Source organism: Heloderma suspectum, chromosome 3, assembly GCF_057233095.1.
Source record: "Heloderma suspectum isolate Gila_16-S chromosome 3, 16-S_ref, whole genome shotgun sequence".
Taxonomy (NCBI): domain Eukaryota; kingdom Metazoa; phylum Chordata; class Lepidosauria; order Squamata; family Helodermatidae; genus Heloderma; species Heloderma suspectum.
In genome coordinates this window covers 125,801,550-125,928,425 of record NC_139460.1, presented here as the reverse complement: position 1 = coordinate 125,928,425, position 126,876 = coordinate 125,801,550, and the positions used below count along the sequence as shown (strand labels likewise).

The 126,876-nt window shown below is 44.5% G+C and overlaps 2 protein-coding genes across 11 annotated transcripts; both read right to left on the bottom strand.

Moving 5' to 3' along the window:
- Positions 1-23,132: 23,132 nt before the first annotated feature.
- On the bottom strand, positions 23,133-71,642 carry LOC146350193 (interleukin-1 receptor-like 2). 3 transcript variants are annotated; one of them, XM_084844435.1, is made up of 12 exons: positions 71,025-71,642; positions 69,742-69,867; positions 68,871-68,940; positions 65,639-65,888; positions 64,888-65,074; positions 61,892-62,054; positions 38,532-38,597; positions 36,609-36,732; positions 32,220-32,356; positions 31,070-31,198; positions 25,734-25,883; positions 23,133-23,589 (listed from the first exon to the last, which is right to left on the bottom strand). In XM_084844435.1, exons 3-12 carry the CDS (start codon positions 68,932-68,934, stop codon positions 23,207-23,209), a joined length of 1,653 nt encoding a protein of 550 aa, XP_084700561.1. In that variant the 5' UTR covers positions 68,935-68,940; positions 69,742-69,867; positions 71,025-71,642; the 3' UTR covers positions 23,133-23,206. The 3 variants fall into 3 exon arrangements, with proteins under 3 accessions (XP_084700561.1, XP_084700562.1, XP_084700563.1); XM_084844436.1 differs by lacking the exon at positions 71,025-71,642 and adding an exon at positions 70,069-70,822; XM_084844437.1 differs by lacking the exon at positions 71,025-71,642 and adding an exon at positions 69,276-69,311 and having other exon boundaries at positions 69,742-69,775.
- A 15,004-nt stretch (positions 71,643-86,646) lies between these two features.
- LOC146350192 (interleukin-1 receptor type 1-like) lies at positions 86,647-126,534 on the bottom strand. Of its 8 annotated transcripts, XM_084844434.1 has the most exons (13): positions 125,958-126,014; positions 116,615-116,709; positions 113,639-113,769; positions 113,489-113,555; positions 107,966-108,182; positions 104,676-104,853; positions 102,373-102,541; positions 101,651-101,716; positions 101,442-101,547; positions 96,166-96,311; positions 94,148-94,291; positions 90,916-91,080; positions 89,327-89,983 (listed from the first exon to the last, which is right to left on the bottom strand). In XM_084844434.1, the coding sequence occupies exons 4-13, from the start codon at positions 113,547-113,549 to the stop codon at positions 89,592-89,594; spliced, it is 1,644 nt and encodes a 547-aa protein (XP_084700560.1). In that variant the 5' UTR covers positions 113,550-113,555; positions 113,639-113,769; positions 116,615-116,709; positions 125,958-126,014; the 3' UTR covers positions 89,327-89,591. The 8 variants fall into 8 exon arrangements, with proteins under 8 accessions (XP_084700557.1, XP_084700556.1, XP_084700555.1 ...); XM_084844431.1 differs by lacking the exon at positions 113,639-113,769 and having other exon boundaries at positions 86,647-89,983; positions 125,958-126,008; XM_084844430.1 differs by lacking the exon at positions 113,639-113,769 and having other exon boundaries at positions 86,647-89,983; positions 125,831-125,997.
- Between the last annotated feature and the right edge of the window lie 342 nt (positions 126,535-126,876).

The following is a 126,876-nucleotide window of genomic DNA, read 5'->3' as shown; positions in this document are numbered from 1 at the left end:
GAGGCAGGGTGATGGCGTGATAAAAGTCTCTCCTGGAAGCACTCTTGTCTACTTAGCAGTAAGTGCCATTGAGTTCAATGGAGTTTACTTCCAGGTAAGTGGGCATTGCGTTGCAGCCTTGGGTGGCAGAATTCTGGCAGCAGAACAATGCTCAGGCTTTGTAGGGGTTAAGAGCTATGCAAAACCAGAGGTTTTTTTTCTTCAGGAGAGTTTTAAAAGACAACATTTTGTACAGCTTTGTGGAAATAAATCTGCATTTTCAACCATATAATTATAGGATGACTGTATTATTAGAATAAACTAATTTGTATCTGCCATTGGCCAATATTCAAAGGAATATTATTTCATGTTCTCTCCTTTCATAGATGTGCAGGTGATCCTTGAAGTAAGCATGTGGAGTCCCAATCTAGATTGGTATCCTCATGTGCAAGTAGAGGAGGTTTATACCATCCCATCCAGTCACTCCTGCCTCCATTCCCTTCCCGGGGCTAAAAAAAAAAAAAAAGGGCTGGGACAACCTCAATTGGTGGCTTTTCTATCCAGTGTCCTGTATTGATTCTACTATTTCACTGTACCCTTTTTGAAGGAAGAAAAAAATCAATGAAGAACAAGAAAGAAAAAAAATCTTTGTAAAAGACCATGATTAACAGCCTTGTGTAGAAAAGCTCTCACTCACAGAATTTTACAAGCTCTAGACAACGAGGATGACTTCCATCCGTAGCCATCCCATGTTTCCTACTGCTTCTTCCATCTATTTTCCTGCTACAGATAATCCATTAAGGAAAAGAAGATAGGTTGATTCAGACAACATCTTCTTCTACTTGAGACCCTCCCATGTTTCCTCACCGTTTCTTCCATCTTTCACCACGTTTTTCCCTCTTAATGTGGAAAATCGGTTAAGGAGAACAAGATGAAACAATTGCACAATGCCTTTTGAACTAGCAGCCTTCCCAACCTGATTCCCTCCAGATGATGTTGAACTACAATTGCCATCATCCCCAGCCAGCACGGTAAATTGCTGGTGAGCATTTTAGTCCAGCGCCTTTGGAGGGCACCAGGTTGGGGGAGATTGCTCCAGACACACCCTTGCTGTGATGTCAGAGCTTTCCTGGATGGCATCCCAGTGCTTCTCTGATAGCTGGTGCTTTGATGTCTCTTGTCTTGCCGGAGCTCAATGCGCAGCCTCCCCCCACTTCCCTTCCTGTCCCTTCGCCTGATGTCTTGTAAGCTACGCTGGGAGCCAAGTGCTCTCTCCCAGAAACCAACACTACCAGCAGTGTCTTCTATGCCAGTGGATGAGTGTCTTCAGTTCTATGCCAGTAGAAGCAATGTCTTCTATGCCAGTAGAGAGCTGATAGGAAAAGAAAATATGCATGGTTGTCACTTTACAAGAAGCGACCTCTTTAGATTGTGCAAGCAAGATGTTTTTTTCAATCAACAGTTATTTGCACAATTATTTCCACAGAGAGAAAAGAGAAAAGGAGATTGATTTGTGCTGTGCCTGATCTGGCAAGAGAGCTAAGCAAGCCCCCCCACCCCCACCCCTGCTCTCTTTTTAGATAAAAGCTTTCGTATGTTTTCTTCCTTTCTAGGTAAAAGCTTTCATTCAGTACTTCTGTTTATTGTGGCAGGAGTCGTAAAGATACACATTGGGTCCTCAGTCAAAAAAAGCACCAAGGGGAAAGTTCCTCCTTTCCTTTGTGCAGCCTGATCCCACGCACATTTACTCAGAATTCCCACCGAGGCCGGTGCAAATGCTCACTAATAAATATGCACAGGTTCGGTGACACAGCTCGGCCTGGACCTCAGGGCCAAAGTCCAGGGCCCCCAAATGACCACCTAGAGAGCAGCAGGTGAGGGGGCAGCATCAGACTGGGCCAGCTTCAGCACCTGGGGAATAATAGGCATGCAAGAGCCCACCGAGGCAGACACGGCTCACTACATCACCCTTTCTTTTCCCCCCTTTTTTAACGTTTTATCATCAGGACACGGACAGGCATGAACATAGTTACAGATTGTCATATTATTTTTCACTTTAAAATACATATTATCCTTTTCTACAACAAAATGGTGACAGGGTGGGGAGAAGATGGGCAGTATCCTATGTTGCCCATGTACCAGCAGAAACGTGAAATGAGTGCAGCAAACGCTCATTTCTGGAGTGGGGCAGGTTAGCAGAGGTCATAGAAGGGAGTTCCGCTGACTGGTCCTGAGTCAGAAACGGGCATTTCCACTCATTTCCATGGTTCCTTTAGGAAGCACTAGCTCCACGTTGCCCAGCCAGTGGGTCCCACTGGTGCAACGCAATCAGCAGCGGTGCAGTGGGGCCTGTTGGATGCTGCACGGTGCGTTCGTTGTGTGCTTCACAACCAAAGTAATACTCATGGCTGTCTAAAGGGGTGGGGGGGTGGGCATAGGACCATTACATCCTGGATCTGAAAAGACCTAGCTGCACCACTGCACAGGTTTGCAGCCCTGCAGCCCATAGGGATGGACGAAAGGGACTTACCTTGTCCCGCAGCTTTTTTCGCGGTGGGGGGGAGGCGCTTCGCTTCTCCCCCCGAAGTTCAGGTGAGGGGTGGGAGGCGCCCCGCCTCGCCCGGCCGAAACTCAGGCCGGAGAGACGCACCCCGTCTCCCCGGCCGCGAAACAAAAAGTGAAAAACAAAAACAAAAAAAAACCCGTGATAGGCTACATAACAATTAACGTAGCCTATCACGGCTAGATTTCCGAAGTCAGCCGTGATAGGCTACGTTAATCGTCACGTAGCCTATCACGGGTGACTTTGGGGAAAGAAAAAAAAGCGCGGACACAAATGACGGTGGCCCATGGGCGCCGCCATTTGCATTCCTTATTTGGGCCCGGGTAGTCTACATAAAGTTTTACGTAGACTACGGCGAAAATAAGGGCAATGCAAATAGCGTTCCCCTTATTTTCGCCGTAGTCTACGTAAATCTTTACGTAGACTAGACGTGCCAAAATAAGGAAAGCAAATGGCGGCGCCCATGGGCTGCCGCCATTTGCGTACGCGCTTTTTTTTTCCCCCAAAGTCACCCGTGATAGGCTACGTGACGATTAACGTAGCCTATCACGGCTGACTTCGGAAATCTAGCCATGATAGGCTACGTTAATCGTTATGTAGCCTATCACGGGTTTTTGTTGTTGTTTTTTTACTTTATTTTGTAATGGCGGCGGCGGCAGCCGGTCGGAAGACCGGCCGCTGCCCCCGCCCCCGCCGAACCGCCGCCGAACCGCCGCCGGGACCCACCGCCGGGAGGGACATTCGCAGGAGGTAAGTCCCATCCCGGGGGGGGCGGGGGGGCAGAGAATTTCACCACCAATTTCGGGGGGCCGAATGCGTTGGCATTCGGCCTCACCGAGATTCCTGGAGAAATTCTCAGAAATTCTCCGCCATCCCTAGCAGCCCAATCCCATTCTTGTTTACTCAGCTTGTCCTGCTGTGTTGGTTGGTATTTACTCGCATCAGTCAATCCTAAAGGAAATTAACCCTGAGTGACCATTGGAAGGACAGATACTGAAGTTGAAGCTCAAATATTTTGGCCACCAAATGCAAAGAGAAAAGTCACTGGAAAAGACCCTGATGCTGGGAAAGACTGAAGGCAAAAGGAGAAGGGGACAGCAGAGGATGAGATGGCTAGATAGCATCACCGATGCAATGAATATGAACTTGAGCACGCTCCGGGAGAGAGCAGAGGACAGGAAGGCCTGGCGTGCTATGGTCCATGGGGTCACGAAGAGTCGGACACGACTGAACAACAACAAAGTTTGCTTAAGATTTGGGGTATCTCTACATGAGCGATTTATTGCACATTCATGAATGGTCACTCACGGACGTTTGCAGGTCCTTTACACGATGTCATCAACCTCCAGGATGTCTCCCGCACATTTTCCTCCTTTATCCTGCTTTCAAAAAGATTGGAGTTAAGCTGGAATTAATGGTGCCAATTTGTCAGTGTGTAATGCCGGTGTAGTGCTATGAACTTGCTGAGGAAGGACTTTCCTCGATTCAAACCACGTATCTGCCATGTAAATGCTTGAGCACATTTCTTGACCACAGGCGATCAGAGGGAGAAGAGGGTAAAATGCCTCCCTGCAATGAAGGAGATAGATCTGATCCCCCACCCCACCAAGCTCAGAATCAACATCCTCTGTTGATTCATCACACCTCATTAAGTTAAGTGTGCCTCATGTTGCAGACTTACAGCAGAATCTTATGTCTGCTCAGAAGTAAGTTGTAGCTTTCCTGGGGGTTGTGAGGAAACAGTACAGCACAAGGTAACAACAAAAACAAGACTCCCCACCACCACTTCTTTGCACACATGCCAGGGAGGGAGGCGCTCCCTTGATTCAAACCACACATCTGCCGCATAAAGGAGCCCATCCTAATCCTGCAAAGAAACCAAAAGCAGAAAGTCCTGGTAAGGATGTGGAGTGTTTGCTTAATGTAGGAACACCTTCAGCCTAAAATGCAAAAAGACATAACCTGCAAGTATTTTATCTTTCCCTTTTCTGCCCAGATAAGGCCATCTTCCACCCCTAACCCTCCAATAGCTGCATGATGCCTCTTTGTTGCTGTTGCTAGGAGCCCTTGGTCTGGAGACACCCCTAGGGATGTTCTTCTGACTGAGCCTTTGTTTTAATCCTTTCCTGGGGGAGCTGCTAAATTTCAAAACCAGAGTGGGTGGGTAGATAATTTTCTCTTTTCATGTTGCCAAGTAACTTAAAGAGCATAGCTGGCTGTACTGAGACTGTAGACTTGCAGTTAGCAATGCCGCCAAGTTAGCAAGTTTCCCGCTTTAATGTGTGAATTTTCTCAGCTGGCTGATTTGGTGAATGAAAGCTGGAATGTGGTTTTGCTAACTAATGAACTGCCCTGCGTCGCAGTGCTCGGGATAATGGAAAGGTTTCATTTTTTAACAGGATCTTATTTTTTTAACAATATGTTTGCACTTCATATAGATCTTTTCCTGGTTTCTTCTATTTCTCTCTTGCTTGTTGAAAACACCTCATTTGCAAGAGCTGCATCTTAGTTTGAAGCAGACAGAAAGGTAAATCTCTTTATGCCGGATCTATGGGCAGTGCTTTTTGAAAGAGCTTAGGTGGGGACAGAGTATAAAAACTTGGACCATCCCTCTGCCCCACAACACTGTTAGTCTCCAAATGTTTTATTGTGTGCTGCTTGGTTTTAATTTTTGTGAACCGCCCAGAGAGCTTTGGCTATTGGGCAGTATAGAAATGAAATAAATAAATAAATAAATAAATGACTAAACCTGTGCTAAAGTTTCAGCCACCCTCTTATATCTTTTTAGCAACAAGTGTGGAACATATCTATAGACAACTCTGCAGTATTGTGGCTGGTTCTGGTGGATGGTTTCGATTTTGTTTAGTCAGCAATGCACCACACTCCTAGGCACAGTATCTTTCTAGGGTTTGCGGTGTGTACATTATATGTATACAAATAGCTACAGGTTATTCATGTATAGTCTATGTGAGGGAAGGCAATGTCAACTTGAAACAATGCATTTTGGTGCAGGTCCAAACAGAAACGTCTTTGTGTTCTCACTTTGTTTTTGTGCAAAATTGGGAAATATCCTGATTCCTTAGTTAATTATTGGGACTCCCTTTCTTTACTTTGAGCAAAGACAACTATGGAACCTGCAAAGCCAAATTTCTTCATCATTTATCATTGATAGCCAGGTATCCTGGAGAGAGAGTGAAGCACGCTTTATACTGTCACAAAGTCACAACAAATGGGTTGTTGGGTAGCACCATGGCTTGAAACGCCTGGAGTTGCTTGGCAAATGGATTATATGGAGTTGCCACCTTCAGAAGAAAAGCAATATTGTTTAGTGCTCATATGCATGTTTTCAGGATGGGCAGCTTTCCCCAGTAAAAGAGCAGATGCCACAACAGTGGGAAAAATCCTGCTAAGTGAAATAATCCAAAGATTCGGCCTGGCCAAACATTTAGAATCAGATCAAGGCAGTCACTGCTAATGTGGTAAAATTGTTATGTAAAGCCCTGTCCATAAAATTGAGATTTCATGCTCCATATCATCCACAATCTTCCAGCATGGTGGGACGCATGAATAGCACTCTAAAGAACACCTTGGCAAAGATCAGCCACTCAACAGGCCTAAAATGGCCTCAAGCACTACCTTTAGCTTTAATGAAGGTTAGGAATACCCCAAATTGCAGAACTGGACTAATACCCTTTGAAATTCTCTTTGGCAGGACAATGCCCACAGGCCTGAGAGTGTTGAGCAGCCCAAATACAGGAGATTTGCTTGATTTACAGGTGGGATATGTAAAAGCTCTTACTAAAATTTTGTTAGGCTTTCATCAACAGACCCAAAAGTCATGGGGTGAGCTGCCTGATGAGCCGTGCCATGAGATTCGTGCTGGTGACTGGGTATGGATAAAGAGCCATAGATGCAAGACATGTCTGCAGCCCCAGTGGGAAGGGCCATACCAAGTACTGGCAACCTCACATACTGCTGTTCGAGTAGCTGAGAGGCCTATGTGAATACCTGGGAGGATTCTTCCTCCCCGTGGAAAGCAGAGCCAGTACCAGGAGACGATTGGAAGCTGAAAATTTCCCATGTTGCTGTTGAGTGAAGTTCAGACAGTGTAGTCTCGAAGAATACTACAGGCATAGCTGAATAATAAACATTTTATGTCAAAGCACTCTACATTCTGGAAAATAAAGTGGACACCCAATGCAAAAAAGTAAGGAGCCAAAGAGGCAGAGCATAGATATAGAGAAATTTAGTCTTCCAGTGTTTCTGAGTTTCTTTATACTGTTCTTTATATGCTTATATTTCATTTACAAATTGATGCTTTACAGTTTTGGCTTCTACTAGAATTGTATTTGTGTTTGTTATTTTCCTGGCATTGATAATTCTAAGTACAGCTCTTTTAACAATAGTTCTTAAGATTTTAAGATAATTCTTTGCCAATTTCTTTTGTTTATTTGTTACTTAATTGATCTAATCTATGATGAAGACTTGCCTCCTGTTGGGATTGTGCTGGTTATGTTATGGCCTGGACGGTGCATCCCCATCAGAAGCCTTTTCAGGCATTGGCCACGGAGATTGAGCTCAATAATTGTTGGGTGTGTGAAAAGTTGGCAGCTTGAGAAGAAAGTCCCCCATTAGTAAGCATTCCAGCACCCCTAAAATGATGGACATAAACAGGAGACACAGGGTGGGGTCCTAGTTGTGTTCACACTGGAGAATGGACCTCAGATTCTTCAGAGGCAGAAAAGGTATGGTAGACTCATGTCCTCTCAAGAGGTGTGCCCTTAGCAGAAGTAGAACCTTCATCTGCTGTGTTTCCTATATGCTTAGAGCATCGCAATGGGTAAGGGATAGATTTGGGATGGATACCAGAAGAACAATGTGCTCACATCTTGTGGTTCGATTCCAGCTATGGGGAATGGGTCAACCTTAACTGGGATGAGACAAAGGTAGACCACTGTGCAAAGGAACGAAAGTTAGGTTTTGTAGGGATGCCTCCTTATGAGTTGAGGAATGTGCATAGGGCTCACTTGAATTTCACTGGTCCTAGTTGGGCTGAAGAGTCTTCGTTCCTCTTCAACTATTTGAACTATTCTCTTTACTTCCTTTATGAAAATGGAGCTGTCCAAAATCCCCCATTTAATGCCACTCAATGTCCTAGCATAACTGATATTGTGTACGCATCTATCCTTAAAAAGGTACATGCGAGTATATTTTGTGGGTACAAAAACAACAAGGCATGGGATAAGACTACTCAGAACTGGAATAGCACAAATTTTGCCAACAGGCATGCTGGTCACTTTTACACTCAAGAGAAATTAGAATACTCAAGTCATTCAAAGGGGGCTACATTTTGGGCAAAAGGAAATGCACTAACATTAATCTGACACACAAAATGCCTTTATTTCCAGTGTAGGACAAGAGTGTACAAAGCCATCCCTCCCTTCTGGAGGGGTAGATGCACTCTCACATATGTTATACCACACTTTGTTGTACATAAGCTCCTAACCTCAGAAAGCATCACAAACTTAGGAAACTTTGCCCACAAGACAAGAGGTAAAAGAGAAATCTCAAAGATAGAAAAACCCCTCGTAAAGTGGGGCTCAGGTTTTCACTCTTTTATGCGCATGTTTACCCCATGGTATAGGGATACATGACCTAGAAAGAGCCATACTGAATGTGTCCATGGAAATGGAGATATCCATAAATGCTACCATGGATGCTATTCGAAGACTAATGGAGGAAATTTCTTTCCTAAGTGGGGTAGTGCTACAGAATAGAATGGCCCTGATCATGTTGTTAGCACAGCAAGGAGGGGTATGTGCAGTGGCCAACCAATCTTGCTGGTTTTATGTCAGTCATAACAGTATAGAGACAGACTTGAACAAGATGAAAGAAGCAGTACGTGTTCTGCATCAGGGTAGTGCTGACTATAAAAGGGGATGGTTTGATTAGTTGGTTTGATTAGATTACGTAGCCTATCACGGCTGACTGCAGGGACGCAAACGGCAGCGGCTAGGGCTGCCGCCATTTGCGTTCCCGGCTGGCCAGGATTCGTGGCGGGAGGGACGGGGCGCCTCCCCCCTGGCCAGAATTTCAGGGGGGAGGGACGGGATGCCTCCCCCCCGGCCAGAATTTCGGGGGGAGGGACAGAGCGCCTCCCCCCAACGTGAATCACCGTGTTCCCTTATTTTCGCCGTAGTCTACGTAAATCTTTACATAGACTAGACATGCCAAACTAAGGAACGCAAATGGCGGCGCCCCATGGGCGCCGCCATTTGCGTATGCGCTTTTCTTTTCTTTTCTTTTTTTCAAAGTCACCCGTGATAGGCTACGTGACGATTTACATAGCCTATCACAGCTGACTTTGGAAATCTAGCCGTGATAGGCTACGTAAATCGTTACGTAGCCTATCACGGGTGTGGTTTGTTTGTTTTTTTACTTTCCTTTTTTTTTGTGGCCGGGTAGACAGGGCGCTCCTCCCTGCCCTGAATTTCGGCGACGAGGGATGGGGCGCCTCCCCCCCGGCCTGAATTTCGGGGGGAGAACCGAAGCGCCTCCCCCCACACCGCAAAGCAAGCTGCGGGACCAGGTAAGTCCCTTTTGTCCATCCCTAGACAGAAACAGCTTCCTTGGAATCTGGTGGAAAGGAGTAGTAGAGCTGGGCATCATCAGCATATTGGTGGCACCGAACTCCAAAACGCCGGACAACCTCTCCCAGTGGTTTCATGTAGATATTAAATAGCATGGGGGACAGAACAGAACCCTGAGGGACCCCACAAGCTAAGGGCCACAGAGTCAAACAGGCATCCTCCAACACCACCTTCTGAGCTCGCCCCGCTAGGAAGGAATGGAGCCACTGTAAAACAGTACCCACAGGTCCCATCCCACTGAGGCATCCCAGAAGAATACCATGGTCGATGGTATCGAATGCCACTGAGAGGTCCAGCAGAACCAACAGGGACACACTCCCCCTGTCCAGTTCCCAGCGTAGGTCATCCACCAAGGCGACCAAAGCTATCGCCATCCCATACTCAAGCCTGAAACTAGATTGAAATGGAGTCCTTGGCTCCAGCCATCACTGGAATGTGATCTCTGAGAGTTTCTGTAAAATTGAATTTGGCCTTCAGATAAAATATTTCACCCAGCTGGCTTTAACAGGAGCTTGCTGTGCACTATCCCTATTGTAATGCAAGATATTCTGCTGAGGCGTGGTCCTGAATGGGCAATTAAAACCCATTAGCTTTACATAAGACCTGCTTCTGATGGATATAAAAGCTACTAGAATTGGTTTGTTGATTTTGAGATGTAATATGTCTCCTTAATGATGGGAAAACAAACTCCTGGAAAATTTTGAGCTGGAAACCTTCTCTTTCCCTTTCTCATGCAACGTCCAACACACTAATCACTATACTGCCCTTTGCCTAGGGATGGCGGAGAAATCCGCCATGGACTCCAGTGAGGCCGGATTCTAAAGAATCCAGCCCCCTGGAGTCCGTGGCAGAATGGACTAGCCCCACCACCACCACCCCCAAAATCCCCCCGGAATGGACCTACCTTATGTCAGCCGTCTGGTGCGTCTGCTGCTGGGCTGCTGCAGCCGCAAATGGCGGCCAGCGTAACAGCCGCCATTTGCGTCCCTATGCTAGGCCATAATAGGCTACGTATATATTTACGTAGCCTATCATGGCTAAAGTGGGGATGCAAATGGCATAGGGGACACCATTTACGTCCCTGCTTTAGCCATGATAGGCTATGTAAATATATACGTAGCCTATCATGGCCTAGCGTAGGGACGCAAATGGCGTCCCCTACACAGGACGCTATTTGAGACTGCCTCAGCCCAGCAGCGGATGGAGGCTGTGCTGTGGATCGGCCTGGCCAGCGGCTCCGCAGACTGGCCGCAGAGCAGAGCCAGCCAGGCAGGATTCCGTGGGGAAGGACCAGATTGCCTCCCCCCCCCATCGAGGACCCCAGTAGAGCAAGGTAAGTGGGGTTTTGTACATCTCTACCTTTGCCAGCTTACTATTTTATGACTGTCCTCTGAGCCTAATAAATTGGGTATTATGCTACATACTGCTGATCTTTGATATGTGTGTACAGATTCATACATTATTTTATTTATTTATTTATTCTTAACATTTAGAAATCATCTTATTTGCTAAAAAGTCAACAAGGTGGTATACAACAATCTAAAATGATACAACCCAGCACAACAACAACATTAAATACATTAAAACTATGTAATTTAAATGACTAAATGAAAAAAGATGCATCGTCACACCCTTTCTAAACCCAAGAGAGTTTAGGGCCAATTGTAGTTCTTGAGGGAGCACATTTTTGGGTGTGGGAACAACATAGGAGAAAGTGCTTTCATGCATACTTGACAAACAAGATGCAGATCTTAATAATTAGGTAGGTTCTTAGCAAGACAAGGTGCTTCCTTAGATAGTCAGATCCTAAGCCATTTAGGGCTTTAAGGGTTAAAACCAACACCTTGAATTGAGCCCAGAAAGCAACTGGCAACAACCAGTACAGGTATTTCAGGACAGGTGTAATATGGTCTCAATATACCATGCACTGGTTAGCAGTCTAGCTGCCACATTTTGCACCAGTGGAACCTTCTGGACAATCTTCATGGATAGCCCCATGCACAGCACATGGCACCAGTCTAAATGTGATGTAATCAAGGCATGGATAACTGCTGTCAAGTTCGACTGACTTGGGAAGTATCATAGCTGGCATACCAAACATAATTGTGCAAACACATTCCTTCCCACTGTTGCCACCTGAACATCCAGAGATCTGATCCTTTGGGGAGTACAACCCCTTCCAGAACAGGTTGAATCCCAATCCCTGAGTCACATGTTCTATTGACCAAAACTCTGTCTTGTTTGGGTTTAACCTCAGCCTTTTTCACCCTCCTCCAGCCCATTATTGACCCCAGACAGTGTTCAAGGGTTTTGACTGCATCCTTGGTGCAAGGTGACAAAGAACAATAATGCTGGGTGTCATCATCATATTGGTGGCACCTTACTTCAAAGCTCCAAATGACCTCTCCCAGTGGTTTCATGTAGCTATTAAACAACATGAAGAACATGATAGAACCCTGTGAGACACTGTAGACCAGTTGCCATGGAATTGAACAGTAATCCCCCAGCACCAACTTCCAGACATGGCCCAACAAAAAATTATTAATTAATTAGTAATACCCTGCAAGATTATCCACCAAAGCAACTAAAGCAGTCTCAGTTCCATATCCCATCCAAAAGCCCAACTGAAATGTGTCCAGCTAATCCATATCATCAACATATATCCAGACAGACACATGTATAGATATAGATCAACATAACTTGCCTGCATTTTTGGACTCTTCTTCAGGGGTGGGGGTGGCTATGGGAACTATCATGATGAGCACAATGCAATTCAGAATGTACCACTGGTTACAAATGGAAGACAACATCATCTGAATCCCAGTAAAATTCTGTGACTGAGGCCAGGCGATGGCACTATAAAGGTCTCGTTGCCCACTTAACACAGAGGGTGGGCAGACTTCATACATGTGGGATCTCCTTTGTTTTTTACTAAAACCCCAAGATCTACCAACTGGATCCCGATACATTTAGAACATAAAGAATTCTGAGCCTAGGAATTTGTTTTGAGTACCAGAACTGAACAGAGCTCACAGTCCTTCAACACAAAAAGCCATTCCTGGTTACCCAAGTTTTGTTCATCTCTAGGGCAGGGTCAGAAGTAATTTTGTTTCTGCTATTGTTAAACAATTGGGAGTCACAAATCCTTGCTGATCTACTGCAAATCATCTAGAAATCTACCAGTAAATCCAATTCTGCCTTCTGTACACTCCTGGATTATGCTACAACTAATTGCAACTACCTAAATATGCTGAATATAATGTTCTGACTTTGCTCCAGTGGGCAAGAGTGTAATCAGAGGTGACCCAAGGATATTCAAAACTTCAGTACACTGGAAAGAGTTAAAATTCAAGCAGGAAAACAGTGAATGCTTTTCAACTTATGAAAGATGACGCACCGAAAGTATCAAGAGATAAACAATTTATAGGGAAGAGTAAATGCAAAAGAACATGACATGCAAAAATAAAATATAAGGATTACAAAGAAATCACAACTGTAAAACCATAAGGCAGGTGAATGTTACATGCAAAGATTACATGCAAAGTAAACTACAATTTACTTTGTAGTAAAGAGGGGGACTTAGTATTGCTGGGTTCACCCCATGAGGGGATAGCAGCAGACAGAGGGACCACAACCTCCCAAACTTCTCTCCCTCACTCACCCCTTCTCCTCCTCCATGATGATTGTTTTTGTTGTTATTTTTGCAGGGGAAGTTGTGAATTACCATGCACCCTATTAACAAATCTCCATTCCTGCGCACCATTGAAGATGTGGATGCACTTAGTGGAATTTTAAAAAAACAACCGAAGCAGCCATTTCCTCCATAATTTCAGAGGCTTGTGTTGTGTGCTCATGTGACAAAAACAACTAATGGAACACATGCCACTGATGGTATAGATTCGCCCCATATCCTTACCAATATCTTTCTCCTACTTCAACACATAAAACTGTTTTAAAGTATTTCCAATTTAAGGAAGACATAATAAATCTTACTACACTTTTTCTGGAAAAGATATTTTGTGGACTGATGACTCATTTACATGTTCATCTTGTAAAGGAAAGGTAGAAAACTGCCACTCTTCCATGCTTGATGACTATTTAAATGTCACCCCATGTGGCCAAATGATATATTTCAGGCACAAAAATATTAGACCAATTTCCATCCAAAATCAATCGCCTTCACTCACCTTTTTTTTTTTCTTTTGCGATGCTTCTGAATTGCACAAATGGGTTTGTACTTTCTCTTAGTGTTATTTTTCTCCAGTCCCTTGCAAGTATGTGCAGATTAGCCTATGTGCAGTTGTCAGTTCCCTTGTATGTTACCTACTCCACTTTGGCATTTCCTCTGGCAGCTGTAATACACAAGGAAACTAACAAGATGAGACATAACAAACAAGTGGTTCTGCACTCTTGAGCATTTGCAAAAGATCGGGAAATAAGAAGGAGGAGGAGGAGGACACCATTTGCACACTTTTGAGGCAGCGAAAAAATAATTTTAAAGAAGGTGGCAAACTAAGTTAGTGCTCCAAAAAGGGGTAGCATTGGAGTGGGGAGGGAGCCAGAAAAGTTTCCTGCTGTGGGAATGAGGAGAAAAGATGGGCTGCCATGCAAAGGACACTGGGATATGTGCAGGGAGAGGGCTGGAGGACTGAGTGGGAAAAAAGCTATGGCAAGCTGCTGCATGCCCGATCATCAGATGGGAGTAAAATGGGTTGATGCCCAAACAATCAACCCATGGTGGCTTATTCTCCACCGTGGTTTAGCATGACATGTGAACTGGACCTGTGTCAGCTTCCACTACCAAAAACTGCTTGCATTTTTGCAGACACTCAATTAGCACATTCTGCAGCTGGGAGGAGAGAGGGAATGCTAAGCCCTCTTTCAGAACAGTGCATGGCTACCTCCTTGTCATCCAAAAGGCAAAGGGTAGAGGTCCATCAGGATAATCTCCAGAACAAAAGGGGATTTGCCAGCCTAATTTTGACCAACTGGTTTTGACCAACTTTAAGCAATTTCCTGGCCCCCAACTAATTCTGAATCTTTTACCATCAAAGCAACTGGGTTGGGAGGGATCCCTAAGGTCATCTTGACCAATCCCCCATCTTATTACAGTATTTTGATTATTAATAATGGTAATATACCTGATCGCTCCTCTTGTAACAAACCAATGTGGTGTAGTAACAAGCTACACCTTCTGAATTTCCCTCTTCTACACAAATATTAATGGTACAGAAACCCTGTCCTCTTTTGCATCTGGCCACCCTAGGAGTCTGGGAAATGTAGTTCTTAAGGAACATGTCACATAGGAAGACACCCTTCTCTCTGTCAAGTCCTAGACTAGAGTTTCCTTTGCTCTCTTATTCCTCCTTATCTCCCCAGCAGCTAGCCTGGGCCTCTTACTCACTGTTCAGCATGTTGTTTGTTATAATCTAAAGCTGCTGTTATAACCTTGGCTCCAGCAAATCACAAGATCTTATAAGATCTGGACACCCCATATAGATACAGTAATGTTGCATTAACATCCTTGAGCATGATATAGCCTCATCCCCCCAGGCAAGGCCATCCCAGTTCTCCTGGCACTGGTGAAATATCCCCTTCCTCCACACATACCCATGCTTGGGTCTTCTGTGTGAGTTGACACCCTCATCCCATCCACATTGCTGCTCCCACAAAACTCTCCAATTTTCTCTAACCTTCTTAGAGCCACTGTACACATTCTGTCATCACTATGGCAAGCAACTTCTGCAGGTCCTACCATGCCCCAAGGATCTTCTGGATCAAGCACCACTTTTCAAATAGAAAAAAAGTACAGCTCACTTCAAGGAACATCCAGCCTTGGCAAGGAAATTCCTCAGACTCCATAGGTTGAGCAGTACTACAAGTTCAGCATGGTAAGGAATGTTCCAGTGCAGAAGACGCCTCCCACACAATGAATATGTAGACCAGCCCTGAATACAGGACAGGAGTAAAAGCATGCTTGGAATTCAACATAGCCATAGACACAATCAGTTGGACAAGGGGCTGTGTGTTCATGAGGTGACACTGTTAACACTACAAATTACTCCTTTCTTAAAGGTGGACATTTTACAATTAAGAAGACAGTTTAAGAGCCCAAACTGAAAATTAATCACAACACAACTTTAATGTGTTTTGAAATGCTAGCAAGCATTTCAGATTAAAAAGAAGTTTGAGTAGCAATGACAACATGCTGGACGATTGGCACAATGTAAAATTCTTAATGAAGGAGAAATATATGCAACACTTTGAACTTTGTACACATGTGTCATATAGGGCTTTAATCCAACTATGAACAGGCCCAACCATGCTTAGTGAGTTATGTAAAACAGAACACAGTGAAAGGACAAGTACATACCAGCACAATAAGTTTAATTGGGGGTTACATTAAAACATGGGTAGGCGGGTAGGAGGAGGACCTAGAGAATTATGTTGGCACAGAATGTCAATGCTTAATGTGGTGCATATAAGAATACTCATTCTTAGCTCATATTTAGGATTAAACTACGTTACGACAGAGTAACACAAATGCATTTCAGTGTCTTTAAACTTATTTCCAATATAGCTAGATTTGGACCACAGCATGGGAGTGGTGCTTAAACTCATACTTTCCTTCTTCCTCCCACTCTTCACTAATGCCATTTCCCAATGAAAATTTGCTCCCAAGCTACTATTTGCTCTGGCAGGAAAAAATTCAAACACAGCCTGTCTGGCTATGTGATCTTACTACCAGGGCAAAAGGCAGCTTTTCAGGGAAGGCACAATTTTGGTCCAGAAAATGGAACAAGGAGATGGACACAGGTTTCCCACCGTACCACAGGCCCAATCTGGATCAGCCACTCCAGTATCTATAGTTGTAAACTAAGAAACATAAAGAGACAGCAATGCACTGATGCATCTCAGAAGATGTCGTTTGGCCCTTAGGGAGAAAAGCATTTTAGAAAGGGATTGGTTTCTCCAAATAATTCGAGGCTGTTTTGCTTAGCCCTTCCACAGTGTAAGAAAGAGTGGCACTTGGGAGATTGGCCTTTGGACCTCTGTGTCAGGAGGGAGGCTCCATCTCCCTTCGCAGAACCCAGGAGGGAAAGGAGAAAGAAGAGGACACAGCCATCAGTCTCAGTTAGCTTTTGGCAGCTGTTTTTTTCTGAAGCACTAGATGCCTAGCTTTCAGGGAGGATCCAGCTGACTTGGCATAAACCCTGGCCCCTTTCATATTGTTTTGCCCCTCCATTAACCTGTAGTGAACCAAAAGAAAAAAAAGAGCAAGTTTAATGAAAGTTTTGTAACGGTGCAATCCTTTTCTACTTAGAAGTTAGTCCCTTTGAGATCAATTCACTCCCAGGTAAGTGTATAGGACTGCAAGCCAAGTCTGTGTCCTTGTTTACAGAACTGCTCTCCTTCCATAACCCTACCTTTACCCCTTTGACCTACAAGCCAGACCCATTGGATGATTAAACTCCTGTGGGCCACCTTATGGGAGATTCTTTCCCAAACCCATTCCCCCTCCTATGATGCCTTCCTCTCATTCCTGCTTCCTCATTAAGGATTTTAGATATTTGGGGGGCTACTGGCCCTACCAGGATATCATGATGAATTAGGGAGTGGTGACAGTAAAATCAGGCTGAAATTGACCCTGTTCCCCTTTTGCTCCAGTATTGGAGAGCCTCTTATGTACTAGGTAGGGAGCCTTACCTATCACATACAGATATTTCCCTTTCACCTCAATCTATAAGACCAAAGTAGACACACACATATACTTGTAACACTACCCAATGCTCTTGTTAATCCAGAAAAGCCAGTTCTGAAGGCATGATCAGGGTTTTGAGGAGCAGTAAGAGGAGATTAAGCACACCTGTAATTTCCTACTCCAAATCACCACCACCAACCCACTGCCAAATGCTCCTGTCTCCAGAAGAAGTTCAAATGCAGGGCACATGTTCTTTAAAAAAATAAATACATGGGAGATAGGGACTTCAGCACATTATAAAAGGGGGAAATAGTTAATGAAGTGACAGCAGGGCATTGCTATGTTGAAAGAGTTTAAATGTACTGGTGTGTGTATGCTACTTTCTTTCTCTTTGCTTTAAAAGCCTATTATGAGCACTTGCTGCATTTCAGTGCTACAGCACAAGAACATTCAATCTCTAAAGTAAAAAAACCCCATTAAACGCTTAAAATGCTGATAAAATTACACACGGGGAGGGGAAACGGATGCTCATAAAGACACATTCCTTGCACCATGTCCAATTACAACAGGCATGCTAATAGTCATGCAGGAAGTATCAGAAGTTAACCACCCCCTCCATGTTAAAATATTACTATTTAGGTAGTGGGGAAATGCAATTTCCCTATAAGGTAAGAAAATATGAAGAGCCCTACTGGATCAGCCCAGAACCTATATAGTCCAGCATTCTGCTTCCCACATGGACAAGCCTCTAGGAAGCCCACAAGGAGGATCTGAGGGTAATAGCCATCTCCCACTGCTGTGTTCCAGCAAATGGTATTCAGACCCTGGAAGCTGCATATAGCTACCATAACCACTGGCCTTTAGATGCCATCCCCTTTTAAACCCACCTACGTTGGTGGCTGTCACAATCACTTGTAGCACAAATTTCATAGTTTAACTGTGTATGTCCTTTCATCTGCCATGAATATCCCTCCATTCAGCTTCTAATATAAATGAGAGATGACCTTCATTCAGCTGCTAGCACCATGAGAGAGGAAGAAAACCTTTTCACTATCTACCTTCTCCACCTCTCTCATGCCCACACACACCTTTTTTTCATCTAATTATTTCCATTAAAGAGGCCAGTCTAAGCATAGACAGTTTACCTCCTATTTACTGTATGCAGGTATAGTCCTCCTTTTATACTGTTGGCTGTATTATATATATATATATAGCATAGAGACAGTGACCATCCTGGACTAGGGCTGTGCACCGTTTTGGTCCGAATCCCAAATTCTGAAGCGAATTGGGGTGATTCGGACCGCTTTGGTCCAAATCCAAAGCAGGTCCTGAGCTGTCCAACACAGTTCAGAGAGATCGAAAGAACTTCAGACAATTCTGAATCCCAGACAGCCTGTCTGAGCAAATGTAACAACTTGCTAGAAAGGGAGGGGGAGAGGGGGAGTTGGGGCAGGGGAACTGAGTCTTGGAAAGTGACATCTCTAAGTGCTAATAGGGCTGAACTTTTAACCCAGCAGTTTGTTTCCTTGAACTGTTTGTTGTTTGGCTCCCTGCCCTCCTCAGTTACTATTCCTTCCCTCCCCACTTTTCAACAATCTATATTCTTATAAAAAAAACAAATACAAAAAAAAAACACCTTTTCTCTTCTGTTAGGCTTTAGTGTTATTTCCCTTCCCCTCACCCCTTAGCTTATGGGTAGTTCTCTTTCTGTATCTAGGGATGTCGGAGAATTTCTCCACGAATCTCCGGGAGGCCGAATGCCAACGCATTCGGCCCCCAAAATTGGTGGAGAAACGGTCCGCCACCCCCCCGCCACCCCCCCCCCGAAATGGGACTTACCTTTGTCGAATATCCCTGGCACTGGTGGCTCCCGGCGGCAGTTTGGCGGTGGTTCGGCGGCAGCAGCAGCCGGTCTTCCGACCGGCCGCTGCCGCCGCCATTTCCAAGATGAAAAAAAAACTACGTGATAGGCTACGTAAAGATTTACGTAGCCTATCATGGCTGTCAAGGGCTCCTTGGAGGGCTCGCTCAGTCCAATCCAGTAGCCAAGTCCAGACGCAGACAACGGGATTCTTTTCAAAGCTTTATTCTTCTTTTACAACTTACAACTCTACAGGTAGCAACTAGATCTGAGCAGCAACATCCCTATGCCCTAAGTTGGAACAGTTGGTCCCCGTTTCAAAGGCAATTACTGGCAGACCCCTGAATATAAGGACTAGGGAGAATCCCTCCCCTTTTCCCTTGGATCCTCTGGGCGCAACCGTTCTTTGAGCGCCAACCGGGCACTATGCCTCCTTTCCGCGCTCTCCATTTGGCGCCGCTCTCTGCGTCTGCGCCGCGCATCCAACCAGTCTGCTATCGGTGCTGGGTCACTCCCTGGACTGCTTTCTAATCTAGGGATGTTGGTGGGAGGAATCTCTGTCAGCTGCGGGCCCTGGGAAAAAGGGGCGCGCTCCTCTCCCAGGAGCGACTGCTCTTCCTCCGAATCAGAACTACTCTGGGATTCTATGGGCTCAGTGTCCACCCTGACAATGGCTAGATTTTCAAAAAACACCGTGATAGGCTACGTAAATCCTTACGTAGCCAATCACGGCTGACTTTGGGAGGGGGGGGAAATGTGTACACAAATGGCGGCGCCCATGGGTGCTGCCATTTGCGTTCCTTATTTGGGCACGTGTAGTCTACGTAAACATTTACGTAGACTACGGCGAAAATAAGGGCAACGATATTTGCGTTGCCCTTATTTTCACCGTAGTCTACGTAAATGTTTACGTAGACTACACGTGCCCAAATAAGGAACGCAAATGGCGGCACCCATGGGCGCTGCCATTTGCGTACGCACTTCCCCCCCCCCCAAAGTCAGCCGTGATAGGCTATGTAAAGATTTACATAGCCTATCACGGCTGGCTGCAAGGACACAAACGGCGGTGGCTACGGCCGCTGCCATTTGCATCCTGGCAGGAGATGAGGTTTGCGGCCAGAGGGACGGGGCGCCTCCCCCCGGCCAGAATTTCGGCTGGAGGTATTGGGCGCCTTCCCCCCCACCCAGAATTTTGGGGGGAGGAACGGAGCGCCTCCCCCCCACCACAAAGCAAGCTGAGGAATCAGGTAAGGGACTTTCGTCCATCCCTATCTGTATCTGCTTTTCTTTTGGTCTTATGTGTGTGCTGTGTGAGTGCACGATACACATTACTGTGCACAAGAAGTGTGTGGCCGAAGAGGTACACTAATACACAGTCCAATATAGACTGTGGGGCAAAGCAGTACACAATACACATAATATGAAACATCATCACTTTTGCTGATTTTCTAAGACACTTTGCCTGTCGCTTGTTTTCCCTTGTGTACATCAGATGACCTTAAGAAGAATAGGATCAGGGTAGGCTATATGTATTCTCTGAATGTTTGCTTCATCTTACCCTTTCCTAGGGAAAGGGACTGCCAGAATGATCAGCGGGCTGGAACAACTCCTTTATAAAAGGCTTCAGTGTCTGGGCTATTTAATTTAGAAGAAAAGCCAATAAGGGGGAGGTTTCTAAAATTATATGGAGTAGAGAAAGTGCAGCAGTGCAATTAATAAGTAAGCCCCATTGAGTTCAGTCAGTGTGACTTTTCTAGGTAATGTGTATTGCAATTTGCAGCCAAACAGATATTTAACTTTTCTTTCTTCCTTTAATGAGAGCCTCAGGTCAGTGGCAGATTCAGGACAGACAGAAGGAAAGTACTTTTGCACTTCAAAAAAAACCTACACCAGAGGTTAGAGATAGTGACCTCCTAATTGTCACCTTAGTCATTTTAATCAGAATCACCTTCTGATTGGGATCTCTAATCCCCTGTGTGGCCGACAGTTTTTTACCTTTTGTTTTACTTTCTGAGAAAAGGAAATGTTATGCTAGCAAAAAAACCTACCAGGGCAAACCATCTGACATTTGGCAGGTTCATTCACCTCTATTGGGGCTGCCAGGTGCCCAAATTTCATGCACTTCTGTGGAAGCACTGAAGAATTATAGCTTTGCTTTGAGAGATTTCCTTGAAAAAAACCAATTTTACCTGTGCCTAGCACAAGAACTACCAGTCCAAACTGACTGAAATTTGGTAGGTTCAGTCACCTTTCTTGGTGCTGCCAGGTTCCCAGATTTCATGTATTTATCATAAAAACGGAAAGAGTTATGGTCATTCCTGTTTTCCAATGCAAGTCAATGGGAAACCGTAAAATCCAAATCATTCGGATATCCAAATCTTGATTTGAATCCAAATCCAAAGTGAATCAGATTGGGTCTGAATCAGTACAAAGTGAATCCGGGTTGATTCCAAAGATCCGAATCGGCCTCTGAAGCAAATCGGGAGGTCTGTGCACAGCCCTATCCTGGACACAGCACCTTAATTTTTACTATCACTTAAATGTCATTAAGTCCAATCATAGCTTACTAGGTTTTGTATAAAAATTGTATATTTTCTGTTCTTATAGTCCATTCCATTTCACTATAACATGGCAAACATTTTGTCCCAATCTCCAGAATACAACAGGAAAATTGAAATATATGGCTGAGACTATTAACCCTGTTTTTTAAATGGGCACCTTTGACTGGTATGCACACAGAGTATTCTGTTACACTGGTATTCTGCCTTGAGCAAAGAACTGTATTCTAAAGACCAGAGAGAAGTAACATAAGACCCAATTCCATTACATAGAAATTGTGCAATATCCTACATGGATGAAAGGTTTCTTCCTGACAGCCCCACCTTTTGCACATCCTAGGGGACAGGTTTCTCTCAACAGAGAAATATGCACTGTAAATACAAGCATTAGGATATTGAATTTGTTGAATGACAAACAAAACAGGCATGAGTGAAATGTGAACAGTAGAAACTAACAGTCAAATGAATATTGTGGGTTCAGTTAAATAATGCCTTGCTACATCCCTATTCACCATGAAACCAAAACTAAGTGATCTTTTTCAAACTTCTTTGGACACAGCCAAGAAAAATCTATTGTCTCCTTGCTGGTTCACCATGAATGTACTTATTTTAATTCCAGGCATATTTTCAGATAAGTTTGTTACACACCAGTATTACTGGCAAAGATAAGCCATTTCACATTTTAGAATTCTGCTGTCTCACCTGGATCAATAAAAACAATTAAAAGAAATATATAACTAAAATTAAAGCATTCAAGATGTTAACGTTAAAACCATCTCTATCCCTCAAATATTACATTTTCACCTGAATAACATATTTATTGAGAATCATCTAATATTCATAACAGTCTCAGAATGCAAATATTGCTGAAGGAACACATATTCTTGTGCCATTTTAAAAACTAACACATTTATTATGGCATATGCTTGTGTGGACTAGAGTCCACTTCATCAAATGCATGAAATGTTATCCTAAGTTGGGGTTGTATATACAGACATGGGTGTAGGGGGAAAAATTATGTCAAAGGGAAAGGAAATGCAAAAAATACAGACAATGGCAATTGCATTAAAACTGTGGATATGTACAATAAGTACAGTGATGATTTACAAGGGAGTGTTCATCCTGTCACTACTTTGAATATTAGATAGGGTGGTTTCTGGATTTTAAAGTCTTTTTAAGATCATTTTGTCTTTGCAGCTCTTGATCATCTGTGTGAATGGATTGGAAAGTGGCCATCCTGCATATCCATCAAGCACCATGGTGAGAGAAAGAGATCATTAGTAAACAGGGCCTCTGAATGATTTCAGCCATATCAAAATCATTCAAGTGTTAAACAACAACAAAACAAAACTGGCAATTTTGAACATAAGAACAACAGAGAAACACTTCCCACAATCCAGCTAAGGGCTACCATGTACATATCCCTAATTGGGTGGGGCATCATACATGTAAACTTATGCTGCAGATGCAATCCCCCCACCCCACCTGATCCAAACCTTTTACACAAAGATTAAATTTATTTGATAGTCTGTTTGGCAAGGGGCAGGTTTCACTACACAGAAGATGCTCAGAATTTCAACTTTATTTATCCAGCTACCCATGCTGCCCCAGGTGATCTGCAGGAATTTGTTAGGAGCAAAGCCATTGTGTGTATCTTCTCTTGCTAACGAGGAGAAACGGCAAAAAACACTGCTCAGTGGACCTTTATAAAACATGTCCTTTCAAGTTTATTCTTTTTTGCTTTGAAATGCCAACTTGTTTCTGCACCTGAACGTGCTAATTAGCTAAAAATCAGCGCCAGCATGGATGTCCTGTAATCATAGGAGTCCATTTACCACGTCCAAACTGCTCTTCAAAGCAGTTGCATGAAGAGTTGCTAACATTGCATACAGCTCACGTTTCTATTGTTTGACGGGCACTGAGAGATGTTGGCACCAAAGGTACATCATGGGAAATATGGTGTTCTGGTGGCATTTGGTACCTGACCTTTTTCCAGAACTTGCTGTTGGGAGAACGAGAGCTTCTCTTTGAGAGGTCCCCTTTCCATCTGATGGCTCCCTGCTTTTGCTTGATGTATCTAATGGATTCTGGCATGTTGCTATAATCCTTCATTGTATCCATTTCAATCAGGATGACTTTCATTCCATCAGGTATGAGGGCATGGTACACAGCTATGTGCTGCTCCGAAGCCTCTTCTGAGCTGGGCAGTCCTGGTACTAGAATAATTATCAGCCTTCTGCTTTGTTTTATGGTTTCATCAACAACACTGACTAAAGCTGTAAATGCAAGATCAAATGTGAGCTTCTGTAGATAAGTGATCTACTTTTTGAGACATGCATGGAATTCTTAACAGTGCAGCAAGTGTTCTCAAGGGGCTGGAAAAAACCAAGAAATCTGTGCATCTAGACATATGATACTGAAACATGTCTTTAGCCTGGTACAGACTGAAATAGGCTTAAATCTGATTCTGACTCCTAAAAAAAAAGGCTAAGAACTTAAGAATTGGACATTTTTCCAGCCCTACTTATTTCCCAACCTGGGCTCACTCTCAGTATTAGAACCAGGTTGGAAGAAATGTGTCTGCAACAACTGAATGAGAAGTGGGGGAGATCAGGGTATATCCTTCCTCACCTGCGTGTACCTTCTGTTGTTAGAATTACATTCCCCACCCCCACCACTTCTCAATCTTATAAGACAGACAAATATACAAAGATTGCTTCCCTAGCATGTCTACTTTTGCCATTATACCAACCATCATCACTGACCATCAGAAAAGTTCAAACATATAGAGTGACGGCATATTTACTGAGCACAACTCAGACAATTGAAGTGAAAGTTTGATGACAAGGTGTATAGATCCAAATGCAGTGCATTTTACATTATTCTAATATTCTTTATTTGTGTAAGTTCCCGGAGTCAGCAGTAGTGACTCAGCTCCATGTTTTCTTGGATGAAATGGATTTGGGTAATTTCCAATTGGGCTCAAGCCCAGTACTGGGACAGAAACAGCCTTGGTGGATGACCTATGCAGAGAACTACACAGAAGGAGTGTGTCCCTGTTGGTTCTGCTGGACCTTTCAGTGGCAGCATTTGATACTATCAACCATGGTATGCTTCTGAGACATTTGACCAGAATGGGATTTGGAGGCACTATTGACAGTGGTTCCAATCCTGTCCACCTGAGCATTCCTAGACAGTGGTGCTGAGAGATTACTGCTCAGTCCCTTTGCCGCTGGACTTCTAATTTGTCCTCTGTGCTTTTTAACATCTACATGAAGATGCTGGCAGAGCTTATCCAGAGTTTGGGGGTTTGGTCTCACCATCATGCTGATGGTGCCCAGGTCTATCCCTCTTTCTCAACTGATTCCAAGGAGGCTGTTGAAGTCCTGGACACAACAATGGACTGGATATGAGCTAACAAGCTGAGCCTCAATCCAGAAAAGATGGAGGTACTGCTGGTTAGGAGACAAGCTCATTTGTCTACTGACCAACTTGTTCTGGATGGGATGGCACTCCTTCTGAAAGATCAAGTTTGCAGCTTGGGGATGCTTCTGGACCTGGCAGTGCTTCTAGAGTGTTAGGTGATTACTGTGGCCAGGAGTGCCTTTGCTCAACTTTAACTGGTTTGCCAGTTGTGCTCCTTCCTGGAGGAGGACAATCTGGCCACAGCGACTCATGCTGTAATCACCTCCATTTAGACTAATGCAATGTGGTCAACATGGGGCTGCCCTTGAAGTATGTTCAGAAACTGCAGCTACTGCAAAATGAAAAATTGGCTAGATTGTTTTCTGGTGTGAAGTTTGCTGACCCTTATACCAAATACCAAAGTGTGGCTTCCAATTGTTTCCAGACAAAATTCAAGGTGCTGCAGCTTATCTATAAAGCCCCAAATGATTTGGGGCCAGGATATCTGAAGGAACATCTCCTACTAAATGAACCTCCCCATAATTTAACATCTGTTTGGGGGTCCTGCTAGGTATCCCAGCACTGAGAGGTTAGATTGGTGGGAACACAACACAGGACTGTTTCCGTAGCAGCACCCCGATTGTGCTGCCTAGGAAGGTCAGATTGACTCCCTCTTTATTTAGTTTTACATGGGCCATTAAAATGTTTTTGTTCCATCTGGCATTTAAATGGTTTTCAGTATAATTCTGCTCTCTTTTTACAGATTTTTTTTTAAGTTATTTTTCTTCTGTTTTTAATTTGTCATGGTAATTCCTTACTACAGTGTTGTTTCATATGTTTTAATCTGCAGGCTGGCTTGGGGCCAAAAGGTAACCAAAAAGACAAGAAAGAAAGAAAGAAAGAAAGAAAGAAAGAAAGAAAGAAAGAAAGGTTTAGCAATAGCACTACAACAATCTTACTAGTAAGACTAAGATAAAACTATACATTTTAAAATGTGAAAAATTTTACATTTTACCTTTTCCTGGTAAACCATCCCTGCCAAGTATAAATAGATTATACCCACACTGTTTCTCCAAAACCTCAGGAAGCACTTTCAGAGCAAAGGAGTCTTGGGTGTCGGTTTTTGGATACAGTACATATGCATCATAGACTTTCCCATCTGAAACTGAACACCACATACCAAGGAAATTTGCAGAGCTGAGCAATATCACAAAGGTGCTATATTTAAGCTACCTATTACCAGCAAGAAGAATGGCACATACGCCATGTATGTAAGAGACATTTTATGGGGTAATTCAGATTTGGAGTAACTTCTTACATGACATTACAGGAGCAGCATGATGGCAGCTTTCTTGCAATTCTTTCCCATACTGCTTCAGTAATGTTTCAACTCAGGAGGATACATGAGAAGGGCTGGCAATGTGACTATTTCCAAAGCCAACACTGTCAGCTCCTGGAAGTGGACGTTTTACAGGTCCTGTTCATATGATCTCCAGGGTTCAGTCATTACAGTAACAGTATAGAAAGTAACTACTGTGACAGATTTAGGAATAAGGAGTGACGAGTGAGCAGTGAGGTGGCCAAGTTTGCCGATGACACCAAATTATTTAGGGTGGTTAAAGCAAAAAGGGATTGTGATTGTGGGGAGCTTCAAAAGGATCTCTCCAAATTGGGAGAATGGGCATCTAAATGGCAAATACAGTTCAACGTAAACAAATGTAAAGTGATGCACGTTGGGGCAAACAATCCCAACTTCAAGTATAGCCTGATGGGATCTGAGCTAGCAGTGACCGGCCAGGAAAGAGATCTTGGGGTTGTGGTGGACAGCTCAATGAAGATGTCAATCCAGTGTGCGGCCACTGTAAAAAAGGCAAACTCCATGTTAGGCATAATTGGAAAAGGAATTGAGAATAAAAACTGCCAATATCAATCAATGCCCCTATACAAATCTATGGTGCGGCCACACTTGGAACACTGTGTACAGTTCTGGTCACCACACCTAAAAAAAAATATATTGTAGATCTGGAAAAAGTGCAGAAAAGGGCAACTAAAATGGTCAAGGGGCTGGAGCATCACCCCTGTGAGAGGAGGTTATAACAGCTGGGACTGTTTAGCTTGGAAAAAAAGGAGGGTAAGGGGGGACATGATAGAGGTGTACAAACTTATGTGTGGAGAATGTGGATAGGGAGACATTTTTCTCCCTCTCTCAAAATACTAGAACCCGGGGTCATCCTATGAAGCTAATTGGTGGGAGATTAAGGACAGATAAAAGGAAGTACTTCTTCACACAGCACATAGTTAAACTATGGAATTCACTACCACAGGATATAGTGATGGCCACCAATTTGGATGGCTTTAGAAGGGGGTTGGACAAATTCCTGGAGGGAAAGGCTATCAATGGTTACTAGTCCTGATGACTATGTGCTACCTCCAGTACCAGTGGCAGTAAGCCTATAGACACCAGTTGCTGGGAAACATGAGTGGGAGGGTGCCGTTGCGCTCATGCCCTGCTTGTGGGTTCTTAATCAACAGCTGGTTGGCCACAGTGTGAACAGAATGCTGGACTAGATGGACACTTGGTGTGATCCAGCATGGCTCTTCTTATGTTCTTATTTGTCCTTGTCTTGGGATATTATGCTATAGATTTGTGTATTTATCTTTGATCATGGATCAGTAGGTTTTTCCCCCCACTATTTATGTTTCTCATGAAGCAGGAATTTCTCTAACAATCAGTTATTTTTTTTCCTAAAGTTCTCAGCTATGCTTTTGGGAAGTAATATATTTATTTAATTACTTCTCAGCTTTTTACAATATTTCATGTCATTTGTATCATAACTTGAACATGTACATTGTTTAGCAATTATTCTTCCTTTTTCTAACCTCAGTGAAATGTTCAGTCAAAAGTCACAGCCTGTCAGCACAAACATTTCCACTAGAATACTTCATTAAGAATCAAACAGATTCAAACTTCATATCATAATACATTTTAATATATCATTTATTTCTCTATGGAAATTGTAAACTTATGAGAGAGATACACATATAAGAAAAATGTGGAAGACCAAATAACTCTATTTTGGAGAAATATTTGCAAGGTAGCCTGTTATGCAGGTTGGTGCAGGAGTCTTGCAAGATGCAAAGGCTTCTGGGACAAATATTTGTCACATTCTCTCCTTGGTCTTTACATTTTGGCAGTCCTCTTTTAGAGACTATAAGTAGGGTTCTTCAGCAATCTTGGTGCTTCAAACCTATTCAGACTTGTTAGTTTTACACAAGTATAGTATTTCCTTAGTAGGCCACATTCTTATTGGCTCAGGTAGTAACAATATCCAGTGTGGATAGCTTAAAAGTCTCTTAATTTCTGACTTATTAATGGGGGTCTCAAAATTTGCAAGGGAATTGTATACTTCATTTCACCTCTTGCATTTTTGTAAAAGTTGTTGTTCTATTGGTATCTTTAGTAGGTACTGTGGTGTTCTGCAAAGCACTTTCAGTATGCAGCACAACTCATAGTTCTATAGGCTCTTTTATTTTTTATCTTAAGTTTTAAAAAAGGTTATGATTTTATTTTAATGGTCATTCAATAACATTTACTCATACAGTTGCATAACCACAGCAAATTATTTTCTTATTTTTTTAAGGTGTTTATAAGTTCATCTTCATATGATGGGTATGTAAACAGTACTGATCAGAAACCTGTTTTACTCTGTGTGCTATTACAGAAACAGCACATTTATACTTAACAAACATTACAAAGACAAGATTTATTTTACGCCATGTGTATGTGCATAACTTCTTCATCAGCAAACACAACATTTCTTGATGATGATGATAGTTTTCTTAGGGAGCAATCCTACGGCCAGTAGCCACTGTTTAGCAGGCCATAGGATATGCTCATTTCTGGGAACCGACCTCAGAGCCCGCACTCCAAAGTGGGTTCCCGGAAAACTGATCTTCCCCCTCGGTCGGTTCCTGGAAAACCGACCTCTCCCCTCATCCATGCTGCCTCCGAGGCAGTGTGGAGAAGCCCCGTCCTCCATGCTCACAAGAGGAGCACCGAGCGACTGAAAAGGGGCGTTTCGGGGCGGGGAGAGCAGAGCCGCACGTACAATACATCCAATGTGTCGTATGGCAGCTTCTTCTCCCGGTTGGCCTCCCGCTGCTAGACAGCCATAAACAGCTGTCTAGCGAAAAATAGCAAGGCAGGAGAGGCACGGAGGGAACAATCCCCCCCCCCATGCCTCTCCTGCCTTGCTTTGGATAGGAGGTCACCTCCAAGTTTGGAGGCGGCCACCTATCTAGTTAGGATTGTGCCCTTAGTTGCTTATATTCAGACTTTAGTAAATGTTAATCAGGCACTGAAAGGGTTAAATACTTTTGCTAACAAAAGACTGAAGAGGCTAGTTCAAAGTGAACTAGGGGGTTGGACTCGATGGCGTTGTAGGCCCCTTCCAACCCTACTATTCTATGATTCTATGCCTAATTTGATCTGGAATGGTGAATGATCTGAATGACTGTTTTTAGGAAGACCCTCTAAAAGACATCAGACGCATATTTAAGAAGATCCCATACTGATATTCCAGACCCCTGACCCATGGGCAAAAAGATACTGAAATTGTGGTTCTATGCCAATTAATGTTATGGCAGTATAATACCTCTAAGTAACACTTTACTGGCTTTGAAAGTAGAGGGGGGAAATGTAGCTGCCTTTTGCAATGGTTTCTTGCAGAGCAAATTCATGGCAAACTGTCCTGGCAGAGATGCTGATATGTGCAAAAGAAGGGAATTGAGCATGCTCAGATGCCAACTAGGAGGAAAAAAATCACTGTTAGACATCTCATGTTGTGTGCCTGCAGATAAGAGAATATCCCTACTCAACATTTGTTGGATGAGGAAAGACCTAACAAGTATGAGCAATGACCAGGAGGAGGTGTTGAAGTAGATGTGACCAAATATGACCAAAGATAACCGTAAGTTCAAAGAAGATGTACCAAGGAGAAACACATCAATCAAGATAACGTGCCCAGATGGCAGATGTGTGTTTTAGGAAGTCTTAGATTCACCTTTAAATGATAATGTCATTCCCAAATCATGTGGGCATAAAATGTCATATTATTGGGGGGGGGGGAATAGACACCTTGCTTCTGATTGGTAAATGGGTGGTTTAATCACCCATGCACCTTATTTCTTATTGGAAGGTGGTTGTCTCGTCACTCATTGGAGCACCCACCTCTGGCCAGAACAAGTGTAGCAAGAGTTCTGTGTGTCTGATTTCATCTTTTCCTTTACTTCACTGTCTAGCTGCTTCGGCTTTGATTTTTATTGGATTACCAGACTCAAGGATTTTGGTAAATATGGATCCTTTTAGACTCTTAGATTTTGGAACTTGCAAATAATATTAACCCTTTTCTTTTTGATGTCTACATGAATTTAGCAGTGCTTTAGCTTAGCTTTTTACATTCAAGTAATGTGCAAGAGAAAGTAAAAAAAGAGAGTTATTGATTTTAGCATGTTTTAGTTTCACTTTAAAATGCAAGTAGAATGTGGGAAGGTGTAGAGGAGTGGTCATATTATTCAAACAACAATGTTAGAAGCTCAGTTTCTTATGTTGATCTCTACATTTGTGCCAGCTTTGACAATTGCAATTCTTTTAGTTAATCTCATATTTATGTTATATATTCTCTTTCACTGTCACTAAAGTAATCAAAGAAAAAGCTTCTAATGCTCATAGATCCACCATGCTATCTTTTCTTAATTTTTGTAATTTTCTTAAATAAAGCATTTCATAGTTTTCAGTTTACGTTTTAGTCTGTAGTTACATGTGCCTATTTGAACTTTGCTCGGTATAAGCAACTTTGCCAGATACCAGGGTATCTAGAATCCAATTGGTATAGGTTCTGAAGTTAAACTGGACTAAATTAATAGTAAATACAAAATTCCCCATTTAATAATACATTTTAATATATCATTTATTTCTCTATGGAAATTGTAAACTTATGAGAGAGATACATATAAGAAAAATGTGGAAGACCAAATAACTATTTGGGATAAATATTTGCAAGATAGCCATTATGCAGGTTGGTGCAGGAGTACTGTAAGTTGCAAAGGCTTCTGGGGCAAATATTTATCACACTACAAAGCAGTGGCAACTCCTGTAACAGTATAATTGACCCAAAATCTCAACAGCCACTGTCTTGTCATGGTGCCACCATATGTCGAAATTAATGCTACTATCAATCTTTCACTACAACTATGCACATATTTGCTGTGGCATGCTTTACTTATTTTTGGGCACTGGATCCAGCGTTCCTTTCCTTTCACAGTTCCTTACAGTAAACAATGTGGCATTACCTTTTTTATGAAGAAATGGGTGGCAAGACTTTCGATACCAAAGTACAATCTCAATCTTGAATAACACGCAGATGAATATAGGAATAACTATTAGTAATACCAACGCAACAAATCCTGTAAGATTTTTAGCTGCATCAGAAAACAAAAAACAACATTGGAAGTGAAATCACTCAGATATAAAGATATAAGCAAAGTAGATAAACAAATGTATTTGAATCTGCTGCAGTAGTGGTGAGCAACTAGAAGCTGCTGGCCAAGGCCATCTCCCCCCAGGGATGCTGCTTGATTCTCCAGCTGAAAAAGCAGCATGCACGGCACCAGAATCTGCAGGCAGAGCACTTTACAAAATAGAGGTTGTGGCACTGACCCACCAGGAAGTGCTTTTGTATCAGACAGAAGAGCAACTTTAAATTTGATTTCTCCCCATTGTTAAATTGACTGTATTTGACACTGTATATTCAAGGAGCTAATATTCGTTATAATCGTTGTGATGCAGGCCACAATCCAAGAATAGCCTTTATATGTGGCACGGGGGGAAGGCTCTTCTTCTGCACTGAAGATGCACTTGAAATGCACCCACGTTTTTAAAAGCAGATTTTAAATGGCCTGCTGCTCTTCAGCAAAACAGGGTCAATGGTGACCTGGACAGATTTGGCAATGTTTCCTCAAGATAGCATCCATTGGCATTAGTCCAGGACTGCATCTTTGAAGTAAACTTTTGTTAACATGTGTGCTTGTTTTTAATGCAGCTTCAGCATATGAGGAATTTGTCACACTTCCCCACCAAAACTGAGTTTGGAAATTGCAGCATGGCAATTAATGAAAATATCCCAAATGTATAAGCACAATCCAAAGAAATTTGTGGCACTATTGCTGTTGCAAATTCTCCACTTATTGGAAAGACAATCAGTGTCTTTCCACTTATTGGAAAGACATCTCACTGCAGTCAGTAGGGATTACTTCCAGGTAAGCATGCAGAGGATCTCTACGGCCCATCCCATACTTCCCATTAGTGTACGCAATATATTTCAGACTTTGGAGATCCTGCAGTTTCTTAATTCCTTTGCATGTCTCTATCTTTCCCTTGTTCCTTATTAATTTGGTTTTTTCACAGCTATACATTTGTACTAATAAAAATTAGAAGACATACTTGGACGTTGTATTGTGATGTATGCAGCAACTTCACCAGCATGGCAAACAAACAACTGGCCATAATCTTCACTTTTCAACTTTGTAATGTTCAGAGGCACTACATAAAGTTGTGCTCCTTCAACAGGAAATTCTTTTCTGTACCAGAAAGTACCAAAGTACACAATGAAGATATGCACAAAATAATGGATTTTCTTTGGGGCAAAGGGATACTAGGTACAACATCTCAGCCCAGACTTAAATATACTGCTGGATATATGAGGCCACATCACCTACTTTCTGAGGCTGACTCAGATATGCAGGAACTGATGTGATACAGTCCTCTCATTTTACAGTCCTCAGATTTCTTATGTAGCCACCTTCAAAGAACTAGTTCCCATGTGAAATCTCTAGTGGGTGCAGTTTAGCACTGTGCTGAATCTTTTGATGTGTTTATTTTTGACCATTGGGGGGGTGGGGAGAAATTGCACCTGAAAATTTGTGGGAAAGGGTGAGAATTTCAGAGAAATTTCTCAGGGTGCAGGGCTTGACTCCTTACCTTGCTGTAAGGAGGTGGCAAAGGGGAGTGGGAGGTGCTCTTAATTTTACCACCACCCCCCGTTGTGTCCTTGCAGCTTCTCTGGCTGCTTCAGCTTCTTGGAAAGCCCCCTGGAGGTCTTAGCCAGGACTTCCTCCCTTGGGGTTTCCCTCTGCTCCTGCCTGCAGAGTACCTGAAAGCTAAGAGAGGCATTTTTAGTTTTGGTTTGTTATTGAAAGTCCTTTAATAACCAAAGTCCTTTTAACAACAACAGGAAGAAAAATAATTAGAAAAATAACTCCTCGCTCAACTTTTAGGCATTCAGCAGGCAGCACTGGAAAGCCCCAAGGGAGGAAATCCTGCTAAAGTCCTCTAGCGGGCTTTCCAAGAAGCTGAAGCAGCTGGAGAGGCTGTAAGGACAGAATGGAGGAAAATTGTAAAAGAGCACACACACACCCCTCAACCACTTCCTTTCAGTAAGATAAGCACTGAAGCCCTGTCCCCTGAGAAATTTCTCTGAAGTTCTCAGCAACCCAACAGAAGAGGCAGAAAAATGACTGCCTCTTTCGCAGGGGAACAAAGAGGTTGTGAAAGGGCGGGTGAGGTTTTGGCACAGCACTAGTGCAGTTGCAGGACAGGACTATCCCATAACAGTTCCTATGTGGATATGACATGGGAAGACAGGACTCTGCGTTCATCACTAGCAGTGTTGTCATGGGTATAATCTAGGGATGTACGAAACCCCGCTTACCTGGCTCCGCCGGGTTCCGCTGGTGGGGCGGAGGCGCTCTGTCCCTCCCCCCGGAATCCTCGCCGGGGGGGCGCTCCGCACCTCCCCCTGGAATCCTGCCCGGCCGGCTCCGCTCCACGGGGATTCCACAGAGCCGCCAGCCGGCTCCGCCAGCAGCCAGACATCCGGCCGCTGGCTAGCAGGGATGCAAATGGCGGCTGTAGCCGCCGCCGTTTGTGTCCCTGAATTCAGCCATGATAGGCTATGTAAAGACTTACGTAGCCTATCACATCTGGGTTATTAAAAAAAACACGTACGCAAATGGCGGTGGCTACGGCCGCTGCCATTTGCATTCCTTATTTTTGGCCGTCTTAGTCTACGTAAATATTTACATAGACTAAGATGAAGACAAGAAAGGGGAACGCAAATAGCGTAGCGGACGCTATTTGCGTTCCCCTTTATTTTCACCATCTTACTCTATGTAAATATTTACGTAGACTAAGACAGCCAAAATAAGGCAGAACGCAAATAGCATCCACTAAACTATTTGCGTTCCCCCTTATTTTCGCCATCTTAGTCTACATAAATATTTACGTAGACTAAGACGGCCAAAAATAAGGAACGCAAATGGCGGCGGTCGTAGCCACCGCCATTTGTGTACACGTTTGTTTGTTTGTTTGTTTAACCCAGACGTGATAGGCTATGTAAGTCTTTACGTAGCCTATCATGAATGGGGGGGGAACAGACTGCAAATGGCGGCAGCGGCGGCAGCCGGTCGGAAGACCAGCCACCGCCACCGAAGCCACCTCTGGAGCTGCCGCCATCCGGAACATCCGCCCCAGGTAAGTCTCATCCCGGGGGGGATCTGCGGAGGGGCGGGGGGGTGGAAGGCCGTTCTGCCACAGAGTTCGGGGGGCTGAATGCACTGGCATTTGGCCTCACCGAGATCCGTGGAGGAATTCTCTGACATCCCTAGTATAATCCAATAGATGGCTATGACAGTCACACTAAAGGCAGAGTATCACATTGCACAGCAACCTGGATGAAAGACAACCATATCCTCTACAACCAGCAGGTTGAAAGTATTCAGTGAACTATCTTCAAACTAATTGTACAACACATCAGAGTTCAAATTATGCTACTGCACAACCAGGAATCTGGAGTAGATGGATGAAAATTTAGACATAAGATTGGAGTTCTCTCTCTCACCCTTTAAGGCACACACTGTCACATATTCTAGAAGCACAAGGATACTTAAGAGGTCTCTTTTGGAGGAAATGTAATCATTTTCAGGGTTTTGATAATCAATGAATAAGTAGAAAGAAAATAAAACATTTTACTATCTTCTATGGAAACATTTGCATATCTTCTACATTAGTCAATATTCCCTGGCACTTCTACACTGTGGGGGAATATCAGTAAATGGTAGGCAAGCTTTCAGGAAGTTTGTCTGCCATTATTGATCTCCTCAGAAAGGAACTTCAGATTTTCCCTCAACACAATTTGAAAACTATGGTAGAAAGATGTTATATGAAGAAGCAAGAATGTTAAATATTGCTCTGTAGTAAACAATACCCCAAGGTAGCTGATACTTTCATCTTCTGTTAGGAACTACCAAAACATAGTTGAATCCTGTTTCTCTAGGGGAATATGTACACAAGGCTTTTACTCCAGTTCTGCTCTCCCCCCAAGTCGAGTGTGTCAGATGACACATTATAGCTAGCATGGTGTTTCTTGCCCTAAATCCTTTTTTTTTCCCCATAGTCATTTTGTGACAGTTTTTTCCATCACAGCGGCTTGGGTGCAATTTGGCCATCTGTATGACCTCAGGTGGCTTCGCTGTGGGCTAGTGGAAGCAGTGCTGATTAGCAGAAGGGAAAGTAATATGTGGAGATCAGAGGGTTAAATGTCTACCCAGAAGTAATTCATTGCCCGCAATTGCACTTTGCCTACAGGAGCAGAGGGGTTGGGAGAATTCCTTTGCCAGCCCTTTTTCTTAAAACTGCTCACTTGCTGCCTCTCCCTTTACATATTCATTCATTGAGTGCTGGGTAATCATGCTTACTCAGAAGTAGGGATAGGTAAACTGAGCCTTACTTCACCTCGGCTTAGGAGCACCGCCACAGCAGTGTCTGTTATTATCATCATCATTAGTACTGCCGCAGCCTCCCTCTGCTAATGCTCAGAAGGACAGCTACTGCCGCAGCCACCGCCTTTGCTCTTCCTGCCCTCTTGCTTCCCCCTCCCCCCCCCCCACACACACAAGCAGGAAAATCATACAAACAGAGGAAACTGGCTAGTATTTCTGGATGAAGAAGGTCATAATCTGTCGAATGGGCGAAACACCACCATTGTGGGGTTGTGAATGAAGGAACTGGGGATGTGATTGTGAATGACTTAATCAAAGGCTAGTATTTATGAATGAAGAAGGCTAACTAATGCAGTCTGGTGAATGGGAGAAAAAAGTGGGGAAGGAAGCCTGCATACAAAAGTGTCCTGGACATGTTTACTCAGAAATAAGTTTCGCTCCCTAGTAAGAAGTAAATTTGGCTCCTGTGTGGTCTCAAGCAGTTCATCTGGATCCCATCTTTCCCAAAGGAAGTTTACTTGGAAGTATATGTCACAGGTGACAGTGGGACTTACTCCCAAGTAAGTATTATGTTTAGGATTGGGACTGGGAAGGATGAACCAAGGTTTGCTTTTTCTCAAGGATACAGGATGGGGGATTCACCCCAATGCTGGATGAGAGGGGGAGTAAACTACAAGGGCTTAATTCAGCCTTTCCAGTAAACATTCCTGAGCAGGGAAGCATTGACAGGGGCAGGTAACAACTCTCTCATTCGCTGAGCAGCGACCATGGGGTTGATGTTTTTCATGATGAAATTGTCTTTGGCCCATGAGGGACACACAAAGCAAGACGGGTTTTAGGTAGGGCATACTTGGCTTTTCTTGCTTCGTATGCCACTGACTGCCCAAACCTGATTTCAGGAAAAAGCAGAGAAAAGCTGAAAATGCTTCTTTAAGCGTTTCCATGAAGATTAGCTCTAGATTAGACTTTACAACCATGAAATTAGTTTCTGGATTTAAAAAAAGACAAGTGAAATCTTGCTTGACTTATTTACATATGAAAAATATATACTTACTGAATTCCTTCTTCAATTCTGGGTTTAAACAAATTATCAACGAGAGTATTATTGACTTTCCAAGATATAGAAATAAAACTGTCTTTGTAACTTGACACATTGCACTCTGTAAATATGCTGGATCCTGAAAATTTGGTACCAGAAAATGGTTATCAGAAGCCTTTAATCAACTGTCGTTGTATAATATTATGAAAACATCTTTAAAAAAAAAAAAAGCCTGCAAACCAACTTGAGCATGTAATTTCTCTGTTAGGCAATAGGCAGTGGAATCCTATGCATGTTTACTCAGAAGTAAGTCCCACTGTGTTAAATGGGGCTTACTCCCTACTAAGTGTGTTTAGAATTGCAGTGTTGACCTGGTTCAGATGTAATGGCCAATTACTGGACTGTAAACAATGACCATAGTTTGTTGTTGGGTTAACTCTGAGTTGTTTAACCCCTAAACAACCTGAAGTTCTAGGTTCGGACATCACAACAATGAGAGGCATTCCTTGGTTGTTCCAGAAAGTGGAAGTGGCTAGTAGGCTAGAGGCTCGCTTCCATATAGTCATGCTAATTCCTAGGTCCTTTAACCAAAGAATTGGGCATTACATGCGAATCAGGCTTTAGTGTGCTATAGAATAAGGGTGGTCAGAACTGGTAGATCTCTGGATGATTTGCAGTAGATCAGCAAGGGTTTCTGAGTCCAAGTCATTTAACAACAGCATGTAAAAATAAAAGTTAGATCTCATACCACAAGCTGGCCTTGTTCTAATCCCTTATCTCTTAGCCTCAGCTTTAAAATGTGAGCATTAACTGATTGCCTTTGATTAGGCTTGCTTCCAGGTGGAAGGTTTGTAGAACTAGCAAGCAGAAGGCAATGTGCAGTTATTCTGTCTTTTCTTCTTAACAGATTCTCCGCAGTAAGAAAAAGATGGAAGAAGTGGTGGGAAAACATGGAAGGGTTACAAGTAAAAGATATCATCTGGACCGCCCATAAAATTCCATTAATGAAGCAAGGCAATAAAAACCTGCTACTAGCTATCAATGAAAATATATTTTCCATCTTTCTCTCCTTAATGGATTTATTATGGTGAGAGAGAAATAGTGGAAAAACACAGGAGGACTGCAAATGGAAGACAACTTTGTCTGGACTTCCTGTAAAATTCTGTCAATGAGTCAGGGTGATCATACAATCATCTGGAGACACCCTAGGTCTTTGTACAGCTCTATGGCCACTTTGAGAGTTTTGTGTTAGAATCCCTGATGTACAGTAACTCCGATGTAGGTGTGTATACAGTGTATGGCTCGTGGAGTGCACTAAGTAATTGAATCCACTCCCCTGCACACACTAGTTTGCACCTCTAATTAGAAGACCAGAAAATTCTAATAAAGCCTACAAAGCCCAAAACTATTTGGGGCCAGGATATCTGAACGAATGTCTCCTTCTATATGAACCTACCTGTAGCTTATGATGATCATCAGAGGCCCTGTTATATGTCCTCCCATCTAGAGAGGCTAGATTGATGGGTATTCAGAACAGGACCTTTTTGGTAGCAGCACCCCAACTGTGGAATTCCCTTATGAGGGAGGAGACATCAGATCTTACCTTGCTTTAGATGGGCAATAAATACTGTTTTGTTCCTTTAAGATGTTAGTATTTTATAAGGTTTTGTTGCTCTACAATTTTAATTTTAATAGTGCCTTTGACTAATGGAAATAATGGTAGGAGTGCAACCAAGCAAAACGATCACTTGCATCTCTAAAGTGAGATGGGGCTTCTTCCACCCTCATGCCTGTGCTGGCTGCCTTCCACTTCCAACTCTTGGAACAGAAGAACAGAAAAAGAATATAGTGTTGTCTTCCATTCTCAGTGCTCATGGGTAAAGGATGACCAAAGATGTGAACAACCTATCAAAAGTAAGAAAGTAACCAAAGACTTACCAAGTTCAGCTTCAATTGTATTGTTTCTAGGGTACAAAATCTCTGTTCTCTTTCTGTTTTGTTTCCCTAGTAGTAAAAGAAACCAGATATATTTTTTAAAAAAGAAGATCACACATATATGCATATTCACAGAAATGCAATAGGGCGCAACAAACTGACACAATAGTTCAGATCAGCATGCAATAATAGTAATAGTAAGCACTACTATTTGGGGTTTACTGTGGTCAAAACGCAAACATCATCTCAGAAACCCTTATGCCAACTCTGTAAATAGATGGGGGACCAGAGCTAAAACCACCTTCCAAATTTCAGGCAGAGGCAAGATTTGAATTGGGGACTTCCTGATTTTCAGTACTGTCTCTTAGATTGTAATCCTATACTCACTTAATTGTAAGTCCCACAAGTAGGGAAGGGTGAGAATTTTGTTACAGTTAATTTTTGATATGAAGTTACCACAAAGTGCAAATTTCTTCAGGATGGAAAGAACTTGAGATTTAATTGATTTTGAATATAGGAGAAAGCAAAACTGACAGATTCATCCATCCAGGCCCAGGGCTTTGAGTGCTTTGCTATTAAAAGCCTAAATTTGAATCCCAGTATAACCATAGCCCTATTCAAGCATTCTGAACCTGAATAGTGAAAATGAGTGAGGAGAAGGAGTGCGCCAGCCCTACCCCTCTCCCTCATCACAGTCATCACCTTCTACTTGCAGAAGGCAACAGTTTGAAGAGGACAGTTTCTTGTATCTTTTGTAAGGATTGGGCCCAGTACATCTCCAGAAGCATCTCAAAAGGGCCTGGGAACCAGTCAGAATCCAATGAGGAAGAGGGCGAAGCGGTGGGGGAGTTACCAAAGTTTTAGGAGATAGAGCAGGGAGTTAGTAGAAGAGAAGAATCTTTCCAGATGCCAGTTAATCAGTCAATTCACTGCCATACCAAAACTCCTTCATCTGTAGGAATACAAAATCTTATGGAGAGAGAGGAGTTAAGACAGAGTGACAGACGTTGGGTCAAGAGGGAGGAGCAATTTTGAGAAGGCATTCTACAAGGCTGGCCCATCAAAAGAGGTCCGTAGGGGAATACCTTCCCTAAGGGAAGGGCTGAAAAAGCCACTCAGGTTTCACACTGAAGGTTTGCGCTAATTTCATTGCAACTTTGAAAGAAACAGTGTATCCATCAAAGAAGATATCTTTGAATAGTCTATGTACTATTGTGCAAAGCTAATTAGAGGTCTTAGTCCTAGGCTGCTGGAGGCTGAGGATGTCTATAACCTAAAGTGCTGTTGATCTGACTGTTTCACATAATAAAAGCTACTTTACTAAGTGATCGACTTCACTGTTCAACTGCAAACAGGCCAGGCAGTTTGGTATCTATGGAGGTTCTCCGTGCAAGCCAGAACACAGGTTTTTCAGGATTCTGGCTCACATGGAGAGCTTCCATGGATACAGGAGGTCTCCTCTTCAGACTGTTGCCCTCCACAAGTAGAAGGTGATGAATGTCATGAGGAGAGCGGCAGGGCTGCAGCATCCCTTCTCCTCCTTTGTTTGCACTATTCAGGTTCGAGACACCTATTAATGCTTAAATTATGGTTGCCATCTCTTTTTTCTGACAGGCTCCTAATCTTTAACAGCTATGTGACAGGCAGGTACATCATGACACTCTCTATACCGAGAATAGCTGTACACAATACAGTTAATCAGCAATAAAAATGCACACTCTACTATGTGCTACAAACCATAGCTGGCTGGGTCACACTTCAGGGAAAGCCTGTGTAAAGAGAGGAGTTTTAAGCCATCTGAATGTCTGAATTATGGAACCTGTCTGATATCAATTTGTAAAATGTTCCAGAGGGTGGGTGCTGCAACACTAAATGCTCTGCTACAAGGGCTTCTGAGGTGGACCCTCAGAAGCGTTCCCTCTGATGATCACAGAGATTGGTCAGGGACTAACGAGCGAGATGGTCCCTTAGGTAACCTGGCCCCAAGTTCTTTAGGGCTTTTTTATGTTGATAACATCCTACAAGCTAAGCTTCAGCAGTATGTGAACTGAGAAATACCAGAAGTACAAGCTGGGTTTCAAAGAGGCAGAGGAACTAGAGATCAAATCGCTAACATTCGCTGGATCATGGAGAAAGCAAGAGAATTCCAGAAAAACGTCTATTTCTGCTTCACTGACTACGCTAAAGCCTTTGATTGTGTGGATCACAACAAACTGTGGCGAATTCTGAAAGAGATGGGAGTACCAGACCACCTGACCTGTCTCCTGAGAAACCTGTACGAGGGTCAAGAAGCAACATGGAACAACTGATTGGTTCCAAATTGGGAAAGGAGTACGACAAGGCTGTATATTGTCGCCCTGCTTATTTAATTTATATGCAGAGTACATCATGAGAAACGCCGGGTTGGATGACTCACAGGTCGGAATTAAGATTGCTGGGAGAATTATCAACATCCTCAGATACGCAGACGATACCACCCTAATGGCAGAAAGCCAAGAGGATCTCAAGAGCCTCTTGTTGAGGGTGAAAGTGGAGAGTGCAAAAGCTGGTTTGAAACTCAACATTAAAAAAAACTAAGATCATGGCATCTGGCCCCATCACTTCCTGGCATATAGAAGGGGAAGAAATGGAAGCAGTGACAGATTTTATTTTCTTGGGCTCCAAGATCACCGCAGACGGTGACTGTAGCCATGAAATTAAAAGACGCTTGCTCCTTGGGAGGAAAGCTATGGCAAACCTAGACAGCATAGTAAGAAGCAGAGACATCACCTTGCCGACAAAGGTCCGTCTAATCAAAGCTATGGTTTTCCCAGTAGCAACGTATGGCTGTGAGAGCTGGACTATAAGGAAAGCTGAGCGCCAAAGAATCGATGCTTTCGAATTGTGGTGCTGGAGAAGACTCTTATGAGTCCCCTGGACTGCAAGGAGGTCAAATCAGTCAATCCTAAAGGAAATCAACCCTGACTGCTCATTGGAAGGACAGATACTGAAGCTGAAGCTCCAATATTTTGGCCACCTAATGCAAAGAGAAAACTCCCTGGAAAAGACCCCGATGCTGGGAAAGATTGAAGGCAAAAAGAGAAGGGGACGGCAGAGGATGAGACGGCTAGATAGCATCACTGATGCAATGAATATGAACTTGAGCACACTCCAGGAGAGAGCACAGGACAGGAAGGCCTGGCGTGCTATGGTCCATGGGGTCATGAAGAGTCAGACATGACTTAACGACTGAACAACAACAATGTTGATAACAGCACCTTGAACTTGGCCTGGTAGCTTATTGGGTAGCCAATGCAGTTCTTTTAGCAAGAGTGTAGCTTCCTATCAGAAGAAGACCCAGTCAGCAGCCTTGCACTGTGTTCTGCACCAGCCACAGCTTTCAGACCAAGCCCAAAAATATCTCCACATGGAATGCATTACAGTAATCCAATCTTGAGGTTACCAATGCCTGTACCACTGTGGCTAAGCTATCTTGGCCCAGCAATGGCCATAGTTGGCATACGAGACAAAGCTGATAAAAGTCACTCCTAGCATCTGAACCCACTTGAGCCTCAAGTGACAAAGATAAGTCCAGGAATAAATCCCCTGAACTATGCACCTGTTCCTTCAGGGGATTATAATCCCAACCAAAACAGGCAATTGACCTATTTCTCAGCCCTGTGACCCATCGACCGACAGTGCTTCCGTCTTGCCAGGATGGACACTCAGTTTATTGGCCCTCATCCAGCCCTCCACAGCATCCAAGCACCAGTCCACAGCTTGCATGGCCACACCTGATTCAGATGTTATGGAAAAACAGAGCTGAGTGTCATCTGTATACTGATGACACCTTGCTCCAAATCCCTGGATGGCTGCTTCCAGCGCCTTCATGTAGATGTTGAATACTGCTGGGGATAAAGTAGTGCCCTGCGGTACCCCATAACACAAGTGCCAGGGGGCCAAGGTGCACCTCCCCAACACCACTCTGAGATTGACCCTGTAGGTAGGAATAGAACCGCTGAAGCACAGCGCCCCAATACCCATCCCATGAAGCCGACCTAAAAGTATACCATGGTCAATGGTATCAAAAGCCATGGAGATTGAGTAAGAGAAGCAAGGTTGCAGTCCCTCTATCCCTCTCTCCGTAGAGGTCATCCAACAGGGCAACCAAGGCCAATTTGGTCCCAAAACCAGGCCTGAACCAAGACTGGAAATAGTCTAGATAATCAGTTTCATCCAAGAATGCCTGCAGTTGCTCTGCCATAACCCTCTCAATAACCTTACCCCAAAGCAGCATGTCAGGAATGCTCTGACTTGGATTCCTGCATTGAGCAGGGGGTTGGACTCGATGGCCCCTTCCAACCCTACTATTCTAGGATTCTATGACTGCAAGCACCATGTTCACAGCATCAGGCTGCATTAACTGAAGCTGATCCTGGCTTCGGAGCCAGATGACTTTATCAGCTGTGCCAGCTGCCTCAGCAAGTTGGTGCCCGCTGCCCTACCTTTATAGCAAGCGGCCTTCACTTTTCCCAGCAGGTGACCTTCACAACCATCTGCTGGTGCCTTCTACCTGAAGAACAGCCAGGATTGCATTTCAAGGGCCCAAAGAAGTCACTTAATCTGACCTGCCAGCTGTGCCTTAATTCTACAGTGTGGCGACCAGACAAGGATTTTTAAAAGGAGAATCACTGCTTGCAAGTGCAAAAGAGAATAAATACAGATCTGATATCTACCTGCACCTCACTATATCTATCTCAAGGAGCCTGCCCTGGGAAAACATGGTGCTTACATACTAGGCATTTACTGTGGATTAGCCATGCTTTGCTCACTCACGGTTTACAGGACATCTACATGATGTCATCATTAAATTGCTGTCCTCCAATGTTTTCTCCATTCATCTTGATTCAGACTGCAGAAATCCAACTTCTTTGGGGGGGTTTTAAAGAACACAACAGTAGCACAATATCCACAGGTAAAGACAGCTTACTGCTATTCCGATGTATTTTTCAAGAAACATGGTTTTTACATGTGCAGCAACACAGGGATGTATTTTAGCCATATTGTAAAGCTACAGTTGGAGGTGCTATAACATTCAGACTCAGCTACAGAAGAGTCTTACAAAAGAACCTGGTCCTTGATTTCTCTCAGGTTGCTTTCTAAGTGACTGTGCTGTTAAGTTCAGCACCTGTACAAGGGGAAGGCAAGTGAAATTGCTTAATTATCTACTTACCTCAGCTAATCATTTATAATTCATAAATAGCAGCTGAAGCCAAAACAAGGGCACAGCAAAGGGAACTAAATTTCAGAGGGGTAACCCCTTACAAACTTACAGTACAGAGCTAAATATGGGGGGTGGGGAGAGAATTCAGCAACTTACAGGTCTTGCAGCTGTTGCACTAACAAAGATTCCTGAGTAGTTGAAAAGAACCTCAGCCACATATTTTAACTAATCCGAAGCTCAGAAAGGGGGAATAAAAGCAATTCATAGCTCTATATTGACAAGAGTCACTGTACAACACTAACTAGTAGAAAAGTGTGCTTATAAACAGAAAACAGGCAGGCTAGCTTCAGTTTGGGCTCTGGTTTTAGACCTTAAAGAGCAGTTCATTAAATAAAGCCAGTTTAAGGGTTCAGCTTAACATTTAGTTTATAAACACACACACAGAAGACTCAATCCTTACAAACCACATCCATCCCAAATCATCTACTCTTTGTCTGCTGTCCTCTCCAACAACCCATTGAATTGTAGGGATGGCGGAGAATTTCTCCACGAATCTCGGGGAGGCCGAATGCCAACGCATTCGGCCCCCCAAAATTGGCGGTGAAATTCTCCGCTACCCCCCCGGGATGGGACTTACCTCCTTTGAATGTCCCTCCCGGCGGCGGTTTGGCAGGGGCGGGGGCCAGTCTTCCGACCGGCCGCCGCCATTACAAAGTAAATGTAAAAAACACACATACACACGTGATAGGCTACGTAATGATTTACGTAGCCTATCATGCCTAGATTTCCAAAGTCTGCCGTGATAGGCTACGTAAATCATTACGTAGCCTATCATGGGTGACTTTGGGGGGGAAAAAAAAGGCGTACGCAAATGGCGGCGCCCATGGGTGCCGCCATTTGCGTTCCTTATTTGGGCCCAGGTAGTCTACGTAAAGATTTACATAGACTACGGCAAAAATAAGGGCAACTCAAATAGCGTTGCCCTTATTTTCGCCGTAGTCTACGTAAATCTTTACATAGACTACCCAGGCCCAAATAAGGAACGCAAATGGCAGTGCCCATGGGCGCCGCCATTTGCGTATGCGCTTTTTTTCTTTTCAAAGTCACCCGTGATAGGCTCCGTAATGATTTATGTAGCCTATCATGGCTGACTTTGGAAATCTAGCCATGATAGGCTATGTAAATTGTTACGTAGCCTATCACGTGTGTGTCTTGGGGTTTTTTTACATTTACTTTTGTATTTCGCGGCTGGGTAGACGGGGTGCTTCTCCCCGGCCTGAATTTCGGCGGCGAGGGATGGGGCGCTTCCCCCCCAGCCTGAATTTCGGCCGGGCGAGGCGAGGCGCCTCCCCCCCCCACCATGAACTTCAGGGGGAGAACCGAAGCGCCTCCCCCCCACCGCGACGCAAGCTGCGGGACGAGGTAAGGGACTTTCGTCCGTCCCTATCGAATTGAGGATCTCCCCTAAATAGGTCTTCCAGTCATTACCCTCCATAGTCCTTCTTAAATAGGGATCACCAGGCCCTGGGGGGCCAACTGACCTACATTCCCAGCCAGTGGAAGACAGTTCTGATCAGAAGTTCACACACAGCCTCCCTTGTTTTCAAACGAGGCCCTCCAATCAGATTCACTGCAGTAACAGTTGGGCCTATCAATATAAGGAGGCATGCTAGAGAGGGAGCTAGCTCTCCAAGTGCAAGGAGCCCCAGTGATGAAGCATCTCAGCCCCAATGACAAAGCATCAACAAACAAGTGAGTTAAGCACCTGTGTGAGTTTAACAACACAGCAAGGAAGCCTAGGCAGTACACTTCCCCCCCTACTCACAGTAAGTAATTGTAAATAAATAACTGTAACTAGAGTCCCCACTTTCTCATAATAACAATTACATTTTCCAGGTAAAACAGACCCAAATAAAAAAAACAGTTATGAAGGTAGAAAGCAAACAGGGGTGTGGGGGACTGGGGGCTATCCAGTGTATTGCACTCACTGCCCCATGTATGACTATCTGTCTGCTGGACAGAAGTCATGGGTGTGTGCTTTGCATAATGAACTCCTGGCTCTCAAGGAAAAAGTTTGTTCCCTTGAAGCCAAGGTTGCTGACATGGAGAAGCTAAGAGAGGAAGAGAGGCTACTGGATGAGATCTTCAGGTAGAGATGGGCAGAACCCCTACCTTTTGTTCTAGGGGGGTTCTGCGGGGGGGGGAGGCGATCCGTCCCTCCCTCCAGAATCTTCTTCAGCCGGCGCCGCTCCTCAGCGATTCTGCAGAGCCGGCCGCCGGCTCCATATCGCCAGCGATACAGGTGGCCGCCATTGCCATGCCTTATCACGCTGAGTACATCCACTATGCCATTTGCAGCCATAAAGCTCTTAGATTAAGCTAAATGCAGCTGTAAATGGCTGCATTTAGCTTAAACTAAGGGCTTTATGGACACAAATGGCATCTGCTATGCTATTTGCATCTGTGGTTTTTCCCGCAATAGGCCATTTGCATCCGGAGTCCGCCTCAGCCAGCGATACGGCACAGCAATAGCGGCCGTATCTCTGGTGCTCCAGACTCGCCAGCGGGGAGGATCCAGCCAGGGAGGATTCCGCGAGGAGGCAGAGGTAAGGGATCCTTTCCTCCATGGACTCCGGAGGCCGGATTCTTTTGAATCTGGCCTCATTGGGGTCTGTGGCAGAATTCTCCGACATCCCTATCTTCAGGCATCTAATAGCGGTCCCACTCCATAGGTGACACCCCCTCTGCAATGACAGAGAATTTGGGTCTCAGTGTCAGGTCTGGGGCATGGGTGGCAGTAGGGATGTTGGAGAATTCCGCCACGGACTCCAGTGAGGCCAGATTCTTTAGAATCCGGCCCCCCAGAGTCCTTGGCGGAACGGGGCAATCCCCCCCGCCATCCCACGGAATCCCCCCAGGACAGAGCCTACCTGGCTCCAGCTCCGGGTGGTCTTCCAGCTGCTGCCGGGCTGTGGCCGCAAATGGCGGCCGCTATGCCAGCCGCCATTTGTGACCCTGCCGTAGCCGTGATAGGCTACCTAAGTATCTACATAGCCTATCACAGCTAACGCAGGGACGCCATTTACATCCCTGTCTTTTGCCGTGATAGGCTACGTATATATAGGTAGCCTATCACAGCTAATGCAGGGACGCAAATGGTGTAGCGGCCGCCATTTGCATCCCTGCGGTAGCTGTGATAGGCTACCTATATATTTACGTAGCCTATCACGCCAAAAAGCAGGGACGCAAATGGCGTAGCGGCCGCCATTTGCGTTTCTGCCTTTTGCCGTGATAGGCTACGTATATATTTACATAGCCTATCACGGCTACGGCAGGGACACAAATGGCAGCAGCTACGGTGGCTGCAGCAGCCCAGCAGTGCACGGTGGTCCAGCTGCAGGTGGCCCCAGCTGGTGGTGCTGCAGAGTCACTGCAGAGTGGAGCTGGCCAGGGAGGATTCCCGGGGGGGGGAGGAGCGCCTCCCCCCGACCGTGGATGGCCCCAGCGGAACAAAGTAAGTGTTTCGTACACCCCTAGGTGGCAGGCGTTCTTGGTGAGAACACTGGGACCAGAAGGAATGAAGGTGGGCAGAGAACAGAGGTTCCCTGGGAAAGGGTCAGACCCAAACCTGGCATGGCAGGGCCAGAGGAGAAAGCAGAAAGCAAGGCTCAAGAACTGGCAAGGCATAGCAAAGATCAGGAATGAGCAACTGGAACACGATGCTGCCACCACAATGACTCGTGTTGCTGTGGCAAGGTTTGCAAGGAAGAGGAAGTTCTTTATAGCACTCCCTGAGGCTCCCAGTGTTCTGCATTAGAGGACTTGGGAGCACCTGCAGGGCCAGGGCCTAATCCTGCAAATACCTTGAGCCAGGCTGCCTTCTATGTCTGGCCCCCAGGTGGTGCTGCAGAGCTTCCCAGACTGAGCAGAACTTGACAGTACTTCCCCCGCCCCCCAGGGAAGGCGGCTTCACCCCCATTTGGGGTCCATGTTTATCAGGGTGGGTCTGATAGAATATGCGAGGCTTCGCAGGAGCATGGACATGCTCTATGGGCTCCCAGGACTGATTGTCTAGGCCATAGCCTTCCCAGTCAACTAGATAGTGGAGTTTGCCACAGAGCCACTTTGAGTCTAGGATCTATGCCACATGGTACTCATGGTGAACCCAGACAGGTGGAGGTAGTAGAGTTGTACTTCCAGGAAAGGGGTTGCCATGGTATAACTTCAATTGGGAGACATGGGAGACCAGGTGAATTTTCAAGGTTCTCGGGAGATCCAGCCGATACGTGTTGGGGTTTAGTTGCTGGCATACAGGGAAAGGGCTGCAAAGTCTAGCTTTGTAAACAGGCAGTTGAACTGGTAGTGTTCCATGGCGAGCCAGACCTTATCCCCCATCTGGATGCAGGGCCCTTCCTGGCATCGCTGATCTACTTGTTCCTTATAGGCGGCCTTGGCCCATTCCAAGTGGCAAATGAGCTCTGCTTGTGTCTCTTGGATATGAGTTACCCGGTCATTGACAGAAGTGATGAGGGAAGTGGTGGGCATGCATAGGTGATCCTGTGGGTGGTAGCCATAATTGGCATAGAAAGGACTATGCCCTGTAGAGGCGTGGCGGGCATTGTTGTAGGCAAATTCCGCAAGGGGGAAGAGGTTCACCCAGTCATCTTCGTGATAGCTCAGGAAGCAGGGGAGGTATTGCTCTAACACCTGATTGACCCGCTCTGTTGGCCTGTCAGTCTGTGGGTGATAGGCCGATGACAACTTGCTTGGTGCCAACATTATCTTTTCAGCACCAGGTTAAGACCTTTCTCTTCTCCCAGGCATTTGGCAGCATATGATAAGTTTTAATTGATCCTGGAATGGCTTATGGTTATGGTTGTTCGCTTTGAGACTGCTTGTTTGAAGTTGTTTTAGATATATGTTCTTGTGTCTACTGTCTGTTCATGTGTTTTTTGTAGAATTGGCTTTTAAAATCTGTATATTGTATTTTAAGATGTTTTTAATCTTTGTAAACTGCCCAGAGAGCTTTGGCTATTGGGTGGTATAGAAATGTAATAAATACATAAACTTTCTCTCGGCTCCCAGAAGCTCAAGGAATGCCACCCCAAATTGGGACGTGAACTGGAGGCCTCAGTCTGAAACCACAGCATCAGGGAGCCCATGGAGGTGGAACACGTGGGAGAGGAACAGATGGGCAGTTTGTGGAGTGTTGGGTATGCTGCAGATCGGAATGAAGTGCACCATCTTGGTCAGGGCATCCACAACCACCAGCATTGTGGTGTTCCCTTGCAACAGGGGAAAGTCTACAATGAAGGCAAGCAAAACAGTGCACCAAGGCTTAGTGCGGGTGGATCTCATGAATCCCTGAGGTATCTGACGGGGAACCTGTGGTCTAGCACATGTATCACAGGGCTGGAGGTATCTCCTGACATCGAGTTGCAGGGCTAGCCACCAGAAGGCCCATGAAAGCAAGTTAAGAGTCTTTGAATAACCCCAATGGCCTGCCATACGTGCATCGTGGCATTGCTGGAGAACTTGGATACTCAGGGGCCCCTCCGGAATGTAAAGCCGCCTGCGGTGGTATAGGCAGCCCACCTGCACATCCAAGTGTGGGACGTCCAGAGCAGTCTGGCTGCCCTCCCCCACTCAGCCAGGGGCCTGCATAAGGGTCTGCAGGTAGAGCCTGACAAACCTGCAAAATGAAGTTGCAGTCCACGGTTCCATGGAGAAAGTTGGTAGGAGTTAGCAATGGTCTGAGGATGGCATTCTGTCCCGATGGAGCCTCCTCTTTTCAGGAGAGTGCATTGGCTTTTCCATTCTTGGTGCCAGGTCGGTAGGTGACTCAGAAGGCAAAGTGAGTGCCCAACAAGTTTGGCTTGGCTTGAGGCATTTCATGGTCTGGAAATTCCAGTGATCCATGAACACCTGTATGGATGCAGTGCTCCTTCCAAGAGGTGCCACCACTCCTCAAAGGCTACCTTGATTGCCAGCAACTCTTTGTCCCAGACATCATAGTTCCTTTCTGTGGGAGTAAACTGGCAGAAGCAGAAGACACATGGGTGGGGGAGGCACTGCAGGCCTTGGTGCTGTGACAGGACTGCTCCTAGAGCCTGACTAGAGGTATCAGCCTCAACCACAAAGGAGAGACTGGGATCTGGGTGCACCAATATGTTGTTGTTGTTCAGTCGTTCAGTCGTGTCCGACTCTTCGTGACCCCATAGACCATAGCACGCCAGGCCTTCCTGTCCTGCGCTCTCTCCCGGAGCGTGCTCAAGTTCATATTCATTGCATCCATGATGCTATCTAGCCGTCTCATCCTCTGCCGTCCCCTTCTCCTTTTGCCTTCAGTCTTTCCCAGCATCAGGGTCTTTTCCAGGGAGTTTTCTCTTCGCATTAGGTGGCCAAAATATTGGAGCTTCAGCTTCAGTATCTGTCCTTCCAATGAGCACTCAGGGTTGATTTCCTTTAGGATGGACTGATTTGACCTCCTTGCAGTCCAGGGGACTCGTAAGAGTCTTCTCCAGCACCACAGTTCGAAAGCATCAATTCTTCGGCGCTCAGCCTTCCTTATAGTCCAGCTCTCACAGCCATACATTACTACTGGGAAAACCATAGCTTTGATTAGACGGACCTTTGTCGGCAAGGTGATGTCTCTGCTTCTTACTATGCTGTCTAGGTTGGCCATAGCTTTCCTCCCCAGGAGCAAGCGTCTTTTAATTTCATGGCTACAGTCACCGTCTGCGGTGATCTTGGAGCCCAAGAAAGTAAAATCTGTCACTGCTTCCATTTCTTCCTCTTCTATATGCCAGGAAGTGATGGGGCCAGATGCCTGTAGGGATGTACAAAACACTTACCTGGCTCCATTCTGGGGCATCTGTGGTGGGGGGCAGGCACTCCATCCCTCCCTCCAGAATCCTCCCCAGCCACAGCCAGAATTCCGGCCACTGCTGGGCTGCTGCGGCCACCATTTGCATGGCTACCAAGCCGTGATAGGCTATGTAAATACTTACATAGCCTACTATGGCAAAGAGTAGGGGCACAAACGGCACAGTGGCTGCCCGCTATGTAAGTATTTACATAGCCTATAATGAAGAAAGGCAGCCACACAAATGGCGGCCACTACAACGGCCACCATTTGCGGCCACAGCAGCCCAGCAGCAGCCGGGAGACCGGCCGCTGGAGTCCATGGCAGAGTCCGCCACAGACTCACTGGAGTCCGTGGTGGAATTCTCTGATTTCCCTAGCAATATGGGAGCTGTGGTGAAGGCTGTCTTTAACTGATCAAATGCATCTTGAACTGCAGGGGTCCAGCTGAACTTGGCGTCCTTTTTGAGCAGGGCTGTGATGGGGGAAATGATGCAGGAGAAGCCTTGGATGGTGTGCCAGTAGAAATTGGTGAAACCTATAAACCTCTGAACCCCCTTCACATTCCTGAGGGAATCCCTGTCCATGATGGCCTGGACCTTCCCTGGGTCCATTTGGAGCCCAGCTGGGGAAATGATGAAGCCTAGGAAGTCCATGGTCTCTTGATGGAAGGCACATTTCTCTAGTTCTGCATATAGTCGGTGTTCCCTGAGGTGCTGCAAGACCAGGCAGGCATGCTAGAGGTGTTCCTAGGGGGTTTCAGAAAAGATCAAGGTATCGTCCAGGAAGGCCACCACGAAACGATCTAGCATATCCTGGAGGACATCATTCATGAAGTGGAAGGTAGCAGAGGTGTTACAAAGTCCAAAAGGCATCACTAGGTACTCAAAATGGCTGTACTGGGTGCAAAACACTTTTCCATTTGTCCCTCTCCCAAATTCTCACCAAATTGTAGGCTCCCCGTAAATCCCATTTAGTGAAAATCTTGGCCCCCTGTAACTGTTCAAAGAGCTCCAGAATAAGGGGCAGGGGGTACCAATTCTTGACCGTGATGTCATTGAACTTCTGGTAGTCAATACAGGGATTGAACCCCCTGTCCTTTTTCACAAAGAAGATTGGGGCTCCAGCTGGGGAGGTAGAAGGGCATATGAACTCCCTGGCCAGGTTATCTTGGAAGTATTCCCACAGAGCTTCTAATTTGGAGGCTGCAAGCAAGTATATCCGCCCAAATGGAATCTCCGCACCTGGTTGCAGATCAAAGGGATAGTCGTAGGGCCAATGTGGAGGCAGGCCCCCTTCTTCTCAAAGACATTCTTCAGCCCCCTTCTTCTCAAAGACATCTGCGAGGACTTGGTACCGAGCTCGGAGGGTGACTGGATCTTGGGGCAAGGGTTCCCCCACAGCAGTACCATGGAGCATGGGCGGAGCTGCCTCCGGGGCTTGTGAATTCCACGCTCCCAGACTCACTGGGACAGAAGCGCTGACTGGAAGCAGATGTCCTGGCAATGAGGAGACTCAAACTTGACGGCCCTGTGGCTCCAGGAAATGGTGGGGTTTTGTTTAATTAACCATGGATCCCCAAAACTACTGGATAATGTGGGGTCCCAATGAGGTCACAAGAAACAGTTGCTGATGACCAGGAGCAGCCAGCATCACCAAGGGGCACATCTTATGCGTGACAGGCCCAGATGACAGGCGTGAGCCATCGAGCCCCTCCACTGGTTCAGGAGTGGGCTTGGCTTGACTAGGGATATGGAAATCCTTCGCAAAGGACAAGTCTATGAAGTTGGAGGAGGCCCCAGAGTCTACCAAGGCCTCTACTTGGATGAACCTGCCATGCAGAAGGAGAAGCTGGATCAGAATAAAAAAAATGGGACCTGGAAGTAGGGGACCCTGGTAGACTTCCCCCTAATGCTGCCAGGGTGGGCCATTTTCCTTGGTGCCAGACTTTAGCAGGGCAGGCAGAAGCATAATGCTGCCCCCCCCCCCAAGCCACAGTGGAGGTAAAGATCCAAGGCTCGCCGCCGCTTCTCGGTATCCGTCAACTGGAGCCGGGAACCATCCATGCATGGGCTCTGGTTGGGGGTGGGGGGTGTCTTGGTTCCCCGACCCAAACTGCATCTCGCCCATCATGTCGTTCCACATCCCTTTCCTTCAGGCGACTGTCAATGTTGATACAGAGGGTGATGAATGCTGGTAGAGTAGCAGGAAGGTCTACTTGGGGCAGCTCATCCTTGATGGAGGAGTTCAAGCTGGGACAAAAATGGAACCACTGGGCTGCCTCACTCCACACGTGTCAGCTGCCAAGCAACAGAGCTTAGCAGCATATTCAGCAACCACCCAGCACCCCTGCTTTAGGGTCTGGAGGACCAGCTCTGCTGTGTGGGCCCAGTTTATATCTCCAAACATGCCCTCCAAGGCCCACACAGTCAGTCAGGTTCCCCAGCCGAGGGGCATCAGCTTCCAACAATGGGAAGGCCTATGCCAGAACAGCCCTTGAAAATAGGCTCACCTATTTTGGCAGGCGTCCTTGGCAAGAACACCAGGACCAGGAAGGATGGAGGTGGGTGGAGAGCAGAGGTTCCCTGGGCAAAGGTCAGACCCAAACAAGGCATGGCAGGGGCAGAGGCAGGAGCAGAGTCCAAACATAAATGTTGTTGTGAGGTCCTGGAAGCCAAATTTAGGTTGCTAGGCAAAAGGTTGAAATTCAGGATGACCAAGGTGGCTTTCTCTGAAATGCTACCTGTTCCATGCACAGGGCCAGCTAGATGGGCAAAGCTGAGGTATCTCAATGTGTGGATGAGACAGTGGTACAGGGAGGAGAGGTTCAGACTTGTTAGGTACTGGGGAACATTTTGGGACAAGCCGGTCCTGTACAAGAGGGATGGGAACCACTTGAACCAAAATGGAACCTGAGTGCTGGTGCTAAACATAAAAAAGGTGGCAGAGCAGCTTTTAACTACACCCTGGGAGAAAGCTGACAACAGCTAGGAAGCATCAGGTTCAAGTAAAATCATCTCAAGTGGATGAAGATGAAAATGTTTTTGATTGCCCAAATGTAGAAGGGGGGAAAACAGGCCATGAATATACGGTAGAATAAGAGGCCTAAGTGTCATAACAAAAGATGCATATGCCAAAGATATCTGGGGAGGGACACCATGTATAGGTGTTTCTTCAAATGCTGGAAGCCTCCAAGCCAAAACGGGACAGTAGGAATGCTTGGTTTTAACAGAGAACCCAGATATAGTGGGCATTACAGAAAATTGATAGAACAGAGAGAACCAGTGGGATATGGTCATCTCTGGATATAAACTCGGTTCAATGTGATCAGTGTAAAGTGATGCATGTTTGGGCAAAAAATCCCAACTTCAAGTATAACCTGATGGGATCTGAGCTAGTGGTGACCGACCAAGAAAGAGATCTTGGGGTTGCGGTGGACAGCTCAATGAAAGTGACAACCCAATGTGCTTCCAGTTAAACAAGGCAAACTCCATATTAGGCACAATTAGAAAAGGAATAGAGAATAAAACTGCCAATATCATACTGCCTTTATACAAATCTATGGTGCAACCACATTTAGAATACTGTGTACAGTTCTGGTCACCACACCTAAAAAAAAGATATTGTAGAGTTGGAAAAACTGCAGGAAAGGGCAACTAAAAAGATCAAGGGGCTGGAGCATCTCCCCTATGAGGGAAGGTTACAACAGCTGGGATTGTTCAGCTTGCAAAAAAGGAGGGTAAGGGAAGACATGATAGAGGTGTACAGAATTATGCATGGTGTGGAGAATGTGGATAGGGAGACTTTTTTTTCCCCCTCTCTCATAATACCAGAACCTGGAGGTCATCCCATGAAGCTGAGTGGTAAGAGATTCAGGACAGATAAAAGTAAGTACTTCTTCACACAGCACATAGTTAAACTATGGAATTTGCTAGCACAAGATGTAGCGATGGCCACCAATTTGGATGGCTTTAAAAGTGGGTTAGACAAATTCCTGGAGGAAAAGTCTATGGCTATGTGCTACCTCCAGTACTAGAGGCAGTACATAGTATGCCTACGTACACCAGTTGTTGGGGAACATGGATGGGAGGGTGCTGTTGCACTTGTGTCCTGCTTGTGGGTTCCAAGTCAACAGCTGGTTGGCCACTGTGTGAACAGAATGGTAGACTAGATAGATCCTTGGTCCGATCAAGAATGGCTATTATGTTCCATTCAAGAGAGGTGTCAAAGTCACATATGCAGAGGATAAAATAGAAGTCACAGCTCTCACAATGTTTCTTCAAGCTTGTATGGTTCCAACTGCTAACAATACTGACTTCCTGCCAGGAGCAACATCTCCTTTTGCATTTCATTCCTTAATATACCTTTACCCAAATGCAAAATCTGTTTATCTGATGTCTGTTTCAATCATTGACTGGTCACTATATCTATGCTACATCTATTTTATTCTTGCCCATTCCCATCTTTTTGTACCTTCCCTGACATCAGCTGTTTTATCCTCCAACTTCCCATAACCACTGCTTTCAGAAGAAATTACCACACCATTTGTTACATTCTTGCACTTTGTCCTTACCACAAAATGGGCACATCTCCTGTTCCTGTATTCTTGCTAGTTCCTCTCCTGTAACTTTTCAGGCCTCACTGTACTTATGACCATTTATACCAACCTAAACTCTATTATTGCTATGCCACAGACCTGTAATAACCCCATGCCTTTTGCTAATTTTATGTTACCACAATATGGTTAGTGTGTGAGTGAGTGGGTGAGCGAGAGAGAGGGAGAGGGAGGGAAATGTATGTGTATACATTTCATATAGCTTTGCACTCCTACATCTGCCCAGTGAACCTTCAGCCATATATCGGCAAGATGAGCCAACTGGTACAAATATACATCAGTACCACTTCAAAATATTTGGTTTTCCATTTTATTAGATTTTTTAAACCACACTGTCTTTTAAGGTCAGTGCCATTTACATCACCAGGTTCCCCCCCCCCCATATTTTTGCACTTTTCTAAAGCACTTTTCTAACTTTAAGGTATTGAGAAAACTGTGGAACAGCATTTATGTTGTAACAGTGCTCTAGTTCATATTTTTTTAGAAGGGGAAAAAGGATTAAAGAAATGGTATGCCCTAGTGAATTCCACTCTGCCTACATGTGTACGCCATGCCCACTTGTGTGTATGAAACACAGTGGGATGCACACACATACAATGCGCTATCCTGCCCCTTCAAAGTGTGGAAAGTCAACTGCAATAACTCATGTACCTCCCAATGAAAGGGCAATGGACAGCACTAGGAACTGCCAGTCAGCAAGCACCCATGAATCTATATCTTGCATTGTTAATGATGCACACACTGAAGCATGACTTCCATGGATACTCTCCCACTTCACATTTCAGAGGGAGTTTTCAGAAGCAGTAAGACTGGAATTAAAGCAAACCATTGATCAGAATGTGCATTTTTGTCAGGGGGGAAACTGAGCTGATAGAGCCCCAGACCAGTTCTGATTCTGAGGAGGATCAGCAATCCGTGGGAGAGGAGCCAGCTCATCCCTCACAGGCTCAGCAGCTGGCAGATTCCTCCTGCTGGCATTACTGAGATAGATAGTGATCCTAGTACTGAGAAAGTGCGTCTTGTTAGACGCTCGACGCAGATGCAAAGAGCGATGAGTGATGGAGGGCATGGAAAGGAGGCATAGCGCCCATTTCGCGCGCAAGCAACGGCCACCTCCCATGGACCCAAGGGAAAGAGGGAGGATCTCTCCCTAGCCCATAAGTTCAGGGTCTTCAAGTGACTCTCCTTCAAATGGGGATCAACTGCCTACTCGGCCCATAGGCCACTCTGCTGTTCCTTGCTTAGTCGCTGGTGATTAGCATTTAAAAGAGTCATTAAGTTGTAAAAGGATTAAAGCCTTGAAAAGAATCCTTTCATCTGTGTCTTGAGTTGACTATTGGAGTCTACTGAAAGAGGCCGCTAGGGCGCCTCCTGACAGCTTGATCCACATTTCCTCTTTTTCTCTCTCTCTCTCTCTCTCTCAATCCCTTTTCTCCTACTGCTGAATGGAGGGTGCCAGGGACCCAGCAGTGTAAGCTCTGGTGCAAGAGAACCAGATTCTCTGTGATCAAGTGGCTCAACCGACGACTGCCGTACAGAATCTGCAAGCTGCAGTTCAACCCCCACCACCTCCGATTCCCCCCCCGCCGCAAGTGCCCGGTGGCTTTGTCAAGGAAGTTTTCTGGGGAGAAAGGACTTTTTCAGATTTTCTGGGCCCAATCGGAGCTGTACATGCTCTTTCGACCGGAGGATTTCCTGACGGAACAGGTTCGTGTGGGCTTCATCATTAACTTACTTTCAGGCGTGGCAGCTAAATGGGCTTCGGGACTTCTTCTCACTAATGACCCCCTGCTCGGGGACTATCAAGGTTTCATGACAGCGATGGCCAGATTTTTCGGTGACCCTTTGCGCACGCAGACAGCTTCTCAGGAGATTCACCGCCTCAGGCAGGGCAAGGACTCAGTTTCCAGCTATGCAACAACTTTTCGCTTGCTGATGCAGGATTTACAGTGGAATGATGCTGCACTGGTGGCTCAGGTTTTGGATGGTTTGAACAACGAGATCTTGGACGAGTTGCCATGCACGCCTAGCCCACCTACTTTGGAGGACCTCATCCAGACCTGCCTCCAGATAGATAGTCGGCTGGAGGGGCGCCAGCAGACCTGGAGGGGCACCGAGGGCCAAGATTTCCCTCCTCCCATTCCCCCCCATTTCCTGCCCCCTCCCCCACCCCCTACCCCTGCAGTGGGGGCGGAGGAGACCCCAATGCAGCTGGGAGCTACCCAAGCCCCACTGCCACTAGAGGAACTAGAGCAGCGGCACACTGAGCGCCGATGCTTTCGGTGTGGAAAACTGGGACATTTCAACAAAACCTGCCATGCTAGACCAGCAGCTCCTCTGCCTCCCCCTCCTCTCCTTCCTCCCGCTCCTCCTCCTCGCCACCAAGCCTCTTGGGGGTCTCCAGTGTGGGGGTCAGGTCCACACCCAGTGGGTGCCTTCCGCAACCCCCCCACTCTCCCATCTGCTACTGCATGTTCACCTCCACTCCTCCCAGTGGGGTGGGGTGGAGGCCCTGGCTTTAGTGGACTCGGGGACTATGACCAGTTTCATGGATGAAACCTTCGCCCTCTTCCACAAGATTCCTACCCTGACTCTTCCTGCCCCCTTGGAAGTGGAGACCATCAATGGGCATCCTCTTTCTTCTGGCGCAGTGACCCAGATTACAGCTCCGCTCACTCTGCATGCCCAGTCCCACGTTGAGCAGATTCCCCCAATACCCAATCATGCTGGGTGTTTCCTGGCTCTCTAAGCATAATCCTCAGATTTCTTGGGAGCTTCAGCAAGTGGAGTTTGCGTCTCCCTACTGCCGGGAGCATTGCCTCCCAATCAAGGCGCCAGTCCCAGTCCAGGCCTTACCCTTTCCTCCCCCTCCTCGTCTGCTTCTGGCAGTTCTTCAGCTACAGTGATCCTCCCAGAGAAGTATGCAGCTTTTCGGGATGTTTTCTGACAAGAAGGAGGCCGACCAGCTCCCCCCCTACTGCCCATTTGACTGTGCCATTAACCTCATTCTGGGGGTGACCATCCCCGCTTGACGACTGTATTCAATGTCGGAGCCGGAACTTCAAGCTCTGCAAGAGTTTTTAGACACAAACCTCAAACGTGGCTTCATTTGCCCTTCCTCCTCCCCCACCTGCGCCCCTACCATCTTTGTGGCCAAGAAATCTGGAGAACTCTGCCCGGTGCATGACTATTGAGCCCTCAATTTGGTCTCAATCCCTGACAAGTACCCCCTCCCCCTGATCCCTGAGATGCTGGAGCGCCTGGGGCGAGCCAGGATTTTCACAAAGTTGGACTTGCCTGGCGCCTACAATCTGATTCGCATCCAGGAGGGGGATGAGTGGAAGACCTGTTTCGGCACCCGGTACAGAGCGTATGAATACCTAGTGATGCCGTTTGGGCTCACCTGAGCCCCCACCACTTTTTCGCGTTTTATTAATGCCATCTTCCGGGACTATTTGGACACTTTCCTCATTGTGTATCTCGATGATTTACTTATATTTTCTGAGGATCCCCACACCCATCAGCACCATGTCTCCGCCATCCTCCAGCGCCTCCGCGACCACCATCTTTATGCCAAGCTGGAGAAATGTGCATTTGACCTAACCTCTTTGGACTATCTTGGCTACGTTATCTCAGCTGACGGTATCAGGATGGATCCTGCAAAGGTCCAGGCTGTCCTCTCCTGGCAGGCTCCATCCAGCAAGAAGGACTTGCAACGTTTTCTGGGGTTTGCTAATTTCTACAGAAAGTTCCTGCCCAGCTTTGCTCAGCTGACATCTCTTACAGACCTCCTTAAGGGCAGGAAATCTCCTTTTCATTGGGTGGCATCTGCCCAACAGGCTTTCGAGGAACTTAAGAAGCTTTTTAGTTCTGAGCTGATCCTGTTACATCCCGACCCGAGGAAGCCTTTTGTGGTGCAAACTGATGCCTCTGACTTTGCGGTGGGGGCAGTGCTTTTTCAGCCAGATCGGGTGGGTGGCAGGTTGCAACCCTGCGCCTACCACTCCAGGAAGCTGAACATGTCTGAGAGGAATTATACCATCTGGGAGAAGGAACTGTTGGCCATCAAGTCCGCTTTGGAGAGCTGGCATCATCTTCTGGAGGGGGCACAGCACCCAGTCGAAGTTAGAACCGACCATCACAACCTGGAACATCTTCAGACAGCCCATGCCTTAAACCAGCGGCAAATTAGGTGGTCGCTTTTTTTTCCTGGTTCCACCTTAAGATTTGCCATATGAAGGCCTCCGACAACCTACAAGCAGATGCTCTTTCTCGTAAGCCGGACCTTCAGCCAGGGGGTGAGGGAAATCTCCCCCCTCTGATTCTGGCAGCAGCTGCGGTGGCTCACTCTTGGGAGGAGCTCCTTCACTCTGCACAGGCTCAGGATGATTTTGTTCGCACAAAAGTGGAGGAATTGGGGCTAGCCTCTGCCCCCCCACTCTACCCCCTTCTCTTTGCGAGGTGGCCTGCTTTACCATTCCAGTCGGGTCTATGTGCCTTCTAGACCCCTCCACAAGAAGGTCCTCCATCAGTGCCACGACTCCCCCAGTGCTGGGCATTTTGGCTTCGCCAAGACCCTGCACAGAGTGACGCGGGATTTTTGGTGGCCTCATGTGTGTAGGGACGTCAAGACCTATGTCGCCTCCTGCCCAACCTGCCAGCAGGCAAAGGCCCCCTCAGGCAAGCCCACAGGCTTGCTTCACCCCCTGCCTACCCCCTTAGGACCTTGGAAACTGCTCTCCCTTGACTTCATCACTGACTTGCCTCCCTCACACGGTAAGACCACCATTCTGGTGGTGGCGGATTTGTTTTCTAAGATGGCCCATTTCATCCCCTGCTCTGGGTTGCCACAGCCAGGGAGACGGCGGAGCTGTGTTTGGAGCATGTTTTCCGGCTCCACGGGTGGCCCGAGGGTCTCATTTCGGATAGAGGGGCCCAATTCACTGCCCATTTCTGGAGGGAGCTACTTGGGCTTCTCCATGTGACGCTCCGTCTTTCCTCCGCCCACCATCCACAGACGGACAGTCAGACCGAGTGCAGTAATGCGACTCTGGAGCAATATTTGCGCTGCTATGTCAATTACCAGCAAGATGACTGGTTTTCCTTGCTGCCTCTCACAGAATTTGCTTATAACAATGCCTGCCATGCTTCCACCCACGAAACTCCATTTTTTGCCAATTTTGGTTAGCACCCCAAGGTTTTCCCATCCACCCTAGCTCCGTCTTCGGTGCCAGCAGCCCATGATTTTTAGAGGAGTTGCGAGTGATACACCACCTCTTACGGGACTCCCTCGAGCAAGCCAAGACAGCCTACAAGGCCTCTGTGGACCGGCAGCACCAGCCAGGTACATCTCTGCAACTGTGGGACTGGGTTTGGTTGTCCACCCAATACCTCCCCTTTCACTCGCCCGCAAAGAAGCTCGTGCCTCGCTGCACAGCGCCTTTCCAGATTACGGCCCAGATTAACCCAGTTGCTTTTCGCCTGGCTCTCCCCCCCTCCATGAAGATCCATCCTGTTTTTCATCAGTCCTTGCTGTCCCCCCCCTTCCTGGTTTCTGGCAACCCTCATCGCTTGGTCGGTTCCCCCCCACCGCCAATGCTGGTGGAGGGGGAGGAGGAGTTTGAGGTCGTGGAGATTTTGGACTCCTGCCTTTCTTGTGGCCGCCTGCAATATCTAGTGGACTGGAAGGGGTATGGGCCAGATGAGCGAACCTGGGAACCCACGGAAAATGTGCATGCTCCGTTGCTGCTGAGGTGTTTCCACCAGCTGTACCCCCACAAACCCAGGGCTCCAGGGGAAGAGCACGAGGGGGGGCCTCATGGGAGCAGGGATGATGTCAGGGTGGAAACTGAGCTGACAGACCCCCAAAGCAGTTCTGATTCTGAGGAGAATCAGCAATCCGTGGGAGAGGAGCCAACTCATCCCTCACAGGCTCAGCAGCTGGCAGAGATTCCTCCTGCCGGCATTCCTGAGATAGTGATCCTAGCAGTGAGAAAGTTCAGGAATGGGGCTTGCTAGACGCTCGACGCAGACGCAAAGAGCAACGAGTGATGGAGGGCACAGAAAGGAGGCATAGCGCCCATTTGGCATGCAAGCAACGGCCGCCTCCCATGGACCCAAGGGAAAGAGGGAGGATCTCTCCCTAGCCCATAAGTTCAGGGTCTTCAAGTGACTCTCCTTCAAATGGGGATCAACTGCCTACTCGGCCTATAGGCCACTCTGCTGTTCCTTGCTTAGTCGCTGGTGATTAGCACTTAAAAGAGTCATTAAGTTGTAAAAGGATTAAAGCCTTGAAAAGAATCCTTTCATCTGTGTCTTGAGTTGGCTATTGGAGTCTACTGAAAGAGGCCGCTAGGGCGCCTCCTGACAATTTTATTTTAAAGTATCTCTCTCCTGGTTTCTATGTTGCAGTAACAACATTTATAAAGGAACATCCTGTAGACTACAAATTGTTTATAGTGTCATCAAGGATAACAGTTTTAAAGCATAATGGGTTTCAATTCCTGTACAAAGCTGAAATTTGTGACTTGTGCTCCTTGATGATCACACCAGGCATTGCTTGGAAACCCAGTGAAATAAGTGGAGGTTCTACATTCACAAAAGGAAGTGGGAAAACATTACCCAGGGAAGATGGGTACAAAACACAGCTTTCCAGGTGAACTAGCAAACACAAACACTTACCTTTAACAGTCACCAAAATGTTCTTTGTAAAGTTGTACTTATTCCCCAAATAAGTGTATGTTCCTTTGCATTGGTATTTTCCCTCATCATCCTCTGTCACATTGTGTATTAGAAGGCCTGCTTTCAAGAAGGCAAATCGTTCTCCCTGCAATTGCGTACAGCCCTAAATGCAAGGAAGTACAGCTTGTAAAAAAATAAGCACAGAATATGAAGTGTACATGTTATTAAGCTTCAACATGCTTACTATGGACTTCTGCTTTTCCTAGACAAATCCCTATAACCATTCAGGGCAACAACAAAGCTTAAACTATTCCTCCCTTTTATATGATGTACAACATGACTATATGGCTACACGTTCAGCATAAAGAGGTATAATACAATATATAGTGAGCTTTGATAATACATTTCACAGTGACTTTCCCTTATGAATTAATCTGGTTGGGTAACATATGCATGGTAATGCAAATGTTCCTGTTTGAGTTGTAGAACATTATCCAGGTAAGTTAATGGAATGCTGGTGTGTGAGGGAAACGTGGGAAGGGCTTGTGAGTGGAATTCTAAGGGGTTTAAAAAGAGAGATTTGACATCTTAACAATCAGAGAGGGTTTAGGGATCCAGTTAATGTGCATCTTGTGAGATTGGTTTGGGTGATGGGTTTAGAAGGGATAGGTAGGTTAAGAATATGTATAAGATGACTAAATACCCTTTATAATCTTTCTTGTAAATAATATTTGTTTTGCTATTTATATAATTCCACATGTCAGCATGATTTGTTAACACTACCAAATGAGAAAAATCTATTTTCCTGGTAGTACTCCTGTATTGGTTAAAGAAAACCAGTTAACCTAGTGGGTGTCTCCTTGACACAAGGTAAAAGGGCTGAAGCTCTGGGATTCAGTGAGGACAGCTGGCCAAAGCTGAGGCAGACATTCTGGGATTATTTTTCAGTTTTGAGCATGAGATAATGTGAAGGAGAATAACCCAGGGACAGGAACATCACAGGCTGCATTTTATGAAAAAATATGACATCATCTGTTTTGAGAAAAGAGGCATCTAAATTGCTTTACTAGTCTGTGTGTGTGTGTGTGTGTGTGTGTATATATATATATATGGCTTATGTAAGTATGTCTTGTATACTTTATTTTGTATTAAGCTCTGAAAAAACTAATTATCACATTTGTATTCCATCCTTCTTCCAAGATGTTCTGAGCAATGTACGTGAGGCTCTCCCATTTTATCTTTACAACAGCTCAATGAATAAGGAAAAAACAAAAGAACTCCATAACAGTAAAGAAGGTGTTTCTTAAATGCATGTATCCCCAGTTTAATCATTCTGCCTCATTCACAGAATGTGATAGGGGTGAAAGGCAGATGACAAATCTTCCACTTGTAACCCCCTGGTGTTCCATCGCTTCTTCCATCTTTTTTCTTTTCACAAAAAAATCCATTAAGGAACAAAAGACAGAATGGCTAAACAGTATCTTTTTATTGCTAGTGCTAGGAGCCTTCCAACTGGAAGACCCCTATGTCTAACTTTCTAACCACTACCACTCACTAGCTCTCCAGTGTTGTCAGACAGGGGTATATTTGAAGATAATGTCATATCATTGTAATATAACTCTCTTATCAGATCATTTTAAAAGTATATATATCGTGAAACAACTGCACTAAAATAAAATGAAAATCAATTTACCTTGACTTAAGAGAGCTATCTCATTTAAACTGTAGCTTAAGAGAGAAACAAGGGGATGTTTGTTTTGGCCAAGTTCAGTTATAATGGGAAACCATGGTTTCCCAGAATGTGAAAAAGCCACAGCAAACCTTGGAATTACACACTCCCCCTACCCTCCTCCTCTTTTGAGTGCCAGAGGAAAAGATGAAAAGCTTCTGCTTTCAGCTTTAAGCTATCCAGTTCTCTGTGATGTCCAAATTTAAAAACTATATGTAGTAGAATAGGGATGTATGAGAAACTAGTTTCAGTTACTTTATGATAAGGATTTACCCAGTCCGTACCTTCAAGATCAAAAACAGACTTCGATGCAATGTGCAGTCAATGTCTGTACATTTCTGAGCTTGCAATGTGATGCATGGACCAAAAAGAACGCATTTGATAGGAAGCATACATTTTAAAAAATGCTTACTTTTGAAAAATGTGCACAAATATGCTTCCATCAATGGGAGAAGAATGTGTACATTTTAAACATAGACACAAGTGATGTGTACATTTGAAAAAACATGCACCAATTTTCATGCGAAAAGAAGAAAACAAAGCTCTGATACAGACTTGAGTCAGAACGAACATTGAGATGGAGTTCGGAGAACTTCAGTGAGCTCAAGTTTTGCTAATTCAGACACCCCTAAGTGAGAACAAGCCATAGTTTCAGATTCTGGCTTGTCTTCAGTAACCATAGTTAGTTAGCTGTGGCTCATCCTCATAACAAGAAAGCTGAGTTTCCCATTGCACTGGGCCTTCAGGTGTTGGGGGAAAGACCAAAGCTCAATGGTATAGCACATGTTTATATACAGAAGGTCCCATCTCTAATTAAGAGGATCAGATATAGAAGACTGCTTCATGAGACCACTGCCAGTCAAAATAGACAACACTGAGCTAGATGGAGGAAATGCCTGAATTGGTATAAGGCAGTTTCTTACATTACTAAGTGTTGAGGCGAGGAGAACTTTTTCTTTTCAGCTTCAGAGTTCTATTCAGCCTGGACAAAATTGCCATGTTTAAACCAGATAAACATGACACATTCCAGCTTGATAAACAGTTTGAGATCCTTATCATTATAAGAAGGATACACCTAGCACCACAATGCTATCCAAAAATTACAAAAAGCATTTTTCATTTCAGAGGGCTGATACTCCCTTGCAAATGCACTGCATCAGTGTTACAAGAGACATATAGGATTGGAAATCCAATAGTTCCTAACATTCTTTAAAGTGATAAAAAAATTATATTAGCCACAAAAGAGGGAATCCTATAAGAACGGTACCTTATACCACCGAATGGACAAATCATCCATCTCCTGTCCGAAATTATCCATATGACACACAACCGTTGAAGGTGTTGATAACGGTATATCTTGCTCATCATGGAATTCCTCATTAAAACAAAGACCAGCACTTTTGAAAACTGTTATTTGGAAAACGTTTTTGTAACATCTTGTTGAATTCTTGTAACTAAACATAAAAAGCACTACAGTTAAAACTGCTTTCATTTTTTCCTACAATTTATTTTTCCCACATTAAGCAGCACTGTTAAAATTGCTTCCATTTTTTCCTACAATTTTATTTTTCCTCTTATTAAATGTATACTTAATATAAGCTCCCACAACCTCAGTTGATCTTACATTCGCAGAATGTTTTAAGGTAAACAACGCTTTCCTCTTATTTTCAGTGCTTCTTTCCTTTTATCTAATTCTTAAGAAGTTCTTAGCTGCATGGGAAGCTGCAAATATGAGATTCAACTGGGAATGAAAAAGCAGTGACAAACATGCATCAAATAAGCCCATGGCCACTTCCTTCAGACTGAGAGTCTACACACCATTATCTAGGAGTAAGTCCCAACTAACTCAATGGCACTTACTTCTGAGCAGACATGTACAGAATAAGTGCACTGTACATTACTTCTTGAACCAAAATACACAAATAGTCAAAATGAAAAATATATATGGTAATATTCACATTTCCAATGGTAGAACCACCCCAACACCAAAATCAGCACAGATAAATGCAAGTCCTGACCGTGCAAAACATTCATATGATCCAGAGTCTTGATATATTGTAGGAAGAAACCAAAGCAAATTATCATGTTGATAAATTCTTGAAGGTGGTTGTTCAGTTACAGGTGTTTCACTTCCATTTATATACCAGCTGACACTATAGTTTGTACGTTCATGATATGGTATTTTGTAGAAAAGGCACGCAATCCCAAGAGGCTGCCCTTCTTCAACCTGCTTCAGGTACACATTCTTTTCCTGAACAATACATTTCTCTGCAGGGGGAAAAACATAACATAGAACTGACAAATGAAGGGTGTAGTGTTTCTACCCTTTAATATGCTTATAGGAGAAAAGGAAGCCAGTTAACCCATATATCAATAGGCGGCAACTACATCCAGCCATGGGCTTTACTGCATGTGAGCATTTTGGTGATCGTCCTTGTTCCTAGGCCTGTGTGACATGTCATGCACACTCCACTCCCAACTCACATTCCACAGACATTCTTTGGGCCATAGAGCCTGCCAGGTCCCCTCCGCATCTCCTATGTTTCATGACCACACAGACTCATCAAGTCATTGCACTAAAGCCTTGGAAGAATGCCAATCCCTGGATGGCAAAAGGAGTCTAACAGCAGAACTCTACGTAGGAGTCCTCCTAAGGTGCAAAATCAGGGTTCTTCTACGTCATTTCGGCAGCCTACTCGAGTCCAGCAGGCTCTCTGCTGCAGTGATTTGCCCAGCAACACATGTAGGACTGTGGAGCTAGTGACAGTGACATCAGCAATGGGGCAGGGTTAATGAGCATGTCCCTGCTCTTCCCCCTCATGCATTCTCAGTCATGAGATTGAAAACATCTGTACAGCGCTTGCATTCCCCAGGCAAGTGTGCAAAGGACCACAGCCTAAGGCTGCCATCCTGAGGAGTAAGTCCCACTGAACACAGTGGGACTTACATCTGAGTAAACATGCACAGGATTGTGCTATAAAAAGAATTTGGAAACCTGCAGGTACTTCTCTTGAAGGGTGCAAAGTGCTGTCTTTTGTAAACATGCAGTGCAATTCTATGCATGTCTATTCAGAAGTAAGCCTCACTCAATGCAATAGGTCTTACTCGCAGGTATTTTTGTTAGGATTGTAGCCTTATTCTAGAACAGAGGTGCAAAACACTTTTCAGCTCATTGGCCAAATTCCATTTTGGAGCAGCTCTCAGGGGCCACACTCTAGTGGTGGGCAGGACAAAACGCAAAAGGGAGCTGGGCCAAGATACCAAAAATGCAAATGGCCAGTAACTAAGCCTTAAAGGAGGGGCATTTCAGCCTTTTAGAATGGGTAAAAATTGCACAAAAGACAGGAAACCAGCAAATGATCAGTGGTTAGGGAAAAGGATTTGTGGCCATCTGGGGAACCCTGGAAGCAAGATAGTGACCGCAAGAATGCCAGATTGGGCTCTCAGTCCTGAGGATCCCCACCTCTGCTCTAGAATAATTTAGCCTCAATGGCTCTAATCCTACAATACATTAACTTTAAACATTTCACAGAAGGAAAGTTTCCCATCTACTTCTTCCCTCAGCAGTCCCCTGAACCCCATCCCTCATTGGTCTAGAGGTAAAGGTAAAAGGTAAAGGTGTCCCCAACCAGTCGTGTCCGACTCTTGGGCGCGGTACTCATCCCCGTTTCTAAGCCGAAGAGCCAGCGCTGTCCGAAGACACTTCCGTGGTCATGTGGACGGCACGACTGAACACCCAGGTGCACGGAACGCTGTTACCTTTCCCGCCGAGGCGGTACCTATTTATCTACTTGCAATTTCTTGCTTTCGAACTGCTAGGTTGGCAGAAGCTGGGGCTGAAGACGGGAGCTCACTCCGTCACGCAGCACTCGGGTCTCGAACTGCTGACCTTCCAGTCTGCAGTTCAGCGTCTTAACCACTAAGCCACTGCGGCCCCTCTAGAGAGCCCCCTTCAATTTCCAGAGAGGCTTTTTGTGGATCACAGGTGGCTGCAGGGAAGAGCAGGGATATGAATCTTACCTTCTATAAATTTCCTTAAGTTAACTTATCTTAAGACCGACCCAAACCAATATAAATAAGCTTCACTCATTACCCCCAAAATCTCAATAAGAGCTTCTAAATCACAGGAATTGTAACAAAATAAAGAGGAACTGTTCCTTTTGCGGGGTGGGAGGGAACTCCCTTCCTTCTGAGGTTCTAACATTTATGTACCATCATATTTTCTCAGTATCCATCAAGGCCAGAAAGGTACTTTCTGGAGGGTAACATCTTGTAATTCAACTTTAAGAATTACATTCAATGCTGGTTAAATGGCATACTGTATAATGTATGTTTTTATTAAGATGCTATAAATAAATATTAAGTTTGCTTTGTATAATTTTGTTTATACAGAGGTGCACCTACTTCACCTGCTTTTCCACATAATTCATCTGAAGACATAATTGGAACAGCTAGTACAGATTGTGCATTGCATCCTTGGAGGTGTCCAATTAGTGCTGCATTCTAGGTTTTGTACCAGGCAAGTCAGTACAGTAGTAACTTTCCCAAAATGTGCATCGGGGATGGCACTGCAAGAAGCAATGGCCCCTTCAACCTTGGCTTTTAAAACACCTCTTCTCAGACACTAGAAACGGCGAGCTCGTGCACATACCCCCCCAAGGAAGTGGTTTCATCTCCCATGACTCCTTTCCTACTCATGCCACAAAAATTAGAAGTACAGCAAAAGAAGAGATGAAGAGCAAGAGAGCAGATAGTGCAAATCAAAACAAAAGTTAACCATAAAAGAACAACCTTGGTGCATATGCACCATAAGATATTACTATCTCTCAGCTCTGCCTGCTTTGATCCTGAACCTTAAAAAGTGATAAAATATCATTCCATATTGCGATCTGATAGGCAGATGGTATCTTGGGATCTGCATTTAAATTGACAACAGACTCTTGAAAAAACTGCCTGCCTATTCAAATATGACACAGCTGGTCTATAACTCAAAAGACCCTTCATAATTTCACTTAATTGTCAACATTCCCAATATGCATTCCACAGTATTTTTTGCAAAGTCCTTTTTAAAAAGGTATGATTGCACATACTGAGCATATCAATATAATTTAATATCATGCAAATTTTAGAAGCATATTTAAAGTCACAGTTCTTAACTAAAGGATTTGGGCCGCTAATAAAAAGGCTGGTTTTCACAATTGCTTGGCATTCCATTTCTTTATTTGGAAAGTTTTCCACACAGGCACTCACCTGATTTGAGCACACAGAAGAATGATAGTATAACAGTACAGGAAACCCCTAACACAGCCTTCATGTTTTACTACACAAAAGGAAAAAAGAGAACAAGTCTCAATAATGCCAACCCATTTCAAAATCATACAAAGCTTAAGTATAATGTTGTTTCAGTTCCTGTCATCTACAAAGATGGTTTTTTTCTTGTTCTTCATTAATTTTTTTCTTCCTACCCAAAAGGGTACAGTAATATAGTAGAATCAAAAGAACACTGAATAGAAAAGCCATCAATTGAGGTCCCCCCACCTTTTTTTCTAGCCTTCAGGAGGGAATTTAGGGAGGGAAGCGGCTGGGTGGGAAGGTTTAAATCTCCCTTGCCTTCACGTGGTGATCCCAATCCAGACTGGGACTCCACATACTTACTTCAAAGTAAAAAAATGGTGAAGATCAGCTGTACGTCTATGGAGAGAACATGAAATATTCCCTTGAATGTTGAGCAATGACAGATACCTTCAGGGTGCAATTCTATAGATGTAGGACTTTTTTCTGTCTAAACAACTCCCAGCATTCCCCAGCCAGCATAGCGCCCTAAGTTATTCTAATAATGCAGTAATTATATAATTATTTGGTTGAATATATATATATTTCCACAATGGTATAGAAATTCAGGCTACTCTCCCAGATGACAAAATAAACTGACGTTAATGTCTAAAAGTCCAAAATATTATTTCTTACCCTGCTTTCCTAGCTTCTAAACTGCTAAAAATGATCAATCCTTCATTTCTAAATACAGAAACTGCCTATTCTTAATTTCTCTTATTAACATTTCTCATTCAAGTAATCACCAGCCACCGTTAAGCTTTTAAAGTATAAAGTAAATTCCACAAACCTGGGAACAAAAGAGGACAAATAGACTATGCAAGTTCAAAAACTCTGAGCTTCTCATGATGAAACACCGAAGTTGTCTTTCTGGAGAATTCCAGCCCAAAGTTGACTTGGCCACTGAACTGTAGCCCTTCATTTAAAAAAAGAAAAGAAAAAGACCATGCATTTTATACTGAAATAGTATAAAGGTTATTTTATACTATATAGTATAAAGGTTACTATTATAAAGGTTGCAGCACTTCAGCAAGGTTAATTGACAATACTGCTAAAGTGGGAATGCCAAAAAAACAATAACATGCATTTAGCACCCCATGTTAACAATATATCTTGCCTTTTAAAACTCTCTTAAAGAATAACTTTGGTTTTGCATTGCTCTTCACCCCAGCAAAACCAGCTTTTGGCATCGTGGACGCATTCACGCTTGCTGGCAGCGTAGTCAGTAAAGTGTTTGGACCTGTGGAAGGACTTGCATTATACAGAACGCCTGAACTTCTAAGGGCATCGCTTTCCCGTCTCTACCAAAGGAAACTACCAAAACACAGCATCCTATAGAATAGAAATGGAAAATTACAAGCAGGTAGGTGTGACAAGCGCTTTTTTCTTCTCATTTAAGCGGGTTCAACCGGTTTACAGGGGAGGCAGTCATCTCAAATCAACACACAGAAACGTTAAGGCTCTGCAGAATAGTAGTTAGTTATACACCTCCTTGAAAACGGCACAGGCCAAAACGGATCTTAAAGGGACTCCTTCATTCGCCCAGCGTTGCTCGGTGGGAATGGCGGGAGGGGGACGCGGCGTCCTGAAGGGAAGCCTCCCAACGAGCGTGTAGCAGATACGGAGTTTCATACAGGTAAATCTACCTGTATTGCATAACTGGGTCAAAACTTGCCGACCAAACGAGTTGAGAGATTCAACACACACACAGAAATGCTGCAGGCTGAGGTAATCAAAATATCAGTCAGCTAGCCTGAAACAGCTATACTTCTAAAAACAAAGAAGGAGCGGGGGGGGGGGGGGAACCGTAATGGAGGAACGCTCTGCGACGTCAGAACAGAAACTGGCTGAAGTTCCGCTAGGGCTGCAGTGGCATCCAAGGCGAATTCTCCACCTTTTCTACCCCACGCAAGAGCTTCCCCGGAAGGGGGGCACTCAGAAAGACCCGCCAACCCTCCGGGAGCCTTTGGGCGGGGCGCGTGCAGAGGGAAAAGGCGGGGGAACCCCTTTGCGCGAGCGGGGCTCCGAGGGTAAAATTCCGCCGTGGACAGCTGCAACCTTATGCCTACCTACCTGGGAGTAAACTCCATTGACCTCAATGGGACTGAGCGCTAAGTAGAACGGGATGCTTCCAGACGAGGCTTTTATCTCGCCATCGCCCTGCCTCATTCATGGAATTGTAGACGGTCCAGGCGGCATCTTGGTCCCACTCCCAGCCCTCCCATGTTTTTCTGGCCCTTCGTCCGTCTTTGTTCGTGCCGCAGAAAAATCCGTTAAGGAAAAAGAAAAGAAAAAGAGGGAATTGTTGCACACTGCCTTCTAATGGTCAGCGCTCCCGTTTTAATCTTTTCCCAGGGGAACTGCCTAAATTCCAAAACCGGAATGGTTTTCTGTCAAGTTGCTACATGACTTTGGGAGCGTAGCCCGCTGAACTGAGAATGGAGAGCTGTAGTTAGCAAAGAAGCAAGCCCGTCCAACCCCCCCCCCCTTAAAAAAAAAACCCAAAAAAAACACACGCAAGTCTCTTTTCTATCACTGTGTGAATTTCCTTCGCTCCCTGATTTGGTGAACGAAAAGTGGATACATTTTTTGTAGTTAACCAATTAACTGCCTGGGGTCTTGGTGCTTGGGAGGCATTGATAATTGAAGGGTTTTGTTCCTTAACAGAATCTTAGGTGCAATTCTATGTATGGGAATGCAGGGAGTTGTAGGATTCTTTCCTGTCTAAACATGCACAGGATTGTACTCTTCATTTTTAAAAAACAATATTTTTCCACTCAGTACAATCTTTTCAAGAACTTTACAATCTTTACAATCAAACAGATCTTTTCGTGGTTTCTTTCAGTTCCTCTTGCTTGCTTGTGAAAAACAACTCCGGAATTTGCAAGAGTTGTATGTTGGCTTGAGGCAGACAAAAATGCAAATCTCTTTATATGCGGAGCCTGTGGGTTAGGCAGTTTGAAAGGGCTTAGAAGGGGAAAGAGCATCAAAACTCTTAAGGTTTCTCTCTTAAATATTTGGGTGTGTTAGCAACAAGTGTCTATAAATACGCTCCACAATTCTGCAATATTGTGGCATAGGTTTCCACTTTGCTTGGTCAGCAATGCTCCCCACGCCTAGGCACAGTATCGTCCTACAACTTGCAGTGCAGACATCATGTGTCCGTGACTAGCTACAGGTTATATGAGGGGTGAAGGCCAGGCTGGCATCAAGGGTAGGCATGGTTGGGCACCTGCCAAAGACCCGCACCCCAGCAGGTCCCAACTGAAAAGAGCCCCATGGAGCTGGTCCTCCTCTTAACCCTTACAGTCAGCTTGTTCACCTACCTCTTGCTTTGGCCTGGGCAATGGTGGTGTAGTGAGAAGGAGGAGAAGTAGATACCACCACCTACTTGCTCACTAGCTCTGCCCATCAAGCAAGCAAGTGGTAGCAGTGACAAAGAGGATGAGGAGCAATAGCGACTGGTGAAGATGGTAATGAGAAGGTAAATTCACTGAAAGAGGTGCCCCATTGAGGATGTCTTGCCCCAGGGCCCTTAAAAACCTGGAGATGGCACACATGCTGGGATGGGGAGATACACACATGCTTGGGAAGGAAGGAGACGGTGGAAGGAGTGATCCCAACTGCTTTCTTTGGGGTTGCTGGGGAAGGGAGGAAGTTGCAGCCACCTTCTTGCCCCACTGAACCAGACCTGATTGCCTGCTTATCTCTAATACAATCCCAGAGACTGGAGATAAGACATAGGCAATGCAAATGGGGTCCGGTGCAGCAGATGCAAGTGGGATCTGGTGGGCTACCAGAACTGGCGGAGGGCGGGCTTTTTGCTCCCATGATATAAAAACCATTGGCTTTGTGATAAAATGTTTCCCCCTGGTGCTGAGAAAAGAACCCCCTGTTAAAACGAAAGATGGTGGTCTTATGGTGGCAGCACAAAAAACCCATAAAACCATATGAAAAAAGAATGAAGCTGTGCTATAAATGCTGCCAGTGGTGATCCCTACCTATCTGTCTATCCACATGCAGACACACAAATAGCTATCGATACACACACACACACACACACCACAGCTCCCCACATTTGGGAGCTGTCCTTGAGGGCATGGCTATGGGGACTGTCCCACTCAGCACCTGCAGTTCAAAATCTACCATGACATCACTAGTTATGAGTGGCAGACAACATCAACTGGGCTCCCGTAAAGTCTTGTGAAGGAGGCCGGATGAAGGTGCTATGAAAGCCTCATTGCCCTCTTCACATGGCGTTGCAGCCGCTATGCTGGGGGTTAGCAGGCTTCAGGCTTGCAGTATCTACTTTGTTCTTTACTCGATCCCCAAGATCCACCAACGAGCCTGGCGCAAAAGACATACACAAAATAAAGAATTCTGAGCCTACGAGTTTGTTTTGAGTACCAGAACTGAACCGAGCTCACAGTAGCTCCAGACAAAAATCCTCTCCTGCTTATCCCAAGCTTTATTCATCCTTGTGGCAGGGTCAGGAGTCATTTTGTTTCTGCTGTTGATAAACAACTGGGAGTCACGAATCTTTCCCAATCTACTGCAAATAATCTAGAGATCTGTCTATCTACCTTCTGCACATTCCTGGACTATGCCACAACTGCGACTAGCTAAACATGCCAGTTGAACAAAAATGGCTATCGCAACAACTAGAGATTTATCGTTATGTGACCTCAGTACCATGGATGGCTTAGGGGGTTAGGGATGGGAACTTACCAAAGGGTCGAATTTGTCTGGTGGTAATGGTGGTGGCAGTGGCTGTGTCATTCCCAAGACTTCAAGGCAGACTCTTTTCAAATCTCACCTGATCATCTGGAGCAAGACTATCTGGAACAGTTTCCTCAGTCTAGGCTGAAAAGGACAGGGAGAACAGTGTGCTGGAAGTTGTGTGGGATGAAGTCAAAGAAAGTAGTACATCAAGAAGAGGAACACAGTCAAGTGAGTAGCTGCAGAAGAACTAACAAATCAGAACCTGCACTGAAGTCTTAGGGAGCAATCCTATCTAGATAGGCGGCTGCCTCCGAACTCAGAGGGGATCATTCCCTCCGCACTTCTCTTGCCCTGCATTTTCGGCTAGACAGACAGCTGATTATGGCTGTCTAGCCGCGGGAACACAGAGCAGGGAAGGAGGCCGCTGTATGACACATAAGATGTGTCATACAGGCAGTTATGATCTCCCCGCCCCGGAATGCCCCCGGCCACGCCCCTTTTCAGCTGCTCCACACTCATCTTGTGAGCATGGAGGTTGGGGCGGAGGCAGTGCGGAAGTGGGGGGAGGTCAGTTCTCCAGGAACCGACCTCGGAGTGCAGGCTCTGAGGCCGGTTCCCAGAAAACAGCATATCCTGTGGCTGTCTAGCTGCTGTCTAGCAGCCATAGGATTGCTGCCTCCATGCACTTTCATCTTTAGGACTGGGCTACAGGTGTTGAGTTTGTGGTGTGGACCTGATCTACATATGACAAGATTTCCACATGCATATATATCATTGGTGGCTGCTGGGAAGGCAGTATGAGAAAACAACCAGTATGCAATGGCCCTAAATAATTTAGATAGTGTCAGTGATGCTTGATCATTACAGTTGTGATGGATGAAAAGTGTGCCCTAGGTTGTGCCAGTCCCCTATTGCAGATGTAACAGGTATCCTAAGCATTGATTATCTGGGGATTTCATTCTTTCTCAGTGCAAACTAATCAACTGGTATTCCACAGCTCTACCAATATGTATAATATGACACATCGCATTAATAAAATTAAACCCAGAAGAAATAAGTAACCATTCAGTTGGCTGAATCTGGCTCCAGCTGTAAAGCCCCCAGGAACAAAAACAAATGACAGGTTGCCAGGAAATTGTACCTATGATGACTGAACTTTCCAAGGCTTTCAAGCAACTTTAAACGTAATTGTTTCCCAAACATGTTGCGTATAACCTACCCTCAGGCAAGAATAGCGTGTTATGGAAGATCAAGATTCTACCTGGTTTTGAAGAAACCTGCACAGAATGATTTTATCAAGGGCTGAGCAGAACTCTCCAACATCACCTTCACAGGACCTTCGTTCCCTATAAAGGTGTGCATGTGCCAGTTTAATAGCCAGCAGTAGCATAGTAGCGAATTCAGAAGTGCAGGGTCCCTTCGTGACAGTCACAGCCACGCCCCTTCTAAGTTTGTACAGCCTTGTAAGATATACAGCCTTCAACTGGGATCCAAAAACAGTGCAGCTGAGAGTAAGGCAGGGGTATTTCCATTGGATGTCTGAGAAAAAACGCAGGAGTGTTAATCTTTTTCACCCACTCACTCACTCACTCACTCAAACACAAGCATTTTAGGTTTTCAAAGTATGATACTCTATGGAAGCTTCACCCTCTCAATTCGGCCCTCATGGACAGATCCTTTCTCATTTAAACAGTCCCCTTGCACACTCCCTTAGCGCCCATTACCCATTAGCCTTCCCTAAGCTCCTTCATTATATCTCTCCTATCCCACAACAGAAACATCCACACACCCAGCTGGATTGAACCACATACATACACACACACACACACACACATTCTTTCCCTTCTCCCTGGAACTGATTTTTTCTGTTTCCCTTCCCTCCACCAGGGTTTGTTTGCCCAGATACATGCCAGCCTTGTACCAAAAAGTGTAGCTGGTTGCATTTCACAATTTTGCTTCCTGTAGAAGTTAATGTTCAAGAATTAACAGTGCAATCCGATGGGTGTTTATTTTGAATTAAATTTACAGAGATCTTGGGAAGGCAGCTAAGGCTGCAGCCCTGCGCACACTTACCTGGGAGAAAGCCCAGTTGGCAATTGAACATTGGGGGACTGACTTCTGAGTAAACATGCATAGGATTGTGTGATAAATCCTAAAAACTGGCACAAACCAGCCACCTGCCCTTCCCCATAAGTAAAGAATGGTGGCAGCGCCCCCTGCCCCGCCTCTGTTGCTGCCGTGGCCAGCAGCACCCCTGAACGGGTGGCCAGTGTTGCAGGAGACGAGGGCAGCGCCGGGGATGAAGGCACGGAGCAGGGACTAGCAGAGAAGCCAAGAAGAAGCGGGGGCGAGAGGAGGCTGCAGAGCTCCCTCGGGCTCCCTCTCTCCCTCGCTCCCTCGGGCTCCCTCTCTCCCTCGCTCCCTTTGCCTGGCCGGCTCTGCGGGGTAGACGAGAGGCAGCTGCACGCGCGCCTTCCTCCTTCCCTAGCAGACTGCAACCCGGCTGGGGGCTGGCTTCAAAAAAAGTGCCGGAGCGAAGCCCCAGCGCGACCTGCCACCGCTACGCCGCTGATAGCCAGTTTAAGCCTCCCAACAGGCTATGCAGACAAAGATGAGAGTGGGAAGTAGGGCCATTCCACCATCCCTCCTGGAAGACTTTTTTCACCCTCTTCCTTTCCCATCCCTTTTCCTCATAGGTCATGTCTCTTCGTATGGTAAGCCTGTGGCCTTGTTTAACTGATTGGATGCAAGCCTCTCTGGGAGGCTTTTTGGCTGAGAAGATCAAAATATTTTAATTAATCCTCTCCCCATCTTTCACTTCAGAAGATGCAATTACCAGACAGGGAAGGAGGATTTAATTTTCCAGATCTTAGCTTATATCATAAGACATATTTGTTATCATGTACAAATGAATGGAAGGCATCATTTTCCACTATCTCCAAGCAATTTTCTAGAATCAATTGATTTGGCACTTCTCTCTGGTAGTTTGGCATTAGGATTGTTGTTGTTGTTGTTCAGTCGTTCAGTCATGTCCAACTCTTCATGACCCCATGGACCATAGCACGCCAGGCCTTCCTGTCCTGCGCTCTCTCCCGGACTGTGCTCAAGTTCATATTCATTGCATCGGTGATGCTCTCTAGCCATCTCATCCTCTGCCGTCCCCTTCTCCTTTTGCCTTCAGTCTTTCCCAGCATCAGGGTCTTTTCCAGGGAGTTTTCTCTTCGCATTAGGTGGCCAAAATATTTCAGCTTCAGCTTCAGTATCTGTCCTTCCAATCAGCACTCCAGGTTGATTTCCTTTAGGATGGACTGATTTGACCTCCTTGCAGTCCAGGAGACTCGTAAGAGTCTTCTCCAGCACCACAGTTTGAAAGCATCAATTCTTCGGCACTCAGTCTTCCTTATAGTCCAGCTCTCACAAGCCATACATTACTACTGGGAAGACCATAGCTTTGATTGGACCTTTGTCAGCAAGGTGATGTCTCTGCTTCTTACTATGCTGTCTAGGTTTGCCATAGCTTTCCTCCCAAGGAGCGAGCGTCTTTTAATTTCATGGCTACAGTCACCATCTGCGGTGATCTTGGAGCCCAAGAAAGTATTCTTGCCAAGAAAACCCCATGGAACATATCACAAGGCATTAGGATTAAAATACATTAAAAGCAAAGGAATTGCTCCACCTGCAATCTAAGTGGCTAGAGAGAGATGGCACACGATGTCTTATCAGCTGTAATTTGACCCATATTCTCATGCTAATTAACTTTATGGGGAAATCCTGATTTGAAAATAGCAAGGCGGTCTTTTTTGTGGAGGAATTGGCTTGATCATGTAATTTATACTTTAGATCAGTTAATAGGACTGAATGAAGAATTTTCACCATTTGCAATATTGTGGCTTAGATATCATTTATCACCTAGGGTAGAGTGGCAATATCTTCAGCTACAGCACCTTTTGGTGTCTATTTATGGGCCTTCAGTGATGAGTATTTCAGCACCTCCTATATGCTTGGGAGGAACTAAATGGTTCTTCACAGGAAGCTAAGCCTACAATAGCTATCTATAAATGGCTTTTGGAATATAGCAAAGTGGATGTTCAGAATCTTATACATGAATGTAATAGGGAATTAGAAAGTTATATACATCCTAATCAATGGAAAGTTGCCCTAGATTCCATGTGTGCTATCTCTCTAAGTTTAAAACTGAGGTTGATTCAACAAAAAATTATGTCTTGTGTGTACTGGACACCTCAGTAACTTCTTAAGAAGTTGGCTAGCTCCACTAGATGCTGGCAATATAATGCAATAAAGACAGTTCCTCATTGGGACACATGATGTAGTCATGCCCTGTGATGGCTTCTTTCTGGCTCCAAGTTATTGCTCATATAAATTCTGTTCTTGAAAATTCTATGGCAATTGCAGATATTTATGCACTTTTAAATTATAGTCCTATGATGTGGGGATTACATCAGATGGATAAAAAGAGGAGGGGAGGCACGTGTGTAGGAAAACACAGTGGAGAAAAGAAAATGGAGAAATCCCAGGTGCCTATAGAAAAAAGGTTTATTATAGATCTTTTATATTGTCCCAACGCGTTTCGGAAATATTGATTTCCTTCTTCAGGGGCTACAATAAAAATATATACATACATCATCTTAGTTATTTAATGTTACTCCAGCACATATAAAAACATCTCAAACACTCCTAAAATCAATAATTACTATAAAATTATATACATTTCATAATGAATTTTAACCTATACACAATTAATACTTCTAACGTTCATGTAAAAATCAAGAAACTACTACTTTTGCACATATTAAAACCAACAAGGCAAAAAATGAGAATGACAAAGTGCAAAGATGGTCTGTATATATAAAAAAAACTTCAAATAAGAACATCAGGATTAGTTTAACCACAATAATTATCATGTTAGAAAAGAAAACATCAATACTGGTTTATAATATTGAAAAACCTTCCTCACGTAAAAACAGACCAATGACTTGTCTACCTTATATTGCACCCTGTTTAATATACAACCTAACTACATTTAACTCCCTTGCTTCTTGTGCCAAATACAGATCATAGACTCACCAAAAAATGTCATAATCTTGCACAAGCCATAGTTTTCCCAAGAAAGTTATTTGCTTAATGCCCACAAACTCACCTTATCTTGTAGTCAATACACTAAGACAAAGAAACCTCCTCAGTTTGTATTAGCAGGAAGGGTCCCATGGCCTAGCTTAAGTCATTTGGATAAAATGCCCTTAATTGGCTACACTGGCCTAAAACATTGATGTTAGATAAGGAGAACAAAAACTCCTCTCTGCCTTTTCTGATTCTGAAAAAACTTAAGAGGATTGTTATCATGTTTACAAAATGATAAATAATCAATGTCTTCATTCAATCCTATGGGAGAAACACTTTTTTTGTTGTTTATTTGTTCAGTCACTTCCGACTCTTCGTGACTTCATGGACCAGCCCACACCAGAGCTTCCTATCAGCCGTCGCCACCCCCAGCTCCCCCAAGGTCGAGTCCGTCACCTCCAGAATATCATCCATCCATCTTGCCCTTGGTCAGCCCCTCTTCCTTTTGCCTTCCACTTTCCCTAGCATCAGCATCTTCTCCAGGGTATCCTGTCTTCTCATGATGTGGCCAAAGTACTTCAGTTTTGCCTTTAATATCATTCCCTCAGGTGAGCAGTCTGGCTTTATTTCCTGGAGGTTGGACTGGTTTGATCTTCTTGCAGTCTAAGGCACTCTCAGAATTTTCCTCCAGCACCACAGTTCAAAAGCATCTATCTTCCTTCACTCAGCCTTCCTTATGGTCCAGCTCTCGCAGCCATAGGTCACTATGGGGAATACCATTGCTTTAACTATGTGGACCTTTGTTGTCAGTGTGATATCTCTGCTCTTAACTATTTTATCAAGATTTGTCATTGCTCTCCTCCCAAGAAGTAAATGTCTTCTGATTTCCTGGCTGCAGTCAGCATCTGCAGTCATCTTTGCGCCTAGAAATACAAAGTCTGTCACTGCCTCCATGTTTTCTCCCTCTATTTGCCAGTTATCAATCAAGCTGGTTGCCATAATCTTGGTTTTTTTGATGTTTAACTGCAACCCAGCTTTTGCACTGTCTTTCACCTTTGTCAGAAGGTTCCTCAGCTCGTCCTCGCTTTCAGCCATCGAAGTGGTATCATCTGCATATCGGAGATTGTTAATATTTCTTCCAGTGATTTTAACTCCAGCCTTGGATTCATCAAGCCCAGCACGTTGCATGATGTGTTCTGTGTACAGGTTGAATAGGTAGGGTGAGAGTATACAACCCTGCCATACTCCTTTCCCAATCTTAAACCAGTCCATTGTACCGTGGTCTGTTCTTACCATTGCTGCTTGGTCGTTATACAGATTCCTCAGGAGGCAGAGAAGATGACTTGGTATTCCCATACCACCAAGAACTTGCAACAATTTGTTATAGGGATGGCAGAGAATTCCGCCACGGATCTCGGAACGGCCTGCCACCCCCCCGCCACCCCCACTGATCCCCCCCGGGACGAGACATACCTGGGGCGGATCTTCCGGGCAGCGGCGGCTCTGGCAGCAGCTTTGGCAGCGGCGGCTGTGGCAGCCGGTCTTCCGACTGGCTGCCGCCACCGCCATTTCCAGTGTTAAAAAAAAAAAAATGTGATAGGCTACGTAAAGATTTACGTAGCCTATCATGGCTAGGTTAAAAAAAACCAAAAACGACGTGATAGGCTACGTAAATCTTTACGTAGCCTATCACATCTGACTTTTAAAAAAAACACGCGCATACGCAAATGGCGGCGGCTACGGGCACTGCCATTTGTGTTCCTTATTTTGGCCCGTCTTAGTCTACGTAAATATTTACGTAGACTAAGATGGCGAAAATAAGGGGGAACGCAAATAGCTTTTTTTTTAAAGTCAGACGTGATAAAGATTTACGTAGCCTATCATGGCTGACTACAGGGATGCAAACGGCGGTGGCTACAGCCGCCATTTGCGTCCCTGCTAGCCAGCAGCCGGATGTCTGGCTGCTGGCGGAGCCGGCCGGTGGCTCCATGGAATCCCCGCGGAGCGGAGCTGGCCAGCCAGGATTCCAGGGGGAGGGACGGAGTGCCTCCCTCCTCAGCGGAACCCGACGGAGCCAGGTAAGGCCAATTTTGTACATCCCTAATTTGTTATGATCCACACAGTCAAAGGCTTTAGAATAGTCAATAAAACAGAAATAGATGTTTTTCTGAAACTCTCTGGCTTTCTCCATTATCCAGCGGATATTGGCAATTTGGTATCTAGTTCCTCTGCCTTTTCTAAACCCAGCTTGTACATCTGGCAATTGTCGTTCCACAAATTGCTGGAGTCTACCTTGCAAGATCTTGAGCATTACCTTACTGGCATGTGAAATAAGTGCCACTGTTCGATAGTTTGAACATTCTTTAGTGTTTCCCTTTTTTGGTATGGGGATATAAGTTGATTTTTTCCAACTTGGTGGCCATTCTTGTGTTTTCCAAATTTGCTGGCATATGGCATGCATCACCTTGACAGCATCATCTTGCAAGATTTTAAACAGTTCAGCTGGGATACTGTCATCTCCTGCTGCCTTGTTATTAGCAATGCTTCTTAAGGCCCATTCAACCTCACTCTTCAGGATGTCTGGCTCTAACTCACTGACCACACTGTCAAATCTATCCCCGATATTATTATCCTTCCTATACAGATCTTCTGTATATTCTTGCCACCTTTTCTTGATCTCTTCTGCTTCTGTTAGGTCTTTGCCATCTTTGTTTTTGATCATACCCATTTTTGCCTGGAATTTACCTCCAATGTTTCTAATTTTCTGGAAGAGGTCTTTTGTCCTTCCTATTCTATTATCTTCTTCCACTTCCAAATATTGTGTGTTTAAAAATAATTCCTTATCTCTTCTGGCTAACCTCTGGAATTTTGCATTTAATTGGGCATATCTCCCCCTATCACTGTTGCCTTTTGTTTTCCTTCTTTCTTGGGCTACTTCCAGTGTCTCAGCAGACAGCCATCTTGCCCTCTTGGTTTTCTTTTTATTTGGGACGTTTTTTGTTGCCGCCTCCCGAGCAATGTTGCAAACTTCTGTCCATAGTTCTTCCGGGACCCTATTTTCTAAATCTAGTCCCTTAAATCTATTCTTCACCTCCATTGCATATTCATGAGGAATATTAGTGAGCTCAGATCTAACTGATCTGTGGGTCTTCCCTATTCTCTTTAGTCTGATTCTAAATTGTATAATAAGAAGTTTGTGATCTGAACTACAGTCAGCTCCAGGTCTTGTTTTTACTGACTGTATAGATGTCCTCCACCTTTGGCTACAAAGGATGTAGTCAATCTGATTTCGGTGTTGACCATCTGGTGAAGTCCATGTATAAAGTCATCTTTTAGGTTGTTGGAAGAGAGTGTTTGTTATGCACAGTGAGTTGTCTTGGCAAAATTCAAAATATTTCTCTTCTGAGGAGCAACTTATTATGAGATCCATGCAGTTTTTCTATTACCAAAAAGTGAGCCCCTCTCTCTGTGGATTGGTGTGCTTGTGAAAAATGATTGATTAAGGGCGCACCTGATCTCTTGCTCCATATGTTGCTGACATGCTCACTCATACATTTCTTAAGTGGCCGTTGTGTCTGGCCAACATAAATTTTATCGCAGGTGCATTTAGTAGCATAGACTACATGCGTGCTATTACAGGTGGGAAAAAAATTGATCTCATATGTTTTCGTCTGCTGGGTTCATAAAAGTCTGGCATTTTTGGTGTATTTGCAGAATATGCAATAGCCACATGGATGATGCCCTCTAGGGGTGCATCTATGTGGCGCTGATTTGGTGCACCCTTCGTCGGAGCTGCGCAGTACCAGCGCTGCAGATCCCCAAATAGCTTGATATATGGGAGCGAGTTATTGTAATGCAGGGTTTGCGGAGCCAAGCAGGTCCTGCACCAAGCGCCAATACTTTTCTGAAGTTCCTTAGTAACTTCATCATATGTAAGACTGCAATACGATTTGTCATTATTCCGTGGCCCTCATTTGTTCATTAGATCTGTCCTGCTTTTGTGAGATGCCTTTTTTGCCAGTTGTCACAGCAGTAGGATATCCTCTCTCTTTTAACCAATCCTGTAGTAAATTAGACTCATGTTCAAACACCTGGACTGAGGATCAATCTCTACAGATTCTTAAAAATTGACCATATGATAAATTATTTCTAATATGAGAATGAAAAGTGTCATATGACAAATATGAATTACTGTCCGTGGGTTTTCTGTACACCGATGTATGGCAAGTATTTTGGTCCCTCTCCACTGTAATGTCTAGAAAATTTATGATCCTTTCATCCTTCAGAATCTCAAATGCTATATTGTGGTTACAGGTATTGAGCCACGTGAAAAAGGCTAGAATAGAATCGTGTGAGCCATCCCAAAGCAGAAAAATATTACCAATGTATCCCCACCATTGTATGATGTTAGACCTCCACAAGTTTGCCTCACTAAATATATATATATATATATAGGTTGTTGTTGTTGTTCAGTCGTTCAGTCGTGTCCGACTCTTCGTGACCCCATGGACCATAGCACGCCAGGCCTTCCTGTCCTGCGCTCTCTCCCAGAGCGTGCTCAAGTTCATATTCATTGCATCCGTGATGCTATCTCACCATCTCATCCTCTGCCGTCCCCTTCTCCTTTTGCCTTCAGTCTTTCCCAGCATCAGGGTCTTTTCCAGGGAGTTTTCTCTTCGCATTAGGTGGCCAAAATATTGGAGCTTCAGCTTCATTATCTGTCCTTCCAATGAGCACTCAGGGTTGATTTCCTTTAGGATGGACTGATTTGACCTCCTTGCAGTCCAGGGGACTCGTAAGAGTCTTCTCCAGCACCACAGTTCGAAAGCATCAATTCTTCGGCGCTCAGCCTTCCTTATAGTCCAGCTCTCACAGCCATACATTACTACTGGGAAAACCATAGCTTTGATTAGACGGACCATTGTCGGCAAGGTGATGTCTCTGCTTCTTACTATGCTGTCTAGGTTTGCCATAGCTTTCCTCCCAAGGAGCAAGCGTCTTTTAATTTCATGGCTACAGTCACCGTCTGCAGTGATCTTGGAGCCCAAGAAAGTAAAATCTGTCACTGCTTCCATTTCTTCCCCTTCTATATGCCAGGAAGTGATAGGGCCAGATGACATGATCTTAGTTTTTTTAATGTTGAGTTTCAAACCAGCTTTTGCACTCTCCTCTTTCACCCTCAACAAGAGGCTCTTGAGATCCTCTTCGCTTTCTGCCATTAGGGTGGTATCGTCCGCATATCGGAGGTTGTTGATAATTCTCCCGGCAATCTTAATTCCGACCTGTGATTCATCCAACCCGGCATTTCTCATGATGTACTCTGCATATAAGTTAAATAAGCAGGGTGACAATATGCAGCCTTGTCGTACTCCTTTCCCAATTTTGAACCAATCGGTTGTTCCATGTCTGGTTCTTACTGTTGCTTCTTGACCCTCATACAGGTTTCTCAGGAGACGGGTAAGGTGGTCTGGTACTCCCATCACTTTCAGAATTTGCCACAGTTTGTTGTGATCCACACAATCAAAGGCTTTAGCGTAGTCAATGAAGCAGAAATAGACGTTTTTCTGGAATTCTCTTGCTTTCTCCATGATGCAGCGAATGTTGGCGATTTGATCTCTAGTTCCTCTGCCTCTTCTAAACCCAGCTTGTACTTCCGGTAGTTCTCGGTTCGCATACTGCTGAAGCCTAGCTTGTAGGATTTTGAGCATCACCTTGCTGGCATGTGAAATGAGCGCAATGGTGCGGTAGTTTGAACAGTCTTTGGCGTTGCCCTTCTTTGGAATTGGAATGTAAACTGACCTTTTCCAGTCTTGTGGCCACTGTTGAGTGTTCCAGATTTGTTGGCATATTGAATGCAGCACTTTAACAGCATCATCTTTTAGGATTTTAAATAGCTCGGCTGGAATACTGTCATCTCCGCTAGCTTTGTTGTTACTAATGCTTCCTAAGGCCCACTTGACTTCACTCTCGAGGATGTCCGGCTCAAGTTCAGTGACCGCACTATCATGGCTATCAGGGACATTCAGATCTTTCCTGTATAGTTCTTCTGTGTATTCTTGCCACCTCTTCTTAATCTCATCTGCTTCTGTTAGGTCCCTGCCTTCTTTGTCCTTGATCATGCCCGTCTTTGCACAAAACGTTCCCTTGAGATCTCCAATTTTCTTGAAGAGATCTCTAGTCTTTCCCATTCTGTTGTTTTCCTCGATTTCTTTGCATTGTTCATTTAAGAAGGCCTTCTTGTCTCTCCTTGCTATTCTCTGGAACTCTGCATTCAGTTGGGTATATCTTCCCCTTTCTCCCTTGCTTTTCGCTTCCCTTCTTTCGTGATCTACTTGTAAAGCCTCATCAGACAGCCACTTTGCTTTCTTGCATTTCTTTTTCTTTGGGACGGATTTTGTTGCTGCCTCCTGAACAATGTTACGGACCTCCGTCCATAGTTCCTCAGGCACTCTGTCTATCAGGTCTAATCCCTGAAATCTATTCCTCACCTCCACTGTATATTCAGAAGGGATATGACTGAGGTCATACCTGAACAGTTTAGTGGTTTTCCTGACGTTCTTCAATTTAAGCCGAAATTTTGCAAGAAGCAGCTCATGATCTGAGCCACAGTCAGCTCCAGGTCTTGTTTTTACTGACTGTATGGAGCTTCTCCATCTTTGGCTGCAAAGGACATAATCAATCTGATTTCGATATTGACTATCTGGTGACGTCCATGTGTAGAGTCGCCTCTTGTGCTGTTGGAAAAGAGTGTTTGCTATGATCAGCATGTTCTCTTGGCAAAACTCTATTAGCTTTTGTCCTGCTTCATTTTGTACACCAAGGCCATGCCTGCCTGTTATCCCGGTGATTTCTTGACTTCCTACTTTAGCATTCCAATCCCCTATGATGAAGAGGACATCTTTTTTTGGTGTTAGTTCTAGAAGGTGTTGTAGGTCTTCATAGAACCGATCAACCTCAGCTTCTTCGGCCTCAGTGGTTGGGGCATAGACTTGAATTACTGTGATGTTGAATGGTTTGCCTTGGATTCGTACTGAGATCATTCTATCATTTTTAAGATTGTACCCCAGTACTGCTTTTCCCACCCTTTTGTTGACTATGAGTGCTACTCCGTTTCTTCTAAGGGATTCTTGCCCACAATAGTAGATATTTTCTCAAAACCATCCATATAGAGATTGGCTGTCTCTGGGGCCATAGCACACCCCATGGCCACCCGCTTTGTCTGCCAATAAAATTGTTCATTGAGCTTGAAACTATTTTTGCTTAGGGCTACCTCTGCTAAAGAAACTATATAATGGGTGGGAGGTAGTTTTGGGGAGTGTTTATCTAGGGTCTGTTCCATGATGTTAATAGCCCCACCTTGAGGAAAGATGGTATAAAGTGACTTCACATCCAAAGTGACAAATATTGTGGGCGCTGATATATTAAGTGTACTTAACTTTGAAAGAAAATCCATGGAGTCACAAATGTAGGACTTCGTGCCCAGGATGAAAGGTTTCAGGAAAAAATCCTGATTAACAGATGACAGCAAAAGTGAACCTAGAGAACCCTTACAATTCCAAAGAAACTGAAGATGCCATGCTACGCATGTTTAGACAGAAAAAGAACAGCCTACAACTCTGAGCATGCCCCAGCCAACGTATCTGCCTGAGCACGCTGGGAGCTGTAGGCCTTTCTTCTGTGGAAACGTGTGTTGTATTGCATGCTTATACTTCATTCAATGGTCTGAAGATCTTACTATTCCCTCTATATTTGGATGCGAATTCTATAGTTTTCAACCTCATTTGGAACCTTATTTAGATGAGAGAGAGAGAGAGAGAGAGAGAGAGAGAGAGAGAGAGACTGCTTATATTAACATATACATTTGAAACCAAAGTGTAGAGGTTTTTTTCTTTTTAAACTTTTAAAATAAAAGTAAGCACTGTTTTTGTTTTTTGCTTAATAAAAAAAGAATACAATACAGAACACATAACAAACACACTAAGTTTTTAAAAATCAGTCTATATTCTGTAAGTCCCATAACACAAATTATTCAGCTTATAACAATGTTGATGCTCTTTTCAAGTTAACAGTATGTCTCCAGAATGAAAGATGATACATTGCCAATCTCAACAGAGAAAGGTATAAAAAATATGAATGGAAAACAAATTTCCAAAAATGTATCTTATTTTGACAACTCTCTAACTTGCCTGTCTTGATGTGTTAATCTCTCCAGCAAAGTGACCTGCCATAATTTACTTAGCCAGCTGTGAATATAATGGCACATGGCTCAACAGACCTCACTTATTACTCCCCTGGATCTCTTAAAATGCATGTTACATTAACTACATTAATGTAACCTGTTCCAATCGTCCAGTAGCAGGCACTGTTTAGTAACCAGTTGCATATTTTTGTTTAAAAGCTGTTGGATCCATATTTAGCCATATGTAAAGTGGACCTACTGAAAAAAGTAAGCCTAAAGTTAGTCATGACTAGCTCAAGTCCTACTTATTTCAATGGGTCTACTCTTGAGTATGACTAAACCTGGATTCAACCCAAGACCAATAATTGTTCATTTCAGTGTTTAAAAAAACAAAACAAAAACCCTTCAGGGAATGGCTCTAAAACATCATCTCTTCTGTTTGGCATAGCTCTTCAGATGCTCTCACCATAAACAACGGTTCAGATATTAGTGTTGCAACACGTTCTACATTCCAGAATGAAGGCAGATACAAAGAATTCATAGGAATACATTTCTTTTGCAAGTTATAGGAATTGTTACATAATTGCACAATTATACACTCTATAGGAATAATTATATAATTACCAAAATAAGCAAAGATGATGTGTTATCCTCTAGGCTTTCCGACCCTACATATCTGGAAACACTTTAAAGAGGTTTTAACCTCTAAATGTGAAACAATTTATATCATTCAGATACAGCTAAGTGCTCATGAGTCAGCAAATGTTTAACAGATTTGGAACATTATACAAAGATGCATTTTTGAAATGTAAAAAAATTATTACTTCACTCAAAGTCGGTCATTCTTGTGATTTTTGTCAGCATTATCACTTAATAAAAATGTGAATCAAATGAGTGAACATTCTTTGTTTTGCATTTGCTCTCTGGTAAGATAGTCTATTTAAATGCTCTTTCAGCTTGTCTCCTTGGGAGATACTGCAGAAATAGGAATCTCATCACTTTCCCTGCAACCCCATTTTAACAGTGGGCAGGGTAGGGATGGTGGAGAATTTCCCCCCGAAGTTGGTGGTGAAATTCTCCGCCCCCCTGCTCCCCCCCCCCCGGGATGGGACTTACCTCCCTCGAATGTCCCTCTTGGCGGCGAGTCCCGGTGGCGGTTCGGCGAGGGCAAGGGCGGGGGTGGCGGCCAGTCTTCCGACCGGCTGCCGCCACCGCCATTACAAAGTGAATGTTAAAAACACACACACACACAGACGTGATAGGCTACGTAACGATTTACGTAGCCTATCACGGCTAGATTTCCAAAATCAGCCGTGATAGGCTACATAAATCGTTACGTAGCGTATCACAGGTGACTTTGGAAAAAAAAGCGCGTACGCAAATGGCGGCGCCCATGGGCGCCATTTGCGTATGCGCTTTTTTTTTTTCCAAAGTCACCCGTGATAGGCTACATAACGATTTACGTAGCCTATCACGGCTGACTTTGGAAATCTAGCCGTGATAGGCTACGTAAATCATTATGTAGCCTATCACGTCTGTGTGTGTTTTTTTTTTAACACTCACTTTTTTATTTTGCAGCCAGGGAGACGGGGCGCTTCTCCCCGGCCTGAATTTCGGCCAGGCGAGGCGGGGCGCCTCCCCCCCCAGCCTGAACTTCGGGGGGAGAACCGAAGCGCCTCCCCCCCCACCGCGAAGCAAGCTGCGGGGCCAGGTAAGTGACTTTCGTACATCCCTAGGGCAGGGTGGCCCACGGGGAGGGAGGAGAAGGTCCAGCTGCAGAAAAGAGGATGGTGAGCAAAGGTCCAGCTGCATCCCTGTAATGGGCTCTCACCCGCCCTCCAAGGATTCAGTGCAGGGCAGCTGGTTGTTGGTTTATTTATTACATTTCTGTAACACTCAGTAGCTGAAGATCTCTTAACAGGATTTCGTAGGAATGTTTTAGCCTTATAGCCTATATTGGCCATTGGCAGGCAGGGTATCATCTATGCCACACTGGCTTGGGAATTAGGCTAATTTAGGACAGTGCTGGGGCAGTTAGTGAGCAGGTGTAGTGCAGAAGCTGGAGTAGACTGAAAGCATTGATTTGTCAAGTAGCCTGAGGCATCCTTTTGGGTGAAGGGAGGAATCCTCATGCCTGGTCCTTTAAGGCCCTATGCCTAGAGGGGAAGGGGGAAAGGAAGTCCACTTGAGATATGTCTATCAGCTACACAAAGCCACAGGGCCTGTGCAGCAGAAATGTGGACAGACCTTGCTTGGCACTTATATATGAGGGCTGTGAAGGGTCATGGCAAGTAACCATTTCTTTCAAAGCCTTGGGTTTCAGATTAAAACCACACTATATATTAAGTCTGCATGTAGGGGGGAGAACAACTTCCTTTATATTCACTTCTTTCATCTGCAATATAGCAACATATTGAAATAACTTCTCACTCTCTTTCTGCTCAAGCATTCCCGTTGTTTTGTCACTTGCCCAAGTAGCTCCCTGATCCAAAAGCAAAACTTCAAGCTCCATGGCTGAACATTTCTTTTGGAGAAGGAACTTCCCAAGTATCCAAATTATGCTGCTGGAGGTGCCAACACTGAACACTCCCTGGCTGGTACAGAAACCAACCCAACCATTGGAATAGGTTCAAGCAAACAGTTCTCATGTGGTCATGTAATCATCCTTCTGATATCTGGGAAGAGCTAAAAGTTACTGGCAATAAAGGAAAGTCTACAGAAGATGGACATTGGCTGGCTGGCATCCGGTACCTCACATTCTTCCAAAACCTTGTAGTTGCCATTAGAGATTTCTCTGAAAGGTCTCCTCTCCATGTAAGTATTCCATGTTTTTGTTGAAGATATTTTATAGACTCTGGCATGTTGCTATAATCTTTTATTTTATCCAGTTCAATCAGTACAATTTTAATTCCATCCCGAATAAGAGCATTGTACATTGCAATCTGATGTTCAGAGACTGATGTCTGCATGCTGTGGCAGGATGTATCTGGTACTAATACAATTATCACTCTTCTGCTTTGTTTGATTGTTTCATCAACAACAGTGACCATCGCTGGGGATACAAGGAAAGATCAGTTTAAGCAAAAGTAAAATGTCAACTATTACAGGAATGTACAACTAAAAAGGGTTATAAGTCCAATATTAGGACTGTTTCATTTACATAAGTGGGTCCCGTGCCTTTGCTATAACACATACTTAAGGGAGAATAGGAGAGTAAGGGACAATTTTTCCAAGAAAGTCACTACATCAACAGCATGCAAGTAACAGGAGGAGCAAGAGGCAGAGTGTGGACTACAATGCTGAAAGTGAAGACAAGGTGGTAGTTGGGAAATTCCACAACAGGGGGAAGTCCACAGCAGAGACGGCGTTGGCAGATGATTGAAGACAAGAGTGCCCAAGGCAGTGCATGGGGGGACTCAGTCCAAAAGGTGGACTTCAAAGGTCAGAAGAGAGAGAAGGATCAGAGAGAACATCAACATGAATGTTGAAATCTCCAAGGAGTGAGATGGAATGTCACCATAGAGGGAGAAAAATGAGCCAAGAACATGATCTGAGATGAAAGTTGAGCGTAGATCTTTTTTACGGGGGGGGGGGGGAATAGGTCCATCTAGCTCACTACTCTCTTCACTGTCTGTCAACAGTTCAGTAATGGGCAATTCCCAGCCCTACCAGATATCAGGACTTGGAAGTTGGGACCTTCTGCATGCAAAATGGAAGTAAATAAATTGGGATACATAGGCGGTCCGGGCACTGCTTAATTTCAGCAAGGCAGCTGAATCCTGTACCGTCAAACCATCGCTTTGGAATATCACCTGCTACCTCAGCCTTTCAATTGGAGATGCCAGGGACTGAACCTAGGACCTTTTACATGCAGAGCATGTGCCCTACTACTCAGTTAAAGATGTCAATTCAAATGGTTTATCTCAGAGTTTGTCTTTAAACACACATTTTTACTGTTGGTAGAATGTTCTTTAAAATACATACCTTGCCCTGGTAAATCATCCCTTCCACATATAAAAAGCTTATAGCCACACTGTTTTTCTAAGACTTCAGGCAGTACTTTCAGGACAAAGATATCAGATGAATATGCACAGCCTGCTATGTTTGGGGGATACAACACATATGCATCGTAGAGCTTCCCATCTGAAACTGGAGAAATGAAAACCTAGCTTAATTCTTTGTGCTAACTAAATTTTTTCCAAAGGAAACCATGTAAGAAATTCTTCCTGTTGCTAGAGAGTTACAGCTAGTTCACACATACATTTTTATTGCTTGTTGATTATAGAACCCTAAGTTATCAAGGAAAACCAACTTTATTGGAGCAGCCCTTTAAATATGGCTAATTAGAAAGGTGGAACCCAACATGAAAATTATTGTCATGAAAGCTACAGAATAACCAAACTGCTTGTCTTTTCACTGTGCTGTAGTGCACACTCCCTCCCACTCTCTCACACATGCCCTGCCACTACGCTACTGCTTTTAAAAACTTCCCTGAGCTCAAAAAGCCCTTTGAGGGGTTTAAGTGGCAACAGCTGCTAAGTACAGGACTGACTATGGAGTGAGTCTGGAGGTTCAGCTCAAGAGCAGTTTAAAAGAGAAAAAAAAACACTGCATGTTCACTGGAAACCTCCCAAATTCTTTTCAATGCCATAACGTACAAGTGAGAGGACAGGGTTTGGTGTGAACAATTGGGCAACTCTGCAAAAAAAGAAGCTGGCCGTGTGATACTACAGTTACACTGTCAGACTGAGATAGGTTTAAACCTCCGGTCATGGGACTTACTGGGTGACCTTGAGCCATTCACTGGGATGGTTAGCACTTCATGGTAAGTCGTGCTGAAAACAAGCCATAGGGGTTGGTTAATTGTTCACTAAGTGTTGCTGCTGCAGATAGAAGACAAGGCGTTTGCCATAGTTTCTATCTCCCCGCCCCCCAGCCCACTCCCAGCATGTATCCCAAGGACTTTTGTGGCACAGCTCTTCTAACCTCCTGCTGTGATGAGACCTTCCACAACTTTCTTGCCTTGCGAAGCACCTCCATTGACATATATGTCGTACCTTCAAAGTGTTGAGGGAGCTTGCCTTACTATTTAGTACGAGATGGCTGAAGATTTTGTTTACTTTCTTTAACACTTAAAAAAAAGCCTCCTAGGCTGCTCCTCACAGTCTGGACAAGCAACATTCTTCTTAGCACAGCTATGCATGTATGCGTGATTGACTTACCTCTGGGTAAGTGTGTGCACCCCCAACTTGGGACCATAGTGATTCAGGACAGGGGAATTTCAGCTTTCCTCCTTCCTGTTTTCATGTTGAAATCCCCCCCACCCCGCTCGTGGGTTATAAAAATATTTAATGTCTGGTTTTTTTCTTTGTTAACCCCCCCCATGGGGGAGGAATTTCAGCATGAAAATAGGAGGGGTGAAAGGTTAAATCCTCCCTCCCAGAGGTAAATCAATCAAACATACACATATAGCTGTGTTAATCTGACTCACAAAGGGATAATGCTGGTTGCTGTCAAATGAAGTGCCTAGCCAGAGAAGGAAGGGCAGAGGGCACTGCAAGGAGAGGTTGGGTTTTCCACCACTTTTGCCAGGCATCTCTGTAGCCCTTTCAAACAAGCTATGCAGTAGTGCTTCTGGGTTCGCACGTCATGACAAGCCACCCTGAACAACCCATCAACAAGGTAAATAACCCATGCTTGAGCCATCGTGCCAAGTTCAGACACCACTCTGAAACAAACAAAGATGACAACCCACGTGGGGTGTCGTGTTGTGAGAACCAGGTCACTCTCTCAAGCTAACCTACTTCACAGGATTGTTGTACAGACAGATGGGCTTGAGCAGAACCATGTATGCTGTCCTATGCTCCTTACAGGAAAGCTGGGATAAAAAATGTACACCCTCTCCCCACTTATTGGAACACAGACTGAATCTTAATTTAACAATATCACAATGAAATATGGTTACTCGGTTTATTTACTTTACTCCTCTCAATGAAATGCGTTTATAGAGGGAACATTGCTGCTTTTTGTATCACAACATCCATTAATTAGTAACATGCAACTTTCTTTTCCCACCCCTCATTCCAAACAAAATATGATACAGGACTTTGGGAAAGTGTTCACATTTGTCCTCTTTATAGTATAAAACAGAGTGCTGAGAAATAAAGCCATATCCATACATGCAAAAGCCTGTGCAGGCATTCTGCTTCTGAGCAGAATCGACAAGGGAGGGGGGAAAGCAAAGTTGAGCCCACTAACTCTACCCCCATGTCACCATAATTGTGGCCTTCCATGAGTTGGAAGCAAACAGCTGCAGTGGTAAGTCCTCCTTACTTGTGTAGATTTTCCAGGGCTCCAAGCCATGGGGAGAGCCTAAAAAAGTAGAGAAGGATCCCCAGAAGCTTGCCTCCAACTTGTGGAGGGCAATCAGGATAGCAACTTCTGCCCCAGTGTGTTGATTCTGTTCAGAAGTAGAATGCCTGAACAGGGCTGATGTCTCCCACGAGATTTATAATCAAATGTCTAAAGACGAGTCGGGATCCTTGCAAAAGTCCAGCTGCTTATTTTTTTAAACATAAGGTAGTATGCAATTGGACACTAGCGCTAACATAAATGAACAGCGGTGAGAAAAAGTTTATGAAGCCTCATGATCATTATGGAAATTCCACAACTGTACCGTGATAGCCTTCATAAATCAAAACCAGTCCTTTTCTAAATACCCTATAGGGTTTATATTAACCAATTCCATGTCTTGTGAAATAAAACGGTGTATAAATCCTAAGGGGCTTGTGACAATCCTAAGGGGTTGACAAACTTTTTCTGACCACTGTGTGTAGTGCTAGCATAAAGGACTTCTGGCACAATGCTATTAGTGATAACTGGCATGACAAGCTTTCCCGGGGAATCCAATCAAGCCAGCTAACACTACTGCAAGTGCACTAGAGGTCTATGTAATCTGCGTTAGTGCTTAGAGGCCAACTGGATACTGCCAATAAGTATGGAGCAAATTTAGACCCCCTGAGACTTTCATGTTCTCTGATCTGAAAATAGCCAAACAATCCCAATCACCTTTGGAAGAAGTGGTGAGAGAGAGAGAACCTCTCACGGATACAGTTGTTGACAACTTGTAATAATTAATTTTAGAAGCCAGGAAAAGCTTTGTACTCTTTGACCAGTAGAGGGCATCCAGGTATTGAACTTGCAGCACCAGACTTACCTCCTTTACTGAGAAAAGGTTGGAAGGACTCCCGATACCACAGCACAATGTCAACTTTGAAAAATCTGTAGGTGACCAGAACTGTCATTATAACAAACAGCGGTGAAATAAGTCCTCCAATCAAATACGCCTGAATACTTCGAACTGTATTGGTGAAGAAAGGCGGGGGTGGGGAGAGAGAGAAGGAAGAATAGGGCACAGACTTATCACAATAGATTGCATAAGTAGTTGGACACAAATTCATATTAACAATAACTGTGATGATGGCAAAAGTTACACTTGCTACTTTGCTAAATAATTTTCCATAACATATAACATTTATTTCCCTTGCTCTAATGAGCAAATTACAGCCCTTCTCAAATTAGCATCTTTTGTTTCTGAGGCTAACAAAAGTTTTACACAAGACTGGACATAATTTGACTGTTAACATCCGCAGAGAAACTCTGCAAGGTTGTTTTTTTTTTTTTAATCCATCATAGAAAAATGCATATTTCAAGCCCCCTGCCATGCATTTCCAGTCTCACAAAGGCAATAAAGAAATAAGAAATGGCTGCAGAGGAAAAGGCAAGATTGCATCACTATCACCTTCAGAATTTGCAGCCACAGCCTGGCAGAAATGTAACTAGAGCCCTCCTCCTCCTGAGCTAACTCCACAAACAGATTTTTTATATCTGGTGCCAGAGACAAGTCCTCAATCAATAGGCAAAGGGATTGTTATTGATATCAGTGACTACGGTGTCTTTCTGGATCAGCAGTATGAGTTGGGAGCAGGAGGCGCTGCGATATGCTGGTTCCACTGCTACTTGCTGGGTCAGTTCCAGAGAGTTGTGCTGGATTATTTCTTGGCCCATTGGTATCTTTGCTATAGGGGTCACCAAGGTTCCATACTGTCTCTCATGTTGTTCAACATCTATATGAAATCACTAGGGATTTGTAGTAGGGTGTCATCAGTCTGATGACACAGCACTATTTCACCTTATCAGTTGAAGCCAGTAAGGCTGTGGAGGTGCCAGCTTGGTGCACTGAATTGGTAATGGGCTGGATGAGGCCCAATAAACTGAAGATCAATCCCAGCAAGACAGAGGTGCTGTGGGTAGATGGTTATTGGTTTCAGGGAGATGGTATTCAGCTAGTTCTGGATGGGGCTGCATCTCCCTGGAAAACCAAGCTTGCAACTAGGGGATTCTCTTGGATCCAGCTCTGACTGGAAGCTCAAGTAGCATCAGTGGCCAAATGTCTCTTACCAGCCATGGCTCTGCTGCACAGAGATAGTTTTGTCATGGTTATCCAGGTTCTGGTAGCCTATATAATGCACTATACGTGGGGCTTCCTTTAAAAATGGTTCAGAAGCTGGAACTTGTGCAGAACACAGCTGCAATGATTTTAAGTGGGGCAGCTTGGTCAGACTGTATCTTGCTTCAGTGATTGAAGTGGGCTCAAAAGTGGACAGGCAAAGTGATAACACTTACTTTTAAAGCAGGGATGGGAAACCCCTTGACAACGGGCAGATGTCCATCCCGCAACTCCCTGCTTGATTTCATCTGCCCCACCCACCCTGGCATTTCTAGGGAGCTCCTTCCCACTGAAGGAAGGGCCACCAAGGAGAGTGGATGGTTGGCTACAATATTATTATTTATCTATGGCATTTATAACACAAACACGATCCTATTATAAAATTAAACACTCGTATGTGGCCCCTGATTGTTTTTTTTCTGTGGGTCAATGCCCCCAATAGAAAAATGGTTTCCTACCTTGGAGTTAGGTAACATAAGGAGCACCTGCTCCCATCCCAGTCTGCCCATGTCCATAGGCCATAAGCTATTTTATAGGAATTTTCATAATAGCAGCTGCCCAAAAAGGAAATGCTTCATCTGAACTAAAGAGTACTTACAAAATAAAGAGGATGAAGAATCTCTCTGATGCTTACTTTGTCCATATGCATGTTATATACATTTTTATATGACTCCCCCCCCGCCGCCTCTCAGTCTCTCTCCACACACACACACACCCCTACTTACCTGGGCGTTCTAACATGATGTATGCTATACTTCTCCCTGACTCAAAAGACATTGCAAAACACAAATATTTTCCGTAGTTTTCATTTTTCACTTTAGAAATATTAAACTTCATTCCCCATATTTGGTTTCCAGAAGGTGAGATTGCACTAATGCCATAAAAAACAACAGAGAAAAAAACAAAGAAAAACAAAAAAATTAAGGTATAATATAACTGATTTGTATGGAGCTGTACTACGCACTGCTTGGCTGGACAATGGTAAAATAATTTGAGATGGAATAACTTAAAAGAAATAAGGGTTTATTCACTTTCCCAATATTTAAGCAAAAGGTCACCATCAGTTTCAACTCCTCTGAATCATCCCAGTATCCAGATACCCACATAAAGGTGAAGCTTTAATTGGCCCCAAAGAAAAAAATACGATAATAAATACAAGCAATATGGAAGATTGCCAGACTAAATATGACTGCATCTATCAACTCAAAGTCTTCTATTATACGCTCAACTCTACATTTACCAACATATCAGCTGTGTTGCCATAAAATTTCTAAATCTCAAAGCACCTTTAAAAATCTGTAATGCCTTCAAACCAGGGAGCAGGGGGAGGAGTTATGGGTGTGCTCTGTTTAGCTGCCATAGTGGTGTACTATCCCTTAGCCCAATGCTGCTGTTTCTAACTCTCTGGTCTCTGAGCAGAGCCCGGCCAGCTCCTTGGTATACACCTGAGCTGAGGGCAATGAAGCAAGAGGGGAGACAGCCAGAACGCAGGTGGAGGAAAACTTGTGCTGAGTTGACCGAACACAGGTAAGAGCTCATTATTGAGCCTACTCTGTGGCAGTGACGGTGGCAAAGAGACAGTTCTTTTCCACCAGCACTGCATCTTCTCATTGTCAACCAGCAGAGATTTTCTGAGTGGTTCGCGGCTTGTTACATTCTGGGCAAGGGAGAGAGACTGTGGAACCCTCGGTTGCATGCTGTGACGAGTTTGCACGGCACTTTGAAGATAAAGTCGCTCAGATTCGCCATGAATTGGACACCACGATTAATGCAGTTCCATTGGTAGAGGCGTTCGGAGCACCGTCTGGTCCAGTTCTATTGGATGAGTTTCGGTAATTGAGGCCTGAGGATGCGGACAAGGTGCATGGCCAAGTCCAATCGACCACTTGTGTGCTTGACCCTTGCACTTCATGGCTTATTAAATTAGGGATGTCAGAGGATTCTGCCATGGATCTCAGTGAGGCCGAATGCCAGTGCATTCGCCCCCCCGAAATCTGTGGCAGAATAAAGCCCCCCTGCCCCACCACCCCGTAAAAGGTGCGCGAAACGGAGCATTTACCTGGTGCCGTTCGTGCTGCTTTGCAAATGGCGGCCGTGTCTGCAGCCGCCATTCGCTTCCCCATTTGTGCCATGATAGGCTATGTAAATACTTATGTATTATGCTAACACAGGGACACCATTTGCATCCCTGCAGAGGCCGTGATAGGCTACGTAAATATTTACGTAGCCTATCACGGCAAAAAAAGGGAACGCAAATGGCGGCCACCGTAGCCGCCGCCATTTGCGCCCGTTTTTTTGCTGTGATAGGCTACATAAATATTTACGTAGCCTATCACAGCAAAAAAACAGGAACGCAAATGGCAGCCTCCGTAGCCACCACCATTTGCGTCTGCAGGCTCCGCATGCCCGCGAATGCACCCAGCTGGCAGCTCCGCGGAGTTGCCGTGGAGCACAGCCGGCCAAGTTAGGATTTCAGGGGGAGGTGCGGAGCGAATCACCCCTTCAAAAAGGCAAGTGACTTTCACACATCCCTATATTAAATCAAATAAGGAGGGGAGGTTCGGCTGGATCCAGGAGGTTGTAAATTCCTCCTTGAGAGAGAGTGGTGCCAGCTGCTTTAAAAGAGGCAGTAATCAGACCACTCCTGAAAAAGCCTAACCTGGACCTGGAGGATGTTAACAATTATAGGCCAGTGGCCAACATCCCCTTCCTGGGCAAGGCGCTTGAGCTGGTGGTTGCAGAACATCTCCAGGCACTCTTGAATGAAACGGATTATCTAGATCCATTTCAATCAGGCTTCAGGCCTGGTTTTGGAATGGAAACTGCCTTGGGATGACCTCTGCCAGGAGAGGGACAGGGGGAGTGCGACCCTATTGATTCTCCTGGACCTCTCAGCAGCTTTTGATACCATGGTATCCTTCTGGATAGGTTGTCTGGGTTGGGAGTTGGAGGCACTGCACTGCAGTGGTTCTGCTCCTACTTGGATGGCCGACTCCAGAAGGTGGTGCTGGGGGATTATTATTCTGTGCCATGGCAATTATGTCTGGGGTTCCACAGGGCTCTATTTTATCCCCCATGCTGTTTAACATCTACATGAAACCGCTGGGGGAGGTTATCCGGAGGTGTGGGCTGAGGTGCCATCAATATGCGGATGACACCCAGCTCTACCTCTCTTTCTCATCAAAACCAGGTGAGGCAGTGGCTGTTCTGAACCAGTGCCTGGGCACGGTAATGGACTGGATGAAGGCTAATAAACTGAAACTCAATCCAGACAAGACGGAGGTACTGTTAGTGGGTGGTTCGTCTGCCCGGCTAGGTGATATTCAACCTGTTCTGGAGGGGGTTGCACTCCCCCTAAAGGATCAGGTTCGTAGTTTGGGGGTGCTCTTGGATCCAGAACTGTCATTTGAGGCACAGGTGAACTCAGTGGCACGGAGCACTTTTTATCAGCTTAGGCTGGTATACCAACTATGCCCTTATCTGGACAGAGATAGCCTAGCTACAGTTATCCATGCTCTGATAACTTCTCATCTGGATTACTGCAATGCGTTATACGTGGGGCTGCCTTTGAAAACGGTCCGGAAACTTCAGCTGGTCCAAAATAGGGCAGCAAGATTGTTAACAGGGACTGGCCTGCGAGCTCATATTACACCAGTACTTTTCCAGCTGCACTGGCTGCCAGTCCATTTCCGGGCCCGATTCAAAGTGCTGGTGTTAACATTCAAAGCCCTTAACAGCTTGGGGCCAGGTTACCTGAAGGATCGCCTCCTCCCATATGTGCCTGCCCGGACCTTAAGATCATCATCAGCGGCCCTTCTCCGTGAGCCCCTGCCAAAGGAAGTGAGGCGGGTGGCTACTAGGAGGAGGGCTTTTTCTGCTGTGGCACCCCGGCTCTGGAATGAGCTCCCTAGTGAGGTTCGCCTGGCACCCACATTGTATTCTTTCCAACACCAGGTGAAGACCTTTTTATTTTTCCAGGCATTTTAGCATTTTAGCTCTTTAGACTTTTAGCTTTGCTGTTTTAAATCTGTATGTTAAATCCCTGCACTGCTGCTAGGTTTTATTCTGGTTGTATTGTTATACTGGAAGAAACTGATTATCTAGACCCATTTCAGTCGGGCTTCAGGCCTGGGCATGGGACAGAAACGGCCTTGGTCGCCTTGGTGGATGATATGAGGAGGGCTCTGGATAGGGGTGAATGCTCCTTCCTTGTTCTCCTCGACCTCTCAGCGGCTTTTGATACCGTTGACCACGGTATCCTCCTGGACCGCCTGGAGGGGTTGAGCATTGGAAACACTGTATTGCGGTGGTTCCAGTCCTTCCTCTCTGGCAGGTACCAGAGGGTAGCACTGGGAGTGGAGGTTTCGGACCCGTGGCCACTTACTTGTGGGGTGCCACAGGGTTCCATCCTCTCCCCGATGCTATTTAACATCTATGTGAAGCCACTGGGGGCTATCATCAGGAGGTTTGGGGTGCAGTGTCATCAATATGCGGATGACACTCAGCTCTACCTCTCATTCAAATCTTCACCAAGGTTGGCCGTAGAATCCCTGTCCAAATGTCTGGAGACGGTGAGTGGCTGGATGGGGAGGAATAAGCTGAAGCTCAACCCTGACAAGACCGAGGTACTTTTGGTGGGAGACAAGAGGAAGCTGGGGGATGTTGACCTGGTGTTGAATGGGGTACAGCTACCCTTGAAAGACCAGGTCCGCAGCCTGGGGGTCATTTTGGACTCCCAGCTGTCCATGGAGGCTCAGGTGTCAGCTGTGAGCCGGACAGCGCTGTATCAACTCCATCTGATATGGCGGCTGCGCCCCTACCTTCCCGACCATCTGCTCCCATCGGTAGTACATGCCCTGGTCTCCTCTCGTTTAGACTACTGTAATGCACTCTACGTGGGGTTACCCTTGAAGACGGTTCGGAAACTGCAGCTGGTACAGAACGCGGCGGCTCGCCTGATTAAAGGCAGCCGCCGGCGAGATCACATCACTCCAGTGCTGAAGGAGTTGCACTGGTTACCAGTTGTTTTCCGGGCCAAATTCAAGGTGTTGGTTTTGACCTTTAAAACCCTATATGGTTCCGGCCCAGCCTATCTTAAGGAGCGCCTCCAGCAACACCAGACAGGCCGCTTAACAAGATCAGCCTCGGATGGCCTTCTCTCTGTCCCATCAGCCAGGACAGCTAGACTGGTGGGGATGAGGGAGAGGGCCTTCTCTGTGGTGGCCCCCACTCTGTGGAACTCCCTCCCTAGGGAACTCCGTCATGCCCCCTCTTTAATGAGCTTCCGTCGTGCATTAAAAACGTGGTTGTTCAGGCAGGCATTTGGGGTGGGTTAGGGTATTTTTTAAAAAAAAATTTATGGTAAAATTTTATTGTTTTAAATTGTTTATGGTGGGTTGTACATCGCCCAGAGTGGCTGGGTGACCAGTCAGATGGGCGATTAATAAATTTAATAAATAAAATAAATAAATAAAATACTGTGGTTTTCTTGTTTTATATATTTTGTATTGTTTTATTGTATGCTCTTTGGTTTTAATTTTTGTGAACTGCCCAGAGAGCTTCGGCTGTTGGGTGGTATAGAAATAAATAAATAAATAAAGTGCAGTAGTGCTGCAGAGATAGCAACGGGCCACCATGCTGACACTAGGAGACTCTACTCACTTTTCAGGCTGTACTTATTTAAGAATATTTACATACTTCTCATTTAAATAGAACAATATACATTATAAAAACACAACAACGTTTAGTCAAGTTAATCATTGGGAAAAGCCAGGGTAAACAAGTCAGTTTTTAATAATCATCAAAAGCACATGATCATCAATGCCTGAATAAAACTCCTGCAAGGCCCTGACAGATTAGTATATTACCAAGTAATGGCACCTGAATGAGGTGTCCATACAACTGGACAATACCTTCCATTAATTATTTTAACATCTAACCCACAATGTAACCCCAAAATGTCCTAATTCAAAGACCAATTGAAATTTGATTTCGTACTTACTTATATTTTACGTATGTATCTTTAAAAGTCTCACCATTGAACTCCCAGTACAGAAATACCTTGTTATCACTTGCTGAGACATTACAGTCCATGACAATACTGGATCCTACAAACAAGAAAAAAATATGGCAAGTGAGTATACAGAAAATTTTTGAATTTATTTAGGAGCGTAAACAATGGTTTCATATCAAAATTAAATAGTTGCTTACCAGGTTCTACCTTAATTGAATTATTTTGGGGGTAAATGATCTTTAGCACTACTTTCTGTGGAGGAACTAACAAAAGAAAGATATATCAACAAAACAGAACATCCTGGCACAATTATTAATTATACTACTGCACTTTTTAAATTCTTGAAATGAATTTTCTTCCTACTGTTGATGCTGTCAGATACTAAACATTTCTTTCTTTACTATATATCAGAAAAGTAGCTTCATGGTGCATATCCAGATACAACTAAAGGATTTACTGACAGCCTGCAAACAAAGTATTTTCATCTTTGGAACTAGACGCTAGTATTTGTATTGTATATGCATGTAGTAACACTTCTGAACAACAAAATGTTGTTTCACAAATTTACATGACAAGATGTGGTTTTAACACCACTGTCTTTTCATGAAACAGGTAGACCTGTGGAACTAAACATAGATGTGCTTATCTGGAGAGTGACACACACTCTATGAACAGCCACAGCCAAATACCACTTTGACTTTTGAGCTGGTCCAGAAACAGCATAAGGTATCAGAAAACAAAGGACTGCAACAACAACAAAATATTGCACACACTGTTCAGGGACAAAAATATTTTTTTACAAGTTGCACCAATAATAAATTAGTAGCATCATTAGATAAGCTACATTCTGTGGTATACCTACAGGTATCTAAAGCATGAACTACCAAACATTTAAGCCACAATTAAATCATGCACATACCAACAATACTTAAATTAATAGCCCGCGAAACACTATATGGTTTTCCCATATAGGTATACGTTGCCTGGCATATATATGTTCCTTCATCATTTTTAGTTGGATCATTAATTATGAGACCTTCTCCAAAAGACTGAAATCTCCTATCCTTAAATAATCCAGGACTGCATGCCTGAAACATAAACAGAGAAATATTATAAAAGCTCCAAGCAACAAATATGGTTCCCAAACACAGAGCCCAAACACAGATTGCACAATAAATGAAGCAGTATGAAATCAGTACAATCCAGATTCCCAAGCCAAACACAACTAGTCAGTAGGACCAAAGACAGCAAGGGAGTATTTATTGCCATTCCAAAAAGAATTTATTGGAAAGTGCCAAAAGTATTATTCCTGATTTAATGATTGAGAGGATTTTGGAAATGGTGTTGGGGACGGGTGGGGGTTAAAAAAGAATAAACAACCCAGACTATTACAAATTAAGACCAAGACCATCAATTTTCATCTCGATTCATAATTACTTAGCTCTCCCAAACCCTTTCCCACACTTTCTCAAATGTACCAAGCTACCGGGGGCAGCAGAGCTGGGGGAGAGACGACAACACAGGGCTAAAAGGAACCAGAGTTAAATCTGAGTTTTCTAAGCTCTTTCTGAATTGTTGATATGAACTCTGAAATATTGCAGGGTTGTTGTTTTCATTCCTCTCGCTCATTGACCAGAAGGAATTTTTTTTAAAGAAACCCCAACAGATTGCAGGAACCCTTCATTGTGGAGACCTGGAAACTTTAGGGAGATTTTAGACAGATTTCTTGCTTAAAAATCCGTCTGCCACCAAAAAGCTTGTTAAGTTTGGGAAAGAAGGGAAACTGGCAGACAAAAGGGCTAGTAATGGTGGACAAGCTCTCCCAAGCTGGGTCTTCAAGAAACAGCCTGAGCTTTTTCTGAGGATTACTAGAAAGGGCTTGGAAAAGACTATTCAAAAGGACAGGACAGGAGCCCTCTAGCACTCCCAATTAATCACTTTCCAGGTTATGTTTTGTTTTTTATTGCATGAAGAATTGCAGTAGATAGTGTGTGTTTTTCCTCATTTTTCTCCCCATCACATCCCGTTCATACCAGTGGGCAGAGCATGATGGCTTTCAATTTCATCCCTTCTTTCTACGCACTGCAAACTTATTTCTTTCTGGGCATGCACAAGGGTACCTTTTGCTTGTTTTTTGTTTGTTTGTTTAACCAGCAGAAGTGCTCAATGGTAAACTTTTTAAATGCTGTTCCACAGCTTCCCCTACACTATTCCTTGCGCAACCTAGAACCTACTGTGTTGCCTGATCTAAATTCAAACAGATTAAGGAAGACTTCTTCTGTGCTCTCAAGACAGATGCATCCCTGCCCCCTTGCCACAGGCCTCCCTTCTTCTACATGATGTTTCAGGAGGCAAGAAGGAAATCAGACTGGGAGAACAGGTGGCCATCATTTCAGTGTTCCCAGACATAAATGTTCATGCTTCAGCTACCATTTAGACTGGTGACTCCGATGTCAGTGGGGTGGTAAATCCACTCTGGGTTTCAGTCAGAACCAGTAAGAACTCTAAAGGACCTATCCAAAGTGCTGGACCTATTATGGAGGCAGGGTTCAGCACCTTGGATAGCTCCTTTAGAGCTTTGACTAGTTCTAATTGAAACCCACAGCAGATTTACCGCCCCATGACAACAGAGGCATCAGCCTCTATTGCCATTTACTCCCAATAATTAGTATCCCCCACTGGCTTCAGTGGGTGCTATTTCTTGGCGAGTGGATTACATTTACTTTTCAGAACTACCACAGTCGCTTAACAAGATGGTTCTTGTTGCTATTTTAACCACTGCCAGGGTACGCCAGCCTTCCCCACATGCAGAAGAAGAGGAAGAGGTATTCTAATCTTAGATGGTCTTACTGTGTTACTGCAAACTTTGACATTTTTTATGTTACTGTAGGACGTACAGTTTGTGTCCTATAAATCAGTTATCCCCATCCCTTTCTGAGTTATCTGTTCCAGTGTGTTTTCTTTATGACAGCTTCTGCTCCCATCTTTTGAGCACAAAAATGGACCAGTGTGAAATTTAAAAGAGGTTACTATACTAGAGTACTTCAACTGATATATTCAAATATTTCAAATAAATAGGTGAAAATATTTTAGTATATGTGCAACACACAAAGTATGGTTTACAACATACTTTAGAATAAGAGGTTTTCACTTCCCCGTGCCCCTCTTGTCACAGAAAACAAGTGCACCCAATGGTTATGATACACATATTCATGCACCTACCTTGTTCCACTGTAAAACAAGTGGAGTACTTTCATTTTTAAAATTATGGAGGCCAGGACAAGTCAACCTTCCAGAAGTATTCAATATCAGTCTTTGTGGATAAACTATTTCTCTATTAAAACATAAACCATCACTGTTGTTGAAAACGTATAGTTCCTTTTCACCTCTTGTTGAATTACTGTAATGACAAAAGGATATCCGTTCTACAATTAGTTATTACATAGCATACACACACACATAAAATGCACAATATCACACCTATTGTGTGCGTACACACACATACACTGCCACATCATGGCATCATACGTCATGGCATCAAATCAACATTTAATGTTTAAGAACAAGAAAAACAACTTAAGGATAACCAGATTTGGATCCAGTTCCTAGATTATTATTATTATTATTATTTGGAGTTGCATAAGGATCCAGTGGAGTAAAACCCTGTTCCACCTCCAGATCAAAATATTCTAGGAAATGTTTCCAGATCTGGTTACACTTGTTATTCTTCTAGGAACTACATGAAGGACAGAATATAGAAATGAGGGGGAGAGCAATCCTATGGCTGCTAGACACTGTCTAGACAGTCATAGGATTTTTCAATTTCTGGGAACCACACTCCTCGTCTCCTCCCACTCCCCCCTGTAGCCGGCGTGGTTCTTTCCACGCAGCCATGCTTGTAAACAGAGCATGGAGAGAGCAAAAATGGGGCATTCCCAGGGGTGGGGAGGGGATTATGGAAACTGTTTTAGACAGTTTCCTATCTGGTCTCCAGGCCCCTTCCCTCCCCCTCTCAGAAGCCACAGCTAGACAGGTGAAAATGCAGAACTAGCCACAAATACAGGGCAGGCAAAGCGCAGAGGAGAGGATCTCTTCCATCCTCCATGCATTGGATAGTTGGCAGCCTCTGATTTCAGAGGCTACGGACTATCTCAATAGGATTGCATCCTAAGGGAATTTCATGTTATGCTTATTGTTGGCACCATTGCAAACTTCTTTGTAAGGCTCTAAGCCTTACAAAAAGCTTGGAGCTACATGCTGCATTTAAAGTAAGCATCTCTCCTCACTCGTATGACTCTAATTAATCTAGCCCCCAGAATATTAACTACACACTGCACAAAAAATGTAACATGTAGTTTGGCCCTAAGAGGGAAGATGAAGGGCAGGTTTAGACTGATACTGCTTAAAAAATACAAGAATTATTTGGAATAACCTGAAGTAATAGGTGTGCAGAATTGTACTGGATAAAATATAATCATTTTGTTCATATTATTTTAAATCTGTATCCTGTCCTTCCTAGAAGAAGCTCAGAACACTGCAAGACAAATTAGACTGATGCTGAGTTCAGATGATGATCCAAGTCCTTGTAAACCATGTTTCATAAAGCAGTGGATGAGCAGCTAGGTCTGAACCAGGGAACTCTGGTCTAATGGTGGTTGACAAACCAGGATCACATTGGTTTATGAAGCCCTGAGCGACTGCTAACTCCCAGGCTGGATTTGAAAAACCTGCAAGAAAGACTGGGAATTTCAATCTGGTTTTCTAATCAAAGCCCAATGCTCTAGACACTGCATCCACACTTGTTATGGATGTCATTCTAGATAAAAAGCATGTAGGAAAGTGGCATCCAGAGGGGCTGGTTGTTTTTGATTAATATCTGAGCAATAAGCATAAGTACTTAGCATGTCGAAATTTTGACAGCATTTATTTTCATATTATCCTGAATAAGGTGCGATCTCTGTACAGTTTACAAAGCTGTCCCACAGAACATACATTACAATAAACATGTCTCCAGGCTAAGAAAGCCATGAATTACAATTGATGCGTCCTCCTATAATAAAATAGCAACAGCCTTTTACAAGATGGAGTTGATGAAAGGAACTCATAGCTGCTGCTGTAACCTGATTACTGAATAGAACCCAAACCAAATTTAGAGTTAAGTCCTCTCAGGGTCCTTTCAATTTCTCACCTTTATAGATGCCATTTACAGCATGACATCTATTTAGCAGATATGCTCTGCGGCAATGCTCAATGCCTTATCATATCCACAGAGAAATTATGAAGGGAAATGCCTGTCACCACTATGTCCACTCCCTCCCTAACTAGTGTCTCTGTAGGATAGGGTTAGGTAACCTCTTTGGGCCCATGGGCACGTTTGGTAATTTGAGAAACTGTCCTGAGCACCACCACAAAGTGGGCATGCTGCAGATGAAAGCATTAGCCATCCACCATCTTCATTTGCTAAGGATGTCTCTGAGCCCAGAGGCATTCATGGGGAAAAAAGCTGGGAGCAGCTAGAAGTAGGGATGGGGGAGAATTTCTCCCCGAAACTTCGGGGGGCCGAGTGCCAACATGTTTGGCCCCCCGAAGTAGTTTCGGGGAGAAATTCTCCACACACACCCCACCCCCCGCGCCCCCCCCGAGACGGGACTTACCTTTCCCGAATGTCCCTCCCGGCGGCGGGTCCCGGCGGCAGTTCGTCAGGTCTTCGACAGGGGCAGAGGCGGCAGCCAGTCTTTCGACCAGCTGCCGCCGCCGCCATTCCAATAAAAGTAAAAAAAAAAAAAACGCCCCCGTGATAGGCTACGTGACGATTAATGTAGTCTATCATGGCTAGATTTGCAAAGTCAGCCATGATAGGCTACGTAAATCGTCACGTAGCCTATCACGGGTGACTTAAAAAAAAAAAAGCGCGTACGGCTAATGGCGGCCCCCATAGGGAGCCGCCATTCGCATTCCTTATTTGGTCGCTGTAGTCTACGTAAAGATTATGTAGACTACAGCGACCAAATAAGGAACGCGAATGGCGGCTCCCTATGGGGGCCACCATTTGCGTACGCGCTTTTTTTTTTTTAAAGTCACCCGTGATAGGCTACGTGACGATTAACGTAGCCTATCATGGCTGACTTTGCAGATCTAGCCGTGATAGGCTACGTAAATCGTCACGTAGTCTATCGCGGGGGCGTTTTTTGTTTTTTGTTTTACTTCTTATTTCGCAGTCGGGCGAGGCGAGGCGCCTCCTCCCCGGCCTGAACTTCGGCTGGGCGAGGCGGGAAGCCTCCCCCCGGCCTGAATTTCGGCTGGGCGAGGAGGGAAGCCTCCCCCCCCCGGCCTGAACTTCAGGGGGAGCAGTGAAGCGCCTCCCCCCCACCGCCAAGCAAGCTGCGAGACCAGGTAAGTGACTTTCGTGCACCCCTAATCATCACTGAAGGACTATCTTAAGTCAGGTCTATCAAACTGCGTTCTCAATTGCGATCTTTAACTTTAAAAGTATTAACTGCACATCAACTTACTGAACAACACATTGATAGAGTCCTGAATCTTCTATGCTTGCAGGATTAAACCAAAGCAAGTCTCCTCGCTGATGGATCCTGGAATAGCTATCTGTAGTTATGGGTATATCACTACCATTTCTGTACCAAGTCACGCTGTAGTTAGAGGGCAATGTTCTTCGTGGACAGCAAATAGCCCCAGGCTCTCCTACAGGCACAAAGGTGGCAAGGTTTACACCTAACGAACAAACAAACAAATAAATAAATAGCATATATTGTTCATATAACTGCATTTACAATTGCTACAAATGACAAACTTCAAATATTTGATCAGATGCACCGTCAGTAAGCTTGCATACAACTATAGCACATTTTACTCTGAATCTGACCAAGAATTAAGCAGGTTTGGCTTATTCCGTTTGCTGTAGTGCAAGTAAATAGTTTGCCCACATGGCCACATACTACATTTAGCAAATTTCCTGGCACTGTCTGTTCAAAAGCAGAGATATGTTCAGGGAAAAGTCCGTACACAGCTCCCCATCGTTCTGTTCTGCTCTTAGCCTCACCCCAGCTACCTTTCTGCCTTGCATTCTACAGTATGTTGATGCTGTCGAAATTCACAGTTGTATAACTAATAGTAGATAGGGTGCGTTTGGCTACCTTTTTTCACCTGGGGCTCCTGATTCAGGCTGTTTCATCTCCCTTCCATCCAGTAATGTAAAGCTTGGGCCTGGGCAAAGGCGCAAGCCTGTGACGTGAGCCAAAGTGCAAGAGCACAAGGGCTCTCATCCTACAGCTCTCAGCTGAGGCAACGTACAAGATACAGCGGCACACTTGAAAAAGCTTGGAATTAAGTACATCTGGTCCTCTGCTTCCAAGGAGCTGCCACTCCCCCAACATCACCGAGTGCATATCTCCCTGTGAAGTAAATGTTTTTATGTGGACTGTTAGTTGTGGGTTCTTCTGGGTGAGAGCAAGGAGTGCCTGAAGGGCGGTGGGGGTGGCTTTCCGCCCAAGCTCTGGTGAGAGCTGAGTTCAGGAGTTTGGGAGACAGTAGCCAAGGTGGGAGCTTGGTTTCTGCCTGTGAATGCACACCTGATTTGCTTGGTGTGTGTGTGTGTTTAAGGCTGTGTCCTTGTGGTGACCAAACCTATCTATTTTAAACTGAAATTTTTACACGTGCCTGGGAAATCACTGAATAACCTGGGTGCCCCCGTAAGTGTGGTTACAAGTAGAGAGAGGTATGGCATTGGGGGATTAACTGGCCAGCTGAGGAGAAGGGGCGTTAGAGCTTACACCTCCTCCCTCTTCTGGTTCTTCCCTCGACCAAGTGGTTCTTGGCTGCCTTAAGAGCTTGCCCTTGGGTCTGGTGGCACTGCTGCTGAATGCTAGGTTGGTCCAAAATAAAATATCCTTCATTCACAATTTAATTGCGGATGAGAGGGCCAACCTGGTATGCATTACTGAGACCTGGGTGGGGGAACTGGGAAATGTTAGTCTCTCCTTCCTGGGAATTCACTGCAAAACCAACACTGACTTGAGGGTCGGGGAGGGGAGGTTACTGTGGTCTACAGAAATTCTATCTCCCTTGTTAAGATTTCCTATTTGAGTGCTGATCTTGAGTGTTTGTATCTTATTTTGGGTATCCAGGACAGATTAGGGATTCTGCTCGTGTAACGCCCACCCCACTACCCATCAGGCTCCCTGCCTCAGCTGAAGGAGGTGGTCTCAGACTTGGTGTTGAGGACCCCTAGCATGATAGTTCTGGGGGATCTCAACTTCTGTGCTGAGCCCATCAGATCCAGAGATCCAGGAGGCTTGGATTTTCATAGCCACCATGACAACCATGGGGCTGTCCCAACATGTTGTTGGCCCAACGCATGTAGGAGAACACATGCTTGATTTGGTTTTCTCAACTGGACAGGAGAATGGTGATCTAAAAGTGGGGTAATTAACATCTATCCCCTCATCATGGTTGGATCACTTCCTATTGAGTTTTAGACCCTTGGCAGCTTTTCCCCTCTGCAAGGTTGGTAGACCCATTAAAATGGTCCGCCCTTGGAAGCTCATGGATTCTGATGAATTCCAGTGGGCTCTAGGGGATTTTACTGCTGGTATGGCTGGCTGTCTTGCTGAAGACCTGGTGGAGTGCAGAGATGACTGCGACAGTTGACATGATCATTCCTCAAGCACTCTCTCCCTCTGAGCAGAGCCCAGACAAGTCTCTGATATACTCCTAAGCCGAGGGCGATGAAGCAAGAGGTAAGATGTGTGGAACACAGGTGGAGGAAGACTTGTACCAAGTCTGATCGAACACAGATTAAAGCTCATTACTGGGCCTACTCTGTAGTGATGAGGGTGGCAAAGAGGGAGCTCTTTTCTACCAGCATTACATCTTATCGGGGTCATCCAGCAGAGCTTTTCCAAGTGGTTCATGGCACTTTGCAATCTGGGCTAGGGAGAGAGACGGTGGAAACCTTGGTAGCGCACTATGATGGGTTTGCAAGACACTCTGAAGATTAAGTCGCTCGCATTTGTCACAACTTGGGACACCACATGTTATACATGGGGCTGCCTTTGAAAACGATCCAGAAATGTCAGCTGGTCCAAAATAGGGCAGTGAGATTGTTAACAAAAACTGGACAACATGATCATATACCAGGACTTTTCCACCTGCATGGGCTGCCAGTCCATTTCTGGGCCCAATTCAAAGTGCTGGTATTAACATTCAAAGCCCTAAACAGCTTGAGGCCAGGTGACTTGAAGGATCATCTCCTCCCATATATACCTGCCCAGTCCCTAAGATCATTGTCAGCAGTCCTTCTCCCTGCCAAAGGAAGTGAGGTGGGCAGCTACCAAGAAGAGGGGCTTTTCAGCTGTGGCACCCCAGTTGTGGAATGAGCTTCCCAGAGAGGCTCACCTGGCACCTACGTTGTACTCTTCTCAGCACCAGATGAAGACCTTTTTATTTTCCAAATCATTTTAGTTTTTCAGTTTCTGTTTTAAATCTGACATTGTATTTTAAATCTTTGCACTGCTGCTAGGTTCTACTTGATTATTATTTTTATTTTATACTGTAGTTTTAAACTTTTATATTTGTATTTTACTGTCTTGTATTTTATGGTTTTAACTGTTGTGAACCATCCAGAGAGCTTTGGCTATTGGGAGATATAGAAATGTAATAAATAAATAGTGTATGAACTTCTTCCACTTAATGCTCAGATGCATTACAAAGCAAACAACATCTGCTCACAGCATTATTCTCCAGGCCTGACTGAATCCAAGCCAGTGTTTCTACATGAAACTTTTAACCCACACCTTTACCAAGGCTTCTGCTTCTGGATTCTTTGCAGGGTTAAGATCAGTTCCTTCAAACTTTTTCCCCCAGGGTTTTTTCCTCTGCCTTTCTATATGTTCCATTATACAACCACTAGGTGGCACTGTAGATTAGTAGCAGAATTGTGCAATTACATAAGATTTCTATGGGGTTATCGAGGCCATTCAGAAAAAAATACCACACTTTCCCTGTTAAGAAAAACTCCTATGATAATGGTCACAAAGCATGGGAGAGGCCCTGGAGAATGACGACATTGTGTAAAGGACCTGTAAACTACCATGAGTGAGTAACCACGAATACAGAATAAAAGCCTCACGTAGAAAGGCTCTGAATCCTGAGCACTCCCTCCTGTCACCTGCACCTCCCTGTATCCCTCCCCCAACCCCATTCTTCTACTTATCACCCAACTTCAGCAGCAGGTAGTTCTCACCAGGGCTGGCCTTAGGGGTGGGTAAGCTGGGGTGCCAAGCTGAGCTGAGAGGGGCACTAAGCTGAGGTCAGTGGCTATGTTTTTTAAAGAATTGTCTGCAGTGAGTTAGGGTGGCAAAAAGTAAGTGCCTAACTTTTCTTTCAAGGTTCAACAGGTTGTTTGGGTACTAACTACAGAAATGATCTTCCCTCGATTAGCTTTAAAGTATGTTTCTTTTTCCATTTCCACTTTGATGTCATTTGTGCTATGTCAAAATCAGTGGAACACAGCTTTACTTTGAGGGAGCGTTTCTGAGCACTTCAAATACTGTAAACACTATAAGCACTATAAAAATGATAATAAAATAAAGCCGTAAGCTGTAAGAGGTCAGCGGGATACCTTTTTTACTTATAACTTTTCTTTATTATTTTTAAAGATAAAAGTAATGGATAGTCTAAAATAAAGAATGCTTATCAAAAGATAGGAACTGCTACAAAACAAAACATACTGTAAGCAAAACCTGTGTTAGTTCTGCTGTGTTGCTTGGTGCATCGCCACTGCACCGCATGTGGCTTTTCAAACTTTGGCTTGTCCGAACTGAAGCACAGCAGCTGAGACATCAAGGTTTTGAGCAATGTCGTTCTCGATGGACATCACGCCTGCCCCAGGCCCCGTAAACCCCATGGGTGGCCCTGCAAAACTGACTGCGGGAGGGTGGGAGGTAGGGCACCAAAGGCACTCCTCACCAAGGGCACTATTTATCCTAGGGCCAGCCCTGGTTCTTACCAGAGGCCTTCGAAAAGGGCTCTTTCCCTCTTACGCAGAATATGGAAAGTGCAACCTGAAGCCCTAGGCAGAGAGGCCTTGCAAGGATTGTCTTGGCATTTGGACTCTTTCTTTTGCAACTTTTTTATTTTTTATTTTTTATTTACACAGGCTTTTCCTGGCTTGTGAAGGACTATGGCTGCCCTGTTTTACTGTTTATTGTTTTGTCAGTAATGTTTGGTAATTATTTTTAATATTGCATTTATATTGTATTATGTATGTATTTTAGTGCAAACTGCTTAGAGGTTTTATTATATTAATAATATAATAGCATGGCTGGCTGGGAGTTGTAGGACTTATTCCTGTCTAAACATGCATAGGATTGCACCCTAAAGTATCAAAATATTGTCAGCTATACAAGCTAGAGTGTGCATATGGATATGCAAGAAAAAAAAAAGATTTCTTCAAGGTCCTTTGAAGAATGAATGTATTTTTATAAATTAAAAAAGCTCATCTCCTTATCTCTCCCTTTGCGGAACAAGATAGATAAAATGGATCCTTTCCTAACTGAAAGTCCTGGTTGACTTTTCCATCCTGAAAAAAGGAAGACACCTGACCACAGCTTAAGTAGTATATTGTATAAGTTACAGAGCTACTACAGACCACATGGTTCCACATGGACCTATGTCCAATTGAAGTCCACCCACAGAAGAGCCTTCAGTGTGGTGGCCCCCTTTTTTTGGAACTTCCTGCCCCTGGAAGTCAGGCAGGTGCCAACATTGTCTCGCTTCCAGCGCATCCTGGAAACAGTTCTGTTCTAGGAAGCATTCCTTAAATGACCAGCCACAGTTTTTATTCGCATTCTATTTTTAATAATTTTAATATGGTGTTTTAATCTTTTATCTTTTTACTATTATACCTCTTAAGTTCACTACTCCAGAATCTGTTATAGATATGGAGTGGTATACAAATGCTGTAAATAAACAAATAAATAAAATAAAATAAAAACAAAGTGGAAACATAGTTGACTTACAAGTCCTGAAGGAAGAATCAACCAGGGAGATCCAACAGATGAGCCACAAAGCAGAGAACATCTTCTGCTGGTAAAGGAATGGAAAGATGTTCAAACCTGCATTGCCTTTTAAAAGTTCATGATGTGTATATAGGATGAAGCAAATCAAACCAAGCATTTTGTTGTTGTTCAGTCGTTCAGTCGTGTCCGACTCTTCGTGACCCCATGGACCATAGCATGCCGGGCCTTCCTGTCCTGCGTTCTCTCCCGGAGTGTGCTCAAGTTCATAAACTAAGCATAACCTACACAAAAAAATCAGTAGCCTGATTTCTACCATCTATTTTGTGGTGTAAAAAAAAGAAATAATATTTTGTAAAGCAGCCCTGCTTGATCATCATATTAATATACCACCAACTAAATAAGTTACTCTGGTCAGTTTCCAGAGAAAATTTACAGTCATTACATGAAGTAAATACAAACATGAACCTGAAAGCAAAATAAAACCAGCACTAGCATAAAACCAAAATAAAACCAACAATAGAAAATATTAGTGCAAAGAATGTTAAAAGCACTAAAAAAAGGATTTTAAAATGGAAAAGCTTGAGAAAATAAAGGTTTTCACCTGCTACCGAAAATACTGTAACATAGGAGCCCAGAGCACATCTTTACAGAGGGCATTCCATATCCAGAGTGCCACCACTGAAGAGACCCTCCCTCTGGTAGACAATTGCCACACCTTCTAGGTGGGGGTACCAGGAGAAGGGCCTCAGAAGATGACCTTAAGATCTGGTAAGACATATGGGATGCTATCCTTCAGGTAAGCTGGCCCCAAACTGTTAGGGCTTTAATGATTAATACCAACACTTTGAATGGGGCCTGGAAACTGACAGGAAGCCATTCTAGGAATGGTGACACTTACATTAAAATCCCTGCCCAGGTCAAGCTTAGATTCTTTAGAAGTTGCACAGCACACTGCCATACAAAACTACTCAGAGCTTCAGAGATTTCCACAAGGTCACTCACTCCCCAACAATAGTTCAGCCTTTGCCCAACACTCATCAAGCCCCTTTTTGATAAATAAAAGACTACAGTCTTGAAAGGCAGCTAACAGATACCTAAAATAAAATATTACATATCCACATTGACAGCCTTGTTTATATATCTGCATTTACAGATTGTTTTGCTGTGTTTGCCAAGTGGTATGGGCATGCAGGAGCATGACTGCATACCTAAGAATACTGTCACTAACAAATGTGACAGTACTCTTAGGTATGTGCACATGATGCTTCCTCCTTACCCCCATCGTATTCTACAAAGCAACTGCAAGACCTATAAATGGGCTACATGGGAGGAGATCTCACATTTTTCAAAACAAGATTTTGCTCCAAGCACTTACAGATATGCACATTGGAAGCACAAGCTTGAAGAAATACAGAAGGATTATATGTGCTTTAGATGTGCCAGATCACTGCCTTGCTGCAACAATGGACTAGATGAGGGCTAATAAACAGAAATTCAGCTCAGAAAAGAGTGTGATGCTGTTAGTGCGGATTCTTCTAACCAAATGAATGGTGTTCAGCCTGTTCTAGATGGGGTTTCACTCCCCCTGAAAGAGCAGGTTCATAGCTTAGGGGTTCTCCTGGAGCCATCTTTGTCACTTGGGGCTCAGGTGGCCTCAATGGCACAACATCTACCAGCTTTAGTTGATGGTCCAGGTCCAGCTACAGCCCTATCTGAGCAGGGATAACCTGTCTTCAGTAGTCTTGGCAGCCTCCCGGTTAAATTACTGCAATGCGCTCTATGTGGGGCTGTCTTTGAAGAATGTTTGGAAAATGCAGCTTGTACAAAATGCAGCAGCCAGACTGACAGCAGGAACCAGAAGGTCTGAAGACATAATGACAATTCTGGCCTGCTTGTGCTGGCTGCTTAGGTTTCCAAGTCCAATTCAATGTGTTGGTTTTAACCTATAAAGCCTTATACAGGTTGGGACCAAATACCAGAGGCAACACCTCTCCCGGTATGAGCCTTCTTGTACCCTACAATCAACACCTGAGGCCTTCCTTAGAGGGAGGATACCAACAAGGGAGAGGGCCTTTTTGGTGGTGGCCCCCTGATTGTGGAATGGAATGATTATGGAATGCTCCCCCCAGCAAAGCCTGCCTGGTGCCAACATTGTCAACTTTTGGGTGCCAAGTTAAAACTTTCCTCTACTCCCAGGCATTTGATGGTATGTAATGGGCTGTTTTAATACATCAGTTGTATCTTTTAACTGTCTATGGTTTTCACTGATATTTTAGTTGTTTTACAGGGTGGTTGTACTTAAGTATGATATGGATAATTGTTTTTGTATATTTTTCCTGTAAATTGCCTTGAGTCTTTTTTTAAAAGGTGTCTAAGAAATTTTTTAAAATATTTTTTAAAACAGTAACAAACAATAAAAAATAAAATAAAAATAGATTTATTTTTTTTAAAAAAAACTAATAGAAACTAATATAATAAATGCATATTTGTTGTATACATAACCAATCGTTAGGAAAGGGACCTGAAGTCAAAGATTTATGAAAGCCAAACTACATTGGCCACCCTTTTTAAAGCCAGAGCAGCTGTGGGAGGCCCCAACCCTAATTATGGCTCTGCCACACCGGGGGGGGGGGGGGAGTCTAACCATTTTTTCCTTGCACTGCTGCTACATGCATTTTGATTGTACCATTTACTGCAAACAGCAGCTTCAGGAAAATTAGCAACCTGACAGGGGTGGTTTGGGAAGGAAAACAACATGGGAAGATTCCCCCTCCTCCCCCATATGCCTTGAGCCACATAGCCCAGATCCTGTTCAGGACTCCACACAGCTGCCTCTTCTGAAGAAAGAGTGGCCAGCACTAAGGATGCTAATAAAAACACAGTCATAACACATTACGCAATTTGGCTAATACCCCCTTCTCGTAAGCCACCCCCCCCCATTAATGAGATTCTTTATCTGCAATAATTTGTACAGTGAAACATAGGAATGCAATCAGTACTTTCCTCCCCTTCTCAGGACTACAATTAGAAGTTGTTGTGTTTTATTGCACTAATACTCTGTGTATGAGCTATATATAAGCATAAAGGAAAACGCTGAAAGTATCTATGTTCACTTCAGCCGCTTACCTGTATTCTGTATATTATTAACACTTGAACCCAGACCAATGACATCAGTTCAGAAGAAATCCCCCTTGCATAACTGTGTCCAATTGCTGTGTAATCTGCAAACATATGGAGATTTGGGTAGGGCTTAGAAAACTACTCTTTAAAAGAATTATTCCTCATTTTGTTATGTGGTATACAGAAATTCTCTTGAAAGTACAGACAGCAGCAGCCACATAAGAGTCAAATACCACATAGGAAATAACTCAAATAGAAAACATATATCCAAATACGTTATGTAAAAAGATGACTGAAAGGTCTGCTTTAAGGCACAGAAACACAATTTCCTTTTGTACATGTAACACAATTTTCATTTCCATATAATGTCCAAGTTTCCCAAAACTTTAAACCCCTGGAGTCAAAGTGATCCAGAAATCCAGCCACAGAACACTCTGTAGGGAAGATAGCCAAGGAAGTCACGAGGTGGATGAAGAGCTAATAGTCTAGGACTCTAGAGCAGAGGTTTTGATAGAAGTGATGGAAGGGGAAAACTAGAAAAGGGACAGGCAATAACACTTTGCTGAAGCAAGCAAGTATAAGTTACACTGAAAGCAAATGACTTGAGGGGTGGGGTGTAATAAACTGTAGGTATGGGTAAGGAAAAATAATTTACAGACTTCTTTATCCCATGTGAACCCCACAGAGACCCAATTGGAAGAGAACAGGCCCCTACAGATATTTTGTGAATTCTGGAGGCAAAGCACAAAATGGACGGGTTCACAAGATTGTAAGGGAAAATAAGCCACTGGGGCTTATTTTCCCTCCCTGCATATGCCTGTCGCAAGCTGCCTAATCAGCATAATTAACCGCACTGGGCATGGGTTCTCATGACATCCAAACCCAGCGAGGGTGGGTAGCTGGGGTGGTTTACAAACCACCTTGAATCCCTAGAACAAACTATGGGGAGTTTCAGGGTGGTTTGTAAACCACCCCAGCCATCTGCCATCACCAGGTTCAGATTTCAAAACAACCCACGCCTGGCAAGGTGAATTATGCTAATTAGGCAGCTCACAAATCGTACATGCAAGGAGACAAAATAAGCCACCATGGCTTATTTTCTGTCTGTGCTTGTAAAAACCCGGTCAAAACCTACCTACCTCAATTTGCAATCATGGTCAGAACATGCAACTGCTTTTTAGCACAGGAACCAGCTCAAGACTGGCAAAAAGAGGAAGAAGGAAGAACCCTATGTGCAACTAGCAGGATCCTGTGGGTATGGCATTCCAAGATGCCAGCAACTCAAGGCAGGGGTCCTGGGCAAACGACCACTTTACCAAGAATACACACTGAGCCTTTTTGCTTTATCCCAGAAAAACACAACTCATTTAAGGGAATGAGCACTATCTCCCACACTTTAACTGAATGAGGTATGCAACAGCTCAGCCAGATTCGGCACTTACAAGGATGATATGACTTTCCTGACTGGATCAGATAGGAACTTAGGTCACAATTTAGGGCAGCCTTTCCCATCCTGGTACCCTCCAGATGTTTGGGACTCCCAGCATTCCTGATCATTGGACATGCTGGTTGGGGCTTATGCGAGTTGAAGTCCAAACCATCTGGAGGAAACCTGGCTGGGGAGGGCTGGTTTAGGCACTGGCACAAAATTGGTCACAAAAGAGAGCTTTATTATCATTTTGAAAAGAGAAACATGCAAGGCTTTACATGTCAACAAAGCATAATTTGTCCTGTGTGGGAAAATATGTATGGCTGTTTTTAGAAAGAAGCATTTCAATAAGCTTTCAGCAGCAGATGTAGGAAAGACTAGATGTAGGAAAGACTAGAAATAGCTTGTTTTACATGGGGCTTTAGTTGCTGGATTCTTTTTAGTATTTGGGTCATTGAAAATGCTAATTTAAATGCTTGAATATTTGATATAGCACAGAGCTATCTGTGGGGAAAATTCTCCATTTCTAAAGATACTATAAAGAGTCTTCTAGCACCTTAAAGATGTACAATTTATTCTGCCATAAGCTTTTGTGGACTACAGGCTGCTTCATCAGTTGCAAGAAGGCTATAGTCCACGAAAGCTTATGCCAAAATAAATGTGTTAGTTTTTAAGATGTCACAAGTCTCTTTGTTGTTTTTGTTCCGATAGACTAACACAACTACTCCCTGGAAATTGTAAAAATGCTGTGCTTCATAAACATTAAAAAGTAACAACATGAATAGATACAATACCAGTCAAGCCAAGATGGGAAACTGGAAGGCTTGATTTGATAAGAAGATATAGATATGGCAGGCATAGTAAAAGCCTGGTGGAATAGAGGGAATAAGTGGGTTATAGATTCACTGGAGAGAAGTCTATAGAATGACTAGGAAAGGGTGTGTGGAGGGGTGGGGAACAGTTCTGTATGTCAAAGACGACACTGATTCCAACAAAGTAGAAAACCTAAGAGCAATACACCCCTCTGCAGTATCACTGTAGGTAGAAATACTAGGAACAAAAAATAGTTTAATACTGGGAATACAGTACATCCCTTTGACCAGAATCAAGAGGGTAATCTTGAAATAAAGAAAACCAGGAAGACCACCAAAGGAAAAAGCATTGTAATAATGGGAAAAATTCAACTACCCTCATGTCATAACAAAGATACATTCAATGACAGTGCCTTGGAGCAATGAGTCATAGAACGAAGTATAGGGGAGGAACCAGTAAGACTCAATTCCGAGTGATGCTCTGGATCTCGTAAAAGATGCAAGTATTGTCAAACCTGCCAGGAACAGTGACCACAGTGCTATCAAAGTCAACTCAAATAGAAGTTGAAACCTGCCCACATTGGTTACATTTAATTTCAAATGGGGAAACTTCTCAAAAAATGGAAGTTGAAAGTCAGGGAGGCTCATCTTTCTTTAGGATTCTTGGAAGCTATTCAAAACCATAATAATAGGAGCTCAGCTACAATATATACTATAGTTTTGGAAAAAGTCCAAGATGATGCCACGGTGGTTAACAAGATTAGTCCCAAAAGCTGTAAAAGCTGAAGGAAGGGGAATGGAAGTCTTGTCCAAATGAGAACAAAAAGGAAAACAAGCTTTGACAAAACAAGTATGAACTGACAAGGCAGGTGAAAACGGCATATTTTCTTTAAATACTTCACAAGTAGAAAGCCATTCAGCAAGACAGGCCATTATACAACGGTATGATAAGGCTTCATCACACAGAACTTCTATCCTGCAACTGAGATTGCTCCTTCATGGAAGTTTGCGGGCTCTTTATATAATGCCATGATCATTCAAGGTGTCTCCTGCACTAAATGCCTCCATGAAGAGAGTTAAAAGCAGCAAGAAGAGGAGCAAGATCAATAAAAGATAATGGAAGATTCAGATACAGGGAGAGGGGTGGGGGGGAAAGGAAGCGCATGTAAAGGGACTCAGTGGTGATCCTGCATTTAAAACGGAACCCTTTTTTTAAGTGCTTCCTTTTCCCCCTCCCCCCTGTATCTGAGTCTTCTATTATCTTTCATTGATCTTGCCCTCTTTTCACGGAGGGAACTCAAGCAGAACACAACAGGGTAATTTGATAGCTCATTATCTGGGATATATTTAAAAACGGAACAAAGGGCATTTAGTGCAGGAGACGCCCTGGATGATCACAGCATCATGTAAAGGGCCCACAAACTTCCATGAAGGAACAATCTCAATCGCAGGATAAAAGCTCCGTGTGAAGAAAGCCTTGGCTGTGGCCCCTGGGTACTCCAATTAGTGTGACAGCGTTTTAAGAGATGTTGGCCAGAGACCCTGTCCTGAATCAATGACCGAGTTTGAACAACACACGGTAGCTCATCATGGGTTATTCAACCCACAAGGTTCCATATCCAACCCCACTCGGAGTTGTGCAAACCCCGAGCGGGGTTTTGTGCAAACTCAGTGAGCATGGTTATGCGAGGGTTGTTTAACCCTCGCATAATTCATGCTCACTGGGTTCACATGACACAACCCCCAAGTGGGGACTGGATATTAAAAAAAACAAACCCACATGCACTGCAGCCTCACCATGGGTTTGTCCAAGGAGGGCAGCTAAAGAACCAAGTCAGGTGAAGTTCTTTGACTCAATGATAAATTAAAAAGTAATGTTGGGTCTGGATGCCATCCACCAAGGAGTTCTTCAAGATTGCAAATATGCAATTGTTGGTCTTCTAACTTAAATATGCATATTTTCACTAAAATCAACCACCTTAGTAGAGCACTAGAAGGTAGCCAGTGTGACATCAGTTTTTTAAAAAATGGGCTGATGGGAGCAAAGAAATCACAGGCCTTTTCAGTCTAACTTCTATCCCAAGTAAATTGATAGAAAACATGACTACAGCTAAACTGGTCAGCCTTGGAAGTTTTGTTTTTGTTAATATGCTTTATGTTGTTGTGTTTTATGCAATCCAAACCATCTGAAATTAAATTGACAGAGGCCAGTATAGAATTTTTGATGAATTAGATGTGCAAATCCTTTTGCAGTTGACCTAGTATGCATGTAAATATACAAGAATACAACCTGTCACGTAAAAACCAACCCTTATTATTTTGCCCTCAGCCTGAACATAGCAAATTCCATTTGCGTTTCCCTTTGTAAAGAGGGAATATGTTTTTCAAGGTAGGTTTTCAATAGATACGGAAAAGTAGCTACCTTTGCATCAGCAGAGACACACACACAGAGAAAAAAACAGTGTTCTTCCAAATGTAGCTGTACAAAGCAAGACTGGGATTTATTTATTTTTGACAAGTTTTAGTATACCGGCTGCCAAAGCAAGCAGAGTTTTGACATTTCTCTCTCCAGCCTAAAAGGCCTGGTGCTTAAAAATTCAATACGGACTCCTGAAGATTAGATTCTGACTCTGAGGATTTTAAGATGTCCCCCAAAATGCAGTCCACTTCTTCAGACCAACAGTTCCCACGGACTTTTCAGAGAGAGCAATCCTATGGGGATTGACGGTCGCCTCTGCATCCGGGGGCAACCGCCTATCCAGTGTAGGGTGGGAGAAGTGATGAGGAGCACATCTCCTCCACACTCCCACCACCCTGCTTTCACAGCTGGACAGCTGAATTTGGCTGTCTAGCCACGGGACCTTGGAGTGCAGGGTGGGGAGGCCAGGCGACACACAGGAAGTGTCATAGCGGCACGTCCGACTGCCCCGCTCCCAGGAATGCCACGTTTCCCCTGCTCCACGCTGCTCACTCACTTCGAACAGGTTTTGCTGTCTGGAGTGAGAAGATGGTGCCCCTCCACAACCACCCCCCACATATAGAGGCCAACCAGACTAGCAGTTGAATTTTATTTCAACGCTGGTAATGGGAAAGTATCTTTCACTGCACTTGAGGGAAGCAGGCTAGATTAGAAAGATTGCAGGGCATGCCTCCAACCCTCAGCGATTATGCTCCCTGCCCTCCAGCATCTGCTGCCTGAAGCAGCTGCCTCACTGTGCCTTATGACAGGGCCAGCCCCATATGCAGTACTACTGAATATTTTCCTGCATCCATGGTTTCTTCCCCATGACAGGGTAAACAACTTGTGGCCCTCTGGATGCTTTGGACTACAACTCCCACAATCCCTCATCATTAGCTACATTGGCTAGAGTTGATGGAAGTTATAGGCCAAAACATCTGGAGGGCTACAAGTTGCCCAGCCCTGCCCTACAACAATATCTGTGCCCTGTACCTCAGTGTTGTAGCTATTTCTTTTTTTTTTAAGTCTTTTTTTTTCCCCTTTTCACAGGATCCCTTTAATACTCTTGTGTGTCTTGGCTAAAAATTAGCAAATTTCAAGAGTTCAGAAACCTTTCACATAGCCTACCCCATGTTGTTTATGCTGTTTACACAGTTTTCCTGCTGAATCGAAAGTTTCCACAAGTTTGCTTTTCACAGGTTCACTGACTGAAGAAAGCCCGAATAAGCTCCAAGTTTGGAAAAAGAAGTTCCTTTCTCACAGTCCTGAGTCCATAAGCACTCAATGTGCAGCAATGCATCAGGATTGCAGCCACAAAGCCAATCCCCAGGCACAGCTCCCCTCCACACAAACCACACTGTCTCACTCAGTTTTTCTGCATTGGTTGACGCCAACATGAAGGGGCACCAATGCACAAAGAATCCAGCGTACACAGGCCCACAATGCACTACCATTACCTGGCACAAAGCAAGATGAGGATGCTACAATTACCTGTTACATCCCAAATACGCAGGCAAAGCACTCGCCAGGATTGTTAACACAAGCTGACTGTCCTATTCATGAACATGTAAAACCAACTGTTTTCTCAAGCTTTATAAAGATCATTTTACAAAAAGGGGTTAGAAAGTAATTCTGCAGGCGAGGGGCGGGGAGATGACATCTATTTTTAGGTTTCTTCACCAAGGGTTGTATTTGATGCTGTCTGTCCACCAGCAAGAGAGAAACTGCTAGTGGAATAGCTTCCTCCTCTCCTCTTCAGCACCTGCTTTGGTTACACCCTTTGGAGCAAATTTCAGGGATGTGCAACACAGGGGAGGAGAGGAAAATGAGGTCACCTTGCAAGAGCAGAAGCCCACTCACATGGCATTAGATGTAGGTCTACATCTACAATAAGGGCATCTTTACACCAGCCTAAAATCCTGCATTTAAAACGGTGCTTTCTGCTTCCATTTTAAATGCAAGATCATAATGACTCCCTTTTTCACATGCTTCCTTTACCCCCACCCCTTCCCCCCTCCTTCTCCCTGGTAGCTAGAAGATGAGTCTTCCATCATCTTTCACTGATCTCACTCCTCTTCTTGCAGCTTTAACTCTTTTGACGGAGGGAACTGAAGTGGAACACAATGGGGTAATTTGATAGCTCATTATCTGCGATCTATTTAAAAATGGAACAAAAGGCATTTAGTGCAGGAAACACCTTGGATGATCATGGCATCATGTAAAAAGCCCACAAACTTCCATGAGGGAACAATCTCAATTGCAGGATAAAAGCCAGGTGTGAAGGAGCCCTAAGAGAACTGCAAGATTTAATTGTATTCTAGGGCATTCCTCTCAAGGGTTTGATTTGGAAAATCTTCTGTTAACTCAGAAAACAATCCACAATGAACTTATCCTGTGCATCACACCATGACCATCAACTGCATCTTATTCATGCACATCTCATGTTCAATTCAATGCAGCCTGTACAGAAAATGTGTTTGGTGCCCTGAGCCCTTGGCCTTGGCCTGTAATTTAGCGATGTGTGTTACCTATTTACTCTGAAACTGGATTGAACTAGTAGACAAATCTAAGGAAATCCACATACTATCTCCTGCATTCCATTTTAAGAGTGCTACAAACCGCAGGCCTTTGGGTTTTTCCATCACTGCCAGCTTGTTCCCCCTTCTCTCCCCCTTTTATTTATTATTTACGCATTTATTTATTTTTTCAGAAAAAATCTACATCATTTCCAACACATTTTCCAAGTTTCAAGCATCTTTAAATACATACACATCTAACCTTCCTAGTTCAAAATAATTATTCCAATATAAAGTAGAAAAATGCTATTTGACTGAAAAAAGCCCCAGTTCATTTATCTAAATCATTCCAACAATGTACTATATTGATATTTTTTAGATTGTAAGATGGTCTTCATGAAATTAAATGACGCTTGCTCCTTGGGAGGAAAGCTATGGCAAACCTAGACAGCATAGTAAGAAGCAGAGACATCACCGTGCCGACAAAGGTTCATATAATCAAAGCTATGGTTTTCCCAGTAGTAACATATGGCTGTGAGAGCTGGACTATAAGGAAGGCTGAGCGCCGAAGAATTGATGCTTTCGAACTGTGGTGCTGGAGAAGACTCTTACGAGTCCCCTGGACTGCAAGGAGGTCAAATCAGTCCATCCTAAAGGAAATCAACCCTGAGTTCTCACTGGAAGGACAGATACTGAAGCTGAAGCTCCAATATTTTGGCCACCTAATGCGAAGAGAAAACTCTCTGGAAAAGACCCTGATGCTGGGAAAGATGGAAGGCAAAAGGAGAAGGGGACGGCAGAGGATGAGATGGCTAGATAGCATCACTGATGCAATGAATATGGACTTGAGCATGCACTGGGAGACGGCACAGGACAGGAAGGCCTGGCGTGCTATGGTCCATGGGGTCACAAAGAGTTGGACACGACTGAACAACAACATCAACAACCTGGTCTTGTTTTAATGATTGCATGTAAGCTGCTCCAAGAGCCTTCTTTTTTTTGTTCTTTTTTTTCCTGAAAAGCGGGATACAAATACCGTAAATAAATACTACACAGTGTCCAGCACATACTATCCAATTTTGCCAGGTTAAGGAAAGTTTCATCTTCCACCTTAAGCTTGTGCCGCTTTTTCTCACCCCTCCTTCTTCCCTTCTCTTTTTTTATTTTTGGCATAGGAAAGTTGGGCACTGATCAAAAGAAAACTTTGCAGCACAGCTGAAAATTTATATATATATATATATATATATATATCAATTTGCCCCACAAGGCCTAACATAGTCAGTAAATCAAAGTCAAGGAACAAGTAAGTAAAGGACAACAACTCACTCTGTAGCTCTTATTTACTACTGGTAACGTAAGCATCCAGAAACCATATAGCAAAGCCATTTACCCATTACCTGAGTGCCTCAAGACATCATTTTGTGAGAGCATGAAGAAACAGAGTGCCTGTGTGAGGGCAAAACTGGTAACACCTGCCTCACCACCATAGGAAAGACAGAAATGTGAAGGCACATTAGCACACATTGCTAATATAAATATATGCAGTGAATATTGGGGCAGGATGAGATGGAATTAAAACTGTTAAGCATGCACATACTTTTAAGAGTGCAATCCTATGCATGTTTAAGACAGAAAAATGTCCTGCAACTCCCAGCATTCACCAGCCAGCATAGCGCCTTTTAATCTCTTAGGAACCGGCGAGGCTTACCGCTGTTTTTCTACCTGCATTAGAGCCCTGCAAGAGCCTACGGCGGGGAAGAAGCCCTGGCATCCCCTCGGGGCAAGTGGGGCGGCTCTAACAAGCCTTGCCTCTCCACTTTTAAAGCACGCTTAAAAAAACAGAAGTCCATGAACCAGACGAAGCCGGGCGGGTTGGCCTGCTCTCTCCACAGCAGGCCGCCGGAGCAAAGCTCCGCGACGGACTCAGGCCGTGCCGGGATTCTGTCCCGCGCGCTCAGCTCCTCCACGAGCGAGGAGCGGGGAGCGGCAGCGGCCCTTCCCACGAACCTTCGCCCGGGGCGCGCCGTCTGCCGGGCACAGGCCCCCAAGCGGCGCAGCAGAAGCAGCCTCACGCTCCCTTCCTCCGAAGCCGCCGCGCCAGAACGCGCCGCGCCGCAGCCACCTTCTGCCTCACCTGCACTAGCGCCGCCGGCCGCTTTCCCCGGACGCGCCTCCGGCACAACGCGGCGAGGGAAGCCCCGCCCGCCGCCGCGACGCCGCAGCCCGCCCGCCCCCTGCCCGCCTGAACCGGGGGCGGGGGGCGAGGCCGCCGCCGCCAGGAGCTGCTCCGAGGGAGAGGGAGGGGAGCGGCTGGCCGCTGATGAAGCGCTTGAGAGGAAACGGGGCGTGCTGGCTTTGCTTCACACGACCGCAAGCCAAACCCGGGTTGGCCAAGAGGCCGACCCCGTGCACGGTGCCTCAGAAGTCGGTCCCTCTGCGCTGGTATTTTCTGCCCCGCACACGGGCAGCTGCTGCTCCGTGGTCACGTGTCGATGGATCCGGCGCGGTATCCACGGTGCTCGTCCGGTGACCACACATCCTTGCGTAGTGGTGTCGCTGCAGGAGAGTCAGGAGGAGTTCGAAAGGCCGCAGGTGCTGCTCTCGCGCTGGTGTTCGTAGTAGTGCCAGGCTTTCCACATTATGGTCCTGAAATTGTGGGTCGCCGCGCTGCAATTTCAGGCTCCTCTTTTTTTGTAGGGTGGTGAATGGATGTGTGCACCTGCGCAGTGGTACAGGAATGCAGGTTTTTTAAAAAATAAATAAATAAAGTTGCTGTTCACAGTTGCGTAGATACTGTCATTTTAAACTTGGAAAAGTTTTAGACTGTGTTTGGTTATGTTACTGTAGTTATGGTTTTACCTGCCTAGAGAGCTGTGGTTATTGTGTGGTAGAAAAAATGTAATAAAATAATAAAATAAATAATCAAGAGATGCACATTGAACATTAGTGCCCCCCACCCCAAAATGGCTGACTCATCACCCCTGTTGTCGAACGAGAGAAAATGGAGGGCGGCCATGGATTTCCTGCCCACAAATGCCTCCTCCCACGGACAC

Bases quoted from the DNA above. Each gene is read 5' to 3' on its own strand.
- LOC146350192 (XM_084844427.1), bottom strand. From the start codon at position 113,645: ATGCTTGGTTTGATTTGCTTCATCCTATATACACATCATGAACTTTTA. The intron at 91,081-94,147 runs GTAAGTCTGGTG...TCATTTCTCCAG, and splicing joins ACCTTTTCTCAGTAAAGGAG to TTTCAGATGGGAAGCTCTAC. The intron at 89,984-90,915 runs GTATGTATTTTA...TTGTATCCCCAG, and splicing joins GGATGATTTACCAGGGCAAG to CGATGGTCACTGTTGTTGAT.
- LOC146350193 (XM_084844435.1), bottom strand. From the start codon at position 68,934: ATGAAGGCTGTGTTAGGGGTTTCCTGTACTGTTATACTATCATTCTTC. The intron at 62,055-64,887 runs GTACCGTTCTTA...CCTTGCATTTAG, and splicing joins TGTCCATTCGGTGGTATAAG to GGCTGTACGCAATTGCAGGG. The intron at 32,357-36,608 runs GTAAGTATATAT...TTTCTGGTACAG, and splicing joins AGAATTGAAGAAGGAATTCA to AAAAGAATTTCCTGTTGAAG.